This window comes from Rattus norvegicus, chromosome 4, assembly GCF_021556685.1.
Source record: "Rattus norvegicus strain SHRSP/BbbUtx chromosome 4, alternate assembly SHRSP_T2T, whole genome shotgun sequence".
NCBI lineage: Eukaryota > Metazoa > Chordata > Mammalia > Rodentia > Muridae > Rattus > Rattus norvegicus.
The window spans coordinates 84,929,739-85,062,047 of NC_141537.1; the positions used below are offsets into that span (position 1 = coordinate 84,929,739).

At 41.9% G+C, this 132,309-nt stretch overlaps 1 protein-coding gene across 2 annotated transcripts; it reads left to right on the forward strand.

Moving 5' to 3' along the window:
* The first annotated feature begins 19,383 nt into the window (after nt 1-19,383).
* Znrf2 (zinc and ring finger 2) lies at nt 19,384-96,829 on the forward strand. 2 transcript variants are annotated; one of them, XM_087658109.1, is made up of 5 exons: nt 19,384-20,231; nt 66,103-66,198; nt 81,618-81,723; nt 88,128-88,209; nt 89,525-90,017. In XM_087658109.1, the coding sequence occupies exons 1-4, from the start codon at nt 19,751-19,753 to the stop codon at nt 88,183-88,185; spliced, it is 741 nt and encodes a 246-aa protein (XP_087514235.1). In that variant the 5' UTR covers nt 19,384-19,750; the 3' UTR covers nt 88,186-88,209; nt 89,525-90,017.
* Nucleotides 96,830-132,309: the final 35,480 nt, after the last annotated feature.

Here is a 132,309-nt window from a genome sequence, read left to right on the forward strand (position 1 = left end):
TGATTTATGTCTTAACCCGTTTTTCATTCTGTAATGAGTTGTTCAGTTTCCAGAAGTTTATAAGCTTTCTTTTGTTTCTGTTTTTGCTTATTTCTAGCTTTAATCTGTGGTGGTCTGATAGATGCAAGGTGCTACTTCAGTTTTCTTCTATCTGTTGAGATATGCTTTGTGTCCAAGTATGTGGTCAATTTTGGAAAAAGTTTCCTGAGCTGCCAAAAAGAAAGCACATTCTTTGGTGTTTAGATGAAATATTCAGATAACTCCTATGTCTACTTGATTCGTGGTGTCATTTAACTTTAGCATTTTTCAGTTTAGTTTTGTCTGTATGACTTGTCTATTGGTGAGAATGACTTATGGATTCTATTCCAACATGTCTGATTATTCCAAAATAGCCTTATGATATGAAGAGTTTAAGAATCTAGTACTTATTCAGTTCACAAGGCTAGACTTCCAGCTGGTCTTAAGTGTATGTCAGAAGTTCACTGGCTCTAATACCAGTGAACAAATGCAGTTAAGAAGAAGAGAGCAAGAAGGCAAAGAAAATGCACTTCATTCTTCCAGGTCCTTTATATAGGTTCCCACAAGATGGAGTGATCCAGATTTAAAAACTCAAATTACATATAAAAGTAGACTCATTAGATAACACCTAACTTCTCAATAGAGACCCTGAAAGCCAGAATGGCTTGGATGGATGGTTTACAAAATCTAAGAGATCACAGACGCCAGCCCAAACTATTATACTCAGCAAAACTATCCATCTCAATTGCCAGAGAAAGAAAAGCATCCCATGATAAAACCAAATTTAAAGTGGATCTTCTTGCCTCAGAAGATCCACATTTAGCATCCTAATCCATCCCACTTCAAGTGATTTAATTAAGAAAAATTTCTCACATGTGTACCTAGCCTCTTAGGTTTTAGTTAATTTCAGATGAAGTCAAGTTGACAACCAAAAATAACAACCACACCCACTATCATGGTGTAAGGATGAGTATTCAATTGTTTGCAAGAGTGATGTTTCTTTTAAGAACTTTGTTGTCCTGTGCTTGGTGTATAAAAGTTTAGACTTGCAATATCCTCTTGGTGGATTTTTCCTTTGATTAGTATGTAATCTCCTTCCATACCTTTTTTGGTCATTTTTACTTTGAAGTCTATTGCCACTTGGGTCCATTTGCTTGAAATGTTTTTTTCTATCCTTGCACCCTGAGGTGTTTTCTATCCTTGAGAATGACCTGTGTTTCTTGGATGCAGCAATGTTGTAGTTTGCTCTGGAGTTATCTGTATTTTGATGCTAATTCCACTGCCCCAAGGACTGCTGCCTAGTCACATGCTCAGGACTCAGGTGACTTCACCAGAGCCTTCTTCCCATTGAATTTGTAAAATACAGGTGAGGGGCAGGTACAGGATAGAAGGAGGCCTGTCATTTGATGAAAGGAAGGATGGGCTGGAGAGAAGATTGAAGGAAGAGGAGGAGACTGGAACGGAAAGGAGGAAGAGACAGGAGGGAGAGGAAGAGAAGCTGTGGCAGGACAATATGGCAGGTGATGTAAGATTCCACACTACCTTTACAGGTTGTTATGAATGTTTTTTTTTTTTTTTGGTTCTTTTTTTTTTTTTTTTCGGAGCTGGGGACCGAACCCCGGGCCTTGCGCTTCCTAGGTAAGCGCTCTACCACTGAGCTAAATCCCCAGCCCCTGTTATGAATGTTTTTAAGGGGTGGATGTGTATTGGGCTTTGTATGTTTAGGTGGGCAATTATATCTTATTTAATAGGGCCAAAGATTATTGTGTTGTGTGTTCTTTCATGTAGCGATTTAAGTGTAGGAAAGTGTGCGGCAGCTAGAGAGTATGGGCCACCACAGAATTGGCATGTGTGCTTCTGGAATGGAAACCTGCCTTGGGAACTAGATAGGTAGAGAGATTGCTGCCAGGCTCAGAGAGAGTCCGTTGGCAGTGTTACAGGGGATGGAGCAAAGTGGGTAAGAGGCTTTGCTTACTGAGATTAAGATATCTAGCAGAGGGGTTGGGGATTTGGCTCAGTGGCAGAGCGCTTGCCTAGGAAGCGCAAGGCCCTGGGTTCGGTCCCCAGCTCCGGAAAAAAAGAACCAAAAAAAAAAAAAAAAAAAAGATATCTAGCAGATATCTTGGGGCACTGAGTTGCCGGACCTAGTGGGGATAAAAGACAGCCCTTTTTTATTTTTTATATTTTTACAACACAGCAGAAAGATTGATTTTCTAATAAGTCTAAATTTCTTTATTGAGAGTTATCAACAAACAGGAGTTGTGTTTAATGATTCTTGTTATTTTGCTGTTATGGAGTGTACATTGCCCCACTTTTGACTTAATGGTCTGGAATTATTTGTTCCTTACATTTTTGGGGATGTGGTTGGCCTCTTCTGACTGAAGTATTCCTACAAGTACCCTCTGAAAAGCTGTATTGGTAGATAGCTATTTTTTGAATTTTGTTTTTATCATGGGATGGTTTTCTTTCTCTGGAAACCATGATTGACAATTTTGCTAGGTATAGTAGTATGGGCTAGTATCTATGATCTCTTAGAATTTGTATAACACCCATCCAGCCCATTCTGGCTTTCAAGGTCTCCATTGAGAAGTCAGGTGTTATTCTAATGAGACTACTTTTTATATATTACTTGCTCTTTTTCTCCTTGCAGCAATTAATATTCTTTCTGTGCTCTGTATATTTAGTGTCTTGATTATTATGTGTAATGGGAAATTTCTTTCCTGGATCTCTCTATTCGGTGTTCTGCATGCTTCTTGTACCTTAGTAGGCACCTCCTTTAGGTTGGGAAAATTTTCTTCTATGATTTTGTTAAAACATATTTCCTGTGCTGCTGACCTGGATTTCTTCTCCTTCCTCAATCCCTATTTATAGATTTGGTCTTTTCAAGGTATCCATATTTCCTGGATATTTTGTGCCTGTATTTTTTTAGATTTAACAATTTTTAGTTGAGGTGTCTGTCTCTTCTGCTTTGTGTTCAACACCTGGGATTCTTTCTTTCATGTTTTGTAATTTGTTGGTGAGGCTTACCTCTGAGGATTTTTGCTTGACATCCTAAATTTTTCACTTCCAGTTTAATTTCACTTTGGGGTTTCTTTAGTGATTTTATTTTTTGTTAAATTTTCCTTTATGTCTTGAATTGTTTTCATTATTTTAGTCAACTGTTTATGTTTTCAGTTTTCATTAAGAGATTTATTTATATTCTCTTTCAGGTCCTTGAATATATTCATAATTTGTATTTTGAAGTCCTTGTCTTGCATTACTAGGATTACTGGGCTCTGGTGGAGGAAATTCTTCTTGGCTGCTCAGTTTGTGTTTTTGCTTTGGGGTCTTGGTATCTGGATGATTGAGGTATTTGTATGTGTTGGTATCTCATCTTGCCTTTGCTGGGTTGGTCTTAGTTTCTGGTTGCTTTTGCTCTCTTAGGCTTTTAGGCAGCAAATATGACAACTGTGAGTTCCTGGTAGAGAGTACTTCTACATGTCAGTGGGTGGCAGAGAGGAATAAAGATGGGCTAGGGGAAAAAAGAGTGTTAAGGGCATGAGAAAGAGCTAGGGAGATACAGTCTACAACAAGAGGCAGGGTCCCTTGGTAGTAGAGATGTAGTTGCAGGAGGGGGTTTCTGAAAGTAGGCTGCAGTAGGATAAAAAATATTTCTGGAGAGACAAGAATGGCAGGGCTATAGTATTCCTGTGTCTGTACCAAGGTGGAGTCTCAAGTGAATGGAGTTGGAGTGGGAGAAAAGGTACCTGCAACAGGTGAGACTGGGGAGGTTTTAATGGAGAACAGGAAGGATAAGGAAGATCACCTACCTGACTCCCAGCCTAATGTGGTCACTGGGATTCCCTGATAAAAAGGTGTTTCTGAGTATTACCACAAGCTAATACAAAGGAATGGAGATGAGCTACAAGGGAAGACTGAGAGGGTCTATAGGAAAGGCACAAGCTGGGTCTGTACCAAGAGGCAGAGTATGAAATCTTTTTTTCCCCCATGACAGGTTCTTACTATGTAGTCCTGGCTTTCTTGGAATTCACTCTGTAGACCAGACTAACCTCAAACTCATGGAGCGCCACCTACCTCTGCCTCCCGAGTGTTGGGATTAAACATGTGTGCCACTATGCCTGACTGTATAAAAGTCTTTTAGCTGATGTTTTAGAATTTATAATAGCTATCGTCATAAGACATACAACTTCCAGCACTCGTGTGCAAAAAGCATTATATATTTATAGTGGTTTGAATGAGAATGATCTCCATAGGTTCATATGTTTGCATACTGGGTTTCGAGCTGCTAGAACTGTTTAGGAAGGATGATCCTGTTGCAGGAGGTATGTCACTATAGACCAGCTTGCTTTAATATTTAAAGACTCATGCCATTTCAACAAGTCCTTTCTACTTCCTGTCTGTGGATCAAACTGTGTGCTCTCAGCTTCTGCTCAGCACCCTGCCTGCCTGCCTGCCATGGTGGTGGACTCCTATCCCTCTGGAACTGGAAGCCCCAAATAAGCTCTTCCTTCTATAAGATGCTTTTATGGTGTTTTATCGCAGCAGCAGACAAGTGACTACTACAATATTCAAGTGTCTTAACTGGACCACTGTCAGGTTATATGGGAAAGCAAGTCAAGGTATCCAGACTTAGGGCTTGAAAACGCTCTGTATAATCTCTTCACACTGGCTCAGCAATCAAGACTCTGAGAAGTACTCGAAGCTCTCGAAGCTGTAAGAGTGAGACCCAGGTGACCTGGGATAGGTTCTGCTGCCTTTCCTTTCATTTTCTGACTGCATGTTCACAGAAGACCAAAAAAAAACCAGGATGAGCAAAGTGACATGGGGAGCCTTGTATTCCTGTTAGGCTTTGGAAACTCCCTTCCCTGCCTGTCACTGGGACCTCTGAAAAGATGATCTTAATTGCCTTGTTCCCATGCTGTAGGCTGCTTTACCTCTCCAATTTGGGGAGAGAAGAGTCTTTTCTTTCCAAGTGACAGATGGTCTCCCCAGCCTGGTTTTGCTGCTTGCCCACATTCATCACTCTGTACCCTTTGGCTACTTTTGACAGCTTGAATGAATGAACTGATCTTCATCCCTGAAATGTCCTATGCTATTGCCTTCTGGGATATACTCACTCTTACTTATCTTCCTACAATGCTGACTGCACCCAGACCTTCCCTGACTCCTCCCACAAGCTACTTGCCACTTTGAGACGTCCTCCTTGGCTTCCGGGTGTTCTGTCTTTTCCAGTGGTGATTTCTGCACCATCTACCTAGCAGCTTGCTGGCCTCAGCTGTGTCTCTGATCCCCACTTGTCAGCTGCACGCCCCTCGTTCTGACCTCCCAATTCTGAGTTTCACACTTTGGGTAAGAACTGCCTACTCATGACAGCATGGGTATTTAGCATCATCTATAACCAAACACGCCCCACAAGAGTCACTTCTCCTCTTTCTTTCCAAGTCTTCATATTACCCTCAGCCTGGAGATCATTGTTAGTTATCTGTGGTGGTTTGAATGATAATGGCCCCACAGGCTCATATAGTTGAATGCTTGGTCTCAACTTGGTGGAACTGTTTTGGAAGTATTAACAGATGTGGAGGAGGTGCATCCCCCCCCCCCCCCCCCCCCCCGCCTTGTGCTTATGGATCAGATGTGAGCTCTCAGCTACTGATCCAGAGCTATGCTTGCCTACCTGCTGCCAGGTCATGGATTCACCTCTGAACCTGTAAGACCCCTGCTCCATATACTCATTTTTCTTAGTGAAAATTTGTTCGCTCACATTTGTCATAGTGTTTCTTTACAGAAATAGAAAAGAAACTGTCTTGGTTAGGGTTTTACTGCTGTGAACAGACACCATGACCAAGGCAACTCTTACAAGGGCAACATTTAATTGGGGCTGTCTTACAAGTTCAGAGGGTCAGTCCATTATCATTAAGGTGGGAGAGCATGGCAGGGTTTGGGCAGGCCTGGTGCAGGAGGAGAACAGAGTTCAACATCTTCATCTGAAGGCTGCTAGCCGAATCTGACTTCCAGGCAGCAAGGATGAGGGTCTTAAAGCCCAAACCACAGTAACACACCTATTCCAAAAAGGCCACACCTATTCCAACAGGGCCACACTTTCTAACAGTGCCATTCCTTGAGCTGAGCATAGACATCACAGTAACTGAGAAGCTCTTTCTCTTCAGTCTGCCTCCATGTCCAATCTATCCTACGTCTACCCTAACTCTTTCTGTACCTTCTTCCTCTCCATCACTTGCCTTCTTAGCTACCTCTGGGACTCTGGGCATCCTCACCTCCTTTCTAACAGAAATGTCGCCAGAATCCCCTTCATAATAGATCTGTTCAGGGTCTGCACTTAGGAGTTTCCAAAACCTAAGGTCTCTTCTGGCCTTAGAATGTTGTGTTTCCTTCTAAACGATTTATTCTGGCATGCACAACAATTCATTCTCCAAAGTGGCCCATGTAAGGATAAATTATGTGGTAGCCCTGGTTGCTTTCATTAACTCGACACAAACCTAGACATATTTGGGGAAGAGACACTTCAAATAAGAAAATCCCCCCATTAAGTTGCTTGTAGCCAAGTCTATGAGGGTATTTTCTTAATTAGCAAATGATGTGGGAGGGTCCAGCCCACTGTGGGCGGTGCTACCCTGGGGAAGGTGGTCCTACATGACAAAAAGAAACCAGGCAGAGCAGGCCACGAGGAGCAAGTCCTAAGCAGCATTCTTCTATAGGTTCTGCTTTAGTTCTGGCTTCCGGGTTCCTGCCCTGACTTCCCTCAGAGATAGAGTGTGATCTGAGGGTTGAGAGGTAAAATAACATTTTCTCACCCAAATTACTTTTGGTCATGGTCTTTATCACAACCATAGAAATCTAGGACAGTAGTCATCTTCTTGTGGCTGTCAGGGTAAAAGCCAGATTTACTTGTCGTACAGTATGGCCTCTGTCACCTGCTATCCCATCCTCCCGGTAATCCACGTCGTGCTCTCATCCTGAAGGCTTTCTGCCATTTTCCACATCTCAAATCCATATTCTTCCTTGCTAAGCCAAATGGTCTCTCTTCTACGCATATCCTATCTGCTGCCCTCCCCTTCTGGGAAGAGGAGCCCCTCCCCCACTCTCCCAGCCCCCACGTGTAGCAATTTCTCTAGATCTGTCTCACATCTCCCAGTGTGACTGTGGCACAACACCTGGCACACTGTGTGTCCTAAAAATGCTTTTAAAGGGGGGCTTTGACAAAGCAGGAAGTCGAGAGTATTTTCAGCTGGCTCTGATTAGAATGAAAAACTTTTACCTTTCATGTGGGATCTGCTCTAGAAAAATCTAACATGTCAGAGCCAAATCTTTCTTCTTCATCTATGGACTAATGAAGAGAAAAATGGCTACTGCCCAGACCTGCCCTTGTGAGTAATAAAAACAAGCCGTGCTGTTGAAATGGAGTGCTGAATCAAGAGTGATGTACATGTTCTCTGCTCAGTCATCCATCTTCACAGCCCAGGGCCTATGTGGAGTGAAGGAAACAGAAGATTCTGGGATCTGACAGATGGCTAAATACAGCTGTTGCTTGCTCCCTACCTTCCCTTGTTCCTCTCGGATGTGTCAGTGGCATGCTGGGAAAGCCTGGGTGACAGCAAACATCACCATATCATAAGTACTGACTTCACCCTGGGAATCCCAGAGGCAGCCTGACACCCACTCTGCTTGAGGAGGCAAGGCAGGTTGTTTGGAGGATACTGTCTGGGTGGCAGGTTAAAGGATGAAGAGGCGCTCTTCAACCTGTCCAGGGTGATGCTGAGCTGTTAGTGCGAAGGAAGAGTTCTATGTTCATTAAGTTTGATAAGAGTCATGGTTGTGCAAACCTGTAGTCACTGCATGCAGGAGGTTGAGACAAGAGGATCATAAACTAGAGACTGGCTTGGGCTACAAAGTGAGACCCATAGTAAAAACTCAAAGAGCTTCGAGCCGTACAGCATTATAGAGTTCACCTCTTGAGTATGGAGGGCTGGGGTAGCTCAGTGGTGAAATGTTTGCCGAACATGGTCAAAACCCTGTGCTCAATCCCAGCAAACCCTCCCACCCACAGCTGTCATGAATCTGAGGGTTTTCGAATGCTTGCAGGCTCTAATGTACACTAGGAGAAATATGCTAGGTCTCAGAATACATAACGTTTATAAAACAATATCCTCAACAAATGGAAAGCACTTTAAAACTGTCTAGTATTTCAAAACTATTCTTTTTATTAATATACTCATATGCATAGGTATATGTATACATATACATAGAGAGAGACTTATATAGTGTGTATACTGATCATGCGTGACTTGATGGTTTTCCTGACTTATTAATGGGATAGAACCTTGAGTTTGAAAGAATTTGACCTCTGTCCTTGGATATCATTTTTTCCTTAAGGAAACAGTGACCCAGAATAATGAGATGGCTTTGCCTAGAAAAGCAAGGAGACATTTAAGTTCTAGCTTAAGGGAGGGGCACTTGAGAGAGTGAATCCTTATGCCAGGACTGGTGGTTTATGTGTATAACCACAAGAGTTGTCAAGCTGAGGCAGGCGAATTGCCACAAGAATGAGGCCAGCTTAGGTTTCATAGCAAGACCCTGTTTCAAAACACAGACTCCATTGATCATTGGATATCTTAGGACTTGCCTTCTACAGAAATCCCTTTGTTTAGGAAGATGGTGAATCAGTAAGAGAGGAATCTAGGTCCTTTCTAGCTCCACCAAGGTACCCCAAATGTTTGGCTAATTCCGAGTAGGAATTCTCAGCGAAGCTTGGCTTGGGCATGGATAATGGCACCCTTGGCGAGGAAAGTGCCTGTTAGAACTGCATAGGGTCTTGGCCTGATACATGTATCTCCAAGCTGTTCTGCCAAGCAGCTCTCCTTTTGGGACCCACAGTTGCAGTTGACAAGTTGCGTGGGGCACTGGCTGATGGGCAGCAGCAGTGTAACACAGCAAATGAGCAAAGGCAGGGAGTGTCTGGATTTCATAAATCAGTATAAATTAAAGACATTTTAGAAATCAATATCAGACTGTCAATTTTTCCTCGTCCCATCCATGTAAGGAGATATTTGAAAAAGGAGGAGGAGGAAGAGGTGGTGGTGGTGGTGGTGGCGGGATCATGAAAACAGAAAAGATGTCGTCATCTTGGATGATAGATAATTTCAAACATTGACTACATCTCACACTTTATATATCACAGCTACCATACTGTCCTCATTTCCCCATGAACACTTCACTACAGATGTGCTGGTGTGCAAATCAGGCCCTGGAATTACTGCTCAGATAGATATAAACTTCTTCCCGAGGCTATTCACCCTCAAATGAGGAAATCTGAATGTTTTCTGCTTCGCTCAACATGAAGGATAATTGTTTTAGGTCATTAAAAAAAACTCATTAAGTGGTTTGGAAAATTATGCACAAGCCATTAGCCAGATTACAGTGAATATGAAAAGCAAGACGGCTCCCATTATCTGGTTTATCAAGCTAGTGCCCTTGTCCGCTAATCACTACCACTCTAGAGTTGGTCACTGAGGGCAGAGAACACTCGCTTCCATTTTCTCTTCTGCAGGTAGTCACTGAAGGCATTGACCTGGCTTCCCCAAATCCTTTAATCCTCAAAAGCATTTATGTGTCAAGTTACATGCATTGTATGCATGGTAGGCCCTTGTGCTTTTATTTAGTTAGTTTTGAGATAGGGTGTGTGTGTGTGTGTGTGTATGTATGTGTGTGTCTGTGTCTGTGTGTGTCTGTGTCTGTGTATGTCTGTGTCTGTGTGTGTGTGTCTGTGTCTGTGTGTGTCTGTGTCTGTATGTGTCTGTGTCTGTGCATGTCTGTGTGTCTGTGTGTGTGTGTGTTTGTGTGTGTGTCTGTGTATGTGTGTCTGTGTGTGTGTGTGCGCGTGTGCACGTGTATGTGTGTGTGTGTGTGTGTGTGTGTGTGTGTGTGTGCGCCTGTTGTCAGTGCTGATCTTGATTTCCTGTGATCAAGCCCTCCTTTTCTCTTAGCCCTGCTGGTAGCTGGGATCCCAGGAGCATTCTACCACATCCAGTTTATATTTTATTTTGCAAGGTCTCTATCTAAGTTTCTCTGTGAACTCCAAAAACACTCTTGCCACTGAAATGCAGGAGCTATTATCGGAAGGAAATACACTGGCATTTAATACGGTCTAAAGTGGAATCCTAATTGTAGCTGTCATCCTCATAGCCACTACTGGTCCTACCAGTCGTTATTTGGGGGTCTTGGGCTTGAAGAAACAGGAGGCTCCATTTGTTACAATATATTTGGGAAGCCAGATTTGTTGAAAGACTGACTACCTTTTACCAAAAAGATTCCAGATGTTATCTAAAGCCTCCTTGGAATCTCAGTGCATCACCGTCAGTTTATTGCCAACCATAAGAAATCGAAATCATCATTTTGAAACCTTCCCAGCTGCCATTTGCACAGATCAAGTCTGATGTTGCATCCTAAAAGGTTTTCAGGCTTGTCCCTTTTGCTTGCTTTACAGAAGTAAGCAATTTCTGGAAATGTTTGTACCTCTCTCCTCCTGTATTCCTCATGGTCAAACCTGATTCAGGCTGGCTGAGGAGCTGCCATACCCAGCAAGTGTGAGGGTCTGAGTACCATGGAAATGCTAGGAGCCTATCTTTAATTCCTGTCTTGAAGGCTGAGACAGGGCCTCCTAAGAACACCATAGGGAGGTGTGGGATGATGTCACAGGTGAGGCAGGTACAAGATAGGAGGCCTGTCATTGGATGAGAAGGAAGGATGGACAGGAGAAAAGTTTGAAGGAAAGAGGAGGAGACTGGAATGGAAAGGAGGAGAGACAGGAGGGAGAGGGAGAGAATCGGTGGCAGGACAATATGGTGGGTGATTCCGCTCTGTGTATATTTCCAGGTTGTTATTAATGTTCTTAAAGGATGTATGGTACTGGGTTTCGTATGATTAGGTGGGCAATTATATTTTATCAACTGGACCAAAGGTTATTTATTGTGTTGTATGTTCTTTCATGTAGCGATTTAAGTGTAAGAAAGTGTGGTGGCTGGTCTGGGCTGCTACAGAGTTGGGATATGTGTTTCTGGCATGGAAACCTGCCTTGGGAACTAGATAGGTAGAGAGATTGCTGCCAGGCTCGGAGAGAGGCCTTCGGCAGTGTGATATGGGATGGAGCAGAGCAGGTGAGACGCTTTGTTGACTGAGACTTAAAATATCTAGTAGTTATCTTGGGGCACTGCGGTGCAGGACCTAATGGGGATAAAAGACAATCATACTTTTATATTTTTTATATTTTTACAACAGGAAGGTGCCAAGTGAGACTAGCTACGTTAGTGACTTCCCCCACCTCAATGAATAAGGTGGGAGAATGATCAAAAATGATCCTGACATTATTTGGGGCCTCCACATATACACACACTCACATGTACCAACATAAGTGTTCCCACACTTATGCAAACACACGCACACTCACACGCATATGCACAGAAGTGCTTCACTGCTTTATGGCATCCTTTCGGTTTTGGTTTACCCTGTAAGTCTGCATTTTTTTTAAGTGTCACATTTTATTTTCCCTTCTGTTTGATTTACTCAAGGCTTCTGATGCTTATGTGCTATAAAATGTTCTAAATGCATGGAGGAAAATGACACTTCCTTGTAAAATCTGATTGAATTATTTCATGATCTGGAGGACTGTCTGTTTTGAGGGGCAGCCGTAGGAAGCTTTAACATGAGCCTTCTAAAGAACTGAGGGTCTGTTCACTTGCACTTGGTCAGCCCGTTCTGCTTCTGAGGGTGCTATGAGGATGTGAGCATCCCATCAATCCTGGGGAGTCTCCTAATTCTGTTACCACCATTGGAGAGCCATATCCTGTTTCAAAATCTTTGATGAAAATACATAATATTTTTCACTCTAAGCATTTTAAGTGTGTAGTTCAGGGGCATTAAGTATATTTACCTGACATGTAATACTGGATCTTTTTGTTTTGTTTTGTTTTTTTAATTCTTGGGTCACTGTAACAGTCTTTAAAATGCAGCTTGGGAACTGGTGGTACAGCTCAGTGGCACAGCACCTGCTTGGCATGGACAAAATGCCTGGTTTGACCCCCAACATCCAAACCAAAATAGACCAGAACAAGAATCCCCTTTGCCTTCTGACCTAGTGCCAGTAAGGCGAGAAACAGAAGTCTTTGCTGCCTTCTGACTGTTGGCTAGAGGAAAAGCAAAGGTACACTCTTTGTCAGCTCTGGCCTTCAGACTTCTTAAAGTCAAACCCAGCAAAGGTCTCGGGCAAGGAAGCACTAGTACAGGCTAGATAGGATCTGTCTTTGTATTTATTTCAGCTCAGAACAGCACAGCCCAAACAACTGTTTTAGAATGTATAGAAATCATACATGTTCTTAAAAGTCTCATTGCCATTAGAGGCCTAGCCCCCCAAAGCACACACTCACAAAAGTTTATTTAGAAGTAAAATCTTTAGCTTTAAAATATTCAGGAGAAATGATTTCTACATAGGTTCCAGTGGGTGGGCCTACCCCCATGCAATACTGACAGCACTAAGTGTGTTCGGTGGGTTAAACTCTCTCTCTCTCTCTCTCTCTCTCTCTCTCTCTCTCTCTCTCTCTCACACACACACACACACACACACACACACACACACACACACAAGAACTTGGGAGGGAAGTGTCAGGTATGGAAAGAGTTGGAGAGGAGAGAGTTGGGGATGGATTTGATCAAAAAACACATTCATGTATAAGATTCTCAAATTCTTAAGTTTTAAATTTAAAGTAATGAGGAGCTAAAGCTTTCACAGGGCCAACCCTGGCATGGACGGACACTAAGACCGGAAAGTGTGCCGTGCCTCAGCCGAAGCAGGGGGTCCGTCGGCCAGTCAACATCCACAGCATCCCTGGTCCCATAGGAGGCGCCAGGAAGGGAGTCGGAGGATACCAGGGAGGATGCGGACAGTTTCTCCTCAAGCCCTTGGCAGTGCTACTCTGTAGCACTAGATGTCAGTGTGGACTTTTCCAGCCGCCTCGTTTTCACCTTCCAATGTAGCAGACAGCAGCTTAGGGCCTTTCTTTAACACGGGGCTGTCTTCAGAACCGGCATTTCAGCAAGTATTTTGTCTATTTTAATATTTCCGTCTTCCAGCATCTTCAAAAACCTCAAACAGCTCTAAGTTAAAGGCTGCTCTTTTAAATACAACTTGCTAAGCTCCGTGTTCGTGTTCATCAGGAAGGCTGCCTGCAAGGACGCCCAAGGCAAGCAATGGAAAGTTCCGCTCGGGGGTCTTAAAAGTAGCGCTGTCAGTCAGAAACCTGCAGGCCCAGCCTCAGGAAGCCACAGTGTCCTCCCCTGCCAACATTGTTCTCAAAGAGGGGGCAGGAAGCTGTGGTAAAGTGTTTATGATTACATGAGGTACGGTGGCCTTGTTTAATAGTTTTGGGTTTTTGGCTGTCTTTTTTTTTTTTTTTTTTTTTTTTTTTGAGATAGTAATCAGGAGATTTCTGCAGCCTTGAGGAAAAGTCACTGTGCTGTTATCACTGACACAGGAGTTATCTGGGACTGAGTAGCTTAGACCAGCACAAATTCATAGCTTCTGAAGGTCACTGAGCTCAAATCAAGGTTCAGGCAAAGAGCTATTTCCTGCTAGAGCCTCCTGAAGATCCTCTCCAGGCTTTTTTGGCTTGCCCCTCACCCCTACTCCTCTGCCTCCAAAACCAACACTGATCAACCCAGTCTCCCCTCACCCCTGAGGAGGGAGTAGAACCTCTAGGGTACATTCTCAATTACCCCCCACCCAATTTTTTTTTTTTTAATGTTTTTATTTTGAAGCACCAGTTCACGACTGGCCCAGACAGGCCCTGAATTTGTAATCTTCTTGCTTCAGCCTCTGTGGCAGCTCAGGTTACAGATCTGGGCTACCAAGCTTGGCTCTAGCTAGCCTTTCTTAGCGTCACTTTAGCCTGTCTCTCCTGTTTGCCTCTTTTGCTTATGAAGAACTGAGCCACCTGCCAAGGCCATCTTGCCACTAACCCTGGGTTACTGCACTAACCATGCTGCCCCTGGTGACCCCTACTTTCAGGATGACTGGGTGAGTACAAGCATGGGCAGCACTGAGAAGGATTAACCCCAGCGCTGGGGGAGACAGGCTCAAAGACAACCAAAGGGCTGGATGTGACACAGTAGGAGAGTGCTGGTTTAGGACGCCCTGGTTTCAGCCCTCAACACGACAAACAAAACCAAACACCCAGTTTGATCCTTTGCCTTGCGGCAAACGAAAGGTTGATTTCCTTTTGGCTGCACAGAGCTGAGTTTAGTTCCTCTTCCCAAGCAGCCTGTCCCTTCATATTTACACCCGGTACCGAAAGCGCTGTCCAGAGAGTTCGTGTACCATCTTTGCTACTCCCTTCTTTCAGAGGGCCTGTCATTAGCCTTCAGGGCTCTCTACTCCTCTTGTCCCCATGCCTACATCTGATCCTAAGGGGTGTTCCTCTCTCCCGTTAATCCATTCTCCAAAATGCTGCTGGAGATAAGCTATCCTTTCAAAAATCCAAATACGACCGACATTGCTAGGGCTGCCGAGGAGAGCAGTTCTCCTTCGTGTTTTGGATCTTCGCCCAGCAGGCCAAGGCAGCTGGACTCTGTCCCAGCCCACTCTTCCAGCTGGTTCTCAGACTTCCTCGTCTCCTCCTCTTCAGTCCAGCTAGTGAAATGCTCGTAGTTACTCAGATGCTCAAAGCTCTCCTTCAGGCTCCTACGGTTTAGGAGACCTGCAGATGCCTAAGGCCACTGTCTCAAGATTTGGGGGGCACTTGTGGAATTGCATCTTTGTTCTTCACTCAACTTCCATCCTGTGGTTCCAGGGTGCAGTTACGCTGTACTTGAGCCATCCAGGCACGGTGGCTACAGGCCGTACAGTTTTGTGGGTCCTTGATTGACTTTGTGCATCTAGTGCAAACTAAGACATTACACACGGGACGCTAATGTTTGTTTATGAATGAAGATATCTTCCACAGGGGTCCAGATGTCTCTTAATGTTTCTGTGTATCAGGGATGACCCTGCCCCAGGCTATGTTCCAAAACCCGTTGGTTCAGATCTGGATCTCTAGAGTTCAGCCAAAGACCATCTAGCCCCTGGGAAACAGAGGGTGTGGTAACCTGACCGGTAGCTCTTACCACCCAGTTTGCTTTCTCATTCTTGGCAAGAGGTAGTCCTGCATTGCTGACCTTACTCTTTTGCCCACCTGCCCTAATGTGGGGCAAAGATCATTCAGGAACCACTGCAAGGGAGTTGGCCACTTGAAGCATAGACTACTTTGACAGAAAAAGATAGAGGGTAACAAACTTGGCATGGTAATAACAGTTAGCTAAACCAGTGCTAACCCAAGGCATGCATTAATTACTACTCCCTGCCATTATGAGCCACAACAGGCCCTGAAAACCTCCTGCCCTAAGACTGCCTCAGAGCTCTGGGGAAGCGCGCACTGTGGGGAGTTAGAGTGATTGGAGACTAGAGCCCCTGTGCTTGGGAGGTTTACACAATCTAGACCTAAAATACAGAGCTTGGCTCTATTGAGGCTTTGGGCTACCCTTGAGGGAGGAGGTGGTACTGGGAAATGTTTTATACTACGTTTTAATCATTCATGTATTACCATAGGGATCCGTGAAAGTAGGAGACTGGGCGGTTGGAGCCTATGGGCTGGAGGAGAACACAAGCATTATGTAGCAGAGAGCTATTTTTTCCTCTAAGTTCCTTTTCACTTCTATAGGCTGGGAAATCCCCTTGGTACTGGGCCCATGATACTCTCTCCACCATGTTTTATATGTTTGCAACAGTATGGCCCCAGTAAAGTCTTTTATAACACTGTGGAATGTAGGAATGAGAGCAAAGTGTCATAGGTTATGTTTGTTTGGTGTTAAGGCGTTTGTGCGTGTCTGGGGAGTGAGTGTATGTGTGTTCATGGATATTTTCGGGTGTCTACGCATGCACGCAGAGACCAGAGAGCAATTTTGATTGTTATTCACTAGAAACCCTCCACATTATTATTATTACCACTATTATTATTGTTATTATTACAGTTATCTTCTTTTTTTTTTTTTTCTGAGACAGGGTCTCTATGTGTAGCCCTGTCTGTCCTGGAACTCACTCTGAAGTACCAGCTGCTTGGCTGGCCTAGAACTCAGAGATCTGCCTGCCTCTGCCTCCCATGTGCCCACCAACTCTTTTTTTTTTTTCCTCTTCTTTTCTTTGAGTCAGAGTCTCTTCACTGAGTCCTGGAGCTTAGCTTACTGATTAGGGTAGGATGGCTCAGTGAGCTCCAGGAATCCTCCTATGTCCATCTCCCTGGAGAGAGGATTATAAGCCATACTTCCATGCCTGTATTTTCTCATGGTCCTGGAGTCTGAATGCTGGTTGGCATTTTTGTGTGGCAAACACTTTATAGACCAAGCTGTCTCCTCAGCCCAGGATGCTGTTTTTTTGTTTTTTTGTTTTTTTAATTAAAATATTGTTTACAAGCCAAAGTGAAACGAGAGTGAAATATAATACATTTAATCTCTTACTAATAACTTTAAACTAGTTTGATAAGCAAAAATCAGGTTATTTTTATTAGCAGGTGCTGACATTCTGCCTTAGTTGTTTTGAGAAATGAAAGTCATTCCAAAATCTATGTTAAACATAATATAGGGCTTTGCTAACCAGCTGGTTAACGTGAAGCATTTTTGCGACACACTGAAGCCTGTTTATAGCACCAAAGACTGTTCAAAGTGTTAGCTACCTTATAAAATAAAGTTATTTTTTTAAAAAATTATTTTTAAAAACCTCTGGCTTTTCTATATATGTTTTTCCAGTCAAGCCATATGGTGATGTACGTACTAGTAATGATTACTAAGCAGTCACAAATAATACCTGAAGGCTGAACAATGTACTTCCTTTGTACAAAATAGTGAAGTCAAGTCCACTAAATTTTAGCACACTTGAAACTGTATAGTATCACAGCATGCTACAGAAAATATGCATATTATTATCCCATGACAGGTAGGACAACAGATTTCCAAGTATTTTCAAATAGACAGTGGATCCTCTGAGACTCTCAGCTTCTCTGAGACTGGCTTTATGGTCACATACGTTTTATACGTTTTATAAGAAACAGGTTTAGCTAAGGCAAAGGGCTTGGCTTGTCCCCAAACCCAAAGCCAGCATTGAATAGAATCAAGGTCTAACCCCAGTTTGACCATACTACTCTGGTGTGTACTTACAATCTTCTCCTGATTGGCTTCCCATTAAAGACCCAATGGAGGTACCAGAGGAAGAACACTTTCTTAAGGAACATTAAGAACAAGTTTCTTACGTGTGAAGAACTGGTGGGGTGTGAGGAAGCTACAGATTGTAAGTGAAGTCCCAGCCACCTGGCAATGAAACACAGTCTTCAGGAGGGTCACTATCTGGAGAGAGGGGAGAAGGTTCAGAGAAGCAGACCAAGGAAAGAACAGAGAAGAGTCCCCTCTATACTACTGCTGTCAAAGAGTAGTAATGCAAGTGATGAGTGGCTGTCAAGGATCCTTTTAGGGCCAGACAGGTGGCTCAAGCAAGTAAAGGCACTAATCACCCAGAACCCACATGGTAGAAGGAAAGAACTCCTGCGAGTTGTCCTCTGACACCACACGAAGGCCACAGCATGATGTAGTCACATACATAGGTAACACAAATAAATATGTAAAAAACATTTTTTTTAAAAAAAGTAATTTTGATGTGACAGGAAAACATGAATGTACACATTCACTGAAAAGCTGCTATACTGCCATAGACTGTTGGATGTCTAATGAGTACCATGACTATGAGGCCATTGTCACATAGCACTGTCTTCAGCTCTGGGAATGGGGTGACTGGTAACATGTGCAGGGAAAAGACATTAACCACATGATGTAATACAAGATATTTTATATAAAAGCTCAGAGTAGTTATATATCATGTGCTATGTATATATAAAAACATATATATGTAAAACTACATTTCTTCTTTTTCTCCTCCTCCTCCTTCTCCTCCTCCTACTCTTCTTCCTGCTTCCTCTTTTTCTTCTCTTCTTCCTCTCTCCCTTTTCTCCTTATTGGGGCTGCTTTTTTATTTATTTATTTATTTATTTATTTATTTATTTATTTATTTATTTATTTATTTATTTATTTTTGGTGTTTCTTAGCTGATTTTGAATTAAGGTTCAAGTGGTCCTTGTGATTCAGTCTCTCCAGAAGCTGAGAACTACTACAGGAAGCCTGTTCATAAGGCCTCATTTCTCCTAATTAAAAAACCTAACTTGTGGCTGAAGCGGATGGCTCGGCAGTTAAGAACACCTGCTGCTCTTGCAAAGGAACTGGGTTTGATTCCTAGCACACCCAGGTGACATTTAATCATAACTACAGTTCCAAGGGATTTAATACCTTCTTTTGATCTTCGATCTCCCCAGGCACACGTGGGGAACTTACATGCAGGCAAAACATTTACACACTTACACACACACACACACACACACACACACACACACACACCCTCCATTCCCTTATCTTTTGAAAGAATGTCTAAAATCACTACATAAATGACTCACCGCAAATACAAAAGGGAAAAACTGTGACAATGCATTTCTGCAGTTTGTACAAACACACTTGCACATAGACAATGCTACCAGCACCCTCCAAATGGGAGGGTCAGAGCCTGCTAGTCCAAGCACCATATACACGAAGGTGGTTAGAATTCCATTTAGAAAAACCACAAGATTTTAAAGCAGCTATTGCTCTGCAGATTTAATCCAAACATTCTGGGCAATGACGCTAAAGTCCAAAAAGGTAAAGTAATTTAGGTCTGCATAATTTGGTTTGGTGTTGGGCCTGAAGGCTGGGTCTCAGGCAGAAGTCTCTGCACCTGAGTTTTTGCTCTACCCTTGAAGGTCAAGCGGGATTATCATTCATTCTTCCAATTTTGTGCTCTTCTTTTCCCCCAGGATAATTCTAAGTTGGCTTCAGCTTTCCTGTGCTCTGGTATTGTTTTTTGTTTGCTTTAAATCGTCTTCATTGCTGAGATTGTGGGGTTTTTTTGTTTGTTTGTTTGCTTGCCTAACCAGTGTAAACAATACCAACGAAGGTCATATCTACCCACCCAAAAGCTCCAGTCACAGGGAACAGCCACGAACGCTCCAGCCAGGAAAAGGTGCACTTGCTTTTCTCTAGCGTCCACAGGCCACGTGCGGGAGGAGGGGCCGCCTTCTGATTGGTGGCCGGAGTCTCGCCTAGGGGGCGGAGCCACCTGTCTGTCCATCACCACATACTGGGCGGGGCCTGGGCGGGCAGGCCTGGTTGTAGGGCAGAGTCAGGACAGCGGGACCCAATCTCTGCGCTTTGCCTCTACTCGGCCACCGCTCCTCCAGTGCCGACCGCGAGGCGACGGTTGCCGGGGCACGCGCCGCCCGTTCCTCTTTCCCGTTGCGAGCGGCTGGCGCGCAGGGAGGCGGCCCCCAATCCGGCCGGGCGCCTCCCACTTTCCGAGCCGCCGGGGAGCCGGAGGATGGCGGCGGTGGCAGCGGCCGCCCGGGAGGAGGCGGTGCGGAGGCCGCGGAGCGCGGTAGCAAGCGGTAGCGGCCCGTCGCGGCGGCCCGGCAGCGACCGCGTCCGTACGGCTACCTGAGCACCAGCCGCGAGCTGTGTCCTGCCTCGCTCGCTCGTTCGCTCGCTCGCGGCCCGGGGCGGCGCGGACATGGGCGCCAAGCAGAGCGGCCCCGCCGCCAACGGCCGCACCCGCGCCTACTCGGGCTCGGACCTGCCCTCCGGGACCAGCGGCGGCGGCGGGGCGGACGGCGCTCGGGCGGCTCGGTTCGCGGCCCCTGTCCCCGGCGCGCAGCAGCCCAGCGCCTCGGCCAGCACGGCGGCGGCTGCTGCTGCTGCGGCGGCGGCAGCGGCAGCAGCGGCGGCCTCGGCCCCGGCAGCGCCCCGTAGCCGCTCGCTCGGTGGGGCGGTGGGCAGCGCGGCGAGCGGCCGCGCGGCACAGTCGGCCTTCAGCATTCCCAGCAGTGGCGGCGGCAGCGGTGGCCCGTACGGCTCACAGGACTCGGTGCACAGCAGCCCAGAGGACGGTGTCGGCTCTAGGGACCGGGACCGGCCAGCGGGCGGGGGCCCTGGCGGGCCGCGTCTGGTGATCGGCTCGCTCCCGGCCCACCTCTCCCCGCACTTGTTTGGAGGTACGGCCTCCTGCCCTGGCAGCCGCTCCCCAGCTGGGGAAGCGCACCCCGTACCCCCCCGCCCCTTGCAACGCGGTGAATGGAGCAAGTATTGTTTTAAAACAAACTGACGAAACAACCTCGTGGTTGTAGCTTTTAGTACCAGGAAGTCAGGGGAGATCAGTGGCTGAGTGCAGTTCTGCCCTGGAGCTGAAGGGCGAGCAATTTTAAAGGCCCAAAGCCAGAAGGGACTCACTTGGATGTTTGAGTGAAAAAAGGAAGTTATCTCTCCGTTGGATCGACTCCTAACAAAACTGCGATCCTTGCGTCTCTGTAAATAGCCCTACCTACTTAACTGGATACTTGTTTTCTGGGTGTATGTGTTAATGCAAAGTGTTGCTTCATCCCCAGGAAACTGCTACTTTTACAGTTGTGGCTAATGTCACTGCTGCTTTGAAGCAGATTGTGGAAAAGTTCAAGAACAGTTATTTAAAGAGATAATCTTTATAGTGATCACAGCTCTACCTACAGAGGCAGTAATTGGACTAGGTCCTGCGAAGAGTGGTGTTGACTAGAATTAAGGGACAATTTAGAGGTCAGTGATGTGCTTTTATGTTTGAAACTGGAGAAAGGGTGCAGTTGATCGTGAAAATGTGAACTCCGCCGCACATTGCCACCTCCTTTTGTTATGTGTCTGGTATTATACATTCATACTTAAAGCACAGAATGATGTAAACATCATCCCTTCGTTTTTTTTTTTTTTTTTTTTTTTTTTTTTTTTTTTTTTTTGGTTCTTTTTTTTTTTTTCGGAGCTGGGGACCGAACCCAGCGCCTTGCGCTTCCTAGGTAAGCGCTCTACCACTGAGCTAAATCCCCAGCCCCCATCCCTTCGATTTTTAAGACCGTTTTATTTCATGTGTTTGAAAACTCTAAGAAATTGATTAAGCAGAGTCTTTACTGATTTGTGTACTAAAGCAATCAGAATCTAGTGTTAGTTCGTGAGAATGTGATGTTTAGTTTCTACCATCTTAGATAGTGATATTTTGCACGATTGGTACGAAAGTACTTAGCTTTTAGCCACATTATTTTTGAGGTGGCTTTGTTTGTTTTATTTGTGAGGTTCTGGGACTCTTAAGTTACTGAGCTTGTACGGCAAGCTCTTTACCACTAAGCCTAACACCTAGTCCGGCACTCAAATAACTTACTTTATGGTAAGTGTTGCAGTGTCAATAATTACAGCAATGTTTTGAAGGGTGAAGCATCTTTTTTAAAAAAAAATACTGTTTTTGAGAAAAAGAATATGTCCTTACTGTGATTTGAGGATCTGTAGTTTCCTAAGAATTGTAGAGTACATATGAACCAGAAAAGGGACTACGAAGAGTATTTTGAAGTTAATATTTTATGTACTGAATACTACTTTTATTCAGTTTTTCTCAGGACTGACAATTCTCTTTGATAAGAGTCATCAGTATGTAGGTTTTTATTTTGTTAAAGTAACTGTTTGGAGCAGGGCAGCTAACTGGCCTTCCTGATCTATTTGCCAAGCCTTGGAATGCAAGTTCGTTCGTTTGTTCTTTTTTTTTTTTTTTTTTTTTGTTTGTTTGTTTAAGCCAATTCTTAGATTTGCTTACCTAGCAGGTAGTTCTTTAGGAGTCTTGTGTTAGGAAGATAGGTTTGGTAGCAAGATAGTGACACTGCGGGTGGGGGAGCTTTGCTCCTCCAATTCTCTGCTGAGGTTGAGTTTTAAAGTCGTCAGTTGTGTGGAATGGTTTCACCTTTTTCCTCCAGTTATTAGGAACTATTATAGACTTATATCATTTAAGAAAAATAATCACTCGTTTGTGTGAGAAAGTTCGGTTGACAAAGGCCTGAAGGGGATCAGACATGACCTTGCTTGAGAAGGGGTCAAAATAGTGGTGACCTGAAATACTTGTTGATGCAAACAGTGAAAGCTATCCTTAGTGGCTTTTCTTAATGAGGCTTGTATGTGTATGTCAGTGGGTGGGGTCATGAGAAAAACTCATCGGAGCATGTTTCTAATCATTCCAAGATGGAGGGAGTTAGATGTGCTGCTGTCTTCAGTCATTAGACTTGATTCTTTACATTAACTTCATTTTATTATGTTTTATACCAGTACATTTATTGTTACAGTTAAAGGTTTAGAGTATGCAGTGTTTATTGAGTTATGAATCGTTAGGGCATACCTAATGGACTCCAACTGAAAAATTGAGAGAAAGGATATTTCTAAGTTAAGGGAACACACTTATTGTAACTGTATAAAGCATCAATGTGTGTGTTGTTTCTTAACCAGAAAGTATGCTACAGAACACCCCAGAGTACAGGTCTGTGTGGATGCTTACTGCTATGTGTTGAAAGAGAGGACCTAAACCGCCCCTCTTCAAACGCTCTACTCTTAGGAGTATAGCCAGTAGATTGGAAGCTTCTCTATCGCAATGAGTTGCCAAATAGAGTGAGGTTTTTGTGATGATTGTTGCCATTCGCGCTCTTTGCTGTGTGTTTTGGCCAGACATTTCAGCTCGTAGGCATTGAGTTCTCGTGGAGATTAGGATATAGTTAGAATCTGTGTGGAGTTTTTAGAGGAAGCAGGGGCTGGCTTGTTTTCATTTACTTTAACCTAGACTGGTGAGGTGAATACCTTATGTAGAGGGAACACAGGTCCTCTCTCTCGATACTGATAACCGTCTGGTCCCAGATTGGTCTCTAAGAGCATCCTTGACATTTGAAAGCCTTGATATCTTAAAGAGGATTTGCGTGACTTTATTTTATGCCTAGATTTTCCCACTACATTGCTGATGTTCATGAAAGCTGTTAATAGGAATGCTAAAATGGTCTTTTCTGATGTAGCTGTCAGAGGAGTGAATTAGACAGTTAAAATACCCCAAATGAGTGGAGATTATTTGTAGAGAAGTCCTGTGGACTTCAGTAATGTTTCTGTGTGGTAGTGAGATGGTAAAATGAATTACTTGAAGACACTGAACCAGCAGTTCCTTGCTTGCTTTTGGCTGCTTAATTGTCATGAGCTTATCTGGGTGTGGCTTGCCTGTGAGTAGTTCAGCAGCCTGTAATTCAGGTGTCTCCTGTTCGTTACATTGAAAAAAACTGAGCCATCATTTAAAATTGAGTGTGTTAAATAAGACCTGTGTTCCTAGGAAGATTTATATAATTAATTTCCAGCACAAATGTGGTTTTATGGAGTTGTTCTCAGTCATTACTTACAATAGATACCGAAATATTTGAATTTGAGAGATGGTAGTTAATGTGCTCTTCATTCTTGGATTTTCCTCTTATACAGTTTTTCTTGGGGGGGGGGTGGCAGAAATTGCTTGCTTGTGTGAAGGGGAAGTCATGCTGGTAACAACCACTTCTGCTGTCCCTGCCAAAGGACCTAGATGGTTAATATTTCTCACTTGTACACTCTATCTTTGAGGACCACAGGTGATATCCTATGTTGCTTGCTGAAGTATGGCTTCTGTCCTGCTTTAAAAATTGTTTGGAAGTAACCTTGAGGTTGGAGGAGTGGACTGGGTTGGTTGCACAGGGTGGCCCTTTGAGAGCTGCAAGACTTGGCTGGTGGGAGAGCTGTCTGTTGTATGCTCACACAGGAAAGCCTGCTGGACTCCCTTCTGCTTGGTTACTTTGCTTGGTGACCAGTAAGTAGGATCTTATTGCTGTCTGTCCACCTATCTCTTACTCATCTTGTGCATTTTTTTGTGCAAAGTTGTCCTAACGTTCTGCTTATCACTCTCACTGGCTATACATACAATCTGGGGTGTGGGCAAATGGACTGAGAGAAAGGTTCATGAACTGCTTTATGTAACAAAGACATTTTTGGATTTACTTTCTTATATAAATAGTCCTAAGCATTTTTTAATGCAAGTTTGTTTAAATTTTGTGAGTTCTGAACCATTTCTAAACATAGGTTCTAAACATTTACATGTTTAGAAATTGGAGAAACTATGGTACATTTTTGTGAATAAAAGGTTCAGAGAAAAACTTCTATGTTGTAAGAGAGTGGTTTTTTTTTTGTTTGTTTGTTTTTATGTTGCTTTTTAGTACAGTATTAGAAACACATCTAGTTGATGCAGTACATGTTCATCAGTGTCTGTAGGTCAGGAGTCCAGGCACAGCGTAGTGGGCCAGGGTGTTGGTGTGGGCCCTGGAACTGTTGCTTGCTCTCACCTGAGGAAGATTCCCTCAGGTGAATTAGCATACTTTATTTTCTTGTGGTGGTTAGGTTCACAGCACCTAACTCTTCTCCCCCTCCTAATTCTTAGTGGAGTCATTGTAGAATAATGGATTTTGTTGTGACGGTTCCCTCCCTCCCTCCCTCCCTCTTTCTCCATCTCCTTTTTTGTTTTGTTTATTTGTTTGGTATTTTGAGACCGGGTTTCTCTTTGACTGTGACGTTGTCATGCATTTATATTGTTTACTTTAGTCCTATTCACTCTGCCATCAACTTCTTTTGTTTCCTGTCTCCTTCATCCTCCCAATAGTTCTCCTTTTAGTTTCTTCCTCTTAAAATCTGGATTTCAAAAACATGAAGTATTTGTGTTGAGTCTGGCTTATTTCATTTAACAATAACTCCATTTCTGTCCGTTTTCCTGAAAATGATGTGTCACTTTAAAAGATTTTATTTCATGTACGAGTATTTTGATTGTTCGTATGTCTTCACATGTTTGTGCCTGCTGCACAAGGAATTCATAAGATGCCATATCCCCTGAAATTCAAATTTGTGAGCCTGAAGTTTGGAGCTATGGTGTGGATATTTGGAACTGAACTCACTCTTTAAGAGGACAAGTGTGCGCTCTCTCACGCACGCGCTCTCTCTCTCTCTCTCTCTCTCTCTCTCTCTTAAATTGAATTTATATGAGTACGATGTTGCTATCTTCAGACGCACCAGAAGAGGGCATCAGATCCATCAACCATTACAGATGGTTGTGAGCCACCATGTGGTTGCTGGGATTTGAACTCAGACCTCTGGAAGAGCAGTCAGTGCTCTTAACCGCTGAGCCATCTCTCCAGCCTGGAACAAGTGCTCTTAACCCTGAATTGTATCCTCAGCCCCTTAACTGCATTCTTTATGGCTGAGTAGAACCCCACTGTCAGTGCATATGTCCTAGTTTACTCATTTATGAAGGAGACCTAGTCTGGTCCTATAACTTAGAACAGTGTCACTGTGAACGTAGAGGTGCAGAAATCCCTGTGATATACTGACTTGGATTTGTTTAGGTATGTTCTGTTTCTAGTTTTCTGAGGAGCTTTTCACTGATTTCCATCATGGCTTGCTAGTGTCAGCCCTAGCAGAGGGGGCCATATCTGCTCCATCTCAGGCCCAGTCCATCCCCTTTACCGCCTTTCACTGCTTAGTGCATTTAGGCCTGGGCTCTACTCAGGAGGGAAAGGTTTAAACACTATAAAGTGGGAATTAAAAGTGGTCATTCTAAAATCTGGTTATCACATTGATATAGATTGATCAGCTTAGATATAACTTAATTTAAGTGAGCCCCACTTTTAGTCTACTTTCTAAAAGTGTGATCATTTATGTGGCAAGTGAAATAAGTGACCCTGACTCTTAGTCCTTTAAGAGGTGCGTGAGGTGTCGGTACAAACCGAGGCTGCCCTGGCCTGGTTCCCTGGAAGCTGAGAAGGCTGCCTGGAGATTACTGTGGTACTATGTAACAACTTCCGGAATAGGACTTTAGGCAAAATGCTTGAGTGTGAATTGTGGTGGTGGGGAGAATGATTGTTTGAACTGTTTTTGAAGGATTTAGAGTTTTTGATAGACTGTGTAAGTCTACAGACGTTTTGTGGAGTCCATCTGCATTGTCCAGTCGGGGATGGACTAGCATAGTAAGGTAAGAAGAGAGAACTGGACTGGTGGTTGGAGTGTGGGAAGGGACAGTTGTGGAATAGAGGCGAGTGTGTTTCTCTTTATTAGAGTTGACCTGATGACATTCCAGCAGACATTAAGAGGAGCAAGCCGAGACTGGGATAGAAATTAGAAAGGCCCTGTGGTGTGGCTGTGTCAATGATGACTACAGCCGAGGTAGGAAGAGGTGGCAGGATTCATGTATGGTTTTAAAGGTAGAGCCAAGAAAGAATCAAGGTTTTGGTTTTGGTTTCAGTTTTTGATTGTTTTATTAACATCCTGCTAAACCAAATTTTACATTTCTTCTGTTCTTGGAAATTATTAGAGATATGGAATTATTAGAACCCAAGATCTACATATGACCAAGGTATATGATTTTTGTTCCAGGGGTGTAACCTAAAGCAAGGTTTTTTTTTTAAAGGAATATGTGAATGTTTATTTTCCCTTCGTGAAATATCCCTGGAATGAGATGTTTTGTATAAGTGCGGAATAATAAGCACACCTTGAGTCTGTTTTTCAAAAACAATGAAGTTATGAAATATATCTGAAGCTAAGAAAATAATTCAAGTTTCAAATATATTCAGTCAATAATTGTAACTTGAATAACTAAGATTAATCTGACTGGTTCATTAGTTTATCTTATTTGCATGTATGTAAACAGGGTGAGGCATAAATACAATATATATTATATATAAGTGTATATACATATTGGGTTATTACATGTGATTTATTCCTTAATGTCAGATTTTGGGTTGAACAATAGGTTGCATTTTTGATTTTTGTTTCACTAGCTTTATTCTTTTCCTTGTTGCTTTCTTTTTCATTTTAGAGTTACATTTGTTTTGTAGCTGCTTTATTTTTTATTTGTTCTCTAATGTTAAAAACACTATTAGGCTTCAATTACCTCTCAGTACATCCAATCCTTTTCCATATCGTCTGGATGCTTCATGGTTTCATTGTCACACACTCAGTTGTCTTTAAGAGGAGTCTTTTGTTGGCCCACAGTACAGTTGGCACTTTGTGCCTGGAAACTCTTTCATGGTGTGGCTTAGCGTTTGTAGTTGGCAGCTCTGGTGTCATTTTGCCACTTTGTGTTAACAGAAGCAACTCGCATCATGGTCAGAAAATGTTAAGAGTCTGTAAATGGGGGCTGGAGAGAGGAGAGCACACTGTGGTTAAGAGCACTTGCTGTTCGTGCAGAGGGTCTCGGTTTAGGTCCCTGTACGCACATGGCAGCTCAGAACTGCCTGTAACGCCAATATAAAATAAATGTATAAATCCTATAAAAATAAATAAATACACTTTAATCCCAGCATTCAGAAGGTAGAGGCAGAGGTGAGTTAGAGGTTAGTCTGGTCTACAAAGCCAGAACTGTTAAACAGAGGAGAAATCCTGCCTCAAAAGAAAAAAAAAGAAAAAAGGAAACCTAGCTCAAAAATAGCATTAACTAGGAAAAACCTAATCTGTTTGTGATGGATCCCAGTCCACCTTCTTATCTAACTGCTTGTGCTTCAAGTTTTTTTCATTGTGTGTGTGTATGTGTGTGTGTGTATGGGGGGGGGCATGTAGGCATGTACATGCATTGTGTGGAGGTCAGAGTTCAATGTTGGATGACTTTTTTTTCTATTGCTTTCAACTATATTGTGGGGTTATGCCTGCATGGCAGGGTGAAGTGGAAACATAAGGGGTCTTTGGAAAGTCAGTTGTGTTGGGTGGTGTTTTGCCGGGGCAAACACGGGAAGGAACATTTCACTGAAGCAGACACAGGGGAAAGGATGCTCTGCTAAAAGCAAGCACATGAAAGACAAGTGATGAGGATCCTTTGCTAACAACACTAAGGTATTAGTCCACCTTACATTGTCTAGTTGAGCTCTGTTAGTCAGGACTCCTTAGGGAAAAATGCACCCAAAAGACTTCTGGTGGTGTGCCTTGGATTTTTGCTGCTTCTGCAGACTTGGGCTGATTGGCAGAGTGATGTCAGCTGAGACAGATGCACATGCAAGACACATGCTGAGGCAAGACCCATGGAGGACATGTGGTATTTGGAGGGTATATAAAAAGGACTCAGCGGACACTGATGGAGGCTGAGCCAGGCTTGCTTACAGAGCTAGCTGTGCAATGCTTGTTGGTCTCAAGTCTTTGCTTCACTGAGAGAGAAGCACAGCTGAGATCTTCTGCGGTCCTCCTGATCCCTCCTGCTGACTCCTGCTGAGGCTGAGGCCTTGCTGTCTCTGCTAGGTAGTGCCACCACTGCTGATTTGTGTTTGCTGTCCTGATTCTACTGAACTAGACTGCTGGTGTATCCATGAAGTGTTTGCGAGTGATCGAGCTGCCGCTGCTGACCTGGGAACTGAACTGCTGATTTCTAGCCAACACAGAAGGGGGTTGCTCCAAAGAACCAATTCTATTCAGGTCCACTTCCCCCGTATCCTTCTTTCCCACTATCTCTGGTGGGTGGTGGGCTAAAAGGGAAGTTAAAGCATTTTAAGAGCCACCTTTAAAAATAGATTTTGAAAAAAATTAAAGTTATAACAGGGATAATATGCATGTTTGAGTATGCATACACGTGGAAGCCAGAGGTTGACACTGGGTGTCTGTCACTGTTCACTGTTAGTTGAACATGGAGCTAGCTTTCTGTTTCTGATAGACTAACTGGCCAGCACTGCAGAATCTGCCTATCTCCGTCCTGTCAGCACTGGGGTAACAAGTATACCTCACTGTTCTGTGTGCTAGAGATCTGACCTCAGCAGCTAGCTGATTCTAAGCAAGCACTACCTGCTGAGCCATCTTCCCAGCTCTCCACCTTACTTTTTAAGACAGTTTCTTGCTGAACCTGGAGCTCACCTGGAGCTGGCTGTGGCTAGACGGGCTACCAGTGAGCTCCAAGGATGCAGGGCATTCAGACTCAGGTTCTCATGCTTGTGCAACAGCCACTATGTTGACTGACCCATGTGTCTAGTCTCTGCTTTTTATGTTTTTAACATTTCTTCATAATTCTCTTCAGACTATCGAGTTATGCTTCATAGCACATTTGCTGTGCCAGGGTTGTAGTAAAAACTTTGCAAATATTGATTGCTTCCTAAGATGTACTTGAAGGCTACATTATGACATTTTAAAACAGGATTACTGGTTACTAAAACTATTGTCATATTTAAACCACATAAAATGTGTTCTAGAAAAAAGCAGTGTGCTGTTGATGTAAAATCTGTTGCCTTGGCTTATTGAACAAAGAAAGGCGACCTTATTTGAGCTCTGTTAATGAGATGGTCATAGAGATGCCTTAGAAGGAAAGTGAAATACAGTGTGCTTAGAGCGTGGTTTTTGTTTTTTGTTTTTTTAAACATTTTTATTGTGAGATACAGAATCCTTTTTTTTTTTGAGACTCCTGATACTGTGCTTAAAGTGTGTTCTGTGTATGCATGCATGTATGATGCTAGTATGTGCCCTTTCCCCTCCTGATTATTCAGTTACTTTTTGTTCAGCTTTTTGGGTTTTGGGGGGGCATTTTCCTCAAATATTTGGTGGTTTTGACTGGTCATGTAAACACTAAATTGAAGCACTTGTAAGCTAATCGGAAGCTTTCTGTACATATAATCAACTGAGCACTTTGGAATGTCGAATTGTGTTTTCCTGTGCTTGGTAATATTTTCCAGAAATGGCATTTATTCCATGTAAGAAGTCATCGTCAACATGCCCCCTGCAAAGACTGCATGGAAGCCAGCCTCATACCTGTAACTAAGCTCTTGCTTGAGCCTCCTGAGTGCTGGAATCACAATGAAAAGAGAGGTTTATTTTATGTATGTGTGTGCAGGAGGGTGTTCTAGTCCTAGGAGTTGTGATGCCTGCTTTTTACATGGCTCATGGGATCCACACAGGGACCTCATGATCTGAATAGGTGGTGCTCTTGACTTCAGAGCCCTCTGTCCAGCTCTGAAAATCGTGTTTTGTTTTTTTAAGACTTTTAATTTTATGCGTGCGAATGGTTGCCCTGCATGTATGAAAGTACACCGCAATGCCTGGGGCCTGCTGAAGCCAGGAGAGGGTGTCATACCCCTTGGAACTGGAGTTGTGGTAGGCTGTGGCTTGCCTTTTGGGTGCTGGGCACCAAACCCCAGAGTCTCTACAAGATTATTAAATGCTCTTGCCACTAGGCCATCTCTCTAGCCCCAAGACATAACTTTTTATTCCCATGTTACAGGAGCATAGGGAGAAAGATCTTTTTACAAAGTGCGCTTTGCTCAGATTGAGTATCAAACAGTATATCTCTGCCTTTGACCGTTCTGTCGCCTCATGGTCCAGAGAGGTCCTCTCTGGAAATCTCTAGTAAATAGAACTGGATTTCCTAGCCATTCAAAGTCAGCAGAGCTGGGCGGGCGGCTTGCAGCTCCTTGCCTAGTGTGGAGGGGATGATGCCCTGTGGACAGACCTCCACTCTAAAAAGGCCGAGACTGCTGTAATTAGGTCGTGCTTCTGCTTTCCTGATTTCACCTGAAAATTACCACTCATTTACATGCTTTCCAAAGACTAAGTACTACTTTCTCATTGTGTCATTAGATTAATTTTGTACATTGTGTATATTTTATTTTGGGAGCTGGTGAGATGGAGTCATTGATAAGAGTACTTGCTGCCAAACCTGACAACCTGAGTTTGGTCCCCAGAACACACAGAGTGGAAAGAGAGAGCGTCAGAACTCGCTCTTTACCCAATCTGCCCCAAAATCATAAGCCAGCCCCAATCAAATGCTTTCTTTTATAAGAGTTGCTGTGCTCATGGTGTCTCCTCACAGCAATACAGTCTTTGATTGGCAAGAATGTTGTCATACAGTTTTGAAATCCTCTTTTTCTGTTTAATGTGTTTAGGGGATTTTTCTGGGAGAGACCATATAAACCCAACTCTTGTTTTTAGTTGTATGTTTACATTTCTTTGATTCATATGCACTGTAGCTCCTTAAATCCTCCCTATTATTGGGCCTTTAGGAAGGTTCTAGCTTCTGTGGCTGTTCCAGATTAAGTAGGACCTTGCATATGCTCGTTAAGCTGAGCTCCCATCTCCTTCCAGTGCTGTATTAAGTATCATTGAATAATATGTCTCTGCACATGCACAAACTCTTCTAGTATGGATACTCTTTTGACAGCAGTAGGTATAATATAGTGTGGCCCTAATCACCTAAGGTTGTTGTTAGACTCGGGTAGGACACCATAAGAAAGAAAGCTGCATGCATGTGCAAGCCGTGCTTCAGGGCTTCCCAGGCAACCACTTCTCAGGCTTTTGGTTATTTCCCAGTACTGGCACTGAGTCCAAGGCTTCCTGTCTGCCAAGCAAGTGCTCTAACACTGGGCTGTAACACCAGCTCTCTTTACTATTTGAGATAAAATCTCATTAAGTAGCCTGCTTCAAGCTTGTGATGATCCAGTTCTAGCTTCCAGAACAGTTGGGATAACAGGCCTGAGCTACCGCACCAAACTTCTCAGGTTTGGTAATTCAGCACTGACTGCACAGCTCAGGAGAACTCCACCATTGTTATTGCAGCTTTATTGTGAAAATCAGAGCAGGGTCAGCAAAATGGAGCCCTCCTTCCCTAAGATCAAGATCTCTAGGAGCTAGAAAGGAGAGCTGGCACTCTTCCCTGGGGCTGTGACTCCCATAGAATACCTGCTGTGTGCCTGCACAGGAGAGCTCCTCTAAGTCTTGCTCAAGCCATATCACTTATTTGGATTTCATTATGTGACATGATTAATTGGAAATTTGCCAGTCTACTTACTGATTCTAACCTTCATCGCCCTCCCTTGAGCTTGGGGCTGACTCAGAGCCCCATTCTCCAATCACAAGGAGTCCTTTCTAAGCTTCCATTCTGAATGTCCCCAAAGCATAAAGTCAGGTGTGGTCCAATCACTTTGGAAACAAACAAACAAACAAACAAAAAAACAACAACAACAAAAAACAACAAAAAAAAGAAGCTCTGCCAGAACCTTGGGATTTTAAAAAGAAAAACCCACACAAATTCTTTATTATACAACAGTTACCAAGAAACAAGATTTTCTAAATAGTTCTAAATAGAATGCACGATTTAATTTTCATTAGACATCAGTCCTCCGTAAGGCATACTAATCTATTCTGTGCCATGCTGTTAGGTATTTTTCTTTTTAGAAAACTTGTATTTTTCCTGTTTCGGTGGTAAGCCTTTCACTTGTGTTTCTTGAGTACTGGTGAGAATAGTCATCCACATGTGCTTGTTGTCAGCCATGTTTGTCAGGTGTTGAATAGTGCCTGTTCAACAACTGTGCTCAGTTCTTAACATACACTTATATTGCACTGTGATTTGCTGTCTAATGTGAATACATAGTGGGCTTTTTTTTGTGTGTGTACATATTTCAAATATGTCTTCTCGTACACTGGGTTATAAAATAAGGTTTTATTAATGAGGGTCACTGTATTGATCTTTAATAGACACGGGGTGATGAATTTAAATTAAAATGGTATTTATAAATTTGTTCCTATAATTGAAGAAAGAAAAGAACTTTCCCTTTTCCCTCTCTTCTCTTCCTTGTTTCTTAGACCAGGATCTCACTAAGTAGCAAGTGTCCTTGGCTAGCATGGAGCTTGTATGTAGAGCAGGCTGGCCGTGAGGTCATAGGGGTATGTCTCTATGGCTGTTTTGGTTTGGGTTTTAGGGTTTTTTTTTAAACTATATAAGTTATATAATGTTAAATTTCATAAATTAAATTTCTTAATATATGGAGCTATGGAGCTCTGTATGTCTCATTCTCTTTTTTTTTTTTTTTTTTTTTTTGGTTTTTTTTTTTTTTTTTTTTCGGAGCTGGGGACCTAACCCAGGGCCTTGCGCTTCCTAGGTAAGCACTCTAACCACTGAGCTAAATCCCCAGCCCCTGTATGTCTCATTCTTTTGAACATTTTTGTTTAAGAGTAAGGAGAAGTTGAAGATCAAGAAGACACTATTTGTGGTAGTATATGAGAGGCTATTACTAGCCTATAGATAGCATTTCTATAAATAGCTATGTAGTATTGTATCCTTGTATAGAAATATATACAAGAGTTATATTGGAAGAGTTAATTCTTACCAATAAGATTGATACTTGGGGGCTGGAGAGATGGGTCCGAGGTGAAGAGTGGGCACTTTCTTGCAGAGGACCTACATATAGTCCCAGCACCTCCGTCAGGGACTATAACTGCCTCTAACCCCAGCTCTGGCATCACTCCCTCCACAGGCTACTGCGCTTGCTCACACATAGCCACATAGAGTGGAAGTGTTAAAAATGTAAAATATCAATTTCTAATGGATTTCCTACAAATTACAAGTATTTTTTGGCTTAAAACTGAGAAATATATACGGAGAGAGCTTCAGTAACATTAGTGGCGTCTTGTTTCTCCTACGGGCGTTGTTTCCCATCTGTGAGCCTTCAGTTACAAAGCCCACAGATATATTCGCGGTTACATCTCCAAGTAACTTTGCACAAGGAAGGTGATGTAATCTCCCATTTTATAAATCAGAAAGACTAAGGCTCTGCAGTATTCAGATTTTGAATGACTGGATCAATCCAGTGTTGGTTTCTTTCTTTTTCCCCCGTTTCACTGAGTGTTAGTTTCTTATTGGTGCTGTAACAAATCTCAAATGTGGTAGCTTTAAACCACACACATTCGTGATCTAACAATGCTTGTGGGCAGAACTCTGCAGTAAGTCTCTGAGTGGGCTCAAATCAAGGTATTGGCAGAGTGCTGCTAGAGACCTCTAGGGCAGTCTGTTCTTGCTTTCTCTAGCTTCTAGAGGCTGCTTGCATTTCTTTCCTCATGGCCCTGAGTCCATTCCTAACAGCTACCCACATCAGGCCAATTGCTTTTCACACCGCCATTTCTCTAGTTTAGACTCTTCCACATTTAAAGGACCATTGTAATTGCCTTGGCTGTGCCCAGACAATCTTTCAGATCAGTTGGTTAAGCTAACTCCACATGCAGCCTTAATTTTTCTCTGCCAAGTAACCTAACACATTTCCAGGACTCGGGGTTAGACATGGCCAGGGGTCCAATCTGCCCACCTTAAATTGTAACCCTTGAATGTCCTTGCTATGTCCTGTGCTGGGTTTTTGATGGAGCATAGAGAAAGAAAATGGTTTACTTTTTTTTTTTTTTTTTGGTTCTTTTTTTTGGTTCTTTTTTTTCCGGAGCTGGGGACCGAACCCAGGGCCTTGCGCTTCCTAGGTAAGCGCTCTACCACTGAGCTAAATCCCCAGCCCCGGTTTACTTTTTAAAAACATAATTTGAGTAAATTTTAATGTTTATCAGCTATTATAGCTAAAGACTTTTATATAGAATTTGAGATAGCTAAATAAGTTTTTTTTGTTTTTGTTTTTGTTTTTAGGTTTTTCTCTGAAACAGCATAGATGGGTGGATTTTGAAACATTGGGGGAAAATGTATATTCTGATTTCAGCCTGAGCAATCCAAAGCAGAGTTGTCTTCTTTTTGTTCCTATGAAATAAAATGCTTAGTTTGTATCTGTCTATTACATAGTTTTCCTAGGATACTTAGTGACCATGTTGAGCTTCATGGTTAAATAGTAAATAGTCCATGAAAATGTGATATATAATGTTTTGTGCTTTACATTGACTTTTTTTTCTGTAGAATAGGTGTATTTCATCAGATTTAAAAAGGGAGTTCTAGCCCTAACTTCACAATTGACTGAAGTTTCTTTTTGACTTTATTTTTTTTTTTTTACGTTTGTGTATTTGAGTATGAAAGAGTGCAGAAACACCTGTGCCACTCTATGGGCGTCAGAGGACAGACAGACAGCCTGGCATGTTGGTCCTTGGCTCCACCTTGTTTCATGGTCTCTTGTTCGCTACTGTGTGCAGCAGGCTTCCTCATACCTGCCTCAGTGTGCTGTGGGGGCACTGGGACAAGGGATCTGGAGATTGGAACAGTCCTCCCTTACCTGGTGCACGCATCCTCCCTAGGGAGCAGGCAGTCTCTCTAGTCCTTGTCTGTCGTCTTTTGAGGTGGGGGCTGGGAGATGTAACCTCCCAGGAGGTTGGAGGGTGGAAAAGATGCTTTGGAAAGGCTAAAAAGTAAAAAGGGTCTTGGCTAAAGGGAGTCTAGGTCATGGTCATTTGCTCGCACTTTTGTTTGCTTTGAGACAGTCCTGCCCTGTAGCTCTGCCTGGCCTAGAACTAAACGTGTAGGCCATGCCAGCCTTAGACTCAGTGCAGTCCTGTGTCTGTTTCCTAAATGTGCTACCACACGCTACTTGGATTTGCTTTTGACATATTACCCTCTAAATATAACTCCATTACTCGTTTCTGGAGGTTTCCATATCCCTTTTTAAGAAATTCATGTTGATGTTTTCAGTGTTGTAATGACCCAGTGCAGTGAAAATGCTGCTGGAGCAGTTCCACAAAGGTGGTGGGATGCACATTGTATGTCTGCTGGAAAAGCGCTTTGTAGGTAGTATACCAGAAGAGGAGGGAGGGCTCCCGACAAGTTGTTGGGAGTGAGAGGGTGTTTCACCTGCTTTCCCATGAGAGCAAAGCTACTTCTGTCACTTTCTTTCCTGGGTGTGAAGAAAACAGTTTTTCTTGTTGAGAGTTGGGAACCCTAGAGCAGTGGTTCTCATCCTGTAGGTCATGACCCCTTTGAGGTCAAACAACCCTTTCACGGGGGATGTATATCCTCCATATCAGAAATTTACATTACTATTCATAACAGTAGCAAAATTACAATTATGAAGTGGTAGTGAAAATAATTTTATGGCTGGGGGTCACCACTAAATGATGAACTCTGTTAAAGGACACAACATTAGGACAGTTGAGGCCCATGACCTAGAGGAATTAAGAAAACTGACAGGTGTTCTCTACAGACATCTGTGATCTGTTAGAGCAAGTTGTGCTCTCTGTCTCTCTGTTCTCCTGCTGTAGCTATTGGTCTGACAGACGATTGTGAGCCACCCAGTGTGGGTGCTGAGAACTGAGCACAAATGCTCCTAACTGCTGAGCAGTGTTTTTAAAAACTGCGTGATACTCCGTAGTAAGGAAATTAGACACATTTCACAACTTTTTACTAATGATCTGTTGTTCATGTACTCTAATATACTGGTGGCTATCATCTCTAAAGGACTTCTAGATAGGATTGTTAAATTTACTTGTACTGCAAAATGAATTTTCTAATATAGGAAAGAGTATAGCATATCTCTGTGTCTGTCCATCCGTCCATCTGTCTGTCTGTCTATCTATCTAAATAGAAGTGAATTTTCATTTACCATTAACTGCTAAGAAATCGACCATTTGTGGTTTTGCTAACATTCCTTTGGTGTGTCTCCTGTGCTACTGTGGTAAGCATAGTTTTCCTAAAGTTTGTAGTTTTTTGCTTATGGACACATCCCAGCACAGACAGCAGACAGGAGGCTTTAAATGCCATGTCCCTGGTATCTTTAAGTAATTGGCTGTTTTCATATTGATATGCTGCACTGAATGAATATGCTATGGTTGCTGAAATGAATATGCTATGGTTGCTAGTGTTTTGCCTGTAAACCATACCGTGGGAACATTTGGAGATGTGGTTTTGGATGTGTACATGTGCTCTCTGGCAGTGGTCTTCACACTTTTTCAAATACTCAAAGTAATTTTCAATGCTGCCTTTTTGGGCTGGGCTTGTAGGTGAGTGATACAACACTGCCTTAGCCTGCCCAATGTTCTGCCTTCAGTCCCCAGCCTTGAATCGAACGAAACCACACAGCCCTATGCTTTGCATTGTTTACATTTCATGTTTTGTCATGGTTGAGCATTTCAATAGGTATAACCTCAGGTCTATTATAAATACTAATCTTTTAAAAACACCCTTTTAAGGGGGCAGAGAGATGGCTTAGCAGTTAAGAGCTCTAGATGCTCTTCCTGAAGATCCAGGTTTAATTCTCAGCACCCACATGGCATTCACAATTATCTTGTCACTCCAGTTCCAGGGGATCTGACATTATATATGCAGGCAGAACACCAATGCACATAATAAAATAAAAGCAAAGAAATCATTAGGAAATGTTTTTAAAATACTTTTCTAAATATGTCCAAATATAAATAATATTTTATATATGATTTTATGTATTTTAAATTTTATTAGAATTTTTAATTAATCAGGCTCTACATAGTAAAACATTAATTGCTATTTAATAATATACAGGTAATTAAAAGTAAAATTGTTCAAAATTTAATATATACTTAGCATAAATAGGATTTTATTGTGAATGCATTTTTGTTTCCCCAATTCTGGGGATAGAGTCCAAGGCCTCATGCATGTGTTTCTTAATGCTACAGGCTAAGGGATGTAGTGATGGGGTGATTTTATTCTTCTTTTTTCCTAATTTTTTTATTTTTCATTTATATGAGTACACTGTAGCTGTCTTCAGACACACCAGAAGAGGGCATCAGATCCCATTACAGATGGTGTGAGCCACCATGTGGTTGCTGGGAATTGCACTCAGGACCTCTGGAAGAGCAGTGAGTGCTCTTAACCGCTGAGCCATCTCTGCAGCCTGATGGGGTGATTTGATTAAAGAAAATGTGAGAGTGTCCAGTACTTCTTTGGTGTCTGGTGCTTTTGTTGCTGTTTTATTCTGTTTGTCACTTCTGTCTTGTGTATTCAAACAATTGTAATGAATGAAAGATATGGCTTTCTTTATAAAGTAGGAGAAGAGCAAATGAGACGGGAACGGGATGGGACCTGGGTCACTTCCATACTCTGAAATCCATGTGAGGAGGCGACAACTGTGAGATTGTATGCTTCTCAGTTACTAACTTGGAAGAGCTTTAGGTCCTTTCAACTGCAGTCCTCCTTCCCTTTAAGCTACTATTGGTGAATAGTTACCCAGTCATTCCACTCTCTCCTGTTTTTTTCTTTTGTCAAATTTCCTAATCTCTATGGTATTCTAATTTGCTTTTTGTTACTGTGATAAAAGAAGTGAAAACAACTTGGGAAGAAAGGGGTTTATTAGATTATACTTTCAGGTTACAATTCAACCTTGAAGGAAATCAGGGTGGGACCTCAGGGCAGGAGCTTAAAGCACCTGAGAGGAGCACTTAGCAGCCAGCTTTCCTTGGCTCTTGTAGTCTGCTTTCTTAGCTCAGGATCACTTGCCCAGAGGTGGCACTATCTGCAGCAGGCTTTGCTCACTGACTCCAATTCATGTCTGCTCCACAGACATGCTCACAAGCCAGTTCAATCAGGGCAGTCCCCAATTGAAACTCCCTCAGGTTAGTTAGCGCTGGCTATGACAGATTGACAGTTAAAGTAAACTAGGAGAGGTAGGAATATGCTGCTTCCTGTTTGTATTTGTTCTTTCACTTTTCTTCCTCTTCATTTCTCTCTCAAAACATGGCGTCACTATGTAGCCCAGTTGGCTTTGAACCTGTGGTCCTCCTGCTCAGCTTTTTGAGTCCTGTGTTTGTACATGCTTGCTGTCATAGCTGGTTGCCTGCTTAGAATTTCTTTTTCCACGATTCCGTGTTCCTTCTCTTTATGTCGTTTGTACTTTTCTGCTGGATTGTTAGTATTTTGCTTTGTGATTCACAGGGTTTCTAAATGGATTCTGTTGGTTTTCTGTTACATAAATTCCAAATATCTCTTGAGTTTAATGCTTTTTTTCCCTCTTATAAGGAAAATACACATAAAGTTTGAGAAAAACAGTATCATAAAAACCCTTATCACACACATTTGATGTTCATGAATCTGTTATCTGATCCACCCCCACCCCCACCCGAAGCAAGTCCCAGACATGTCATTTCCAATGTGGACATAGTCATTTATTTAATGTTAGCTGTCTTTCCCTGGTCTTTAGATGTCTCCTTTCTCTTTAGTCTGAAAGGGGCTCTTAGTGACTAAAATGTAAGCATGGCAGTTTGTCTTTCATGCTCAGACTTCACTGTTTCTGGGACTCATTTTTGTACAAGATGCAAGGTAGGGTACAGTCTTTCTAAAAATGTCTGCATTTTTATACCCAGTTGTCTTAGTACCATTTTATCAGTCATCTGTAGTGAAACTGTTTCGTAAAATAAATTATCTTCTTTTCCTGTAGCTTGGGACACTTGGAACACTTGATGTCAGTGTTTCTGGCACAGTGTGTCCCACAGACTAGCAGTCCCATTATCACCTGGCCATATACAGAGTATTACCACCCCTCCCCCCACACACTGAAAACATAGTAGGGCAGGACAGCTGCAGTCTGCTGTAATGGAACCTCATGTGGTTCTGATATGTGCTTAAGTGTAGGAATGTCAGTGTAATGGCCCATGTTAGGCCTCCAAAGAATTATAAATCCCTTTTCAAAACTGCAGGTACCTGTTTGTAATTCTACATTCCCATGGTTTTCTACTCCTTCTCTACATAGTATTATGAATTTGCTGGATGGTGCTGGAGGCTATGGAAAGGAATCTTACCTAGGTTATGGTAACATGAAGGCAAAGCCCTTTACAGGCATCATTCTAGCAGCAGCAGTATTTTTGGGTATTGAATTAATTTCTATCAGAAGGATAGATCAAAGTACCTAGTCCACTATATTTCTGGGATAGCTTTTTCTGTTGACTTGAATAGATTTTTCTAGCTTTCTGTTTAGTAAAATGAGGTGTTTGTATGACAACACTATCAACCTGCGTGTGGTGCTTTTGGGAACATTTATATAATAAACTTAGTTGAAATCTTTTTAAGAGGTTGAGAACAATTATGACTCCCCAACCTGCCCAGACATGGTTTCTCTGGCTATCTATCCTGAAACTCATTCTGTAGACCAGGCTGGCCTCTTGAACTCAGAGATCCTCCTGCTTCTGCCTCCAGAATGCTGGTATTAAAGGCATGTGCTGCCATTGCCAGGCTCTGACTTACTTTCTTGCATACTCAAAAAGTAACCGGGGCTGGAGAGATGGCTCAGAGGTTAAGAGCATTGACTGCTCTTCCACAGGTCCTGAGTTCAATTCCCAGCAACCACATGGTGGCTCACAACCACCTATAATCAGGTCTGGTGCCCTCTTCTGGCCTGTAGTTGCATACATGCAGGCAGAAAGCTGTATGATGGATACATAATAAATAAATAGATTTAAAAAAAAAAACATCCATGCTGTTGTACAACCAATCTCTGGAACTTAAAAAAAAAAAAAAAAAAAAGTAACCGGAGGGTAAGGGAAATATGCAAAAGGCAGGCTTCCACTGTAAAGTCTCCAGAGATCTGCATTACAAAGGAGCCACCACCCTAGTACAGCTTTTTATGTGGGTGCTGGAGAGCAAACCTCTGGAGAAGCCAGCCCAGCCTTCAGTCTTTGATCCTTGTGCATCCTCCTCCCCAAGTGCTGGGATTACTGGTGTGCACACTGTCCCATTTGTGTTTCAAATAAATAAATAAACACATAAATATATAACATGAATGCTATTTCATAATTATATATAAATAAGCCCACTGTATTTTGCACAGCCTTTTCAGTTTGACACATTTGACCTGTCACGAGGTCAGGTGTGGTTTCGTTTAAACTGTGTCATGCCAGCACTTTAAACGTTTGGGACTTTGGATTGCTTTGGTTTGCTTTCTGAGGCAGGGTCTTTTAACCAATTATGAGATAACAGGGATTGGCCTTGAACTCCTGATTCCCCAGCTTCTGCTTCCTGAGTGCTAGGATTTCGGGCATATAGCACTGCACCTGACACACTTTGGAGTTTGGGGTAGTGGTGCTCATCTGTATCTGTTCTAGGGGTTATCATCACTGTCGTCGTATCCGTTTGGTGGGAATGCTGTATAAGGATGTGCTACTGTGCTTGCCTGTCTCTTTGTGACTGTATAGAGTGTATACAAATTTGGCAACTTGTAATCACATGCATTAGGGCAGCTGGTAAGTATCTACCAGAATGCTGCTTGGTATAGCATCTTGCTTTTAGATACACTTACCTACCATCCTAGCAAATGTGCTCAGGCAGCATATGAGAATCATATTTAATTAACTATTTAATTTTCTTCAAATGCTTCAAAAGATACTTTAAAATTAGAGAGGATACACCTTGTTTTATTTATTTATTTTGCTAATTTGTTCTTATAGTTTTATGTACTCTGATTGGAAATTAGGGCTTTGAGCACAACTGGCAAATGCTTAACCACTGAGCTGTCTGTATCTTGGTCTTTTGAGACCGTGTCTCACTCTGAAATTGAAATGTTCCTGCCTGCCACGATCTCCCGAGCACTGGAATTAGGAGCGTGTACTACTACAGTGTGAAATGGCAGTGCTGGAGATTGAGTACATTGCAAGTAGACTGACATGTTAGTTAAGCTTTCTGCCCTGGCTACAAGTCCGTAGTCTTTAAAACATTCGTTATTTAAAGGCGTCTTTGAAAAATCTTTTTATATATCAAATAGCCACCCCTACAAGAAAGAATATACTTTTAAAAAATAATGGACATGTTGTATGTGTGCTTTAAGTCATTTGAACTTTTAAGCATTTCATCTCAATAATAACAATGATGATAATAATAGTAACAATAAAAACAAGTTAGATGGATAGAGAGGCATTTAGCAAAATGTTTTTGGCTTGAAGTAAAATCTTTTTAAATGAAAGCTGACATTCTAACTATCAAATTTGTAAATTCTCTATCAACAATTTACATTGTGCCAGGTGTGAAAGGTGGCAATGTAAGAGACATAGCGCGAAGTCATGGAAGTTCCTGATGCAGCCTTCTGTGGCAAGAGATAGAGACAAAGGAGTGGATTAGGTATCGTGACCTTTCAGTGGTTTTCAGGAAGATGGTTAGTTATCAAGCACACCAGTAAATAGTAAAGCTATTTATTTTGCTCAGGAAAATGTTGAACTGTTGAATTTCAGCTGTATGGATCCCATTGTGGACATCATTGACTTTGCTGAGAGAAGTGACTAGAGAGAAGTGAGGCAGCAGGATGCTGCTGGGTTCCCTTGATTACTGTGACTGCACACACCGTGTCGGGACAGCTGTTGGCATTCCGTAGTTGCCTTCCCACATCTGTTCTCTGGCATAGCGTAGTAAGCTGTATTTCCAAGCGAGTAAAGTAGGACTGAGAAGCAAAGGGGCACGGCATGCCCAGCTGCTTCTCGGGCTTGCAGCAAAGTGGACGGCTGTCCTTCCTGTTCTTTTGCTGTATTACTCTGGGTGCCTACAGTTGGTGCTCCTAAGCTGCCGCTTCTTATCCGTAGTATTGATTGGGTTTTCCCTCTTTTTTTTTTTCTTCTACTCTGCTACCCCTAGTCCTTCTGGAACCAGTAGTATAATGGTAAGTATTTAAATAAGACCTACACAGTTTTTGACCCAGTGGAGATCTTTTTTGCCCTCACTCATCTTGGCAGAAACTTTGTAGATTGCAGCTGCTCTCTGGTTTTGCAGGTTTTGTTGTTGCCGTGTTTGCGTGTAGTCTGATAAAACTTCTGTTTTGAGGCACGCCTGTCCTTGCATGTTGTGTCAGAAGGCATCGTTTGAGTTTCATAGTATGTTCTTCTTGCAGCTTGCATTACCTCCCCCTTTTCTTTTTTGTGTGTTTTGTTTGGGGGCTCAGTCAGGGAGGGGAGGGAAAGACTGCACTGTGTCCTCACTACTGCATTTCTGCTGCAGGGCTGGGAATCTCAGTCTCTGCTGAGTGGGCGACACACAAAGCACAGTAGCTAGTGCCTTTGAGCCTTAGAGTCACTGGGTCTGCTCACCATACTTTTACTTGTTTTGTTTTTCCAGACAGGGTTTCTCTGTGTAGCCCTGGCAGTCCTGGACTTCCTCTGTAGACCAGGCTGGCCTTGAACTCCGAGATCTGCCTGCCTCTGCCTCCAAAGTTCTGGGACGAAAGCTGTGCACTACCTCTCCTGGAGACGAATGATACTTTTAAAAAGTCATTTTCTGCCAAATTTTATGTTGCATGATAGTTCATTCAAATGTGAAGACTACTGTCTATGCTGGGAAGTATGTTTTAAAGGCACACATGGTTTTAGAGTTTATCACTCTATAGTATGCAGTTTGTTATGTAGTTACCTCCAGACTCTGCTGTCATGAAATCTACATTACAACCAGGTCAGATTCTTTATTTAAATTTAGATTATGATGTATAATTGAAAAACTGAGTGCCAGGCTGGACTAGAATACTAAACTTTTAAGTAGTGATCTTTGGGAAAGAACTTTGATAGAATTCTGTCATCAAATCAAATACATGATTTTTATACATTAGTGAAATAAACTTAAGCAAAGTTAGTAAAAGAATATAGTTATACACCAAATACCCAACTGTCACTGTGTACCTAGATGTGGTCCCCTGTGCCATTTAACTATAAAGCTCCCTTTTATCTTAGAGTAACTGTAAGCCTTGCTTCATAGTAATTATTTCCTTGCCTTTGTGTTTCATTATTGGTGCATTTTAAATAACATTTGCCACCTTGATGTAAATGCAGTTAATAACACTCCTGTTTTGAATTTTGCTTCTTTCCCTTCACTATTACATTTATAAAGCTTGTTTATAAGGTTCATTTGTATTGAGTTTAGCTGTCATAGAGTCTGTAGTATTCCCTTTTATGAATACACCAGAATTTATTTTCTAGGGAAAATTAAAAAAACAAAACAGTAATGAGTGCTAAGGAAATAAACATGGCCCAGTAAAATACTAGATAAGATTGCCTATCATGAGAGGCTTTTTGCAATTTCTTTTCCATGTTGTTTCTCATTGTTTGTTTTAAAACAACCACTTCTGGACATGGAAGTTAATCTGACAGTGTTCTGGAGTGGTGAAAATACCAGATTTTATTCAATCATTTCATAATTGGGCATTTGTTTCTATTGTGCTACTAAGAAAACTATTGCTGGGTCATTAGTTTGTTAGCATGTATTGTGCATTCATGCCCATACTTCTTTAGGACACTATTTCTCAAAGTATTTTGAACATTTTAGAAATGCAGAATCGTCCTGGGTTCGGTCCCCAGCCCCGAAAAAAAGAAAAAAAAAAAAAAGAAATGCAGAATCATTGACTGCCCCCCACCCAACCAGCCTCCCCCTGGAGATAGATCCAGGAAACTGAAGTTAGGCTCTCAAGATGAATTCTCCACCAGGTGAGACTTGGGGAACTGCCACCCCGGATACCTACCTGGGACTGGCTCTCTGAGCCACAGCTGTGTGCACTTGCAGCTGTGTTACTGCAGATTGGAAGTTTAACTTTCCTTGGGGGTTGTATGTATCACGTTTTATTTAGCATTGGGGGTTGGCTTCTGTACCTGTATAGCCTGTAATGGAAACGTATTTTAAACTTTGAATTTTGTAAGGAGAACTTGAATAGTTTCTGAGTTCATTTTTAACAACAGTAGAGTTTTGATTTTTCACAATTACTGAAAGAACTGACAAATTTACTAAGAATTTTCTAGATATTTTATTAGAGAAGTTTTAAGTACACTGAACAAATGAGCCTCATGTCATGCACATTCTATAGCCATTGTGTATTCTTACATCTGCTTCATGGCTTTCCTTTGAATTTAAGCCAATTTTCTGGTATGATGTCATTTCACCTCCTTTACTCAAACATGAATAGCTAAAATATAAGCCATTTTCATGATGTAAACATGACGTCTTACATACTAAGGTTTTTTTAGCTTGAGTTAGCATAACAATATGTTAACATAGAAATTCCAAAATGATGGTGCAGTTTCTATTTCAATAGAGCCTGGAGGTTTTGAGTTAAATTATTCTTTAAAAAAATTTAACTAATTATTGTTAGTCACATGATAAGACTATTTTCTCTTTCCCCAAAAAAGTGAGAAATCTATGCTTCTTGAAATAATTACTTAAATAATGTTATTAAATTTGCCACCATGATATAAAGGAATTTTATTTTTCATTTTTGACCCCCCCCCCATGATTCTTGTAAGACTAAGAAAGGGTTTCCGATCTTCTGCAGCTTATCACTTAGTTATCAACTCCGTATGTGGTTGTTTTGTTAGCAAGTACAGTAGAGAGTTAAATGGCACTCAGTTCTGAGGAACACATCCTGGAAAGCCCAGACAGATGCCCCTCAGACCTGCTGCTGGCTTGCGTTTGAACTGTTTAATGTCTGTGTGTAGTGAACCCAAGCAATGTAGTTAGGGATTTGTTTTTGTATACCATGCTGGTCATCGGATTAAAAAGGAGAGAGAGAGAAGGATTTTTACAGTAGTTAGGAAGGCAAAAAATTAGTAATATGCTATGTCATTAAGCAGTTCAGATAGGTACTTAGTAATTGTCTTGAAATTAAATACTAAGTCGTGTTGGTTATGAAGTTGAATATCATAGTATGTAAATATGTTGGGCTGGAGAGATGGCTCAGCAGTTAAGAGTATTGGTTGTTCGTCCTGAGGATCCAGGTTCAATTCTCAGCACCCACATAGCAGCTCACAAGTATTTGTCCCTCCAGTCCAGGGGACCTGATACCCTCATAAAGACACATAGGCATGCAAAATACCAATGTATGTAATTTAAAAATAAAATCATTTAAAAATATAAATGTAATTGGGGTTGAAGGAGTAAATGGACAAAGGAAGTCTTTGTACAATGAATAGTGTATGTGCCATACAGGGGAGGGATGAAAACAGATTTGTTTGTGGGTGAGGGGAGCGGTCTCGGTAGCAGAGATCTCTCGGGGTATTTCAGGAGACAGCAGATATCTGTACTGGTACTCCAGGGGGTAGCAGAGTCCTATAGTAATACTCCGATGGATAATTGTAGCTAAGTTTAGGGTGGTGGTGGCTGTCAAGAGAAATGGTTAAATTTGACATACCTACCATTGTGGAGAGGTGCTTGAGCATAGACAGTACCATGGGAAGCACTGTACCCCAGACTTGACTGCACCCTTGTCCTCAGCCTTGCTGAGACTCACAGTCACTGTAACTCATAGTCATCCTGTAAGCAACCTTTTTTGAAGAGATTTTCCTGTTTCCCCTTTTGGAAACAGGAATCCTGTGCAGCTAATAATTTGTACAAGGATACAGATTTTCAGGAGAGTGCTGCATAGCAACTGTTTTAGACTGTCTCCTCTCTCTCTGATAAGTGAGCCATAGAAAAGAAATAAATGAAAGATTGTAAACTACCAGTGTCTACTGAAATGTCAGCTTCCTATACTTTCAGTGTGTCACATTATTCTTTACTCAGCCATTTGCAAGTGTAAAAGTTCGCTGTACAAAAACAAGTTGTTACCCCAAGTGCAATTCCCTTACAAGAATCCTTGAGGGAGATAGAGTAAGGAGACTGAGATGCTAATTCCCTTCATCCCTAAGGGTCATATGTCCTTATAGTTATGGTATATTTTATTCTTCTATTTGAGTTTGGGGACCCAAGAGGCAAAATACATAAACAAACAAGAAACCACTAGCCAGTAAAGTATAGTGGGGTAAATTCCCAGAAGAGCAGTCTCTCTAGGAAGGTAATTAACACATACCAGTAGGTTCCAGAGGTTAGTCCTCATGGGAGAGAAAGCTAGCAGGTTTTGTCAGACTTAAGTGCATGTGTGTTAGGAAGTAGAGTTGGGCGTCACTGGTAATGGTGGTAAACCCTCTAAGAGTATACCGTCAAGTTTCCCATGTTCCCGTTTTGATAGAAACAGCTATATTTCTATGATGAGCTGGGGAGGATTCGTACTGCAGACATTTAGCAGGAGAGTGTTTGCCTCATTATGTTGCTTTCTCAAGACCTCACATTCCTGTAGGTGAGTGGGACGTGAAGTCATTTAACTCATGGCTTACCTGCAACTTGAGTATAAGCCACCAGCTATTGATCACCAAATAGTTAACATTTCATGAAGAAAGTACAAGACTTGGAATTTTTCTGTATAGTCCTACAGTGTCTACCATCCCCCACCTCCTCCAGTAGGAGAGTATCTAGAAATATATAAATTGTACAACTTTTGTTGCTTTTGATTCAGGCTGTATCTTGATGGTGGGCAGCATGGTAAAATCTCCATCTTGGAGAAAATGCATGATGAACACTACACCATTTAAAATATCAGTCATTGTTTAGAGCTGCTTTGTTAATGAGAGATTACATTGAAAAGAGTCTGTGCATTGTCTTCCAGTCTGAGCAAGGTGGAAGGGTATTCTGGAGAGAGAGCCTGCTTGTTCGTTCAGTCATACTGAACCCCCTGCATTGGCATAGCTTCATGAGGGAAATGGACATTTTGCTGTGAAACAAGTTATGCTTTAAGATCATTGTCTTCTTTTGTAGAATTACTTAATATTTTGTTTTTGAAGTCTTAAAGGCATTTGGTAGGTTTAAATAAGGCTGTAATTGCCCCTGTGGTTCTTGATAAATTTTAAATCTATTGAATTTATTACCTGGTCACACTGTGTTAAAAGCAATAGTTTTTTACATTTTAAGAGACTTAAGGGAAGTCCCACACCCTCGGATCCCGGCCCGCAGCAGCTCTCTGCTCCCAAACCCCGTGGGAGAGAGACCTCACCGCCTGATCAGGTGGGCACTCCTGAGGCTGCAGAGCGGAGGAGACCACCAACACTGCCCACCCCTGCCCACATCCCTGGCTCAAGAGAAAACTGTATAAGGCCTCTGGGTTCCCGTAGGGGAGGGCCCAGGAGCGGCAGGACCCCTGCGCCTGAGACACCGCCGGAACCTGAAGGAAACAGACCGGATAAACAGTTCTCTGCACCCAAATCCTGTGGGAGGGAGAGCTAAACCTTCAGAGAGGCAGACACGCCTGGGAAACCAGAAGAGACTGCACTCTGTGCACATCCAGTCGCCAGAGGAAAACACCAAACGTCATCTGGAACCCTGGTGCACGGAGGCTCCCGGAAAGAGCGGCGTAGATCTTCCCGGTTGCTGCCGCTGCGGAGAGGACTTAGGCAGTACCCCACGAGCAAACTTGAGCCTTGGAACCACAGGTAGGACCAACTTTTCCCCTGCAAGAAACCTGCCTGGTGAACTCAAGACACAGGCCCACAGGAACAGCTGAAGACCTGTAGAGAGGAAAAACTACACGCCCGAAAGCAGAACACTCTGTCCCCATAACTGACTGAAAGAAAACAGGAAAACAGGTCTACAGCACTCCTGACACACAGGCTTATAGGACAGTCTAGCCACGGTCAGAAATAGCAGAACAAAGTAACACTAGAGATAATCTGATGGCGAGAGGCAAGCGCAGGAACCCAAGCAACAGAAACCAAGACTACATGGCATCATCAGAGCCCAATTCTCCCACCAAAGCAAACACGGAATATCCAAACACACCAGAAAAGCAAGATCTAGTTTCAAAATCATATTTGATCATGATGCTGGAGGACTTCAAGAAAGATATAAAGAACTCCCTTAGAGAACAAGTAGAAGCCTACAGAGAGGAATCGCAAAAATGCCTGAAAGAATTCCAGGAAAACACAATCAAACAGTTGAAGGAATTAAAAATGGAAATAGAAGCAATCAAGAAAGAACACATGGAAACAACCCTGGACATAGAAAATCAAAAGAAGACAAGGAGCTGTAGATACAAGCTTCACCAACAGAATACAAGAGATGGAAGAGAGAATCTCAGGAGCAGAAGATTCCATAGAAATCATTGACTCAACTGTCAAAGATAATGTAAAGCAGAAAAAGCTACTGGTCCAAAACATACAGGAAATCCAGGACTCAATGAGAAGATCAAACCTAAGGATAATAGGTATAGAAGAGAGTGAAGACTCCCAGCTCAAAGGACCAGTAAATATCTTCAACAAAATCATAGAAGAAAACTTCCCTTACCTAAAAAAAGAGATACCCATAGACATACAAGAAGCCTACAGAACTCCAAATAGATTGGACCAGAAAAGAAACACCTCCCGTCACATAATAGTCAAAACACCAAACGCACAAAATAAAGAAAGAATATTAAAAGCAGTAAGGGAAAAAGGTCAAGTAACATATAAAGGCAGACCTATCAGAATCACACCAGACTTTTCGCCAGAAACTATGAAGGCCAGAAGATCCTGGACAGATGTCATACAGACCCTAAGAGAACACAAATGCCAGCCCAGGTTACTGTATCCTGCAAAACTCTCAATTAACATAGATGGAGAAACCAAGATATTCCATGACAAAACCAAATTTACACAGTATCTTTCTACAAATCCTGCACTACAAAGGATAATAAAGGGTAAAGCCCAACATAAGGAGGCAAGCTATACCCTAGAAGAAGCAAGAAACTAATCATCTTGGCAACAAAACAAAGAGAAGAAAAGCACTCAAACATAACCTCACATCCAAATATGAATATAACAGGAAGCAATAATCACTATTCCTTAATATCTCTCAACATCAATGGCCTCAACTCCCCAATAAAAAGACATAGATTAACAAACTGGACAGCAATGAGGACCCTGCATTCTGCTGCCTACAGGAAACACACCTCAGAGACAAAGACAGACACTACCTCAGAGTGAAAGGCTGGAAAACAACTTTCCAAGCAAATGGTCAGAAGAAGCAAGCTGGAGTAGCCATTCTAATATCAAATAAAATCAATTTTCAACTAAAAGTCATCAAAAAAGATAAGGAAGGACACTTCATATTCATCAAAGGAAAAATCCACCAAGATGAACTCTCAATCCTCATCTTCGGTTGGTTTATATACAAGTGTGCAATTTCTAGGCTTGAAAGTAAAATGATGCTATCTGGTGCTGGATAGTGGAGCCTTATTTTTTATTATGGCAGCTTGCTATTTTTGTAACATGGTGATTTGGTTGAACACAATAAAGTACAGTAGTAACTGATCTCCCCTTCTTCCTGGATGAGTGAGGAGATGATTAAATGTTGATGTCAGCATCCTTGAGCATATTCAGATGAGCTTCTGCTTCTGTTGAAAAGGATGCTGTGTTTGATTGTGGTCCGAAGCTTTGAAGCACTACTTGGCATCTCCTTCCTTGGAGGTCTCACTGTTTAAACATAACAGATTTGATAGCTTGTTGGTAAGGTGAGGTCCAGCTTGTCTCCACTAGGTCATCTTCATGTGAATCCGGTGGTTATACGGTTTTGTTCTAGGGATATTTCATTTTTTTTAATAACGGTTTTAGCTGACATTCATGGAGAGAATGAATCCTTAGAACTGTGCCACTAGTGAAAGGAAATCCTGTCTAGAGTATGTTTCTTTACAAAGCTGTGTCACACCATCCTTTGGGCCCTCTGCTGGAAAAGTAGAATCAAGTCTCAAATAATGCCTTTGAAATTGTATCCTCTAGTATTATAGATGTAGGACAGTACTGTATCATACCTCTGTGGATGTAAAATAGCTTGTACCTGCTTTATGATACGTAGTAGTGACCGTGCTTTATCAGAGCTGTTTTTAATGATGTTGCTCAGAATGTTTTCTTTCCAGATGATGATTGAGAAGCTAATTTAAAAAAAAAAATGGTGCCAGGTACCACAAGAGTAACAGAACTGTGCTGTTTTCTCGGGTTTTGTTTTTTTATTTTTTATTTTTTTAATGGAGTGTGTTGGATGTCTCTACAGTTTTGTTCAGATGACTGCAGAACCTGGAAAAGCTGTTGCTGCTGTTGATGCATAACACACTGCTATTTTTGGTCTTTTTATATAAATATAAATATATATATATACAGATATATAATTTGAATTCTTTGAAACTTTAGCTGTGCTGTCAACTTTGGAAAAAAGTATCCCCGTTTACTGTGTTGAGTTGGCACTGTACAGAAATTAACAGCCATATTGGTCTAGAAATGTTGAACTTAAGTTTTTTCCATTTGTACAGGGGTAACACACTGTATTAAATATGTAAGGTCTTATCTACGTGGGTTTGATTACAAAAACTAATAAAGTATTCTCTAAATTTAAAAAAAAATGCACTGTATGAAAAAAAAGTTAAAAAAGGGAAATTGTGCAAATTGATTATTCAAAGACAAACATTTTAACAAAAATGGGAATATGATGTGGATATATAGTTCCCTGGGAAAGAGTATGAATTGCTCATACCTATAAAATGTGTGTATATATATTATATAAGTATAATATATATAAGTAAATAAAGAACATTATAAATTGAAAAAAAAAGAATTAAAAGTCTACCAACAGGATGGAGAGAAAAAAAAAAGAGAGACTTAAATTTGAGATGCTTTCAGCAGAATCCTCAGCAGATGTCTACTTGATAGGGATCGGACACTTAGGGGGAGTTTGCCAGACAGACACTAAAGTAACAGATGCAAACAGAGTCCAGGGGCCTGTGCTCAGCTTGTTACTGTTTCTGGATTTGCTGTTAGCCTTTGGTCACATATTTTCTGAAACTGAAAAGTATTGGTAATATTTATATTAAGAAGCAAATTTTTCTGGGACATTGGGCTTGAAAGAGGAGAGCTTTAGCCACGGCTGGTACAGATTGAGAGTGTGTGGTTTGAAGCCAAAAAGTAGAAATAATGATGGCAGTGGTTAGCAGTCTGTGTTGTGATTACACTAATCCCATATGTGTTCTGACTTTCTGTCTTGGCCTGTGACCTCTTTTGTACATGCTCCTGTTGCCTGAGTCCTGTAACAAAAAGTGGGTACTTTCTACAGAAGAGGAGAGTGCTTAGTCCAGTTTGGAGGGCTGCATATCCAAGACTCTGAAGCCCCTCTGTTTGCCTCTGATGAAGGTCTCATGATGGTCACACCACCGTGGGAGGAGCCTGTATCAACATCCCTGGGCAAGGCTGGAGCCTAGAGGGAGTCAAGGACTAATTAATACATTTGTTCTTGCGGGGACTGGTGCAGTCCTTTGAGAATTACAGACATACTCGGGCCCACCCCTTAGAATGTCTACTACCTCTCAACACAGCCAAGCTCAGGACTGGTCTCCAGAACATAAACCGTTGCAGTGGGTGGAAACACTCAAAGCATTTCCTGAATTGTTTTGTTTGTTTGTTTTCCTTATTGACCATTCTGTCCCTGCCTCACTGCCCTTCATTACTCATGCAGGACCATTTGGAGGCATTGATCTTTGTTTCCTACTGGGGTTCTTTCCCAAAAATGTTTGCATTGCCTCCTGCAGTTTGATTTGACTCCCATGGAGCCGGTCTGTGCCCAGCCCATTTTTGATTTTTTTCAACCATTCCACCTCACCTTTGTTTTTGTCCCCCTTTTCTGTTGTCTGCTTGATGAGAGCAATGGTATTTTACTGGACATTTTTCTGTAAGATACATTAACTCACTCACAGATTGGAAAAGGAACTCCCACTCTGTTCATTTTCTGCGTTGGTCAAGGCAGCTGTTACTTTCTAATCAGCTGTGCTTTTCAGTATCAGTTTTTCTCTCTACAAAGTACAATGACAGGGAAGAGCATCTGTAATTTTATAGTCATTCCAGCCTCCAGATTTCTAGACTTCAAGCACACAGACACACACAAGTGGGGGGAGGGGTCACAAATAGGACCATCTTGACAGTGAAAAAGCCACACTATTGGCTGAGAACAGCTCGGTGACTTTGGAAGTGAGGGTGAGGAAAGTGAGAGTGTTGTTTGTTAAAGTATGACTTGTAGATAAGCAAAGGGTAGAATTCTTACTGCAGTGTTTTTTCCTCCTCTGTAAAGGAGATTGCATGCTCCTGTAGGACCATTTCCATCCTCATAACCTTGAGCATGAAGTGGGAGTGGTTTACAGTAGCTAACTTCTTAGGGCAGCACTGAAGATGTTAGAGCACAGGAGAAAGCTGGAGAATGTCTACTCCTGTGCCATGGCTCTGTTCTCAGGAAGGAGGAAGCTCTGGGGTTTGGTTGTTGTTTAAAAACAGAAACTTATAAAGACTGAAGAATGTATTTTTTAGAAAAGTGATTGTAAGACATTTAGTGAATCCTTCCAGTATCCTTTAGTCTAAACAAGCAATTCTTTGGATGACCTTTCACTCAGATATTTGAATGCTTACTGTGTGTCAAAAAATAGTATTAATGACTTTTGGACTGTGCAAAATAGGTCACCTAACTTTGCTTCATTCTTTTCCTGTTTCCATTATCTTCAAAAGTAATAATTTTATAAAGACTACCTGAAAAAAAAAATGAACAGAGACTTAATCAGACACAGGCAGACGATAGAAAACATTGACTTTCCTTAATGGCTTAAAACTCGGACCCACAAGAAATACATTTTCCAAGAATCTCTGTGTGCAGTGTTCTCTGTTGACATGAGTTACATACGCTCCTTCACGGCTGCTTTGGATGACTCATTAGAGAACCTTGTCTTCAGAGGAGAAAGCCCTTGCTGATGAAGGTTACAGTGCAGAAAGCAGCCTTGTTTTGGAATGTACTTTGCTCCATTGTGCAGTCCGCTCTTCCCTGTTCTGGTGTTTCATTTCAGGGTTCAGTGCTGGAGATGTCATTTGCTGTTTTCTCTATTGGCCTCTTGAGCTGAAGTTATTTTTGTTAGAAAATCAGGGTAGTTTAGAAAGAGAATAGGTGATCTGTGTCTTGTCCTGGGAGGTTATTTATCTTGTATTTCTGGGAGAATTTTTTCTTAGCGGCTAATCCTACACATGCCTACCGTTTAATACGTCTCCTAGCAGCTGAAATGGCAGTCTTCTCAGGTTAGGCTTGAGAACTTTAGCTATGCATTATAAAACTTGTTTGCTGACAGAAAGTGATATCGATTTTGCTTCGTATTGGTATGTTTGAAACAGTTTTTCCTTTTAAATTTGAAATGTTTGATCTGTTTAGGAGTTGACTGCTTGCGATTGTGACTAGCCATAGTTAGAGTTCTTTGTTCTCTTAAATTTGCTGCTATTACCTCTGTAGAATTGAAGCCAAGGTGATTGAGGTATTCAGTGTTGTCTGTAGGTCTAGGCGGGAGAGGATTAGGGATAGAATATATACACCGGATATGTAAGGATGGGTAACTTCTGCCTCACAGAAGGTGTCACACTGTATAGAAGCAGTGATGTTACAGAGAGTGAATATTCAGGCTGTTGGGTTCATGGGGTGTGCAAATAATGAGGAAAGGACTACCAAAGTCAGAAATAAACCAAAGGAAACTTTATTCACTGTGGGGGAGGAGGGGCAAAGGGGGATGCTTCTAACTAGTCATGGTCGGGGTCAGGCTTGGAACTGACACAACAGCCAGTCTTTTTTGAAGCATAAACCCACAGGCAAGATGTTCAGGGGATAACACAGAAGAAATTTGTAAATTGAGGATTATTAAGCCCGGGGTATGTTGGATAGCAGGGTGGTAGTGCAGGCTCAAGGCTATTTTAAAGCTGCCTTCTTCTTTCAACCCTCCTGGGGCTCTTGCAGGACCAGTGGTTTTACCACAACTGTAAAGCATATAGGTCTGGAGGGCACGCTTGCAGTAAGATGGGTTTGACAGACCAATGCCTGGGATTACTCTGGGCTCTTTGTGTGCCCCCTCTGAGTTATAACTGAATCAAATCCTTGATTCGTCAGTTTTCTCAAGGTCTGAGTCATTGGCCAATAAGTTTTACTGCCAAAATGTGGGCCTGGACAAACCAGAGGAGGGTGTTTATGGGCAGGACCCACACAAGTCAGGGCAAGGAGTAGAGAGAACAATGGTTCTGTCATTGCTGAGACTGGAGTAGTGATCCAGGGGACCATGAGAAGAGGGACTGGAATTAACTAGCAAATGGGGGTAGGAATAGTGAGACTAAGAACAGGAGGACAAGGAAATGTTAACAGGTCTTCAGGGTGCTGAGAGGCTTTCAATCTGATGTTGGGTCATCTAGTCTTCCATTAGGAACAGGCTTAATATGAGAGTGGAGAATCCAAGTCTTGATCTTTTCAGCATGGGCCCAGGGGGATTTCCTTTTTGACTTAGCATTTAAAATGCCTGTTAGGTGGGACAATGAACTCATATCCTCTTCTGTAACTACTGCTAGCTGACATTAGGACAGTTGTCATTGAGGACCAGGAAGGCTGAAATGATAGACCAAGGCTGGGCAATGGGGCATTTATCAGAAGCATCTGATTGGCTGATCCAATCCTAGCTGGAAGACAGGGAGCAGTCACATTGGCTTTCATTTCAGCCAGTCCAGAGCTCAGCCAGGTGAAGTCTGCTGGGACAGATACAGACCAGGGACAGAAATCAAAATTGTTTAGTAATTGGATAAGGTAAGGAATCCCAAGACCAAGGAGGAAATCCCATTTCCAAGAACAGGTGGGTATAGTCATCTGGAGTCTGTTTGATTTGTGGCAGGTGGCTCCAAGTCTTAATAACTTTGATTCCCTGAAGTTTTTGTGAATTATAGTTTACAAAAGGATGTACATTAGTAGAAAACGCAGTTAACAGGTATCTGTTAAACAACAGAAGTAGACTCTTTGCCATTGGGACCTAGTAAAACCTACTAGGCTTGGGTTAAAAGGCATGGAACATTCTTTTCTCAGTCAGAGGGCTGGATACACAGATTGAACAGAGATGTTTTTAGCATAAGAAGCACCTTTGAGTCTACATTTAGGAGACAACCAAAGGGAATTTAAAGTCTTGAGCTTGTGACTGAATTGTAAGCAGCCAGTGTTCTACTAGTTTATGAGAATTCCAGTGGTCAGTGTTAAACTTCTGAACTTTGAAATCTTAGTTTAGTATCATGGGGGTGGGGTATGAAACACCCTCCTTTTATATACCTCTACAAGTTGCAGTTCTATACCTTATAATACCTTCTTAGACTCTTCAATTTTTATAACTTGCGTTTTCCAACCTTAAAACACCTTTTTTAGACTCTCCAACACTAATAACCTGAATTTACAAACCTTAAAACATCTTCCACCTGAAATAATTTTCCTATCTAAGTTTTTCTCACATCCTCTAACTAGATTTCATCACTTGCATTTCCAACCTCAGTGACTTTCCCAGACTTTGAAACGCTGTTTTAGAAGCTTTCATGTCCTCAAGACCTTACATAAGCCTTTCCTCTCCAGTACTTCGCCTTTTTAACTAAGAGACCTAGTAGTCAGTCAGTCAGTCAGTGTCTCTGTGTCTATCTGTCTCACTCACTCACTAACGAATTGACTAGTAAACTAACACAGTGATGGATTGCCTTGAAGGAGCTATTTGTCTGTGGACTAGCTGCTAAGCTACAGGCAGCTTAGCTGGCAATGTAATCAGGGTCTTGAGAAGGATAAATTATACTGTAAATGGCCTATGTGTCATTTAAAATGACAGACTTCCCCATTACCCAGACAGTCACCCCATTAAATTCCTGTGATGTCAATGGCTTTGTTGGGGACACAGGTCCCAGGGCAGGGTCAGTCTTTAGTTACCAGGCCCCACAAATCTGAGAGGCCTTTCTATGGAGGAAGAACTTGGGAGAGATCATCTCATCTTGCCTTAAGCAACATGTGGCAATCAATTCTCCAGTGCCCTCTGTTTGTTCACAGTTTAAACCAGGTCCTGGCAACAGGCAAAGCATCGGCCAGCATTATGCCCAGTAGCCTACCACAATCCAGGTGGTGGTGCCCTTTGTCATTGTGTCCTTCTCTTCTTGAGGACCTTGGGGGAACCACTCTTAGGATTTGGGAGTCTCTGTCACAGTAAATTTGAACTTATTAAATGCCACATTCAGCAAATTTCTGACAGGTTTGAGGGCTAGACCATAACGAGAATATATGAATTAAACACTCGGTTTGTTCTTAGTGGTCTGTTTTAAATTGTACTTTACAAACATAAAACAGGAGACTAAGCAAAATTTAATATTGTAATTACCTGCATCAGTTCCTAGCACGATGCACAAATAACGAGGGAAGGACTACCACAGTCAGAAATAAGTCAAAAACAACTTTACGTACCAGTTAGGGTCATGGTTAGGCCCAGGAGCTGACACAGTGACCTTGAAAGGGCACAAACAGTCTCCATTTGAAACAGATGTTTAGGGGATATTAAAGAAGGAATTCATATGAGGGCTAGTTCTGGAGCTCAGGGTGTGGCAGATAGCAGGATGTTGGTACCGGCTCAAGGCTATTCTAAGGCAGTGGCACCCATGCAGGTCAGGTGATTTTACTGCCACTGAGAAGACTTGCTTGAAGGCATGCATGCAGGAAGATGGGGCTGGCAGACCAATGCCTGGATTACTCTGGGCTCTTTACAGGCCAGTGGAGATGTTTGGGGTTTAAGATCTTGAGAGATTAGATAATAAAACTTGATCTGAACATGGAAGATGGAAATAGGTTTTTAACAAATATCAGACCAAAAGTATATTTATTTGAGCAAAACCAGAGGTGACTTAGTTCTCTTGGAGGAAAAGAATGAAATAGATAGTTTCACTAATTTTGTATTTAGATGATGGGAAATGATATGAAAAGCCGAGTACAGAGACAGCGTGTGTGTGTGTGTGTGTGTGTGTGTGTCTTTGTGTGTCTTTGTGTGTCTTTGTGTGTCTGTGTGTCTGTGTGTGTCTGTGCGTGTGCGCGCGGTCCTGCATGTACAGTAATGATCGTGCACAACAGGAGCCAAGAAGCAGCAAGCCAAAAGCAGCGCTGAATTCTGCTACTTTGGATTTCTTTCCAGTTGGACCTGTATTTATCCTCTTTATGTTTTCCATTACTGAAGGTGGGAGAGGACAGCTGCTGTATTTGGAGGTCTGTATGGCCTGGTATAGCCAATGGAGATTGCTTTGTAGAAGTCTTGTAAACACATTTGTTTATCATTAATTTGTTCTGTTTTTATATTCAGTCATATATACTTAGAGTAAGCCTATTATTTCCTCCTAGAAATTATTAGCCAATTAAAACATTAAAGGTTAAAATACAAGAACCTGTAAGCCTGGATCAGTGCCATCCACGCACAGCCAGCCTAATGTTGAACCTGAACTGCCCTTTTTTCCCTGCTGCATGGACTCTGGTTTGAAGAAGATAGCTTCCCCTCCATTGCTTGGGTGAGCTAGGACCTCCTATGGTTAATCTCGTTGCTTCTGTTGCTTTTGCATAACTTACTGCCTTTGTGGTATTATAATGCACTGATGTGTAAATCTCACAGGGGGACTGGACTGATAAAGGGCTTGCCTTATTTTGCTGGAGGCAAGGGCCTGGAAACTTACCTTCCCTGCCATTCTGCCAGAGGTTCTGACTGACCTGGCGGTAAGGGTGCTTTTGCCCATGCTTTGGGAGAGGGACATCTCTCCCTTACCTGTCCTGTTGAAATATTCACAAGGCTAAGGCTGAGCACCAGTCTTCTTTCACTTGTCACTGGTTGGTTTCTAGGAGAAGAGCAGCCACTGTTGTTGGCTGAATACAGTGCTTTAGGCACTTCCTTTGGCTTCTCTTTAATCCTTATCAGGATGCCAATGTGTACCTACCATTATCAACATTTTCATCTTTGTACCAGCACATCAGTTCTCAAACCAGCGACCTGAGGGGCCTACTTAACATATCAAAAAGGACCTGGCCTCCAGGTTCTCCCAGCCAACAGTCCCTATTACAGGGTATGGCTGTCTTACTATGGCCACTACCCTCAACTCTTTACCCTGGCCTGTGCAGCCCAAGGGCTGGGCAGATCTTCCCCCAGGACCCTTCCTTATATTATCCAAACATTCTGGTTGCCCTCCCTCTTTGTACCTCTGGCCTCCTGGACGCTGCGCCTGGTTCCCCTACTTCTCCTTTACCCTCCTCCTCTCCTCACTTGGCTCTGGATGCTCTCTGTCTGCCTCTGGCTGTGCTCACCCTTCTATCTGCAGTAAACTTTCTCTACTATATCTAGGAGCAGTCATGTCCTTTCCTTTTAATATTTCACTTTTTTCATTCTTCTAGTGCCAAAACCTAGGATCGAACCAGAGACCTTTAGTATATATAGACACTTTTGGGCTTCAAAGTTAGGTTGTAAGTATGTAGTAAACTCTCCTTGCTCTGCCGTGATATTTGAAGTATTGTTGAACTCCAGGAAAAACACAGAAGTGAGTATGGTTGAATTTACTATGGAGAAGGAATACTTCAGTAAAGATTACTATAGAAAGACAACACTTTATGAAGCTTTTGGTGACAGTCTTAATTTACAGTTGTTTACGGTAGAGAGGTGCCCTTTGGAAGGGAGATGTACAGAGACACTAGGAAGCATAGTTACATGCACACTTTTAACCATCACTTGCTTGTTCAGTCTTGGATTTTTGTCTTTATCTGCTGGGTCCTGAGTCTTTGAATATTTGAAGGTACATATTTATTTATTTTTTTATTCTCAGGTTTTCCTTCTAAAGAGTTCTGTAAATGCTTCCACACTATATTTCAGTTAATAACTCTATTAGTCTGTGAATAATTTTGATACCTCCCTCTGATAGGTTATTTCTGTGCTATGAAATGGGCCAATTCAAGCCAGATTAGAATACATTAAAGGCAAGTTTATTCGTAAGCTGCTCTGGAGGCCAGTTCACTGGCCCCAGGCCATGGGGGTTGGGGAGAAAGACAGAAAGGGTTCATGCTGGGGGAGGCGTTGGGGGGTTGAAGGGAGCGTGAGCACTAAAACTAAAATGTCTGGATTATATATACTAGGGAAGAGCCTCTGGGGAAAGGGTGAACGTTCAGGGTTGGGGTAGGGTATATCAGGTAGGAACTGAGGGATGGTGGGAGAACCTGGAGATTTGCTTTGATATGTGAAATATATACCTAAATCCCTTGTCTGGGGGTTCAAAACCAAACACCCTCCTTTCACTTAGCATTTCCAGCTTCATAGTTTGTTGTAAGTAATATGGCTTTTCATCTTATTGGTGTTCTTTGCTCCTTTGATTTAGAGGACTTCATGCTCTGGAAGCTTCTTGAAAACAGTCATAGGAGATACAGGTTTTGGTGCCTTGCCTATGTGAAACGAAAGCTGTAGGTTTCAGTCAAATGGATGTATGGAATACTTTAAATAAGTCCGAAGTGAAGTGCCCTTTAGAATTTTGAAGTTACTGTTTACTTGTCTTCTAGCTTCCAGCTTTGTTGAAAAGCCATTCAGATTCTGAAAAGTGGTTAAACCCACCACTACCAAACCCCAAAAGGCCTGTGTTGTGTTTTCTATAAAGACTAGGATGTGTTCTGTAGATTGAGGTAGGGTGAGGTGGGAGGGTGCCTCTGCTGGCCCGTGCTGAGACACCCCTTCCCTCTGAGGTACCAGCCATAGGAAGAATATAGTATAGAATGGAGTTTATTTGGGGGTATGGGAAGGAAAGTTGAGAAGGGAGTAGAGGCAGAGAAAGAGAGAAGACCCGAGAAGGACATGGCGGGGTGGGGGTGGGGCAGGGGGAGAAAGGGATGAAAGAGAGAAGGGGGCAGAGAGAGCTAGGAGTGGCCAAGCAGTTCCTGTTACAGCAAGTCAGGCCTACCTGGCTATTGCCAGGTAACTGCTGGGCAGAAAGAACATGAAGGAATGTTAACATCTGGATTTTACGTGCTTTACTTGAGTGTCTTTTGAACATTCTAGTTTTACTTTAGTTTTCTGTGTTTTGTTTTTCATTTCCTTTTTTAAATCTCTATTGCCTCTTTACCCCACAGTAATATACTTTGGCACATTGCTATCTGTTATATATTTTTTACAGTCTTTCATTCTGTATACTGATTAACTACAGTTCAGAAAAATATGCTAGATTTCCTTTTTTCAGTTCTGTGGTTCTATTTTAATTGGATGGTAGAGCACCTGCACTGATCTTATTTTATTATCTGCCTTCCTTGACTTTTGGTCCTACTTCCTGGGAGACAGAAGAGGCTGTGTCAAGTTGTGGTGAAGGACTATTGCGGCCAATCCTTAGCTATAACCATGTTCTTAGCCCGTTTGCTTTTATCTTTAAGGTGTCAAGACTGAATTCAAAGCATGCAGGGGTAAACTCTTATATTCAAAATATCTAGATGATCTTCTCATACATTGTAAATGTTAATTATTATTAATTGAGAGTATTCTCTTAAGAGCCATCTTTCTATGTGAATATTTTTAAATATATTTATTTATTTCATGTATGTGTCTACACTGTCAGACACACCAGAAGAGGGCATCCGATCCCCATTACAGATGGTTGTGAGCCACCTTGTGGTTGCTGGGAATTAAACTCAGGACTTCTGGAAGAGTTCTTAACCGCTGAGCCATCTCTTCAACCCTCTATGTGAATTTTTAAGTTCTATATGACCTTTGATTTGTGTGTGTGTGTGTGTGTGTGTGTGTGTGTGTGTGTGTGTGTGTAGATCAGAGGGCAACTCTGGAATCTGTTCTTTCCTTAGACCTTTGCCTGAGTTTAGAGGATTCAACACAGATCCTCTGGCTGCCTGCCTGTCAAGGGCCTTACCTGCTGAGTCATTTTACCAACGTTAATACCTTCCTTCCATTTCTCTATCACTGTTTTCTAGCCTCTCATTTCATGGATGCAGTGTCATCCTAAATTATAACTGGACAATTGAGAACATTTGGACAAATGCCTTTAACATATAAGATAGAAACAAAGAAAGTAACGAGTAACAACTCCTGTAAATCAGAGTTGTGAAGTCTCTAGGGGTAGAGGTTAGAATTTCAGTTGTTCAGGTTTCCTTTTGTATTCCGGATTGATGTTTGTATTATTTTGAGGTTCCTTGCATGTTAAAGGCTTTTTCCCCACTTCTCATAATTATATTCAAATTATGTTTCACAGGAGCATTCATAGGTATATCTTGCCTCAGTACGTCATGCCAAGGAGTGCTTGGTGCTGTTTAGAAATTTTGCTCATTTTAAAAATGACAGTATTGGTGCTTATTTGTATAGGAAAGAGTTCTTTGTACAGTAAGATACTACACATTTGTTTTTGATAGATGATGCAAATATTCTTTGTCAGTGTCTTTTGGATTTGCTTTTAGTGTGTTTCTTTATTTTACATTATGCATAATAGGTCCCTCTAAAAAACCCTGGTTGATGGTTTTATGGGAAGACAGAACCCTTGGTGCTTGGTGTTTTTCTCTTTCTTTCTTTTAAAGACAGGGTCTCACTGTGTAGCTCTGGAGCTAGCTGTGTAGGCCAGACAGGCCTCAAACTCAGAGCTCTGCCGCCTCTGTGTTTTGAGCGCTGGATTAAAGGTGTGGTTACCATGCTGGCATTGGGGTTTTGTTGTTGTTGTAGCTTTCTTCCCTCCCCAGTGTGTGGATTTTCTTCATTCCTCGTCTCTTCTCTTTCTGCTGTGCCAGTTTGGTCTTCTTTTGCTCTGACAAACACTGCGACCAAAAGCACCTTGGGAGGAAAGTTTATTTCAGCTCACAGGTTACAGTCCATCACTGAAGGAAGCCAAAGCAGGATCTTGACACGGAAACCTTGGAAATGCTGCTTCTGGCTTGCTCAGTCACCCTTCTCCCACTTGCCCAGTGAGGCAGCACCCACAGTGGTCTGGACCTTCCTGCATCAATGAGCAGTTAGGAAAATGACTGACAGCCATGGCACAGGCCAGCCTGCTCTGAGCATTTCCTCACTTGAGGTCCCTTCTTCTAAGTCACTCTAGGTTGGCAGGTGAAGCCAACTGTGACATTCACTGCCTGGTAGAAGAAATTCTGACTTTCTTTGGTTGTTTTTCTATAGTAGGTCTCTTATTCTCCTGCTCTAGTATCAGTTTCTAATGTCCACTTTAAAATTGTGGAACATACATTCTGGGCTTACTGGCTGCTCTACCTACCCAGATTGTGAACCATTATTTCCCCAAGGAGCTCTTTCTTGTATAGGAGTGACTCATAGAAACTGCTGGTTTTCAAATGTTTGGTGTTGTATGCCATGAATTGGAGTCTGAATACCTGTATTTAGTCCTTGTGGCCACACATTGTAGCCTCATGCATCGTTGTTAGGGAAGTCCTGGGCACCCTTGTTATCCGTCTTGGTCTTTGAGAATTATGAAGTGAGACTTGGCTACCTTAACGGCATTTAAGAGTCTGTTCAGCAAATCCTATCAACTCCTTGTATTTTCTCACCCTTGCTGCTGACTTATCTCAAACTCTTTATTTCTCCTTTTTGACGTTTTATTTGCTTTTTAGTTTAATGAGTTGAGAAGTGGAGAGAATCAAGTACAGCCAGTGCTCTTACTTGCCGAGCCATCTTTCCAGCCCCAAGAAAAAACCCTTTTAAAGTATGTATTTCAGTTAGGGAAACAGAATTCCTGAATGAGAAGCATAAGAACTCTTCTCCCTGGTGATAGATAGATAGATAGATAGATAGATAGATAGATAGATAGATAGATAGAGATAGATAGATATAGTGTGTGTGTGTATGTGTGTGTGTGTGTGTGTATTACACATTACTGTATATGACTATGATTCTAGTCTAAGCCATGAGGATGCCCATGACTTTGATCTTAACAACTGAGAAAAGACAGTTCCTATAGGAACCTTCACATCCTAGAAGTAGGTGTAAGATGTCTCTCTCATCACTGGTTATAGATCTCTAAGAGTACTTTTGGTTCTGTCTGCACATTGGTTCCAGATCCTCTAGGAGGCCCTCTTTCCTGTCTGAGCTGCGATGAACATTCCAGACTGACCTTTTGATAGCCGTGCTTGTGTTTTTTACTTCTAGCCAGAGGAGTCTTACATCAGGAGAAACTGATCACACTGGGCCCTTCATTTTTTTATTTCAGATTTTTCCTAGCCAAAGTAAATTGCATATCTGAGATCAAAGGTTTCCAGATTCTCTGGCTCAACATTAAAACTATGAGGGTGGAAAGAATAGTGAGATAGTAAGATATGAGATTACTGCCTAAGTAGGGGTAGGTAGCATTCTTCCGTTTAGTATGCTAGTTTGATTTTTAACCGAGCACTTCAGGTAAATAGTAGTCCACACTGAGTGTTGTAGGAAAGAACCTACCATTTAAGTATCAAAATTGACTGAAAGTGCCTCCCTTGATTTGTTGCTATTTTCAGTTTGCATTAGGACTTAGTGCAGTGTGGTAGAAAGGCCACTTACTAGTCATTTCTACACTACTGTAATGACATGTCCAAGTGTGATCAACTTTGCAGGGCTGCTTTAGCTCACATTTCTGGAGGCTCATGAACTTGGCACTGACAGTGTCCTCATGGTGATTGGCACCACAGTGGCAGGTATACATAAGGAGGTGACACATTATTTTGCCAGACAAGAAGAAGCCAGGGAGCCATTAAAGGTTCAGGCTGAGACTTGCACAACAATTTGCTCTTGGGAAAATTGCTCTAGAGTGTTGTTGTAAAAATATAAAAAAATAAAAACCGTCTTTTACCCGCTCTAGGTCCGGTACCGCAGTGCCCCAAGATATCTGCTAGATATCTTAAGTCTCAAGTCAGCAAAGCCTCTCACCCACTTTGCTCCATCCCATATCACACTGCTGAAGGCCTCTCTCTGAGCCTGGCAGCAATCTCTCTACCTATCTAGTTCCCAAGGCAGGTTTCCATGCCAGAAACACACATCCCAATTCAGCGGTAGCCCAGGGTCTCTAGCCTGCTGCACACTTTCTTATACTTAAATCACTACATGAAAGACCACACAACACAATAACCTTTGATCCAATCGACAAGATATAATTGCCCACCTAATATACAAATCCCTGTACACATCCATCCCTTAAGAACATTTATAACAACTGTAAAGGTACAGCGTGGAATTTTTTTTTTTAAATTTTTATTTATATGAGTACACTGTATACTGTTCAGACACACCAGAAGAGGACATCAGATCTCATTACAGATGGTTGTGAGTCACCATGTGGTTGCTGGGAATTGAACTCAGGACCTCTGGAAGAGCAATCAGTGCTCTTAACCACTGAGCGTGGAATCTTAACATCAGCATCCATGTTGTCTCCTGGCTCTCTCTTTCTCCTCCCCTCTTCTGTTCCCGTCTCCTCCTCTTCCTTCAAACTTCTCTCCCACCCATCCTTCCTTCTTGTCCAGTGACAGGCCTCATTTTATCTTGTACCTGCCTCATCTGTGACATCATCCCACACTAGAGTGCCATGGAAACTCCTTAAAATTTTTGGAGCACATGTCCTCAGTGATCCAACATCAGCATACTAGAACCCCATTTTAAAAGGCGTGTGTATCAGACAAGTTGGTGATGAATTGAACATAGGAACTCTTGAAGTGCAAACACAAAGCATCTCTAAGTGTAGCAACTGATAATGTAGACCTCAAGACTTATAGATGATAGACCTCCTTTGCTCTTCTTAATGCCTTTGTATTCTTTATCAGATATGTGTTTAAAATATTGGTTGGGTAGAATATTTGCTAAGGTATTTCTTAGTTTTCTGTTGATGTGAAGAATCACCATGACTAAGACAACATAGAAGAATTTACCTGAGGCGTACAGTTTCAGAGGATGAGTCCATTGCCCAGGGTGGGGAGCACGACAGTGGCAGGCAGGCATGGTACTGAAGCAGTAGCCAAGAGCTTACGTGCTGAGGCAACAACCTCAAGGCAGATAGCTAGCTAGCTGGGAATGACCTGGGCTTTTGAAACCTCAAATTTGGGGTTGGGGATTTAGCTCAGTGGTAGAGTGCTTACCTAGCAACTGCAAGGCCCTGGGTTCAGTCCCCAGCTCGGTGGGGGGGTGGGGGAGAAACCTCAAATTCCATCCCCCAGTAACACAATAAGTCTCCAGTAAGACCATGCCTCCTAATCCTTCTCAAACCGTTCCATTAGCTGGGACCAAGTATTAAAACAAGAATGTGTGGAAAATATTCTCATTCAAACCAACACCAGCACTGTGTAGCTGTAAAGAATGTAACTGCTAGTGTATCAAATTGGGAAAGATAATTTTCACAAGATGCTTGACATAGAAACCTATTCTAACATGAAATCGTGTGTGTGTGTGTGTGTGTGTGTGTGTGTGTGTGTGTGTGTGTGTGTGTGTGTGTAAGAGAGGGGAGGGAAGGGAGAGAGAGAGAGAGAAGTTTTAAAATAAGAATAATCTAATAGAAATAGATAAGGGAATTATGGTGGAGCTTACTTTTCTCATTTAAATTGATTTAAGTCATATTGACTCTAGTCACTTTTTTTTTTCCAAAATTGAGTTGTATGAAAACATTGTAATGCATTATTATTAGTCTAATATTGAAATTGTAAATGATTTTGGTCCAACATGCCTTTAAAAAATAGAGCTTCATATTCAGATTAGTTAAATAACCTGCGTTTTCTTTATATTTTAGGATTTAAGTGCCCGGTATGCTCAAAATTTGTACCCTCAGATGAAATGGATTTGCATCTTGTGATGTGTTTAACAAAGCCAAGAATAACGTATAATGGTAAGTTTACTGCCTTAAGATACATTTCATTACCATAAATAATGAGAATTTTATGTTTGAAACAAAAATTAAATGGCAAGGGACTCAAATTCTCATCTTGAGGTAACTTTATATGTGTAAAATATAATCTATTAGGTTATATCTGTTGATAAGTGAAAATAAATATATTTTCTAAGACATTAATGGGGAAAGTGGCATTGTCTTTTTTTTTTTTTTTTTTTTTTTTTTTTTTTTTTTGGTTCTTTTTTTCGGAGCTGGGGACCGAACCCAGGGCCTTGCGCTTCCTAGGTAAGCGCTCTACCACTGAGCTAAATCCCCAGCCCGTCTTGTATTTTTTTTAACCCTTAATAATCTGACTTAATGACAAGGAATTATCAGAACTCTCCTACATAACAGGACACATCAGATGTCCCAGAAAATTCCACTGGTACATAGGAGAGAGACTGAAAAGGGACAAATGATGTTACCATAGCAATCGATGGAGCCAGGTGATGGGGGTGGGTGCACACCTTTAATCCCAGCCCTGGGGAAGCAGAGGCAGCAGAGCTCTGAGCCTGAGGCCATCCTAGGTCTACAGAGCTAGTTCGGGGATGGCCAAGACTTCCTCACTTCCTGACTCTAGATTGTTGGATTACACTTTGAGAACTGTGCTGACTAAAGTCTTTCAGGTTAGGCCTAAAAAGAAGTAATGTTTGTGATCACTGTGTTCAGGAAAAAAAAATGTGTTTAAGAGCATATAATATGTGAGGGACTGAAGAGGTATCTTAATGGTCAAGAACATTGTTGCTCTTCCACAGGGCCTTTTCCAGCACCCAGATGATGATGCACAACTCTGTTACTTCAGTTCCAAGGGACCACTTTTGACTTCTGGGCACTACATACATGTGGTGCACAAACAAACATTCGTAGGTTCATACACACACACACACACACGCACACGCACACGCACACGCACAGCACCTGTGTGTATAAAAGTAAATAATTGTTAAACAAATCTATAGTAAATGAGACATTGTTAAGAGTAGGGACGAAGTATTTTCACAAATATAGTAGATAGACAGCTAATGGGAGAAAATAAATTCAGGAAATGGAGACTGAAACTTTACTGTCACTGTGTACCTGTCCCTGTCAACTTGCAGATAAATTTCATTCTTGCAATAACTGGCAGTTGCTTTGGTCTGGTATGTTGGACTAGGTTATTCTACTGTGACCCTAGTCATATAATCTTCAGTGTCATCACATAACAAGTGGAATAAATTTGGCAACTAAAAACCAAATAGTTCCCTCTTGGCTAATAAGAAAAATAGTTGGATTTTATGCTGTTTGTTGTAAGTTTAGCATAGCTGGAACTGAAGCCAGCCTGGGCTATTTATGTATTAAGATCCTGGGGTTTTGTTGTTTTATTTATTTTTTTTAATTTTATTAACATTTATTAAAAATTTTTGAGACAGGGTTTCTCTGTAGAGCTGGCTATCCTGGAACTTGCTCTGTAGACCAGGCTGGCCTTGAATTCACAGAGGTCTGCCTGCTTCCACCTCCCATATTCTAAGATTAAAGGTGTGAGCCACTACTGTAGATGAGGAACTTAGCTACACTAATACCATTACAAAAAGGAAAAGACATTCAAGGTTAAAAAGATGTCTAAATGTAAAAGTTAGTTTGAAATAAAGCGAATGGCAAAAGTCCTAGTAACTAGCTAAGTTTAGCAGCTGTCTTTTGTGTCCTTATATCTAAGATACTACACTAAGTGCCAAGATCCAGTGACTAGGACAAGTAGAACTTATGGCCTCCCAAGAGTAATGAGATGAATACATTCCTCAGATAACTGTCGGGTGCTTTAGGAAGATTCTCTTCAACATTCTGTCACAGTTTTAGTCTCAGTGGTGACTGAACATTCCTGCCATTCAGTTACCAGTGTGTAAGTAGAAATAGCTTCTAGCAATTACTTTGAATATCAAACGTGATGGTTAGATCCTGACTTTTTGCCTTGTAAAATTGTCTTCTTTATATAATCTAGTTGAAATTCAGTCACTTAAGATTTCTATTCAAGCTCAGAATTTGAAGCTAAAAGTAGGTAGGTTTGTTTCCATTCTTACTCTGTTGTTCTGTCATGTTTACTATGAATAGCCTTAAAATAACTTCAGTGTTTTGCTACATTTTATTACATTGAAAAGCATAATATAGTTGTGTATAATCTCAGTATTCTGTAATTTTAATTTTTGCATATTCAGAAAATAATATATGTGGTTTTTATTTCCTGATTTAACTGTTTGAGTTGTTAAACTTGTCTACTAGATTGTCTCAAAGTATAACTAAATGCAGTGGGCTCTTGCTGGTTGAGTGCTGAGTGAGAGAGTACAGTGGAAGATAAGAATGAAGAGAGGATTTTAACTTGCAGCAAGTAAGGAGAATACTAGGTTATTCTCAAAGTAGTGCTCTTGTAAGGTGGGGTCTTCTGCACAGACTGTCTAGTATGATAAAGAACAAAGTTTGCTGTAGATTGCCTAAAAGAATGAGTCAAAGTGACTCTCTGACCTTAATAGACTTCCAAATTTCCCTGTAGAGTTTTAACTGAAACAAAAAGAAACCCAAAACAAAGCAATTTGAAAGACATGTTAGAAGTCTTTAAAAAACAGCAGCCTTGAGTTTGCTCCTAATGCCAATTCTATTTGGCCATTGTGACAACAAAACCACACAGGCAAGCAGGCAGGCCGGCAGGCACACGCTTTCTACTGTGTTTGGAAACAAAGTTAAAGCCATTCTGAAAACTAGGCCTGGGTCGGTCTATAAACATTTACATCAAGAAGCAAAGTTTTAATAAACTGTTATGTCGTTTTAATTTAAAACTAGCTTGTGGGCTGTGATGGTGAAGAAAGGATCTTTGACTGGGGGTTAAGGAAATGTGTGACACATTCATAACGTGCCTCCCTGTTGTGGGCATGGGGAATTCTAACTGCTTTAAAGGCAAAGGCCCAGAACACCACTTACCACAGTGGTGGTGAGTCTATTTGGAGGTAGCCTTTTTAATGCCTAAGCAAAGCATTCATTATGTTATCACAAAGTTTAGAACAGGTGAGTCAGAGACTCTTGAGGCTGAATCTTTTCATCACATGACTCTTTATAGTTTCATGTTTGAATTCCTAAATGTTGACACCACTTCAGTTGGCTTCGTGTGAATCATATTAATGCTTAAACAAGAATTGTCTTTCAGTATACTTAATAGTTGTATCCTGTGCAGACTTCCAGAAGTAGCTTGGTCTGAAATTTTGAAATTTATTTGTGAAGTTTATATTAACTATCTACAAAAATCCACAACATAGGCTTATTTTTAGACAGCTGTATTTATAGAGGAACTCTAGGAGAGGATGAGTTGCAGACATGTGAGTGTGAGCTGAGACAGCGTGAGAAACATCCCACAGAGATACTCCACATGCTCCTATCGAGGAACCTGCTTTGGCAGCATTTGTTGGATTCAAAGAAAACGGTCCTTGGTGTCTAGGTTTACTCCTGCTCTTGGGCTTAGGAATGCCAGTTCCCCATACTAGTGTTGCTGGCTTTGTCAGTTTCTCAGCATCTGTGACCAAAAAAAACCCCAAAACAAAACAACAACAACAACAACAACAACAACAACAACAACAACAACAAAAGCCAGCTTGACAGGAGAAGATTAGTTTTTGACCTGTGCTTTCAGGTCATGATGCTTTGGCCTCTGGAAGGCAGGACTGTGACAGAAGAGACAGATTCTTGTTTCCCGATGGCCAGGAAGCAGAGTAAAAGAGGGTGTGGTGGTGGCTCTGTCACACCCTTGAAGGGTGTGCCCAACAATGACCCCTAACCTGCCACAGCACCACAGTGTGGGCAGTAAGCATCGCACACAGCTGGAGGACAGAATGGGTCTAATACTGACTTTAGCCAGTCTGGATTTTGGGGGCATGTGTCATCTACAAGTGAGTTGTCATTGAGCACTTCTCTGGTTTTATTTCTTGGCTTACTGAATCACTCATAAGCTTACTGTAGGATATCCTTGACACTGTGTGTGGGGCATGTTGCTTTTTAATTTTTTAATTAGCATTAACCTGCCAAATGGATTCTGCCTTTGAACTTGAGTAGTGTGTATGTTATTTTCTTCTCTTTTAAACAAAAGGCAGCTTAATTTATTTAAGGTTTTTTTTTTTTTTGAAACAGAATTTGTAACCCAGCCTGGCCTCAAACTTAGCAGATCTCTTGCTTTAGCCTCCCCAAGTGCTGGGCTCCTGGGATCTCGATCCCTCCCAACCCCCCCCCCCCCTTTCTCTCTCTTGTTGTTAGATTGTGTTGGTAGATTTTTCAAATGGCCTAATTAAATTGTATTGAGTTCTTATGTTGCTGGATTTTTACATCTTAATCATGGGGTATTTAAAACCATTGTTACTGAGGTTACACAAAAGCAAAGATTATGAATTAGAAACTCTTCCTTTGCTCTGAAATTGTCTTATTTAGAAAGTTCTGGTGTCTCCATCAGCTACAGAAGTACTATGAAACCATCTGTTCTTTTAAAGATAGATTACTGACAGTTCCATCAGTGAAGTTCTTATTGCTCTTTGAATGCTTTCTGGAAATTTTGTTTGAAAATAACCCTTTTCTATAACTGAGTGGTATAATGACCCCTCAGGGAGGGGCAGGAGAAGCAGGACTTCAGGCCAACCTGGGCTACATGAGACCCTCTTTCAACCACCCAAAATAATAAGTAATAATATTTTCCTAAATTTTATATTTCATTATTATAACATTTTTACATGATTTTTCTTTTTTATATTTTTTCATTGTAATGTGTGTTTTTGTATGTGTGTTTTAGACAAGCTAAAGTATTGATATTAATGCTAAGTACCAAATAGCTTATTTCTTTTCATTTTCTGTAATTTAATAACATTTTAATCCCTTTACCAAGTTAATGTGCTTTCCTCCTTTTACTAATTTCAAAGATAAACTTGGTAGATGATAGTAGAACGCCGTTTGGATTTTAATGTTGCAGAGTGATGTCTGCACCACTCTGTTTCAAAATTTGTTGATATATTTGTAGTTAAGTACATCACTGCTTTCTGTAAATAATGCTTATAAGCTACTATAGCTAGTTTTAGCTATCAACATGACACAAACCTAGGAAGTCACCTGGGAAGAGGGAATCTGGACTGAAGACATGGCTTGTTCAAATAGATCTGTGGCCTGGCCTTGTCTCTGGGGTATTTATTTTCTCAATTGCTAATTGACAGAGTGAGCCTGGCCTGAATTGAAAAGATGGTTGAGCCATTAACGTATCTAAGTGCTCTCGAAGAGAGCCCGGCTTTGGTTCCCAGCACCCACACAATAGCTCACAGCCTCTGCAACTTCCCTCCAGTGCCCTCTTCTGACCTCCTCAGGCACCAGGCACACACATGCTCCTCAGACAAACATGCAGGCAAAACGCTCATATACATAAAACACATTTTTCCAAAAGTAGCTGACCATGAGCCTATGAACAAGCCAGCAAGCATCGTCGTTCCTCCATAGTCTGTACTTTGATTCTTGCTTGACTTTTGAGCTCCTCCCTGCAAGTATACCTACATGTGTAATCCAAACAAACACTTGTACCCCAGTTTCTCTTAGTCAGTGTTTATCATAGCAACAGAAGCAAACTAGAACATACGCGATGCATGTTTTCTGTGAATTAAAGAAAATCTTCAGTGTTGTCTTAGTGTTGTCTGTCTGTCTGAGATAGGTGCTCACTGTAAACCCTGGACCACCCTGACTGGCTTGGAGCTTGCTAGGTAGACCACATGAGGCTAAGACTCTGTTCAGCCTGCCTCTGTCTCACAGGGAATAAAGGCATGTGCCACCACATCTGGCTGCTTCAGCAGTTCACTAACATACACATTAAGTTGGTTGAATTATGGAATATTCCGTGTCCTTGCTAGGAATTGTTTGGTCTACATAAGTCTGATGGAGAAATTTTTATAAAATCCTCCACTATAACTGGTTTTACCAATTCTTCTTGGATTTAAAGTCTCTTAAGTTGTGTTGGTGGCATTAGCCTTGTAGAAAATGTTCTAGTTTTAGATATTTTATATGTGTATACATGTTTATATATGTACAGGTATTTGTACATATGTATGCTTGTATATAGAGATTAAAGATTGATGTTATCTTCTATTACTTACTCTCCATCTTGTTTTTTGAGAACAGGGTCTTACTGAACCTGCGAGTCATCAGGTCCACTAGCCTAGCTGAACAGAGCTCCAACCTGCCTGTCTCTGCCTCACCAACTCGTGGGTTACATCTGCATGCCCCCAGGCCCTGCCGTGACATGGCAAACTCAGGTCCTTATGCCTGCACACAAGTATTTGACCCACCGAGCCCCCTCGCAGCCTTTGGCTTTATGTATTGCACAGCTCTGTTATTTGCCCAAACATCTGTTTAATTTATTTGAGCATTGGTCTTTGGACTAGAACTTTTTAAGGACAGGTCTCCTGTAGCCAAAGCTGTACTTGAATCCACTGTGCAGCCAGACCTGGACTTGATCGACTGCCCCAGCATGCACTGCTGAACTGCTAAGGTTGTTACTTCCCATACCAGTTAACCTGCCGCAGTTGTGTGAGCTCTGGTATAGTATATATAAACCTCTGATTTGGGGTAAGAATCAAAGGATTTTGTTACTCATAAAATAACAACAGCCTGAATAAACAGCCCTTTGTTGGTCCTGAAACCTTGATTCCCACATCAGTGAGCAGCTGCAATGAAGAGGAGCTCAAGGAGCCTGTGCCTTTGCTGGCTCTGAATCTTCTACTGCTCTACAGATGTCCTTGAAAAGATTCCTCACGGCACAGGAAAACCAGTGTAAGCCAGGGAGAGTGGCCTTCCAAGTGTGGTCTCTTTGTTGCCTTGGCCTTCGGTCTTTGTTTTTACTTCTCTTAGAATTAACTTTTATTTTGACTAGGTTGTTTGCATGGTTACAATGCAGAGACAGAAAGTGTCCAGTGGCATCTTTTGGGTATATGCCCAAGAGAGGTATAGCTGGATCCTCAGGCAGTTCAATGTCCAGTTTTCTGAGGAACCTCCAGACTGATTTCCAGAATGGTTTTACCAGTCTGCAATCCCACCAACAATGGAGGAGTGTTCCTCTTTCTCCACATCCTCGCCAGCATCTGCTGTCACCTGAGTTTTTGATCTTAGCCAATCGCACTGGTGTGAGGTGAAATCTCAGGGTTGTTTTGATTTGCATTTCCCTTATGACTAAAGATGTTGAACATTTCTTTAGGTGTTTCTCAGCCATTCGGCATTCCTCAGCTGTGAATTCTTTGTTTAGCTCTGAACCCCATTTTTTAATAGGGTTATTTGTTTCCCTGCGGTCTAACTTCTTGAGTTCTTTGTATATTTTGGATATAAGGCCTCTATCTGTTGTAGGATTGGTAAAGATCTTTTCCCAATCTGTTGGTTGCCGTTTTGTCCTAACCACAGTGTCCTTTGCCTTACAGAAGCTTTGCAGTTTTATGAGATCCCATTTGTCGATTCTTGATCTTAGAGCATAAGCCATTGGTGTTTTGTTCAGGAAATTTTTTCCAGTGCCCATGTGTTCCAGATGCTTCCCTAGTTTTTCTTCTATTAGTTTGAGTGTGTCTGGTTTGATGTGGAGGTCCTTGATCCACTTGGACTTAAGCTTTGTACAGGGTGATAAGCATGGATCGATCTGCATTCTTCTACATGTTGCCCTCCAGTTGAACCAGCACCATTTGCTGAAAATGCTATCTTTTTTCCATTGGATGGTTTTGGCTCAACATATAAAAGAGACACGTGCTCCACTATGTTCATCGCAGCCTTATTTATAATAGCCAGAAACTGGAAAGAACCCAGATGCCCTTCAACAGAGGAATGGATACAGAAAATGTGGTACATCTACACAATGGAATATTACTCAGCTATCAAAAACAACGAGTTTATGAAATTCGTAGGCAAATGGTTGGAACTGGGAAATATCATCCTGAGTGAGCTAACCCAATCACAGAAAGACATACATGGTATGCACTCATTGATAAGTGGCTATTAGCCCAAATGCTTGAATTACCCTAGATCCCTAGAACAAACGAAACTCAAGACGGATGATCAAAATGTGAATGCTTCACTCCTTCTTTAAATGAGGAAAAAGAATACCCTTGGCAGGGAAGGGAGAGGCAAAGATTAAAACAGAGACTTAAGGAACACCCATTCAGAGCCTGCCCCACATGTGGCCCATACATATACAGCCACCCAATTAGACAAGATGGATGAAGCAAAGAAGTGCAGACCGACAGGAGCCGGATGTATACGCTCCTGAGAGACACAGCCAGAATACAGCAAATATAGAGGCGAATGCCAGCAGCAAACCACTGAACTGAGAATAGGTCCCCTATTGAAGGAATCAGAGAAAGAACTGGAAGAGCTTGAAGGGGCTCGAGACCCCAAAAGTACAACAATGCCAAGCAACCAGAGCTTCCAGGGACTAAGCCACTACCTAAAGACTATACATGGACTGACCCTGGACTCTGACCTCATAGGTAGCAATGAATATCCTAGTAAGAGCACCAGTGGAAGGGGAAGCCCTGGGTCCTGCTAAGACTGAACCCCCAGTGAACTAGTCTATGGGGGGAGGGCGGCAATGGGGGGAGGGTTGGGAGGGGAACACCCATAAGGAAGGGGAGGGGGGAGGGGGATGTTTGCCCGGAAACCGGGAAAGGGAATAACACTCGAAATGTATATAAGAAATACTCAAGTTAATAAAAAAAAAAAAAAAAAAAAAAAGAAAGAAAGTGTCCAGTGAAAGTTCCCTCTCATCTTAGCAAGCTCACGGTTCTTTGCATAGGTAGCTTGCATTTCTTGCACTCTTTCCAGTAGAGAAAGGGTACGTGTGTATGTACATAGCTGAGAATACTTCTTTGGGACTAGTATCTTGTAGTCATGCCTATGCTCAGCCAAGGTTGTGTGTATTTGTTTTCCTGATAGTGGACATACATTGTAGCCTTAGAGGACTAGAGTTCATTTCTGGGTTTGGCTTCTCTTCCCTTGTTGCTTTTGTTAGTAATTGATCATCTCTGTATAACCTGCCCCATGCCAGGTATAGAACTAGTCAGGTACTAGTTATGTCTGCTTTATGAGGTAGCTGCCACCCCCAAATGTTCCTAAATTAACTGGAAACTTAGAATCAGACCTGAAGCTAAGTTATACACATGATGCTGTATGATTTTTATAGGTTTGGGGTTGGGTTTTCGTTTGTTTCTGTATTCAAATTGTTTGACTCTTTTATTGCCATTATGAGCCTACCTTTAACATTGTAACTTCATGCATTGTTCTGATTTTTAAAGTACATAGTAATAAATAAAGCTTGAAAATCATGTAGAAATGATAGCATTTTTGGCTTTTTAGTAATTGATTCTTTCCCTCTCTGTAGTGATTCAAAATGAATGAGTCTGAATGTTAATTAAAAGCATAGTTTATTACTTTTTTAAAATGTATTCAACAGTTTTAAGTTTGTTGGAGGGTAGAGTGCCGTGTAGGACAATATTTGATTTAGGTATAGCAAATTGTGATGTTTGTTTTCTTTCTGTGAACATGAGAGAAGTGGGGAGTGGATTGAAAGTCTGCAAGCTTAGGAAGTAATTCTGTATGTACTGATTCCTTAGGCGGCGTGTGTGGCTATTTGCAGCCTATGAGGAACTTTTCTTTTTAGTACTTGGTTTTTTGAGTTTGCTTTTAGGTCACCTTAGGAATGGAAATGTGCTTTGGAAGCCGACTTTTCTTCCCTTCTGTTGCAATTTTCCCGTTCCAGATTCAAGTCCATTTCATTTTGGTCACATTTTCTTGAAGGAAATGCCAAGTGTGTATTTCCAAAATATTTCCAGGCATATGATTTTTAAATTATTAAAAACTCTGTTTTCCTTTTGTTTGCTCTTGAGACCTATGGACTACATTACTGTGCAGGCCAGGCCGGCTTCCCACTGGCACTCCTCCTGCATGCTTAAGATTTTAGCTGTGAACCATCCTTCAAAGCTAGGGTTGATCTGACTTTTATATTGTTGCTAACATTACAGTTGAACGGCAGCTGCATGGTTAATAGAATCGATTCTCTGTTGTATTTATACACAAAAAACATAGGCATTGAGGCTGAGAGTCCTGTAATTCCAAGGTGAGCCAGATGTGATTGTGAGAGATGGAAACCAACTCCAGCAGGGGTTGCAGTTTGAGCAGACTAATAATGGTTCACCATATTTGTATTGATACATTTAACCTCAAAGTCAGCTTCAGTCTATTAAATATCACGAGCTGTGCTACCAGTATATGAATAAAACAACCCCTGTGTATCTGAAATGTCAAATATTAGCATTAATTCCTTTAATCTAATTCAGATATCTGAAATATCAGTAAGAGCCCACTCTCCACTATTCAAGTAATTGCTTTCTACTAATGTTGTGATTTTTTTTTTAATTTTTGATTTTTCTAGGGATTATTTCACATTTCAGCTGCTTTTGTTTTCTTCTGCTATCATTGAGGGTTCAAGAAAAAGTAAATCCTCAGGTAAAACGCCTGACCTGTGATGGTGCGCGGCCTCTCATTGGCTGGGAAGATGAACCTTTCTCCTGTTGGATGCTTTCTGAAAGGGCCTGTGGTGATTAGACTTATGCATGGAGCCCTGGCTGCCCGACACTCGGCCTTTGTTGTTCTGGCTTTGGGAGACTTTGGCTGTCTGCTTTTCTTCATGTTGTCTTGAGCCACAGTAACTACATGGATATGTGCTTGGACTTGCTAAATATTTTAATTTTGCATAGTTGGCTGCTTGAATTGTAAGTAATCTCTTTGGACAATGCAAACTTAAAGAGCTTGAGAAGCTATAAGTGAAATATCAATTTACAGAAATTTATAATTAGTTTACAAATATATGCTCATCAGCTATTACATATTTTGAGGTTTGATATTTTCAACTAAAGTTGAAAATTCAAGAGCTGATTGCAGTTGGCTTGTGGCCACTGTAGCTAGCACAGATGATGCTGTTTCTTTTCTGACTGAACATGTTATTGGCCAGGGTTGCTTAAACCTGTTCAAGCAGTGGGCTGCTCTCTGCTCTCTGCCTTATAATGTATTACTAACTCCCAGCAGCGGAGGGTGGCCAGTCTCAAGGCTTTTCCCCCAGGAGCTGGAGAGATAATTCAGTGATTAAGAGTATACGACTCTTGCAGAAGAACCCAGTTCAATGTCTAGCACCCACTTGGGGCACCTCACAACTGCCTATGGCTACAGGCAGATCAGAGGACCCCACGCCTCTGACCCGAGAGTACTAGCACACAGTGTTCTTAAGAATTAAACTTTTAAAAAAAGTATGTTCTCTAAATTCTTGGTCCTCTCCAGCTTGAGAATTTCACACATTTAAGGTAGTCTGAAACTGTTCATTTGCATCAATATGCTATTTAATGAGAAAGTTTTAAAAAATGGAATGAAGTTATTTCTTAACAAAATTCACGAAGTAGGCAAAGTCCTACTTAATTAACCAATCTAAATCCAAGTTGTGGTCCCAAAACACAACTAATTTAGTGTTTCTGATCAGTTCCTTTACTTCCTCAAGCCTTTTTGCTCACGTGTAAATGTGGATAACAGTCGTTATTGTGTAAGATTAACATCAAATACAAGTATGTCCAAAAGAATGCAATAAAGTGCTTACTTGTATTTATTGCCTTAGTGAATGAAGCCACAGTGTGTGCAGTGTTGGGCAAATCATCTGCATGTCATTGTTCGTGGTCTGCCCATAGCAATGGTGGATATGGTTGGAAGTGTCTCACATTCCCCAGCAACATGGATGTCTTTGAACAACTGGAATAGCAGAATGAGGAATAAAAGAAATAGGATAATATAGTTGCCTTTTTCTTTTTGAAGAAGTTAATAAAGTATTTCCTACAAATAAAACAAATTTCTGGTAACTTACAAAATATTTTACATAATCCTTTAAAATCTCAACTACAGTATTTTTAGTACATTCCCTGTGTTAATATTGTAGACAAGTAATAGGATGTTTCAAAGGTTGACGTAGTCAGATTACTAGCAAAATGGAAATCTGTATTAAGTTTTCAGTTTTCAACTTTTCAGAGTTCTTGTTTGTTTGGTTTTTGAGACAGGATCTCATATGTAGTCTAGGTTGTCCTCACTGTGTAGACCAGGTTAGCCTCAAACTTAGCGAGAGGGGATACTCCTGCCTCTGCCTCCCAAGTGCTGGAGTAGAGGTGTATGCCACCATGCCAGCCCATAGATCTTTAAATGTTTGTGAGTGGTCTCTTCCCCAGCTCCATTTCTCACTGTGTACCTTAACTTCATAAAATACCTTCCTCCTGTCTCAGCCTCCTGGGTATAGGTAGGACTGAGCTGCCATGCCTAGCTCGACCTCAATCCTGCACTCCTACTCTTACCTGCTCCTTCTGTACCCTCCACCCTGGACCAATCTCCTTTCTTAGGCAGATACCAAGACACTTGGGTATCTGTTACTACGTTGAGATGGAATGCACCCCCAAAGTGATTTTGGCTACCCACCTCTTGTTAAATGTCATTGTTTCAATTTTTTTCCATAGATGTACGTTAAAGATAATACACTGAGTAAGAAAGACACCAGAGAGGTAGACTGGCCAACTACTCCAGATGTTAGATCTGCGATGAACACTTTGAAAAAGCACAGTTCAGTTTTCACCTTGCACAGTGATTTTTTTTTTCTTTTAAACTGTAAAAAATGTTTTTGTGTGGATTTAATGAGAGGACTTTCAATTTTGAAAAACTAAGCATGTTTTTTGTTTGTTTGTTTGTTTGTTTTTGGTTCTTTTTTTCGGAGCTGGGACTAAGCATGTTTTTTGAGACCGTGATTATGAGGTTTTAAGAATGAGCTGGTTCTAACTTAGTTGTACACCAGATACTATTTGAGCATTGGGTACCTGGAGTATTAACAGTGGCTCTTATTTGTCTGGTCAAATAAGAATTCTACAGGAAACTCTTTGGAGCAGTTTGATCTTTTGCTTTGAGGTGTTTGTGTGGGGGTGTACTTGTCTTGATACTGAAAATATAGTTGTCATTGTCGTGTAGCTAAAAGGAATTAAAAATCGGAATAACTGCCTTAACTGAAGTGTCTGAGGTTCACACTCGCCCTGTCAAGGTTAAAACACTAGATAGAATTCTTAAAGTACAATTCTTATTCTTAGATTTTTAAAATATCATTTTATAGATTGGATTTGCCTTTGTTGTACAAATTTTATGGGTAGGGTATAATTTAGAAATACATTTAATAAAAATTGTAAATATTTTAGCTTTAATAAGTACTGAAATTGTTACAGCAAATTCTTTTTTAAGGCATGGTAATAAAGACATGACGCCTGGTTATAGGTCAATGTAGACGTGTTAGAGAGAAGTCTGGTGTTTCCCTCTAAGCGATGCATTTGGTTCTTCTGTTCTGTTTCATGTTGAACCTGTTAGGTGGACCTGTGGAAATGGCCAATGCCATTTGTTCTCAGATGCTCGTCTCTCTCATCTTTGTCTTCAGGATGAGTGAGATTGAGAACTAGTGTCTCCTGAACTCTGAATACATTCTCAGTCAGCTAGAGGAGACTGGTGTGTTTTAAGACAAGCGTGTGCTGCACTTTTGTTTGCTTTTGTTTCTTTTGCGACAGGGTCACTCTGTAACTAAGGATAACCTTGAACTTGCAGTCCTCCTACCTGAAGCTTCCCCTATGCTGGGATTATGTGTCGTAATTTATGGAGGTGTTTTTCTACCTTGAGGAATGTAGACTCAGTGGTGCCTTTCACAGTCATGTATGGGGCTGCATAGAAAGTAGCGCTTCAGTTTTGAGGTTTATAGAAAACTTATTCACACCTTTATTAGGCTTAAATTGGTTTTACCTTTGCAGGTAAATCTGCATGGCAGTATACAGTGTATTTTTTAAAACAGAAATCTTTATTAAGTGGTTTTCTCTATTTTGCAGTGCTGGGGATAAAGCCCACCATCTTTTGCTCTTCCTGCTGTCTGTCTGTTTAGTGCTTTAACTGTAAACTGGGTCCTTAGATGAATGGCCAAACACTAAGACTTGAGGGGAGATGAAGAGAGGGGAGGTAGAGACAGAACAGAACTCCAGGGTAGGGACAAAACAGGAAGGGATGGCTTCAGTCCAGCCACAGGTGATGATAGCGGTCCCTCTGGGCAACAGAAAAAGAATGCAGTCCAGGAATTGAGGAGTATGCTGTACCACGCGTTCTTATCTCTGTTAGCTGCTGATCATGATATGTTAGCTTATGAGTGCGGCTACCTTTTTATTCATGGAAGTTGTTCATTACCAGGCTTCTGTTCTCCATCTGCTGCATCAGAGTGAGTCATTGAGGGGAGCCATATAATCTAAAGTTTTAATCCATGCCCAGCAGTGATGGCGGTGCTTAAGGTTTTCAGCATTTTTAAACACAAAGGATATGTAACTAGCATGCAAGTTCAACCAGGGTCTCTTTAAACACGGATATAGAACACTAAGCTAGGAGTGGGGTGTACTTTTATTCCCTCTACCCAGGAGGCAGAGGCAGGGGAGGATCTCTGTACATTTGAGGCCAGCCTGGTGTACATAGTGACTCTGGGCCAGCCATGGATACATAGTAAGACCCTGTCTCAAAAATAAAAAAAATACAAACAACATAACATGATTTAAGTTACAATTTCTGATTTTTTTTAAAGAAACATCTGATTTGTAGTAAGAGGTTTTTCTTTATGTTTTAAACATCATGAAGTTTTTATGGTACCTTCAGCGCTGTCTGGAAGCCACATAGATCACTGTCTGGGGTTGGCATGCCATTGTTGATGGGAAAGATTAAGAAGAGCTTCTTTTTTGTGTGCCTAATCTCCAAAATGCTGGAGTTCTTAAACAATAACATTTATATCCTTCTGCATCTTTTTTTTTTTCCCTTTGAAATAAGCAGCTTTCTTAGCAGTTTCCTGTAGGGAATGGTTTCTTTTTGTCTTAGTTTAAAAAAAAAAAAAAAACAAAAACAAAAACAAAAAACTTACTGTGGTGTTTTATATTCGTGCCTTCTTTACCATAGTACACTAAAAACTAATATTGATCCATAGGGAAAAGAATATGAATTTCAAATTAAAATAATTGAGTTGTTGGCTTTGGATCAGAATCTGTGCAAGCTGAGAACTCTGGTAGTGTGTCCGTGTTTACTCTTATGCCTCTGAAATGGGAATGTAAGACGTCCGGAAGCAGCCGTGGTGAGCACTTAAGTCGCTGTCAGTGGTCCTTCCGAGTACAGGTGCTAAGGTGTATGCAGTTGTGCAGGTGTAGTGTGTCATTCATTGATGGCTTTGGTTTTGTCTCTGTGTTTCATTTGATGGCCAGTCCTGCTGTACTAATCTCCTTCTCTCTTCACAGAGGATGTGCTGAGTAAAGATGCGGGGGAATGTGCAATATGCCTTGAAGAATTGCAGCAGGGAGACACCATAGCACGACTGCCTTGCCTGTGTATATATCATAAAGGGTGAGTTCAGTGGTACTTTAATTTGATATCAAAGCAAATTAATTATTCTCTTAGTTCAAGCATGTAGTTAGAGCTAAAAGGTTTCTTCTTCATGCAATCTCTTCTGCTCAACTTAGGATAATAACACTCTACCTTCCTTCTCTCCCTTGCTCAGATCAAATTTGAACATGCATCTGTTGTACCTAAATGGCTGCCATTTTTAAACCACTTAGTGTTGCCTCAAGTGTTTTTCAGCTTGGTCAGCAGGTGTCTGTGCAGCAGCCACTTCCATTGACAACTGGGACATTTAGACAGTAGGACTGTCTCCAGGTTTGTATTTCAACCAGATGGCAGGCTGAGACTCCGCAGATTTGGAATTCTTGCATTGACCCCAAAGCCCACTTGTTTTTTTATACATTCTTCTTGCTTTAGAATAACAGAGACCAGTTTTAGTTTAAAAAACAAAACCAGGTGTGTCAGGGCTCTTGTTTAACCCCAGCACTCAAGAGGATGAGGCAGGTGACTCTCTGTGAGTTCTGTCTAGGCCAGCCTGGTCTGCATGCTGAGTTCCAGGCTTAGCAGTGAGACCCTGTTGCAAGAACAACCACTATTTAAGGTAATCACAAAAAGAATAGAAATTTAGGGCCTGGAGAGTTGGCTCAGGGATTGAGAGCACATCTTGGTCAGTTTAATTCCTAGCACCCATGTCAAGGAGCTCACAACCACCTGCAACTCCAGCTTGGGGGAGGCTGTAGGCGAAGGACCCAACAACCCTGGCCTCAGAGGGCACTGACTCACATGCACACACCTACACACATACACATAATTGAAAGGAATGATAGAATATAGTTAAAATTTTAAAAAGGAATAGGAAGTTTTAGCATTGGAATCAAGGAGAATAAGGTGGAATTTTACTTAAAAGTGGGGGCTATTGCAACATGGAGGAGGCAGAGGGAACAATACAAAATGGGGACACAAAAATACATCCAAAGCAAACAGTCATTCTATCTGTATGACTGAACTGCAGGTAGTGAAGTGTTCGAGTGTGATACTGATAAGCAGCCTACCTTAAAGGCACGATGAGTACAGAATTAAGGATAGAGAACTGCATCTAGGCAGTCAGTAACTGAACTCACACCACACAGCGTAAGCCACTCCAGGAAGCACTACTTAGACCAGAGTTACCATGTAATGGTAAACTCAGGAATGTTTCTTGATTATTGTCTATCTTGATATAAACTATCTTGATTATTTAAAAAAATTCCTGACTAAAAAACAAATGAGTCAAGATACAAAGAATGTTAAGCAGTTACAGCTTGCCAAGTTTTGACTTTATTTTTGCAGGTAGAATCTAGCTGTATAGCATAGCATAGCTTCAAAATGTCCTTGTAGCCTAGACTTCTCTCACAACTGTGTCCTCCCTCGACCTCCTGAGAGCAAGTGATTTGGGATATGTGTTACTGTGTCTGGCTTCCAACTTTCAGCATCTGTTTTCACTTGTCAGTACTGGAGAGAGAACTCAGGTCTTACACTCGTGCTGAGCTGTTCTTCACCACTAAGCTGCATCCCCAGCCCCGTGGTTCAGTCTGATGAATGTATATGTTTGTATGTTTACCCAATAGTTATTGAAACATAAGGTATCAAAGATTAATATACATGTAAGTCATATTGGGTATAGAAAAACTCAGGATTATAAAATAATATTTATACCCAAATTAATCTATATAATTAATGCTGCCCCAATCAAATCTTAATTTCTTGCAACTGGACACAGTGTTTCTAAAAATATATATAGACTAAAAGTGAAGGGCCAAAAATAAAAAAAGCAGTGAGCATACTCCTGAAGAATGATCCTGTTGGTACATGACCTAAGACATGAAGAAATAGAAGGACAGAACTGAGTCCATGCACACATGAGCCTGCGTGAGGGGACCACAGAATGAGACTGAGGGACATGTGAGCTGAAATCAGGACTATCAGTCCTTCCACTGATTAACTCACTGTGTGATCTTAGATGGGCTTTGATTTCCTTGTCTGAATGTTTAAGGTAAGGATAATAGGGTAAACTTATCTAGTTATGAGGATTTAAGTGTGGGTTAAAATTTGGGAAATGTTAGCACTAATAAAACCTAAGTAAATGAAAAAAAACTAGAGGTACTGTTACAGTATAGTAGACGGAGTAAGCTTCTGGTAGTTGGTGGGGGGGACCAATTAGTTATAGATACAAAAAAGGAATTGAAATCCTATTTTTAAGTTTAAAATAAAAATTCTAGGTTGTCCCAGGCAACACATGCCAGCTAATAAGAGGCCCCACACACATATACAGCAGAGGACTGCCTGGTCTGGCCTCTGCGAGAAGATGCACCTAACCCTCAAGAGACTTGAGGCCCCAGGGACTAGTGAAGGGGGGATTGGGGGGGTGTTGGGGTTGGGGTAGAAATCTTGGCTAGCGTCCAGACAAACCACACCAGGCCAACATGGTTCCACATGGAAAGGTTTAATGTGAGGAAGAGACAAGGGAGAGAGAGAGATGAGAGAGAAGTGTAGGAGGAGTAAGAAGGGGAGGAGGAGGAGGAAGAGGAGGAGCAGGAGGAGGGAAGGGGTGAGGGGAATAAGGAAGAAGGGACAAAAGGGAAGAGGGGAAGGGCAAGGGAGAACAAGAACAAGAGAATGAGGAGGGAGCAAGCAACTCCTTTTATAGTGTCAGGCATACCTGACTGTTGCCAGGTAACTGGGGGTGGAGCTTAGACAGAATGCTAACAGGAAGGTTTCGGGGTGGTGAGAAATAGGATGAAGAACTGTCAGAGGCAGACTGGGAGTTGGATAACAAGTGGACTGTAAAAAAAAAGATTAAAGATAATTTTAAAAAAAATTAAAAGTTTAGTGAAGAGGAAATAGAAAAACATTCTAGGTTGTCTCTGCAATACATGTGAAATTCAAAATCTAAGGAAGTAGAGAAAAAAATGAGGATTTTTTTTTTTTTTACCTTTTCATAAGAACTTTCTTTTTGTTTAAGCTAGATCCTCCAAAATAAGCTTAAGGTGTGCTCAGAGATGGCTCAGCAGCTAAGAAACTGGCTTCAGTTTCCAGCAGTCACATGGTAGCTCTCAGCCTCCCGTAATCCTGGTTATAGAGGCTCTAACACCTCCCTCTTCTGACATCCAGGAGCTCATATACATATATGGTCCACCTACTCAGAGTTAAGAAATAAACTTAGAAGATTGATAAAATTGTTACAAATTGTAGCATATTTACATTTGAGGTAGAAATAGTAGAAATGGCTCTGAGCTTTGACAACATTTTATGTTTGAAATAGAACAGCAGTTCTTCAGTCAGATGCTGCAGCAGATAACGTGTGTAGTTGGCAGTTGGAGACAGGATGATATAGTAACATGGAAATACTCTGTCCATGTGATACTTTGTCCAGCATAAGTGCTACTGTGTAACGGCTGCAGGTGAGAACAGGCCATTCAGGACTGCAGTGTGGAAGGGCACTCATCCCCACGGCCCTGCCCAGAGCTCCATTAGGCTCTGTGGTTCTAAAGAGCTCTGTCACAGTTCTAAGTTCTAGGTGATTGGCTTTAGTCTTCATGGCCTATCAGTCTGGATTCTTCCTTCACTATATGTGATATTAAACTCATCAATAATCCAAAACTACAGTATTTATTAGAAATCAACATGTTTTTGTTCTGGTAACAAAATATGTTATGGTTTTCCTTTATCTGATATTAACCATCAAACCTTGTTACTTAGTTTATGATTTGGTGGAAAAGCTTTTATTAAAAAGCATGCATAGTGCCAGGCATAGTGCTGTCTACCTGTAATGCTAGTATTTAGGAGACTGAAGCAGAAAGAACTCTTAATTTGTGATCAGCATAGAATATAACAATACCTGCTTTACTTCAGAAACCCTGACCCCACACCAGACAGAAAGACAGACAGACACACGCACACGCACGCACGCACGCACACACACACACACACTGAGATACCTCAATAATAGTAGCCTTTTGGAAATCTGTAAGAAGAAGACCAAAGGAGGTGGGGGCGTTGAGATAGTTCAGTGGGCAAACGTACTTGCCCCAAGCCTGAGTTTGATCCTCAGGATCTTCATTCAAGTAGATGGACAGAACTTGTTCCTGTAGGCTGTGGTCACCACATGGTCACCAAAGCACACACAAGCTCCCCCTACAATAAGTAAGTAAATTATAATAAAATATTTTTGAAAGTAAAAAATTGTTAGCAATCAATTCAGAAAAGAGGATCAGTATAGTTGGTGGTGGGCATCTGTAATTGCTATTACATGTTACAAGCTGGTCCTTCTACTCTCAAGTCTGTTCTGCAGAACAAGTCTAGAGAAAGCTGCTACTGCCCATTATTGGAGGGGAAAGGAATAAGGCAGCTAAACCCGAATGTGAGCCAGCACCGAGAAAGCCTCACTATGACTTTACAAAGCCAATTCAAACTATAATTAATGACAGAATTAATTTATATTTTTTGTTTGACCTTTCAGAGGCCGACTATAGATAACTGAGAATTTCTATAGTAAAATAATAGATAAATTGTGATATACTCTTTGTCATTATTTATTTTGAAACAGGATTTCACACAAGCTTTCTAGGCTAGCCTTAAAGCTGTCATCCTCCTATCTCAGCAGCCAAACAGCTGGGATTATTTGGCATCAAGATCATGTGCTATTATTATATAATTATATAATGAAATACAAATTTAAAAGCATTTATGAAGAAGGCAAATGAGGTATAATATTTATGGTAGCACTAATTTAAATTTTTAAATATAGGGTAACACTATATATTCAGAAATACTGAATACTGAATTCCTGGTGGAGCAGCTAGGAGAAAGGATGTGTCACAGTCTAAACAACCAGTGAAGTAGTTTACAGTAGAAACTTTGTGGATTGATATCAGTTTACATGAGAATGGTTCTGAAGTTACTTAACTACACAGATTACATGGCCATAAAGTAAGAACCCATTGAAAACCACATGAGTTGTAACCACAGCTGTAGCATTTTGTTTTAAGATGTAGGTGGGAGATATTTCACAGTTCAGTGGTACACACCAGACTGAAAACACATTGTAATCACATTGGGGTATGATATTTAGATTAAATATTGTGGTGGTATCAGAAGTTGCTAAAGCATTTGGAAGTATTGACATACTTCCTTTACCTTTTATTTCTGGTGCTGTCACCTGTAGAGCCACCCTGTTGGTGTATAGGAATGGTGTCTCCTCAGTTACCACTGCAGGGTTAGCTCACTGGACTTTATGAGCAGAAATTCACATGTGCCCCCAGTGAGAACACTGAGCAGTTTGAATCCTGTTTTAGTGACTTACAAGCTGCTGGTTACTTGTTCTTGGAAGACATTGATTGTCTGTTTGCACAGCTCTGTGACTTTGAACTTTGCACAGTGAGAGGAATGTGTTACATCTCTGCTGACAGTGGAGCAGCCATTGCACACATCACTATTGTGAACACTCGAAATGGGGCTGAGAAACGGAATTCTGTTGTTAATTAATGACTCTAGACGACTTCTGCTTTGGGCAGTGCAGGTCTATATTAGGGATAATTATGGGCTATGAAGGTAGCTCAGTAAAGTGCTTAACTTGCAAGGATGTGGTCTTTGGGTTTAATCCTTGGAACCCACAAAAAAAGAGCGAGTGTGGTGACCAGCACTTATAACCTCAGTGCTTGGGGTGGGAGGGGGCGGATCCCTGGGACTCACGGCTCTGCTGGCCTCACTACCTCACTTAGTGAATTCCAGGCTAGTGAGAGGCCCTGTTGAATAAATGCCCTCCAAGGTTGTGCTTAGCTTCCACATGTATGCACACATGTATATACATGTATGCACAACATACACAAATCCAAAGAAAGAGGAATCTTATACATGATTTCCAGTAAGCTCGTGAGCGCTCTATAAATGGTATCTTCTTCTGTGTATCTATGGATTTCAGAGCAGGGTAGAATAAAAGGTTCAGTAATTATATAGAAATGTGGACTTTTTAAAAATGATACGCAATATTGTCAAGAACAAAAAATTTAAATCCATTTTTATTATACTGGTAGACAACCTGAGCAGACCTGTATGTAACTGTTTTGAAAAGGAAATATTTTTCCAGCTCTGACTTGATTTTTAAATACTGATGAAATGATAGTTCTCTAAGGGAATCGTTTTTCCTTTTTAAAGTTGAAAGTACTTCATTGCATAATTGTGAGGATTTCCCCCTTAATAATGTAGAATAACTGAAGTGTAATTAACATCTTTCTTTTAAGTGTAATCAGTAAAAATACCAATTTTTTCTCACCTCCAATGACAGTAAAGTCAAGTAGTAGGTATTTTTATTCTAACTGTTAGGATGTAAGTATACATGGGATTTACACTTTGCTAATTTTGTTCTTTTCTAGCTGCATAGATGAATGGTTTGAAGTAAATAGATCTTGTCCAGAGCACCCTTCGGATTAAGCACACCAGATTCCTGTGTTATGGGTAATTGTCCCTTTTTTGTTTTAATTGATTTGTAAAATGTTATTTTGGATTACTGTTTTCATCTTCAATTTTTTTGAACTTTTTTATTGCGTATGTGTGTGGGGGCATGTACATGTGTTTTCTAGATATTTTGTAAGACTACTATATAATAACTCATATTTAAAGATACACTATGGAGTCTTAAGAGTCTTGCCCAGTGTTAGAATGCACACTTAACTATCCCAGTCCTGGGCTTAATTCCTAATACCCAGAACTACTCCCAAAAGAACAGCAGAAAAGAAAGGCCAGTGGTTATTCTGGCTTCTTGAGTGTGGTTAGGCATTGAGTGACTAGCACACTCTTGGTCCTTGACACCACATTCGTTTGTTTAATTCAGGTTTAATGCTGGAGGGAAGCAGACAGACAGTGAGGTATATATCATGACCACATTGTCTTGGAAGAATTCTTGAAGGGTCAGAGTAGTTAAGTCCCATGATTTTACAAAGCATCCAATTAATGGCATATGCACAACTTTTTGTATGTCATTTACATCTGAGTCATGTGCTTTAAGGAAAGAGGAGCAAGGGTATGTCATGAAAGACCTGAGTTCAGATCTGAACCCATGTACAAAGCACTGGGCCAGTGTACACACTGAAGTCCTAATGCTGAGGTAGGCGGATCCCTGGAGCTTACTGACCAGCTAATCTAGCCTAGTTGGCAACCTCCAGATTTAGTAAGAGACTAACAAAAATAAGGTAGAGAGTGATTAAGGAAGACCCAAGTTGTCAACTTCTGGCTCCCACACATGAGCACATGCACACATACATTCTCACACATGAAAGAGAAGAAGAAAAGCAAGGCACTCTTCAAGTCCCAGCTTGCAAAGAGAATTCACTCTACATGCATGAGCACCGTTCCAGTTGTTTTCTGGTCATTGAGTACTGTGGGCTGGTATTGCAAATTGTCTTCTGCCTGTAACTCGCCTGGTGTTAAAGTGACCCTGCGAGCACTACGGCCCCGTCACACAATGAGCATGTTAGAGTGCATGGGAAGTTGACTTGTGGTGGGCACGGAGTCTATTGGTGCTAATTTGAGCCTAGGTGTTCTGACGCTGACGATAGTTTAGCAATTTTGAGATGATTAGGTAGCAGCTCCTTCCAAAGCTGTATCATCGTAGGCAGTCTCCTTCCCATCCTTAATACACTGCAAGATGTTTGTATCACTAACAAGCCAAAATACTACTTTGTAATACAGTTTTGTTCTGCTGACATAGTTTATTAGTGCTTAATAAATTAAAGATAAACCCATGACTATCTCTTTTTTCATATCCCATAAGGTAATTTAAAGAAGGTATCAGGGCAGTGGAGCCCTGCGCTGCAGCCAGAAGCAGAGGGCCACACTGTGACTGCAACTGGAGGGCAGCAGTGTTGTTCTGAGGTCCTGTCGCTGCCTTCCTCACACTTCCTCAATTTGATCATTTCTTGCTCTTTAGGCTAGGAAGGTGCTACTGGCTGGTTTTATGTCAATTTGACACAGCTGGGGTCAACAGACGGGAACTTTAATTGAAAAAATGCCTTCAGAAGGTCAAGCTGTATATACTAAGCCTATAGGGCATTTTCTTAGTTAGTGATTGATCTAAGAGGGTCCAGCTCACTGTGATGAGGCCATCCTTATTCTGGTGCTCCTGGTTTCATAAGAAAGCAGGCTGAGCAAGCCAGTAAGTCGTACTCCTCTATGGTCTCTGCATCAGTTCCTGCCCTGACTTCTTTTGATGATGAACAGTGATATGGAAGTACAAGTCAAATAAATAAACTATTTTTTTCCCCAAATTGCTTTTGGTCATGGTATTTTATCACAGCAGTGATAACCCTAAGAGAGTGGGTTTAAGTGATGTCACCAAGACTGAAAGCCTGGACCCGAATGGTAGGAGAGAACCAGTTCTCCTCTCTTGTTCTCTGACTTCCACACACGTGCCCTGCCTCCACAAACAATACATAAATAATGTAACTAGCAGCTCTTGCTCTTTAGCCTAGAAGTCTAGGCACTGAAGTGATGTATTCGAGAAACTTGGTTTCAGCACCAATGAGGATAATTTTAAGGTTAACAGATTGAGAAGTGAGGACCCCAGCAGTGTCCATGTGAAAGCAAAGGCACTGGGAGCCTGGAGCATGAAAAGACCAACGCCTGGGAACCTAGTAGGATCCTAAGTAAAGATGGGATAGTAAGATTTCTCTAGCTCAGAGCAGTGGGATATGGTGAAGTTGTCCTGGGGCACGTGTTCATCTGTGGTTTTACTTCACTGTTAGAAAGGTAGAGATTCTATTTGTTTGCCGATGTTGGAAGTCTTTTACCTGCCAGCAGTTAGGCTGAGGTACATCCGCAGCCCTGATAAAGAGTTTGGTGGGTGTTTTGGAGCTTGAACCTAAAGCTTTACATGAGCTGGCCATGTGGCTCCACTGGCCACTGAGCTGAGTCCCCAGCATGGAAAAAAAATGTTTTCTGGATGAGGGGGATGCTTTGAAATGCTGCTGAATGTTGCCCTGTGTCTGGGTCAATACAGTTATGGAAAATTACTGAAGCATTTTAAGAGATATACTGAAAACCAGGGCTAATAAAATAAGAGTTTGCTGCTGGGCAAGAGGGCAGAAGTTTCAGGTCAGCCTGAGCTATATTAAAAGGGAGGTATTTTTAACTTTGTATTTAATATACTAAAATACATCCCTAAACTTTTAACCTGTGGATGAATGTGCTCCTTTTAGTCTACTAGCGCAGGGAAGGTAGCCTAACACAGTACCTTAAATGGCTGATGAACAAAATCACAGTTCTATACAGAGGCAAGTAGATCAAGGTGCCAGAAGACAGCGGCTTTGATGACTGCTCCTAGGGTATCCTGGGATGGCAGAAAAGTGTCTAGTGGCCCTGAGAGACCCTGATGTTGCTGTGTTGGAGATTAATAAACACTGAGATTGCAGCCAAACCTAGGATCTTCGTTTATGGTCCCAACACTAAAACTTTTGTTGGTGTCACAGAAAGCTTATGGGATTTTTGGGACATACCCTATCTCATAGCCACCAGCATCTTTCTGTTAACCTCAGACAGCATCTCTGTGTTCTTAACATCTTAGTTCGTTCCTGTTAGAGGCCCTGCAGGTGCCACCTGAGCTTTGAAATGAAATTACCGGGGTTAGGTTGCTCTTTCTACTCAAGTGCGTGCAGAAATCTAAACCAACAGAGGCTGGGTCCAAAAGCTTGAAGGAAATTTTTAAAGTAGTGAGACCCCACATTATGTTTCGGCATTAGAATTTAATTACCAACTCAAAATAGAGACTTGAAGATGCATAGTGTTGATGAATTACGAAGTTGCTTACCGTTTTGATTTGGGGAGATGATTTTAAGTTTGAGAGGGTGTCTATGTGTACTTAGTTCTTAACATTTGTTGTGGAGAAGGTTGACTTAAGTTTTTGTTGATATTTTTTTAGACTGTTTCTTGCTTTGTTCTCCAGAATCGTTTTATAAATTTCTGAGGCAGTAAAAGGGGAGGTATGAAAGGCTACAGTGATAAAAGCAATGCTCATGAGATAGTGGATATTGTATTTCTATTTGCATTACTATTATTGACCATGACTTAGAATAATTTATTTTTATACAGGTTTTCTTGTCTTTTCAAGATGCTTAAGAAATCTAGAAGATTTGAAGATCTGTCTCTGGAAGAAAATGAGAACTGCAGGCTTATTCAGCCAGAATCTGAGTTCTGGGACACTTGGGTAGTCCAGAGAAGGACAGGAACTACAGAACTCAGCGTACCAAACTTGCATAAAAGGGACACACAGGGATTTTGAAAATGCTGCACATCCTGTACTAGTCACTGCATAGATGACACTGATAAACATTTTGTATTCAGACGCCAAAGTTAACTCATTTCAAAGTTGATTTACTTTTTATTAAGTTCTGTAGAGCTGCTGTTTTAGTGTATTTGGTTTTGGTTTGTTTGTTTTGTTTTTTTGTTTTTGTTTTTGTTTTTTTTTTAGTTTGGGGACTTTTTATTTTCCCGAACATAATGTTTCTGCATTCACCTATTCTTATCTTGAAAACCACACAGTTTCTTTCTTACAAACTCTTCAATGTGAAACCAAGAAATGTAATCAAAGCAGTATAATATTCTGTGAATGGAGAGTATAATTGAAGTTCTTCCACACACATCCCTCCCCCCCCCTACCCCCTCCCTGTCCCCCATGTGTGGAAAAGTAGGTTTCTGGGTTGGAGAGCTAAAATATGTTAGTAGTTTGAATTAAAGGTTTAATATTATAAAAATGCCATCCAAAGAGTAAATCAAGTTACATAATTACATTTAGTTAATTAAATGTAGAACTGTCTACTGAACTGCAGTTTCTGAAATACATTGTTTCTTCTAAAAGGAAACTGCAGTAGCTTGTTAGCAGTGACCATCTTGCAGCTATGCAACTTTGAGAAGTCCATATTTGATGGTCCCTCCTCTGGGGCCCAGTGACTCTGTCCTACCAGGTGTCCTTGTTCTTTCCTGTAATTACTTCATTGTGCTTTGCATCTCCGGGCAGGCTCCCTATGTTTGGGTAAAATGTTTAGCAAGTTGTAAACGTCATACCTTATGAAAAGGGTGAAATAAACACTTCTGCAGTGGGACTTGGAGTAATTTGAGGGACATTTTATATACTTTTAAAAATCAGAATTTAATTGGGATGCCAGATTTCTAGCAACTTGCATCTTTAGTTTTCCAGATAATCTGGAAGTTAGCATTTGATAAATGATTTTTTAAGCAAATATAAAGATTTTGTTAATTTATAATTTATTAATGTGTTGTTACTGTAATTGAACATGTTATGGATACTTTTAAATTCAGTCTTTGTAGAAAGAACTGTATTAAGCAAAATTATGTGAATAAATATTCCCCCAAAATACATCTGATGGTTAAGAATACTGGAAGAGAGCTATCAGGGCTGCAACAGTGACTGTCTTTTTAAATAATTATCAAAATATCAAGCAGTAGATCCATGTTTAGTCTCCAGGGAGAGCATTGCTTCCCTGATCTAGTCAAGGCTGAGCAGGCCTGCTCTCCTGCTGAGCTGCCCTGGCTGTGGAAGGGTGAGAGTCTCCAGTGCTGCTTTTGTACTCGGACTTGTCCCTGTTGCTTCTGCCACTTCCTATGCCCGAGGGCATGCATGTGCAGGAGCAGCTGCTGCCGTGGTGGGCTTGGGGTAGGGTTGGCCTGATAGTGGAAGCTCTTGCTGCTTTCCTCTGGCTGTAGTCTAGATAGCCCTCTGCAGTCCACTGTTCGGGTCAGTGGTCTGATCCTGTGGGACAGCTGCCAGCACAGCGCTGTAGGTGTTCTTTAGGAAGGTTACTCTTCCTTCAAGGGAAATCGTCTTTCCTTAAAGGTTTGTTTTGTTTTTTGTTTTTCTTTTTTCTGTTAATATGAACTCTGAATCCATTTTACTTCATCTTTGAGTTTGTGAGCTTTCCTCTCCCCTGGTTTCCCCCAGGGAAGAGCTCTTCAAATGTGAAAAACCACTCTGCCCTCTACTACCCGTGTGTTGTCTGGAGAAGAGCGACTTCTGCAGTCTGCTCTTCCTTGAGTGCAGCTGTGCTAATTAATGTTTAGACTCCCTGCAAGATGACCTGCCTCGTGCTAAGCTCACCTTCTTGGAGTCTCAGCCTCAGTTTACCCTTCCTTCACACTGTCCTCCAGCGGTCTTCGTGGCTTCCATGCTCTGGCTGCCTCCTCGCTCCTGTGTGTGAGAGAGCTCAGTGCTGTCCTGGCAAGGACATGGACACTGGCTGTGCTGAGGTCTGTGCAGTGGTTGCTGAAATCCACTCAGACAGCCTACTTTTGTTTTGGTTTTGTTTGGTCATATTTTATAAAATTGGCATTTTTACTTTAAATTTTGTCTGCAGTAATTTCCTAAAAAGAATAATTTAGAAATAGAAGAGAAAAAGAGAAGCTAAGATGTTTCAGTTTCTGTTCACAGTTACTATTCTGGGAATGTTCTCTAAGTGATAATTTATGTAATATTGCTTATACTATTTATCAGTCTGTATGCAGACACTGAGTAGCATCCATCATAAAGTTACAGACTATTCAGCTGAAACTACTGAATATAGAGACAAAGTAAAAATTGAAAGCCTCAGTTATGAGTTACCCGGCGGGTCAGAGCCTTCTATAATCTTTGTAAATACCCTCCAGTCAGGTCCACTCTGTCCATAGTGAGTTTACTGCCAATGTGAATCCTATTTTGATCGTTGTTTTATTCCCGCTTTGCCAGGATATTTAAGACAAAGCACTGTTTTCTTTGTAAAATGATTTTCTTTCTTTGGCTCCTCTCTAGAGAAATATTTCAACCATAGTTACAAATCAGACTGTAAGATTGTTTTAAGAAGAAATGTTTATGATTAAGATATGAGCAGTGGTCTCTACTTGGCTTGTGTACATGACAGTAGAAGTGACACTGCAAAAGTCCTGGTGACAGTTGGAGTTTATAGGTTTGGGCTTTCCAGTGCAAGTCTCTGCACTCGTAAATTTTACATGGTTGTTCTAGTTTTCACTTAGATACTGGACTGCAGTCCAGAATAACCAAGGACCATCTTTAGCGTATTTTCAGTGTTCACAGCAAAGATATTTCCACCTGACTGAGTTGCCAGAAATGGCAAAATCTTTTCCAGAGTGTATTTCATACTGTGTTTCTAAGTATGGGTATGGTGAGGTTTCAGAACACTCATTTCCTACTGGACATGGTGACTCATGCCAACACTCAGGAACCTGAGGCAGGGGGATTGCCACAAGGTCCAGGCTGGCCTGGGCAACATAGTGAGTTCTAGGCTAGACTGTCTCAAAAAAAAAAAAAAAAGGAAAAAAGTAATCATTTTACTATGTTACAGCAAGACATATTCCTTTTGTTGAGAAAGGGTGTGGGTTCAGTGTAAATAGTGCCTGCTTTTTCTGTAGTGACTTAGGGGAAGTAGGGGTTCTCCAGCAGGAGACTCAGGTGAGCCGTGTGAAACTCTACAATTCAGGAATGGGTGGGTCTGCCATCTGACCAGCAGCTGCACTGTACTGACCGCATGATCCAGATAGCTTTCTCATCCCAGAGAAGGTTCCACCTAAGCCAGGCCAAAGCGTTTGGTTTACAGCATACAGAGTGGCCCTAAGGCAAAGGCACCATGTGCTGCTTGCACGTCTCTAGTGTGCTTAGCAATTTTTCTGTGGGTTTGGTCTACCCTGGGGTAAACTCCACACTCACTGACAGTGAGAGATGAGACACGGAGGGTCCCTTGTTATTCAGCATACAGAGATTTTAACTTGACTTTAAAATTGTAGCATGTCAGTCCTTTGGAGCCCATTCTCCTATCGTTCCTAGAGTGTATAACTTCTGATATTTTCTTAGCTATGTGATATAACTAGTTACCTTACCTCTTTTACCCTACTCTTTCTCCATCCCACAACTTGTACTGAGTATGAATGGCTGTTGCTTGGAGTACTCCTGAAATCATTGATAAAATTGTTGGTGATAATGTACCCAACCAGTACTTTATACTATATTCTGTAAATGCACTTAAGCTAGGAAATAGACTTTAAAAAAAAAAAATCAGAGTTCTGTTTTAAATAGGAATACCTGATTTCCTAAGTCTGTTGACTTTCTGTGAGATACAAGACCTTGGACACCAGACATGTTAATGCTTACTTTCAGTTTAACATACACCATCACTGTCCTCACAAGGTTGTTTTCAGATATTCAAACTATTCTTAATTTCTGAGCAGTGCGTGCGTGCGTGCGTGCGTGCGTGCGTGCGTGCGTGCGTGCATGTGTGTGTGTGTGTAGAGAAGCAGAGAGCAGTGTGGCATGAACTAACATCTCTACATACAAAAATGACAAATGTGATACTGAAGCACTTACTAATGTGCATTTCTTAGCTCTGTCCCTGGACCCTGAGAATCTCAAGATTGGATATCGGAAGTAACAGTTCTCTTACCAATCACTGTCTGCCCATGCCTGCCTTTTCTGATTTAGTATGTTGGAGTTGGCATGTGCCTATCATCTATGTGGGAAACTTAACTGCTTGCATATTGTTAGCAGTAACTGTGGTGACAGAACTGTTTCCTTTTATTAGTCAAGCTCGTCTGATATCCTGCACCTGAGATGTTGAGGCAGAAGCAGAGGATCATGGGTTTGAAACCAGCTTGAGCTGCACAGTGAGTTTGAGACAAGCCTGAACTACAACGTGAGAGCTTGTCTCGTGGTTGTAGTCACGTTAGAGTGTTGGATGTGTGCTGTCTGGTTAGGAGACTCTGGTCTAAGAAACAACAGGAACCTTGGACTCGATGGCACTAAGTAACAAGTCATTGTGTTGCTTTGTAGGTGACTTGTTATATCAGTTTCTTTGCTTGAAAAATCACAATATTTACCTCTGATTTATTCATGTTTTCTACAACTCTTCTATAATACCTCTTAATTTCCTCTATTAGAAAGTATTTTGTTCTTGTTAAACAAGGCCCTAAAAGCATTGATCATAAGAAATGAGAAAATGTATTAGGAACAGCTTGTATTAGTGTGTTCTGAACAGAAACGGAACAATTCATCATTGATATTTTAATAAATAAAATTTCCAAATGATCTCATTAAGCTCTCATGTTCTTTAGAAGTAGATAATAAGAATGCTCTTAGGAGAAGCTGTCCTTCTAGCTTTTATCTTTTAGTTAACTGTGTAACAATATAACAAATATTGAATGCTGAAAAGTTGCCACACTTTAATTGAGGCTATCACCTCTTTACTTTTTTTATACCCATAATGATAAAGCTAGTTCCAAAATTGTGACAATTTCTTACTAGCTTATGGTATTGGAAAAATGGGGTTTCATAGTTCCTTGACTGTAAGTAAAGATAAACTTTGAAATACCTCATGTAAACCTGTTAGTGTTGTCATTGAAATGTGTCCAGGGCACTAAGTACTGGACCTACAGGTGTGTGTCACCCTTCTTAGACTGTCTGCTCTGTAACTCCCCTTTATTTTTGGAAGCAGTTTTCAAGATGTAAACACGACTGGGTTCTGTAGAGAAGTGATAAGAAACTGAGCTCTTGCATCTCTGGCTGTGGGTTTATTCTCCGTGCCTTGTATGAGGTAAGATGATGTGTATATAGGCAAAGCCAGATATGTGGTACACAGAAATGTTATATATTAGACAAAAACATTTGCCCGTTTATATGCTTTTTATCAATGTTTACCATAAAAGCATGATGATGATAACATCTGAGAACTGATGAGCTAACAGAAGCATGGAGTGACAGCATCTGGCCTCTGATTCCCATCCTCACCATATAGTGAAAGTGCTGTTCAAGCAACTTTACATTGAGCAGCATTTGATTTCATGCTGTCTTGGAACCAGGAACACGGTAATGAAAGACAGCAGGCTTCTAGGATAAAACTACTAAGTAACCATTGTACACTAGAGAATGAGATGCTCTAGCAGGTATCTTCTACGTGGTGTAGACTCAGGAAGGATGAGAATTCATGGCTGTAGAGAAAGTGGGTAAAGGGATGTGTGCAGAAGACAAAGTGAGAAAGTTGGCCCTCACTGTCTAGAGACAAGCAAACAGCAGATCATGCTGTGTGTGTATATCTGTGATAAGAGGACTTTAAAGGACAATCTTGTTTACATTTCTGATTAGGGAAGGTGAGACCAGACAGAAAGGCCTGTTAAGTAATCTATAGTAGGAAAGAGAAATGTAACGTAAAGAAATCTCAAATAAAAAGGTGAGGGCAGGAGTAGAGGGGTCAGGACAACTCATTATACTTTTTATGTATTTTGAAAGGTTGACTCTACCTGGGAAAATCTGATTATGCCAGGAGTATTCCTACAGAACTTTGAAGATGAGTTGACCTGGGGAGTTGGGGCAGGTCAGAATAGAGTGTTGAGGACAAAACCAGACAGGAATCAGAGGCAGTTGCTTCAGGGTCACAGTGCCTCAGGGGTACAGGCACTGTCAGCACTAACTGGGTAGTGGGAGAGAGTTACTCTAGCCTAGCTAAGCTGGCCCTCTCTCGAGGGCCCATTGCCTTAGTTCCTGCTGCTTTGACCCTTACTTAATAAGTACCAACATGCATCCTAAAACACTCTTGAGGGTTTTGTCTTGTGTTCACTTCCCATACCCTTTCTGTTGTGCCTGACTTCAAATTTTGACAACAAAACTACAGGTACTACTTGACTTGGGCTCTTGATCACATATATGAGCATCTGTGGTCCTGATGATGATTGCTGTTAAGCATAGGTTGGGTCTGCTCTGTAGAAGGACCAGAACGCTACAGGTTGCTGCTCCATGATCTTTGCTGTTGAGCAAAGGACAGAAAGGAAGGACTGGTAAAAGCTTTTTCTGAGGAGAGCAACCTCAGGGTAGCTGCATGGGTCAAGAAGGTCCACAGTCTTCTATCAGTGCATCCATGGCAATCCCACAGCAAGTTTTCTTCAGAGGAAGCATCACATCACAGGCCCATGGAAACAGTAGAAACTTAACCCTGAAATTATCCCTAGATCTCAGAGTGCCCTAAGTTTATATATTCCACATAAAATGCTTTAAAACTTTTTTTTTCGATACTTAATACTAATATAAAACTTAAAATTCTGTCAAATAGTGCTTTACTTCTCTGGTAATATTTTCTGTGAGCTCTTGATTTCACTATTTTCTGGGATTCAAATAGAATTCAGACAAAAATACCTTTCCAAAAAAGTAAATTTGAGTTTTTAGTATTTCTAATTTACTTGGTCCTTTAGGAACTGAGTGACCAGGACATTAACTGAACACTGGCTGCAGAGTGTTGGCCATGAAGTATAAAACTACTTCAGGAAAGTGCCAAAGACTGTCCATGTCAGGAGCCGTTGGTAGCTCCTTTGCCTGGCGTGTACCGTGTTAGGCCAGGTGTAATGGTAGACACCTTCAGTGTCAACACTGTGGGGGCAGATCTCTCGAGTTTGAGATGAGCCTAGTCTACATAGCCAATTCCAGACCCCATCCCACTCCACCTCCACCCCCTGGAAAAAAAGTCTTAATGCTAAGGCTATTACCAACTACATCCTCTACATCAAAGGTGGCAAATAGCATATAATCCATCTATTGTTAGAAGACAAAAGCTACAGAGCTCCCTAGACTGTTCAGATCTATCTTGCCGTAATTAATTTGATGGTCCCCCACTGATAGATTACTAACTTGTTTCCCTCTTTGGAATTTGGGACTGGGCCTGTTTTCAGTGGTCAGCAGTTAAGTCACCATTGGTCGTTGTCCTTGAAAGCACAGGTTTAGGCAGCTCTACCTCAGGAATCTTGAATATATCTCTTTGTGCCTAGATACTTCTCAAGTCTTCTGAAGACTGACCACATTTGAGTTGATTTGGTTCAACATCTGCCCGTGAGCAGCTCCCGTCCTGTCTTGGAACTAGATGGAAATAGTGTCAGCTTTTCCAGCAAATGGAACCGGAGAAACCATAAGAAAATTCTGGTTCTCAGGTGCATGCAGACAGCTCTGGCCTTCGCTGTGGCTGCAGCTTTTGGAGGTGATGGGCAGGCAGGCTTTGGTTAGCTGTTCTGCACACAGGAGCTAAAGGGCTTATGAAGTCTGATCAACCAGAGTTGTTCATGAGCCTGTTGTAGACATATTACCTGTCTCAGGTTCTGCCTGCATTTTCCTGACCGACTGATGGTAGTTGACTTTCAACCCTGTCCGTGCTTGGTGCTTGGTGCCTTTACCACTTATCCACAAAATACTCATTTGCATAGTGATAGACTCAACGGTCACGGGGCAGGGCAGTCTAGAGGTGGTGAGGGCTAAGCATTGTTGAAACCGCTACCCAGCTTGCCTGGGGGCAGTCCTGTGTGCTCCAGTGTGATGCAGAATGGAGTTGTGTCAAGTTGAACTGTGCCCTGGGAAGAGGATTAGGCTGTTGTGCCTTTTGATTCCTATGAGTCATTTCTCAAAACTTGGAAAAGTGTTAGACCAACTCAGGAGGCACAGAGGCAGCTTTTTAAAACCTGTTAAGACCTCAGCTACCCCCATGGACTCCTGACTAATCACGGGTGTCCATACTCAGGAATGGGCCCAAGAGACCTCAGCCTGTGCAGCCAGGATCTTCACATCTCTCCTGCTCTTCTTCCTTTTGGTCATACCTCATGCCACGTGATGAGAAAACTGCTCTTGGAGATGTTGTAAATTCTTACCCTCTTTGGTTAACTGACTAGCCAAGGCCCTGACTTTGCTTTTGCACTGCCAAGCTTAGATTCCTCAGAGCCTGTTTTGCCTCCAGAGCATGACACTCAGACGAACCAAGTCCTTTTGCTTTCAGGCTTTTGTCGTCTTCACGTTTAATAAACTCAGCTTTAATTTCCTCAGGACTGAAATGGATATCCAATGACTCCAGAGTATCAGCTGCCAAAAGCAACCAGAACACAAGCAGTTATCAGGAATGAGGACCAGGGTAGTCAAAGTTAGTATCCGTAGCTGGCCTACTAGCACAACATCCATAATCCCAGCACTTAGGAATAGAAGCAGGAGGATCAGTAGTTTTAAGGTCATCCCTTTTACATAGCCAGAGGCCAGCTTGGGCTACACCAGACCCTGTCCCCCAAAAAATATTCCTGCGAGATGGAGTAGCTGCCCCAGTATGCCTTAGTCCTAGATGAGCCTTCAGTTCTCATCCTGAAGAGGAGTGTGTAAGGCTGTGTTGATAAGGGAGTTGATATTCACCTTAACAAAAAGATTGGGAGTAACATAACAGGCATAAGAAAAAATGGAGCAAGGTCACACATGCCTATTATTCTAATACTTGGAAATCTAAGGATGGTTGCTGTGAGTTCGAGACTAACCTCTGTTCTGTAGTAAATGCCTGACCAGCTAAAGACATGACAAGACTGTCTCAGCAACAAAGCTTTGAAACACTGTCCTCAGGTTTTAAAGGGGGTGAGGAATGGTTGTTGCAGGGGACAGTGTGAGCCCTGCGGGTGCAGGTGCAGGTGCAGAGGAGCGAGGCAGGCTTAGTGGCCCTGTTTCCTCTTCAAGCACAGTGATGAGTTCTAATGAAGCCACCCATGGGAAACCACACCTAAGGAATTGGACGGAAGTGGCACCTGTTGGCTCATCTCCACAACTAAAATAGAGAACATTTCCATCATCCAAGTCGCCTCAGGTCCCTTGAGTAGGGACCATCCATCAATCGTCACTAAGCCACTGCTGTCTGCTGTGTATTAGACGAAATCAGTCAGTATGGTTTTTATTTGGGTGTGATTTCACTCAGCATGCTGTGAAAAGCATCTGTGTTGTTACTTGAGTCAATATATCCTATTGGTGTGGGCATCAGCTGTTTTTAGTTTGGGACATTATGAATAAGATGCTTATGAACATTTATATACAATGTTGTGCGAACATATAACTTCACTTCTCTTCAATAAATACTGGTGGTTAAAAATTGCTGAGTTGTGTGGTACTTAATGTCATAAGATGCTGGCAGATTGTGGCAAAATGACTGTTGTATTTCACTTCCCACCAGCACCATAGCTCGTTAGTACATGTCTGTAATCCAACATTCAAGAGGTGAAGGCTAGTAGATCAGGAGTTGAGGGCCGGCTTTTGCCACATACTAGGAGTTCAGGGTGAGCCTCAGTTACATACTAGGTTTGAGGCCTACAATGCATGAGCTCCCCACCCCCCAAAAAATATCTCTCCATCTATTCTTTCCCAGTCTGAAGATCCTCTGGCCATTATGTTTTCTGTAGCTCTGCCAATCAGTTTAGCTCATGTCAGCAGACACCAATATATATCTTAAATGTCACCCATGTTAGTACAGACTAGCAATTCTTGTTTTAGTGAATAGTTTAATGTGTGTGGTTATGCCACATTTTATCTGTCCACTAGTTGGAAGAAATTGCCATTTCTACTTTTGTGGATGGCTGTCTTGTAGAACGCCGCCTGAACATCTGCTCTCAAGTCTTTGTGTGGATTGCCTTGCAGTAGGTAGAGGAGTGGAATTGCTGGGTGATGCATACAGTTCTCTTCCTCAGGTGGTTTTGTTGCCCAGACCTTGGATTCCTGGCTCTGCTGTTCCCTGTTCCAGCCAGTCAGTCTCTTGTCCTTGGGCTGGCGAGCACATTGGTTTCTCCTGATTTTGTGCCCTTTATATTAGCAGTTTCCAAGCTGACTAACACAAGCTTTCCCCTCAGTTTACTCCCAGCCTGTTTGGCCCTCTCAGCTGGCTCCACCCTGGTGGACTACGTGAGCTTTTCATCAGTCCCCAAGGCTTGTCAGTGCTTGCGGGTGGGATGAGAGTTGGTAAACCTGTGTGGTCATTGGGCTGTTCAGTTTTAGTTGGCTCATCTGTCTTAGTTGGATGGAGTGTACAAATCTTTTATTTGGTGATTTATAAAATACTAGTCTATGGTTTGTAGTGAGTTTGGTCTAACGTTGCTTGTATTATGTTAATTTGGGTCCCCAAAATTGCATGAGAATCCACGTCCTCACGTAAAACACTGAGGGACCCTGCCCCCAATTTGGTTTGGTAAATAAATTTGCTGGTACCTAATGGCTGGGCAGGGCAGACAGAGGTGGGACTTTTAGGATTCCCAGGCAAAGGACCGAGGAAGGAGGAAGAAGGAGGGAGAATATGGAAGAGAGGAAACACCATGCCTGAGAAGGTGGGGGACAGAGAACATAGCCGCCATGTAGGAGCCAGGGGAGAGCAGACCCAAGAGGGCTGCCCAGCTGGGTCCAGGGCAGCAAAGAGAATATAGATTTTAGTAAGTAATAACTTGGGAATGTCAGAGGGAGGGGAATTAGCCACATGGAGGATAGGAAGTGGCTCAACTATTGAGCTGCTTAAGGCATATCAAAATATAAATGATGTGTGTGGGGCGGGTAGTGAGGAATGAGCTGCCAACAGAGACGGGATCCATTTGAGTAATAAGTGAGTACAGCTACAATGGCTAGTGTTGTGGGGTACTCACCAGAGAAGACTGCTGGAGCATTGGTTTAAGCCAATAGAAAGTATTAGCCAGCTACACTGGCTATTCAGGATCTTTTTTTTTTTTTTTCTTTTTTCCGGAGCTGGGGACCGAACCCAGGGCCTTGCACTCGCTAGGCAAGCTCTCTACCATTGAGCTAAATCCCCAACCCTGGCTATTCAGGATCTTAATGGAGCACTGAGCCTTTCATGGGGTGAACTTTTACACACAAAAACTGTGGACTGGGTTGACATCAGTTAACAAGAACAGTTTTACAGAAGGTAAAAAGCAGGGTTAGTACATTTTGAGACTTTCCCACAACCATGTGGACTTGGATGGATTAAGCCTTTTTTTAGTTTCGACAGGTGGTGCAGTCTACATGCTGTGTTTTGCAGCTGGAATGCCATTTCCATCATGGAGTCAATTGTGCTAAGGTCAGGGACCCACAAAGGTCTGAGGCTCAGTTACAACTAGCCTCAATGAAATTTCATGTTTTAATGCCATCAATTTATTAGTGTGTTCTTTTCCTAACTACCTGCTTTTTGTCCTAAGAAATTATTCCCTAATACAAAACCACAGGGTTTTGTTTTGTTTTTTTGTTTGTTTGTTTTGGGTTTTTTTGGGGGGGGGGTCATTCTTTTTCTTCTGTAGCTCTTATATTTAGGTCTATGATGCAGTCGGAATCCATTATTTACATGTGGCAGTAAGGGTGTAGGTTTGTGTTTCTCCATATGAAACTCCAGCTTGTTCCAGATAATCTGTTATGATGAATGTATTTTCTATGGAACGAATTTGACATCTTCACTGAAGATCAGTTTTCTCTTTTTGTCTTGTTGTCCCCTATGGTCCGCTGTGTCCATGCTAATAGATCGCTATTCAGTTATGCTGACTCTAAAGCCATCACCTTCAGTTGCTAGACATAGAATTATGCATTATGTTTTCTGTTTGCTTTGTTTTCTTCTAGTTCTTCGGAGTTTCTAACAGCTCCATTCTCTTTTGTCTTGACAGCATCATATAGGAGGCCACATGCATATAAAATTCACCGTCTGCCAGTGTGCAGGACATGTTTTGGTATTTCTACAGAGTCATACAGCTGTGTCCATCTGTAACTATCACTCCAGGAAGGAACTCCAGCTCTTCTCCAGATATCTAGATATGTTTGTTGGTTGGTTAGTTGGGTGGTTTTTTTGAGACAGCATTTCTCTGTGTAGCCTTGGCTGTCCTGGAATTCTATCTGTAGATCTCTAAGCCTTGAACTTAGAGATCTGCCTGCCTTTACTTCCCAGGTGCTGGGACTAAAGGCCTGTGCCACCACCACCTTGGTGAAAATCTATGTTCTTTAATGTCACTCTTAACCTCCTGCTGCCCCATGTGCCCCAGGAACTCCCAGTGATCTGCCTGTTGTCTCTGCCTGTTGTAGACATTTCATCATGGAATCAGACAGTGTGTGGCCTTTTGTGTCTTACTCCTTTCACTTAGCCATCAGGTTTTCAGATCATCTATAACCATGAGTTATTTCTTTTGTGCAGATTGGCATTCTGTCCTATGGATAGTCTGCATCTTCTTGATGACCTCTGGTGTTTCCACTCTGGAGATTATGAATAATGTTCCCATTCACATTCATGTACCTTGGCATGAACGCGGCTTTAACTCCTTCTGATATACACTTCAGAATTCCTGGGTCATGTGGTAATTCCATAGACCTGTTTGGAAACTGACAGCCTTTTTGTTTGTGCCATTTCACCATTCCAGAGCTCATGGACATCCACCAGCGCCGAGACTGGGGATTGCTTGTCTTTGATTTGTTTTTCCGTGGTTGCGTCACTCTTTGTCTTTTCATGAGTTTATTGGCCACTTGTACTTCTGGAGGCAGATTATTTTAATCCTTTCCTTGAGGTCTGCATACTAGCCTGTGATTTGTAAATGGTCTCTACCGTCCTGAGGGTTGTCTTTTCATTGCATTTGACCTTCACAGTCTTAGTTTTGATGAGGTTCAATTTATCTTGCTCACTTGCATATCAGGTGTCTCTAAGAAGCCATTGCCTGGGACTGGGGAGATGGTCCAGTTGGTAACATGCTTGCCACCCAAGAGGAAAGCATTCAAATCCCCGCATCCACATAAAATGCCAGCCATGGCAACTTGAGTCCTTGGCTTCCAGTACTGTGATATGGAGACAAGCAGATCCTGAGAGCTCATGGCCACCCAGACAATCTGGAAGACTTTATGAGCTCCAAGTTCAGTGGGTAACTCCATTTCTACAAGAAGGAGAGTGATTGAATCAACTTTCAGTCTCCGTCTGCCAGTGCATGAGTACCTGAATTACATGTACATGAGCACATGCACCTCACACCACTCAGACTTCAAGAAAAGAAAGTAAGTCGGCATCAAGCTTTGCAGTCATCTGATATATGATGCATAGGTTGACCACAGAGGTTTAAAAATAAGGCTATTATGAGAGCTATGTGATCAGCCTTTTGATGTTCTTGTGTCAGGATTTGGTGGTAATGAGATGATCTTTTACTGTGGTAGCTCTCACTGTGTGTGGACTGTCACACTAAGCAGAGTTATTTAAAGTTCTCAGAGTGAAGAAACTTAAGAAGTCCACTGATTTGCCCAAGCACAAGCTTCTGGAAGGCTGGAAGGTTCAACTGGGGTCGGGCTTACAATGATAGGACTTCTGGCTCCAGAAAGCAGTTTACACTGGCGGGACAAAGAAGGTGACTCTTCTGAGGATCTTTGTCTAGAAATGCCTAGCACCAAAAGTATTACCTCCTTTCAGTCTTGATGCCAATTATATGAGTTACTTGACAAAACACATGGCCAACTTATAGAGGAAGGGTTTATTTGGGCTTCATCACATAGGAGAAGGGTGGCAACAAGTAGTTAGGATAGCTGTAGCTGGAAGCTTACATCCAGAACCTCAGGCAGAAAGCAGAGTGAATGGGAATGGTGTGTGGCCATCTTTTAAACTTACCCAAAGATCACCACCAACCAGGGACCAAGTATTCAAATGCCTGAGACTATTGGGTCATTTTATTCCAACCACCACAGTAGTGAACAGTGACACTTATAATAGGATGCGGCATGGAACACAAGAAGCCCAGTCATGCTGGGGAAGAGCAGGTGTGTCCAGGACCGTGGGAACCTTCTACTTCCAGTTGAGTGAAAACCTTTGGACTCAGGGGAGAGGTGAGTGTGACTTTTCCTCACTGCTGGGGCAAAATATTCAACGGAAGCAACTTCAAAAAATTTCTTTTGGCTCATGGCATTGGCAGCTTGGAAGGTAACCAGTAGAATCATAACATGGTTTACTGGAGCAGGCAGGAAGTGACTGGGCATGGGCTATTGGTCTGTTTTCACAGCCAGGCTCCACATCCCAAGGGTTTCACCATCTTCCAAGACAGCACCACCAGCTGGGACACTGTTCACACCTGAGTGTGTTTGGAGGTGGGGGTGGATCACACCTAAACAGCTAAAAGGGAACAGCCTGGAATTCTGTCCACACAGGAGCTGGGGGACTGGGGATCACATCTGAACAGCCCTTAGGCTGTAGGTCATTTGGGAGAAGAAACCAGGCCGGGTTTTAAGATGAGGTCAAGGGTAAGAAGAACTGAGCAAGATGAAAGTAGGACTTAGCCTTCTTGGCAGCCATGTGTGTGTCTCAGTTCCCCCACACTTAAAGCCTCCAGCTTCTTGTTTTTAAATATGAAAGAAAAGTCAGCAGGCAGAAAACCAAGAGCCGGGAAGATGAGGCAAACCTTAAGAACGGTCTCTAGAGAGCAAAAGCCAGCCCAGGTGGGTTCCAGAGTTGTGGCTGCTACATGCCTCCCCTCCCTGTTTCAGACACTGGGGCCCGGGGTTAGAGGTACAGGGATAGCTTAGTGGTTAAGAACATTTTCTGCTCTTGTAGATGACCCAAGTTCACTTCCCAGTACACACATCGAGCAGCTCACAACTCCTTGTGTTAGGTCTTTTTTTTTTTTAATCACTATAATAAAACACCACAACCAAAAGGAACTTATAGAAGGAAGGGCTTATTTGGCTTATAATTCCAGAGGGAGAAGAGCCATTACAGTGCACTTAATGGCATCAGGCATGACATCAGGAAGAGGAAGCTGAGCCATCGCATCTCCATCCACATGCAGAGAGCAGAAGTGGACTGAAGCTATAAATTCTCAAAGACACACTTCCTCCATCGAGCCTGAGCCTGAGCCTCCAAGCAAGCCTATGTCCCAAAGAGCACACCAACACCTGGGGACTAGGTGTTCAAATATCTGAGCTTGTAGAGGACATCATCACTCAGACTGCTTCAGCCTGTAGCTCTAGTTCCAGGAGATGCCACACACTCTTCTGGCTTTACATGCAGGCACATGCACATATAAAAATAAGGTTAATGAAGGCTAAAGTATGATTCAAAATGACACTTATTCGTATGGGAGGTACATGTGTGGAGAGGTCAGATGACTACTTGCCAGAGTCATTTTTCTTCATTTACCATGTGGGTACCAGGGATTCAGCTCAGGCCATTAAACTTTGGGGTGGGTGCCTTTGTCCACTGGTCATTTGCACTCCTCGTTCCTTTTTGTGGAAGAAAAAAATTCTGTAGTAGTGTTCATCACTACTCTGTCCTCAGTGAAAGCGTGTTTTGCTAAAGCAAGTGAAAGGATGTGTGATAAAGGATTCTTTGCTAATGACATACATGTATTGGTTTGCCTTACATTGCATAGTTGAGCGCCATTGGTTGGGACTCTATAGAGAGAAACACACCAAAAAACTTCTGGTGATGTGTTGCAGTTTCTTGCCACTTCTGCAGACTTGGCCAATTGGCAGAGTAATGTTAGCTGAGACAGACTCTCATGGAGTTTTGCTAAGACAGACTCATGTGCTATGGCAAGACATGAGGTGAGGCAAGACCCATGGGGGACATGTGATGTTAGGAGGGAGTATAAATAGGACTCAAGGGACAGTGATGAGGGCTTGGCTTGCTTGCATAGCTAATTTTGCAATGTCTTGGATGATCTGCACTTCATTGAGAGAGGCATGGCAAAGAACTTCTCCTTGTGTCCCAGATGGTCCTGGTCCCAGGGCCTGCTGACTCTTGCTGATTCAGCCGAGCCCTCACTCTCTGCTGTCATGCCACTGCTGGTTCCTGCCTGACTCTACTGAACTGGACTTCTTTTATATTCCTGAAGTATTTTTGAGTGGATTGAAGCCGCTACTGCTGAATCCTGGGAACTGAACCTCTGATTTCCTGACAACATAGATGGGAGTTGCTCCAAAGAACAATTTCTAACCAGGTCCACCCCCCACCCCAATACCCTAATAACCTTTCTTTTCTACTACCTTTGGTGGGTGGTGGGTTAGAAGGGAGGTAAGAGCCATTACTAAAAGTAGGATGAGAAAAATCAAAGCTTACACATGGCTAGTCACCTCTCTTTCAGCTTCATGCAACTGTCTTCCTGTGTTAAGGGAAAATTCTTCCTGCACTTAACTATCCCAGAAACCCTCTCTCTGTACTGGAACTTCCACCACCCTATTTCCTGCCAGCATTTTATTGGTAGGTGATGCTTTTATATATTGCACAAGAAATTTTCTCTACAGAAACAACCATGGATAGTGAGAATTAGAACTATCTGCCTTTTCCAAGGGGCCACTTCTATCCTTGAGTCCAAAAGATGTAGTAAGGTCCTACAGCACTGGCCTGAGCTAGTCGGCATCAAATAGACTTTGTGTCTGGGAGAAGTAACATTGCTATGTGATGGAGCGCATGTAAACTCCTGGCCAGAGTGAACTGTTGGCTTTCAGTCATCTGCCAACCTGTTTGCATTTCCTCCATGCAGAGCTCCTTTTCATTATAGCCTGGTCCCAGCGCCCTGCTCCTAACTCATTAGAATCAGCCTAAGTGTACTCATACACTGCAGCACTTGTTTAGAAAATCCTTCTGTCTGTCTTCTATGTCACAGCATTGTGCTTGAGGAAAACAGGTCACTAGGCAAGTGACATGAAGGAAGCTTCTAGAAGACTCTCCCCAAATGCCATCAGCTGCATACCCAGCCAGCCAGTTGAGAGTGCCTGAGGGAGAGAGCCTCGCTGGGTCCAGCTCCCCTCACAACTGACCTACCGTTGTCCATCTACTCCACTAGGGATGGGGTGGCTGAACACATTAAAAGAAAGCTAGAGGGTTGGGGATTTAGCTCAGTGGTAGAGCGCTTGCCTAGCAAGCGCAAGGCCCTGGGTTCGGTCCCCAGCTCCGGAAAAAAAAGAAAAGAAAAAAAAAAGCTAGAGCAGATCTGTTCTAGGAATGAGAGTACCTGCCTGATGGCCCTAGGCCACCTCTAAGTTTGGCTACTTACTTCTCTACTCGTGGCCACCAAATAGGTTTTCTCCTATCACCTATTCTTATCCACACAAAGTGTTTCCTCATCTTAGGATGTTTAGAAATCCTATAATGAAGAGAAATGTATAAACTTAGAGTGAACCATGTTATACCAGAGCTAGGGAGGCAGAGACAAGTGGATCCCTGGAGCTCAATGGAAAGCCAGGCTAATGAAAGACCCTGGCTCTAAGATCAAGGTGGGTTGCTTTAAAGGAATGTCTCCTAAGGTTAACACCTATGTGTACCCATGTAGATGTCCACCACATACATGTGGCACACACACACACACACACACACACACACACACACACACACAAACACAAAGGGAGAGGGAAAGGGAGGGAGAGGGGAAGGGGGACATGAGAGGGGGAAGAGAGAGGGTGGGGTTTTAGTCCATTTCATACTTCGACATCCTGGTCCATCATTGAGGGTATTCAAGGCAAAAACTGATGCAGAGGTCATGGAGGGATGCTGCTTACTGGATTGTTCCTCATAGCTTGCTCAGCCTGCTTTCTTATACAACTCAGAACCATCTGCTCAGAGGTGGTACCAATCATAGTAAGCTGGTCCCCTCTCACATTCATCATTAACCAAGAAAATGCCCCCACAGACTTGCCTACAGGACAATCTAATGGGGGCATTTTCTCAGTTGAGGTACCTCATCCAAGATGACTCTAGCTCGAGTTAGGTTGATGAAAAACAAACCAGGACAATAGCTTTAATAATGTATCCATTAATTCCAAGTAAATTTTTTCTACCTACAAAATTATGGATAACAATTATAGGAACTTTTAAAAATGCAGGGAAGGCACAAAGAAAAAATATCAATTATGTTCCTCCTTCTCATCTGGCCAGAGATTTGTTTCCTGTTAATTTCTTAGTAAATATTTTTCCAGACTCTTTTTGGTGCTTATATATTCTTGGAATATATAATTTATATATATATTATATAAATAATAATTTTATAATCATTGTATCCCATTTATCATTTTTTGCATAGCATTCCATTTCATAATTGTGCTATAATATTATTAATATTTTATAATTCAATTTGATAATAAATATTTAACAGTGCCATAGTTGAGTAATTCCTCCAAGTTTTGTAAATGTCTTCTATAAGACTAAAATGAACATTGTTATCTAAAGTTGATGGATCCAGCTAACAATTAGAATATCAGGTCATGATATTCCTCCACTGAGCCCGATCCTGTGTCCCAACACAGGATTGTTTAGGTCCTTAGCATGACCTAAAGACTCCATAACATACAGGCATGAACACAGCCCTCCCACTTCCTTCTTTAGCCCTTCTGTGTCCTCCCCTCACTTGCCTTCCTGTTCTGAGCTCTTCTGCCTGTGACACTTCCTCCTCAGAATTCTTGTTTGCTTTGGCATGATTGTCGTCTAATGGAGACTCTCTTTAACCATCCAATGTAAACACCAAACACTGCTGGGCATGTAGTTGTCACTTGATAAATTAAACAATAGCAATACTAACACTGGCATTGTGAAAGGAGAGATTGTGGTATAAAAGAAACTACCGTTTGGACGCTCAAACAGCCTTTCATATGATTTCATTTAACTAATATTTGGTCCAAGATTTTTACCCATATGGAATGCCACCTGATCTGTGGTTTTACACGTTGCATTATTTTTTATTTCTGTTTCTAGAAAATGGGGAGGGGGTTGTCATTAAGAGTTTTGGGAACTGTTCCTTGGTTTATTTTTAAAGTATGTACGGAATGCTAGAAATGTCCTTCTGTGTCCTGGTTAGCTTACATGTCACAGACTGTGCCTTAGTTGAGAAGAGGCCATGCCAAGATGTGAAGCAGACTATTCCGGGAGTGTGGGTAAGATTTATTACAGTAGCTATCGGCCAATTTCCTCTCCTGGGAGGCAGGAGAGTTCCTGGGGTAAGGCAGCTAGTGTCTGCAGATCGGGGTAGAGAGTCTCCAGAAGCAAGCACATGTTCTTCATAGTAAGAACATCACCACTATGTGTTCCCATGCTAGCGAGTTGTGCAAGAGTGGTTTCTAAAGAAGGGTTCTGTGAATTTGAGGTTAGGGTGCATTCTTGTTTCCTTTCTGTAGCTGTGAGAAGAAACCCAACAAAGGTGTCTTAGGAAAGAAGGGGTTTATTTCAACTTACAATTTCAGTTACAGCCAGTCACTGTGGGCAAGTCGAGGCAAGAACTTCAAACAGCTAGTTACATCACATCTATAGTCAAGAGCAGCCCCCAGGGCTAGGGTTCCAGGAATATGCAGCCGTGCCCCAACTTGTGTGCACACATGGGTGCTAGGGATCCCATCACCTTTCTGATCCATCTATACAGTTGATTATATTTTATGATTATTTGAAAAATATATAAGATTTTTAATGTTTATTTGTATATCATCCCTCAATTAATCACTCTATTATGTTTTATAATCTATCATCTTATTCCTTATAAATATCATTCATCCCTTTTGACTTTTTTTTTTTTAAGATCTATTTATTCTATATATGTGAGTACACTGTTGCTGTCTTCAGACACACCAGAAGAGGGTATCAGATCCCATTACAGATGGTTGTGAGCCACCATGTGGTTGCTGGGAATCAGGACCTCTGGAAGAGCATTTAGTGCTCTTAACCACTAAGCCATCTACATAAGAAGGGTGTACAAAGTTAACCTATTAACAAAGCATGTGAGGTGGAGTAGATCAGGATCCCTCTTTGAACATGTGAGGATAGGGTGTAGCCTCTCTTTACACCTATAAGGAAGGTAGATCAGTTGTCCCTCTTTGAAAAATACAGTTGGGATGGAGACAAAAACCCTGCATGATGGTCACTACAGATGGAACCAACCTGACCAGATGGCTAGAACTTAAAGCATCTGTCCCCTGCACAGAATGAGGCAAAGCTTCACTTTCTCTTGATAACACTACAGGTGTGCACAGTTTGTAACCTGCTGTATGAATCGGTAGCATCGAAGGAAGTAAGGCCAGGGGAAAGACGGAGAGAATGTTAGAAAAGAAAGTATACCTAAAAATTGAAAATCAGTTAAGATACAAGAGTATAATTTAAGTATTAAGGTTGATTGGCAAGGATATGAAAAAGGCCTACTTGAGATGATTAATTCTAAACACACACACACAATCATAATACTAAGTACTATGTCATAGTCAAGAAATTCATACTTCCCATGTCCCTGATCTTTCTTTTCTAGCCATCTGGTCAGGTTGGGTCCATCTGTAGTGACCATCATGAAGGGTTTTTGTCTCCATCCCAAACAGGTGGGTCCATAGATTTTTCTGTGACCAGTTCTCCCTGGCCTCTGCCAGATCTGTAGTACTTAATGAAAAATACTGCCATATAGCCTGCCTTTTTTGGATGGTAGCCATAGGAGAGATGTGTGTTCCAGCAATCAGTACCCTTGGAACAGGTATAGTGGGTTCCTCAGCCCTGTCAAGGTCCTAATTTCTGTGGATTATGCCACCAGTATGAAGCCTCCTTGGGGTGCATGTTTCTTTCAAGGGTTATTCATCCTTAATGTGTTTGGACTACTTCAATTACCCTTTAGTGGAGTAACAGAGTACTCTGAAATTTTAGTGCCTTCAAACCACAACCCGTCTTAATTAACTTCTGATTATGTAGGTCAGGAATCTGGGCTCTCACATATGCTTGTTCGTGCAGTTACAACCAGCAGGTGGATCCCATGGAGTCTAGCTGGCCAGTAGTTCCTTGGCAGGTGCTGGCAGCGGCTGGACCACGTGCTTCCAGCTTGCTTGCCTGAGCTCGTTCATGTGAGAGTGGAAGTGTTCCCAGGAGCAAGAGAGGACAAGTCCTGCTCTGCAAATACTTTCGGAGCTGCTCTGGCTTAGTGCACACCACTGCTCCACAGCCCTGACACATCACATAGGCTAGAGGGACACAGGATTTATGGGGCCATTTCCTGCTACAATCTATTGTGTGTGTGACAAGTATACAGAGTAGGCACTTGGTTCATATTTGCATAACTGCTTAATTGCATATTCAGTCATAAAGTCCAGCTGGGAGGCTGCTTTCATAACCTCCTGAATCAATTGAAAATGTTTCGGAAGGAGGGTGGGAGTGGGTAAGTACTACATCACAGCCACAGTCTTATACTTACACATGCCATGTACAGGAGTTTCACTGTATAGCCCAGGTCTGGTCTTGAAATTTTGATTCAAATTCAGCCTTCAAATAGATGGGGTTGTAGATGTATATACCTCAGTGTCCCACTTCTGAATCAACTGAACCAGTATTGGGCATAATAAAAGTCTAATTATTTTTAATTACTTTTTGGGTCTGGATATGAGACTAAGATATTTATCAATTATTATGGTTGGGATGTGGCTTTTCTCCCAGGGGCTCGTATGTAGAAGATAGAGCTGTCAGGCAGCGTGGGACCTGTAAGAGGTGAGGCCCATGTGGAGATCCATAGGTCACTGGGACACACCCTTGGAAAGGATTGGGATAGATCTCACTGTATTCCTGAGTTATTTCTCAAAAGAAGGTTATAAAATTGAGTATGAAGGTTCATGCCTGAGGTTCAGAAGTGGAGTCAGGAAAGTCTAGAGTTCAAGGTCATTCTCAACTACAGTAGGAGCTTTAGGCCAGCCTGGGATAGTTGAGAGCCTATTTCAAGTGAGCAAAACCTTGCAATAAAAGAGCCTGGCTATCGGGAAGTAATGGAAACTTAGCAGGAACAATGTAGTTTAAAAAAAAGATAGGTCTTTGCTATATCATGTACCCCTTTCCCCTCCTCTGTCACCAGAAGGTGAGCAGCTGCATTCATTTTCTGCATCATGTGCCCAGAAACATCAAGGCTCCAGGACCATGAATTGCAATTGTGAACCAAAATAAACCTTCCATCCTCTGCTTGGTCCTTTGTCACAGCTATGAAAGTTAACACAAGAGGACATGAAAATAGATTTGGCCTGATGTCTCTGCCTCCACATACCTAATGAGAGCTTTCTCAGACAGCCAGTTCCTGTTCTGACATATGAATTGTCTGACAGGGGTACTGTCTTAGCCGGGGCTTCTACTGGTGTGGTGAAACACCGTGACCAAAATGCAAGCTGGAGAGGAGAGAATTTATCTGGCTTACACTTCCATATTGAAGTTATCATCAAAGGAAGTCAGAACAGGAACTCAATTAGGGCAGGAGCCCGAAGGCAGGAGCTGATGCAGAGGCCATGGAGGGATGCTGCTATGGCTCGCTTACAGCCTGATCTCATGGAGGCATTTTCTCAGTTAAGGTTTCTTCCATTCAGATAACTCTAGTTGGTATGTCAGGTTGACAAAAGAAGAGCCAAAACAGGCATTGCCACGAGACACTTGCATTATTTTTTTTTATTGGAAATCAATATTTTTCAGGCAATAAAGTCTAAGAAAAGTTTTTTTTTTTAAAAATAGGACAAAACAAAACAAGAGCCAAGGTAAAGAACAAGAAACCCATATAGATGTGGAGACACATTTGCACACATAGAAATCCCATAACACTCCCCCAACTAAGAAACTATAATATATATGCAAAGAACCTGTAAAATAGGGTAAGGAATAAATACCCTGACTTAACATTATGAGGCAAAGAATCTCAAAGATGCCATTGAGTTTGCTTTCTGTCAACCATCTACTGCAGGGCATGGGGGCTACCCTTAAGAGGCAAGAATCCCACAGAGAAAATCAACTTTTCATTTGCAAATGGCTATCAGTTGGAGATGGCCTCTGGGTTAGGGATGGGGACATGTGTCTGCTTCTTTCAGCCTAGGACTCCTTCTGGTGCAGACCTGTGTAGGTCCTGGCCATGCTGCCTCAGTCTGTGAATTCACAGTTGCACCAGCCCTGTTGTGCCTAGAAGGCCTTGATTCCTTGGCTTCCTCCATGCCTCTGCCTCTGACACTCTTTCTGCCTCTTCTTCCACAGAGTTCACTGAGCCCTGAGGGGAGGGATTCGATGGAGACATCCCTTTTAGGGATGAGCGCTCCGAGGTCTCTCATTCTCGGCATGTTGTCAAGTTGTAGGTCTCTATTTGTTTTGTCTGCTGCAGGAGGAAGCTTCTCTGATGAAGGCTGTGCAAAGCACTGATCTACAATGTAATAGAATGTCATTAGGAAGCCTTTTTTACTACGTTCCTTTAGCAGAACAGTAGCATTTGGTTTTCCCCTGGGTCCATGGCCTATCTAGGCTTAGGTTCTTGGCCACCCAAGCAGTTTTGGGTATGGGTTCCACCTCATGGAACAGGCTTTGACACGAATCACATATTGGTTACTTCCAGTAGTTTATTGTCACTATTGTACCTGTACCAGCACATCTTGCAGGCAAGTCACTCTTATAGATTGAAGGGTTGGTGTTTACCTTTCTCCTTTAGTAGCGGGCAGAGTACCCGCCAGCATTAGGAATACTAGTCTGCAGGGTTGAAGGTTCTGGAGAGGCACCAGCTCAACTTCTTTGCTCTGTCAATGAGTTCTATAAGTGTTGTCTTTAGCAATAGAGTCTTACCATCAGTTTGTGGAGCCACCAGTAGCCTTGGTAATAACTTGAGTTGTTTGGGAGACCCTTCTGGCCAACAATTCTATTAGGTGTAACCTATTTCCAGTACTGGAAGCTTTATTTGGTGATGAGATGCCCAGCTGGGACTCTGTCTCCCCATTATTTGGTGACTTCACTTAGATCCCCTTCATATATCTCTATATTACAGGAATCTTCTACTGTATTAGGGTTCTACACAGCCCCTCAAGTGGCCCTTAGCGTTAGCTGTTCCTCCCTGTATTCCCTCTCTTGTCCCCCTCTTCACTCTCCCTCTCTGTTTGATCCTCCCATTTCAATGCCCCCCTCCATTAATATCCACCTCTTCTATTTCTCCTTTCTAGGGAGAGCCATCCCTCTCCCTAGTCTCTTACCACCTAACCTCTGTGACTTTGTGGATTGTCCCTTGCTTGTCAATGACTTGACAGTGAACATCCACACATAAGTGAATTTGTACCACATTTGTCTTTCTAGGTCTGAAACTACGGCTTCTTCTAGTTCCATTCATGTACCTGCAAACTTCATTATATCATTCTTTTTAATGGGTGAGTCAAATTCCACAGTATACACATCCCACATTCGTTTTATCTGTTCATCTGTTGACAAGCATCTAGATTGTTTCCAGTTTCTGGCTATAATGAATAGAGCAGCAGGGAACATGGTTGAGCAAGTCTCTCAGCAGTAGGATGACGCAATCTTTGGGTATACACCCAAAAGTGGTATAGCTAGATCTTGAAGTAGATGAATTCCCATCTTTCTGAGGAATTGACACATTGATTTCTATAGTGGCTATACAAGTTTTCAGTCCCACTGGCACTAGATTAGTGTCCCCTTACTCCACATCCTCACCACATACACAAACATTTTTTATATTGATCTTGGCCATTCTGACAAGTATAAGTTGAAATCCCTAAGAAGTTTTAATTTGCATTTCCCTGATAACTGAGGATATTAACTATTTCTCTAAGTGTCTCTGAGCCATTTGGATTTCTTCCTTAGAAAATTCTCTATTTGAATCTGTATCTCATTTTAAATGTTAGATTATTTGTTTCCTTGTCCAGATTTTTAGTTCTTTATATATGTTGGATATTAGCCTTCTATTGGATGTGTAGTTGGTAAAAAAATCTTTTCCAACTCCACATCCTGCTGCTTTGTCCAAATGATGGTATCCTTTGCCATATAGAAGCTTTCCAATTTCACGATGTCCCCTTTATTAATTGTTCTTAGTGACTATGCTATTGATGCTCTGCTCAGAAAGTCTTTTCCTGTGACAGTGCATTGAGGTTTAGATCCACTTGGAATAGAGTTTCTTGCAGGGTGATAAGTATAAATTAATTCGCAGTCTTCTGCATGGTCAAACTGGATGGTCAAACTTGAAGTCAAAAAATAAGGTGTCCATAGATGTGTGGACATACTTTTTGGTCTTCAGCTCTAGTCAACTGAGCAGTGTGTCTGTCTTTGTGTCAGTACCATGCTGTTTTTATTACTATAGCTCTGAGGTAAGTTTGAGATCAGGGATGGTGATACCTTCCACGGTTTTTTTTAATCACTTGGGAGTGTTTTAGCTGCCCTGGGTTTTGTGTTTTTCCATATGAAGCTGGAAATTGTCATTTCAAGTTCTTTGAAAAATTGTGCTGAAATTTTGGTGGGGATTGCACTGAATCTGTATATTGTTTTTGGTAGGATGGCCGTTTTCACTATGTTAATTCTACTGATCCATGAACATGGAAGATCTTTCCATTTTCAGATATCTTCTTTGATTTCTTTTTTCCAAGACTTGAAGTTTTTATCATACAAGTCTTTCACTTGCTTGCCTAGAATTACTCTAGAATAAATATATATATGTATATATATAATATGTATATATTATATGAGGATATATACATATATTTATTTGTGTGTGTGTGTGTGTGTGTGTGTGTGTGTGTGTGTGTGTGTGTATTATTTCCCTGTTCTGTTTCTCAGGATGTTTGTCATTTGTATGTAGGAAGGCTATTGATTTTTATGGGTTAATTTGTATTCTGTTATTTCACTGAAAGTATTTATCAGCTGTAGGAATTTCCTGTGGAATTTTTGGGTCATTTATGTATACTATCATATCATCTGTACATAAGGACACTTCTACTTCTTCCCTTCCAATTTGTAGCCCTTTGATCTCCCTCAGTTATTGCTCTAGCTAAGCCTTCCAAGTACTGTAGAGAATAAATATAGAAAATAATAGATTGGAGAGAGTAGACAGCCTTTTCTTGTTCCTGGGAAGGTTGTTTCTTGTGAATAGAAATGCTTTGTGTCTCTCCCCATTTAAAGTTGATGTTGGCTATGGGTTTTCTGCAAACGGCCTTTATTATGTTGAGGTATGTCCTTATATCCCTAATTCTCCAGGATTTATATAATGAAGGGGAATTGGATTTTGTCAAAGGCCTTTACTGCGTCTAATTTGATGATCATGTGTTTCTGTCTTTCGGTCAGCTTATATGGTAGATTACACTTATCAATTTAGGTACGCTCAACCATTGCCGGATTTCTGGGATGAAGCCTACTTGATCATAATGATCTTTTGATTTGTTCTTGGGTTTGGTTTGCAAGTGTTTTATTGAGAAACTTTGCATCTGTGTTCAAAAGGGAAATTTGTCTGTAATTCTCTTTTTTGCGGGGAGGTCTTTATGTATTTTAGGTATCTGAGTAACTGTAGCCTCATTACAAAGTAGGGCAGTGTTCCTTATGTTTCCATTTATGGAATAATTTGAGAAATATTGGCATTAACTTTCTTTGAAAGTCTGGTGGCATTCTGTATAAAAGCCATTTGGCTCTGGGCTTTTTTTTGGTTGAGAGACTTTCAATGACTCTTTCACTAGGGGTTATAGATTTGTTTAATGCTTTAACTTTTGTAGGTAGTAATTGTAGAGAAAAGTATCCATTTCTTTTAGATTTTCTGGTTTGGTGGAGTAGAAGCTTTTATAGTATGTCCTCATAATTCTTTGGATTTCCTTGCTGTCTCCAATTTTCATCTATAACTTTGTTAATTTGGGTATTCTCTTTCCACCTTTTTGTTAATTTGGCCGAGGCTTTGTCAATCTTACTGATTTTCTCAAAGAACCAAAGTGTTTCCCTCACTCTTTGTGTTGTGTTGTGTTGTATTGTTTCTGCTTTATTAATTTCAGCCCTGAGTTCAAGTATGTCTAGCCACCTACTCCTTTGGGGTGTTATTCCTTCTTTTTGTTCTAGGGTGTTTAAGATGTACTGTTACGTAACTAGGATGAGACCTCTCCAATTTCTTTACGGAGGTACTTAGTGCTATGAATTTGCCTCTTATTTTGTACCTTAAGTTTTGTATGTATTGTATCTTGATTTTCATTGAGTTCTAGGATGTTTTTAATTCCTGTCCTGATTTCTGTCATGATCCATTTTTCACTCAGTTGTGAGTTGATCAGTTTCCAGGAGTTTGTAAGTTTTCTGTTGTTTCTGTTGTGTTTGATATCCAGCTTTACTCTGTGGTGGTCAGGTAGGATACAGGATATTAGTCTAGTTTTCTGGTGTCTGTTGAAATTTGTTTTGTGTCCAAGTATGTGGTCAATGTTGGGGAAAGTTCCCGAGCTGCTGAGAAGAAGCTATATTCTTTTGTGTTTGGGTAAAATATTATGTAAATATCTGTTAGGTCCATTTGGTTTGTAATATCAGTTAGCTCCAGCATTTTAGTTTAGTTTTGCTTGGGTGAGTCTATTGTTAAGGGACAGTTGAGTATTGAAGTCTTCCACTATCAGTGTGTGAAACTCCTAAGAGATTTAAGATATAGTAGTGTTTCTGTTATGAATTAGAGTGCCCTTGTGTTTGGTGCATTGATATTAAGGATTATAATACCGTCCTAGTAGAGTTTTTTTCCTTTGATGAATATGTAGTTACTGTCTCTTCTGATTAGTTTTGGTTGGAAGTCTATTTTGTCAGATATTAAAATGGTTAGAGCAACTTACTTCTTAGTTCTGTTTGCTTGGAATATCATCTTCTGTCATTTTACCCTGAGGTGATATCTATCCTTAAGGGTAAGGTCTATTTCTTGGATTCGGCAGGAGGATGGATCCTGTATTCAGCTTCATTTTGTTAGTCTGTGTCTTTTTATTGGTGAATTGAGACCACTGAGGTTAGATTTATCAATGAGCAGTGTTTGTTGATTCCTGTTAATTTGTTGTTGTAGTGTAGTTTTTTCTTCCTTCTTTTGCTTTGCTGGTCTGATATTATTTATTTATTGTGTTTTCTTGGGTGTGGTTAACCTTCAAGTTGAAGTTTTCCTTCTAGTGCCTTCTATAGGACTGGCTTTGTAGACAGATACTGCTTAAATTTTGTTTTACCTTGGGATTTTCCCCCCATCTATTGTGATTGAAAGTTTTGCTGGGTATATTAGTCGGAACTAACATCTCTGATCTCTCAGAGTCTGTAGAACATTTACCTAAGCCCTTCTGTCTCTTAAAGTCTCCATTGAAAAGCCATGGTTATTCTAATAGGTCTGCCTTTATATGTTATTTGGTCTTTTTCCCTTGAAGCTTTTAATATTCTTTCTTTGTTTTGTATGTTTAGTGTTTTAATTATTCTGTGCCACAGGGAATTTCTTTTCTGGTCTGGTCTATTTGGTGTTCTGAATGCTTCTTATACCTTCCTTCTTTGGGCCGTGGAAGTTTCTTGTATGATTTTGTTGTTGTTGATACCATTTTCTCTGCCTTTGACCTGAGTTTCTTCTCCTTTCCTCCTTCCTCTATTCCTACTATTCATAGATATGGTCTTTTCATAGTGTCCCACATTTCCTGGATATTTGGGACTTGAGGTTTTTTTTTTTATTTAACATTTTCTTTGACCAAGTATCCACTTCTTTTAACTTGTCTTTGATGACTGAAACCCTCTCTTCCACCTCTTATATTCTGTTGTCTCTGAGGGTCCTAAACTTTTATTTCCCAGATTTTGCTCAGTGTTGACCTTCTCTCTGTCGTGTGTTTCATTTCATTCACTGTTTGTTTGTTATTTACATAGATTTCTCTTAAGGAGCTCATAAGTATTTACTCTTTATAGCCCTCTAACATATTCATAAAGGCTATTTTTATATCTGTCTTGTGCTTTAGCTCTGTTGCATTTCTTAAGGCCTGCTATGGTGGGGTTGCTGGATTGTTCTGGCTGTTACTGATTGTGTTTTGGGGTTGGCCTCTAGGCATCTGGGTTTGGGAAGATTGTAATTCTAGGTTCTAATATCTGGTCTTGTCTTTGTTGGTGGGTATTTTGTTCTTTGGTTTCTATGGCCCTCTCTTGTTCTTAGAGTATGGTGGTTGCGGGTTGCCTGGTAGGGAATGCTTCTGAGATTTTTCCAGATGTGACCTCTGGGTGTTCTAGGTAGAAACAAGGTGTTTCTTTGGGTCAGGAACTGACACTAAATAATAGAGATTGCCTAGGATAGGGTGTGTTAGAGAAAGGGTCCACGAGGAAAGGCCACAGCCAGCAGCCTCCCAAGGAGCTGAGGATGACACTGGGGTGGAGAGGAGAGAGAGTGAAGATCTGAAGATCACCTATCCACTTCCTTGATAGGTAAGTTTCCACAGAATGTCTGCATGGAGTTGGCGGCTTATGAGGTGGTGAGGAAGTCTGTAGATCCTCTGTGAAGGGGGCAGAGAAGAAAGAAAGGCCATAGCAGATGGTTTGCTACCCAGTTGGGAATGAGACTGTGGAATTAGATTTGGAAAAGAGGAGGAAGAGTGAAGTTCTGAAGTTCACCCACTTGCTTCTCTGGCCAGTATGACTGGAGGGTGACAGTGAGTACCCAGGGAACCTTTGGGAGTTGGCAGTTGAAACAGGCATGGGGTGGTGAAGGAGGATATAGGAGGAGGTCTGCATAGTCTGCTAGAGATGGGGGGCAGAGTGTGCAGCATTTCCATTTTGCTCTGAACCTCCTGATCCTTAGCCAGCTTAGTGGTGAGGTGATGCGCGTAGGGACGCTAACGTAGTAAGGAGGCCAACTTGGGTGCCCACAGAAAAGGCTCCTGGTCTTATGGAGGGCAGGATGTTAGGAATCCAAGAAATGAGAGGAAGTACAACAGCAGCACTTGTGGGCAAACCCAGCTTCTCCACTCTGCCCTTTGGCTGATTTCAGGAATCAGGGGCTATGGCGGAAGTCCTACAGGGCCGCTGCCTCATGTGCTTTAGAAGGAAGCTGCTCCTATGGTGACCTCTTCCTCCTTCACAGGAGTCATTACACAAGTTAAGATAATCTCTGGGATGGTAAGTTCCACTGTTAGACCCACGACCATGACTTGCTGAACTAAAAACTGTCCCATGTACAGAAGGACTGGCAGTGAAGCAGACAGGGATGAAGGGTTCTGGATGTGGCGGGGAGAAAATTACCAGGTGTGAGGAGACAAAGCACCCTCAAATATGACAGCAGCACCAGGGAGTCAAATATGGGTGAGGTGGGAGGCTTGGGTGGGAGGAAGCTCAGAACGTGACTGTGATCCTTTGGAACCTAAACAGAAATGCAGCATATCACATGACTAAAATGTACTGAGGGGAGGAGACTAGAGAACATGTACCAGAAGCCAGCTTAAGGGTTTATGATGAAGATGTGGGACTCACTGGACTACTTGGGGCAGGTACAGAGTTTGTTGATCACTAATGAGTCCTGCTGGGAAACTCATCACAGACAGGGATTCTCTTGGCTGATTATGTTGGCCTATGCCTGTATTTCCAGAACCTGGGAGAGTAAGGCAGGAGGAACATAAAGTTGAACCCAGCTTGGACTAGATAGTGAGACCTTAGATACCCTTCCAGATAACATCTCAGTAGCAGGAATCAGAGTCTTACAAGTCACCTAGTAAACACCCAATTGGACATCTAAATGCTACAGCAGGCAGCTGGTCCATCCTGCGGGCTCAGTAGCTTATGAACTTGCTTTTCCCTGTACCCAGGCTGCTGGGTGGTAACCTCATGTGTGAGGCCATCCGGACACCTGTGGAGTAGAAGGAAGTCAAGTTTCTAGGAGTTAGTCCAACCACTTCCTCCTGTTTGTTCTTGTCTCATCTTCCTCTTCTGAGTTCTCATCTTTATGTTATAGGCAGGAGCTACAGTGTTATTGAGTGGGAGAAAGGAGTGCTAGAAAGAGAATCACTTGCTGAACAGAAGCGAACTTACTTCTGACATGGAAAGTCTCTTGTCTGCCAGCCCACATGCTGTTCCCTGGGATACAATGTCCCTTTACAAACTAAAGAAGACAGTTATAGATATGGATGCTGGTTGGTTCTCGTCCCTCAGCATTTAGCATTGCACATGGCCTCTTGTGTCTGAGCATAAAGACCTCATTTGTTTTGTAGTGTGAAAGGGAGGTGTTGTCTTGGCTACATGGCTAAGGTTGGGGAGGGTAGCCCAGCACACCCTATCCTACTTAACTCGTGGTTCCATTGAGGCAGTGCCAGAGGAAAACAGACCGATGGGGTAATGGGAGTCATTGTTTCTGGGACCCTAACTGTGCATGGATGCTGTGTAAGAGCTTTATATTAATTTATTTAACCTGCTTGCTCTGCTTACAGATAGGAAACTAAACAACAGAAAAACTAAGTCACTTGTACAAGGTCACACAACTGCAAGAAGCACTGGGATTTGAACCCAAATCCTCAGCACTCGTGACTGACCAAATACTCTTTTAATTAAGAGTCCTTAGCCAGTTCTCTACGTGTATTGTGCTGTCTTTGACCTGAGAGAAAAAATGGAAATAAGATAGTTTCTTTTATTTAGCCCAGTATGCTTTGGTCTGGGTTTCATAACTCAGCAGGTAAAGGTGTTTGCTGGCAAGTGATGACCGGAGTTTGATGCCTGGAACCCACATACAAAGCCAGATGTACTTGTACACATAGTAGTCCTAATACTCTAATGTGAGATGTAGAATTACCTTGAAGCCTGTCAGCTCTCTGGCCTCAAGAGGGCAGCACAGCAGCAGAAACAAAAGAAACCCTGTCTCAACAAGGCAGATGGAGACCACGGAGCCTGGTTTCCATATGCAAGCCATGGCATGCACATAACCACGCTCACACAAGGAAGTGCACATGTGAACATGGGCAGGCGCACACCAAGTAAATAAATAAAAATTAAGAAATGAGAGAGCGAAATAGTGCGCCAGTCACCAAGGACCCTGTACAGCTGGCTCTTTGGGTCCCGCTGTAATGAAAGTGACCCCCGTCCCAGATCTAGAATGCACCTGCTGACTTCCGACTGTCTGGTCTCCTGGCTGGAGGATGCAGTCGTTGGTTCTCACACTTTTCCTGCCCATGATGCTACTCAATGATGCCCCCTTAGCACAACCCTCGGTGATGCCCATCGGCCTGACCCCAGAGTCCTGGAATGCGCGGCACCTTAACTGAAGGAGTAAATGTAAGGCTTCCTGAAGAAATACCGGATGCCGAGCAGACTCGCTGTGCCCTTGGGGAAGTTCCTTTCTGCTTGTCCTACCCGTGTTTAGTAGGCATGGTGGAAACTGAAAACTTTGAACTGTGTTCTCACTCTAGCCCCACCAGTGATCAGCTGTGTGGCATTCCCTGCCACTCTTGTCACCTGATACCAGTTTACTCCCTAGTTGAGTGAGGGTTTGGATCACGTGAGCCTGAAGTCCCCGACAGGACAAGTGTGGTCTTCTCATCTCCCCAGGTCCCATCTTGATGGTTAACAAGACAATGTGCACAATTACATCCCTAATTCTCACTGTCCCTGTTCAAGAAGCATTTCCACTTCACAAGGCTGTGCAGAGAAGCAGTTCCCACAGGCCAGGGCTTAGACTGGGTTTGCTCAGGTCGAATGAACCCGCCCAGAGCTATGACATGTTTCAGTCAAGGGAGAGTCCAGCTCCTGCACACTTCCCACTGTTTCATGCAGGCCTCCTTACAACAGGGGCTGCTCCTCAGGGCTACCAACTCCTCTTGTTGGCTGCTGTTGTTACCACCAACGAACGATCTTCAGACATACACATCCGTGGCATGGACAGTGTTTTGGACAGTGCTGAGGGACAGGGGCACAAGGGTCCTCTATGGCAACACCCTTGGCATTATACTATTCTCTGGTTTTCTGTCCTTCTGAACCATTCCTCATACCCCAACAACGAAGTAAAATCTCATAGCATGAGTTCTGCTCCAAAGAAATAAGTGTTAAGGATTTTCAATTCCACCAAAACGTTGCTATAATCACCAGCACTGGAGCCAGTCTGGAAACATGAATGTCTAATCACCAGAATGTAATTAGGCAAACTCTCAAATTTTCATAACTTAAATGGTAGTTGTTAAGAGCCTGACAAAGTGAGAGAAACGTTTTATCAAAAACAGAACTGCAGACATAGGATGTGGTTACACACTCCTTTAAATCCCAGCACTTGGGAGGCAGAGGCAGGCAGATCTCCGTGAGATCAAGGCCAGCCTATTCTTTTTTTCTTTTTTTTTTTTTTCTTTTTCGGAGCTGGGGACTGAACCCAGGGCCTTGCGGTTGCTAGGCAAGCGCTCTACCACTGAGCTAAATCCCCAACCCCAAGGCCAGCCTATTCTAAACAATGAGTTGCAGGCCAGCCAGACTTTCATAAAAATATCTGCAGATACACCCTGGGCTTGCAGCAGTGAAAAGGGTATTTGGGGGGTCAGTGAGGTTCAGTGGGTAAAGACACTGGCCCACAAGCCTGGTGATTGTTGGTGCGCACATGGTGGAAGGCAAGAGCTAACCCGTGACATTGCTTTCTGACCTCCAGATACACATGGTGCCACGCATGTACCCATTGCTTTCTGACCTCCAGATACACACGGTGCCATGCATGTACCCATTGCTTTCTGACCTCCAGATACACATGGTGCCACGCATGTACCCATTGCTTTCTGACCTCCAGATACACACGGTGCCATGCATGTACCCACACATATAAATGTTTTTTTAATTAAAGATATTCATGCAAAGTATAAAAGATCATTGTGAAAATTAAAGTAACTGCATTATTATTGTTTTGGTTTGGGTATGAGATATACCTCCAAAGGCTTATGTATTGGTCCCCAGTGGGTAGAGCTACTCACACAGAGGTGTTCAGATGTGAGGTTGCAGTGGACTTGTAGCTGTTGGAAATGGTGGACACTGGGGGACATAAGCCTATGGAGGAAGTAGATCTCTGGAACCAACCTGCAAAGGGAATGCTGATGCCTCACTCCCTAACTTCTGGGTCTTGCTGCTCCAGGGCTGTGAGGTAAACAGCCTTCTCTGCCACTCATGCCTGCCACCAGGAGCCTAAAGGTACTGATCCAGTCAGCCTTGATCTGAAACCATAGAACCATGAGCCCATGTCTCTCCTTTAAGCTGTGCTTCTCAGGTGTTTGGTCAAAGCAAAAGAAAAGGAATATCTTTCAATGTTCAACATTATAAGGCCGGTTTTACAACAAAAACAGATGTGCTTTGAGGAAGAGAGCGAACAATTAAAAATTGTGAGGAGGCACCAGACACCAACTCAAAGAAGCCAAGTGATTAAGGCTGGGGCGGTGGCGGGGGTGGGGTGGGGGGGACAAACCACAAGCTTATTTAATGTCCTCATTTTCTCATTTACAGCCTCGTCCTGTCTAAATTATCCCAGGGAGCCCTGTTAGCACTTGGCGCCTATGGAAACCTTAAGCTGGTTGTGGGTGAGGTTCCTTCCATCTCAGTTGATGAGGTCAGCGTTGGGATGCTCCCCGACACCCACACAGCTTTGTGACAGGACGTGTTTCTGCCTGTTCGTGTGAGCATGTCTCAGCCTCCTCTGGAGAGGTAGAGCTGGATAAAGGCTGACGTTTTACCTCAGGACCACAGCAAGGTTGTGTTTGCTTCTGTAAACTAAGTAGTTAGTTACCAGAAACAGATATGTCCCGTGTCTGGAAATGAACTAAAAACAATGATGAGGCCACTCTCCCTCGTATTATAGAGTTAGCTTTCCATCACCGTGACAAAATAGCAGAGAGCAGGTGACTTAACGGAGAAAAGTTTAACTCGGTTAACTTGTTTCGACTTGAAGGGTTCCTTCCCTCTGTCTCTGGGCCTGGGTGAGGCAGAACATCATGGCAGAAGGATGAGGTGGAAGGCAGCTGTTTTCCTCAGGGTGGCCAGGAAGCAGCAAGAACAACGGCACCAGTGAGTGACCAGCTGAGGCTAGGGAACAAGGGCATGCCTTCATTGACCAAATAATTGACCTCAACTAAGCTTCATACCCTCTTCCAATAACTCAATAGACTAACCCTTTGATGAGGCCAGGACATACAATATACAATCACTTTCCTAAAGCACCAGCTTCGACTTCGCTATGTCAAAGAATATGTGTGTGTGATCTATTAAGATTTCTAGAGAGACTGGATAAACAGTTCTCTACACCCAAATCCCGTGGGAGGGAGAGCTGAACCTTCAGAGAGGCGGGCGCGCCTGGGAGGCCAGAAGAGACTGCACTCTGCGCAGGTCCAGACGCCAGAGGAAAACACCAAACGCCATCTGGAACCCTGGTGCACGGAGGCTCCTGGAAAGAGCGGCGCAGATCTTCCCAGTTGCTGCCACCGCAGAGAGGACTTAGGCAGTACCCCACGAGCAAACTTGAGCCTTGGAACCACAGGTAGGAGCAACTTTTCCCCTGCAAGAAACCTGCCTGGTGAACTCAAGACACAGGCCCACAGGAACAGCTGAAGACCTGTAGAGAGGAAAAACTACATGCCCGAAAGCAGAACACTCTGTCCCCATAACTGGCTGAAAGAAAACAGGAAAACAGGTCTACAGCACTCCTGATACACAGGCTTATAGGACAGTCTAGCCACTGTCAGAAATAGCAGAACAAAGTAACACTAGAGATAATCTGATGGCGAGAGGCAAGCGCAGGAACCCAAGCAACAGAAACCAAGACTACATGGCATCATCGGAGCCCAATTCTCCCACCAAAATAAACATGGAATATCCAAACACACCAGAAAAGCAAGATCTAGTTTCAAAATCATATTTGATCATGATGCTGGAGGACTTCAAGAAAGACGTGGAGAACTCCCTTAGAGAACAAGTAGAAGCCTACAGAGAGGAATCGCAAAAATGCCTGAAAGAATTCCAGGAAAACATAAATAAACAAGTAGAAACCCATAGAGAGGAGACACAAAAATCCCTGAAAGAATTCCAGGAAAACACAATCAAACAGTTGAAGGAATTAAAAATGGAAATAGAAGCAATCAAGAAAGAACACATGGAAACAACCCTGGACATAGAAAATCAAAAGAAAAGACAAGGAGCTATAGATACAAGCTTCACCAACAGAATACAAGAGATGGAAGAGAGAATCTCGGGAGCAGAAGATTCCATAGAAATCATTGACTCAACTGTCAAAGATAATGTAAAGCAGAAAAAGCTACTGGTCCAAAACATACAGGAAATCCAGGACTCAATGAGAAGATCAAACCTAAGGATAATAGGTATAGAAGAGAGTGAAGACTCCCAGCTCAAAGGACCAGTAAATATCTTCAACAAAATCATAGAAGAAAACTTCCCTAACCTAAAAAAAGAGATACCCATAGGCATACAAGAAGCCTACAGAACTCCAAGTAGATTGGACCAGAAAAGAAACACCTCCCCTCACATAATTGTCAAAACACCAAACGCACAAAATAAAGAAAGAACATTAAAAGCAGTAAGGGAAAAAGGTCAAGTAACATATAAAGGCAGACCTATCAGAATCACACCAGACTTTTCGCCAGAAACTATGAAGGCCAGAAGATCCTGGACAGATGTCATACAGACCCTAAGAGAACACAAATGCCAGCCCAGGTTACTGTATCCTGCAAAACTCTCAATTAACATAGATGGAGAAACCAAGATATTCCATGACAAAGCCAAATTTACACAATATCTTTCTACAAATCCAGCACTACAAAGGATAATAAAGGGTAAAGCCCAACATAAGGAGGCAAGCTATACCCTAGAAGAAGCAAGAAACTAATCGTCTTGGCAACAAAACAAAGAGAAGAAAAGCACACAAACATAACCTCACATCCAAATATGAATATAACAGGAAGCAATAATCACTATTCCTTAATATCTCTCAACATCAATGGCCTCAACTCCCCAATAAAAAGACATAGATTAACAAAATGGATACGCAATGAGGACCCTGCATTCTGCTGCCTACAGGAAACACACCTCAGAGACAAAGACAGACACTACCTCAGAGTGAAAGGCTGGAAAACAACTTTCCAAGCAAATGGTCAGAAGAAGCAAGCTGGAGTAGCCATTCTAATATCAAATAAAATCAATTTTCAATTAAAAGTCATCAAAAAAGATAAGGAAGGACACTTCATATTCATCAAAGGAAAAATCCACCAAGATGAACTCTCAATCCTCATCTTCGGTTGGTTTATATACAAGTGTGCAATTTCTAGGCTTGAAAGTAAAATGATGCTATCTGGTGCTGGATAGAGGAGCCTTATTTTTTATTATGGCAGCTTGCTATTTTTGTAACATGGTGATTTGGTTGAACACAATAAAGTACAGTAGTAACTGAAAAAAAAAAAAAAAAGAACATCCTATTTCAGAGATGGAGTCTAGAGAGGTAGCGCCTAGGTTTAGGGGACTGGCTGCTCTTCTGATTCCCAGCACCCACAAGGCCGCTCATGCCATCTGTAACTCCATTTCTAGGTGATGCAACAGATGATGCAGTTCAAGAAAAAATGCATGTAAAATCTGAAAAAGAAATCATTTTTATAAAGTTCATATCGATTATTTTGTGATAAACGTAAGAAAACATTTTTTAAAAATGATTATTGTGTCTTTTCTTTCTTTCTTTAAGGAAGGATATTATTGAAAGCAAGCCTCCAACTCACTGTGGACCTGTGGATGGCCTTGAATTTTTTGGCCCCCATCTCTTTCAAGCTGGGATTATAGTGTGTCTTGATATTTAAAAAATATTGCAAATCTGAGAATGTTGCTCAGTTTCAGGAGCATTTTCCTGGTGTGCACAAAGCCTTGTGTTCAGTTCCCAAAACCTCATGTAAAGTCAGCATGGTGGAACACACACGAATCTCAACACCCAGAAGTTAGGGGAAAACTGGGTGTCGTAGCATGCCTTAATCCCACTGGGAAGGCAGAGGCAGGTGGATGTCTGTGAGTTCCAGTGAGATCAGCCTAGCCTAGAATGTGATGTCCAAGACAGCCAGAGCTGTTACATACAAAGGCAGCAGGGACAATATTAGGCACTGTTCCAAGAGAAAGGCAAGGCAAATTATGATTACATATGCTTAAGGGGGACACTGTGAGGTTAGAAGAAAGGGACACAATGTGGAATAGTGAGACCAGTACTAAGCTGTGAACACACGAGAGCCAGTTTCAACAATTTTGGAGCAAACGATGTGCTGTCAGAATCTACAGTTATCAATGTCTCCAAACTTATATTTCACTCAAATGCTCTGTATGTACAACTTTCGATAATTGGAAATACCACAATAAAACATTAAATACATCAAAAAAAAAGATTTCTAGATATGTATTTCAAGGTGAAGCCATAGCAGAACCTGAAAGGAAATTGGACAGTTCATGGCATAAATTCTAATTATGCAATTAGACTGCAATTCTGATCCCGGAAACTCTCCCTCCCAACCCCATTTGTCTTGCTTTTTCTTGCACAGCAGAGACATGGCCCCTGGCTGTGCTCAGCAAGTCCACACTTGTACTGCAGTGCCCTCCGGTAACTCTGGTGGGGACTGACCACTGCTTTTCACAGACAGAGCTAGGCTATTACAGAAGTGTCATACTCGGTATTGCCGGGGAGGGGATGAGAACATTCACAGTCCTTTTTGACTTTGCTGGGAGGTGCTGTCCACCTGAAGGAGAAGAAACGTGGAGAATGCACTGGACTAGGCATGAGGATGTCAGGTTTGTGGAAAGGCATGAGGATGTCAGGAGCCTCCTAACAGGGTAGGGACCCTCCTGTGCCAGCACTGCTCAGTGCCCAACATGACACCTCACTTCTTCCTTGCAACAACTTCCTGAGTAGAACTCTTTGATTCTCATTTGTCAAAGAAGAAATCAAGATTCTAACAGTCATAGCCACCAGGCAGGCTGTGGAAGAGTAGGGAGCGGGGAAGTTAATTCTACTCAGGTACATGGAGATTTTATAGGAAGGGTGGGGAGATAGCTCAGTCAGTGAAGAACTTCCCGTTAGGCATGACGACCTAAATTTGATCCCCAGAACTTACATTAAAATTTTTTTTCTTTTATAAAGCCAGGCACGGTGTCAGGCAGTTGTAATCCCAATGGTGAGGAAACAGAGGAGCAGAGCCTCCCTAGAGATCATTGACCCCTAGCCTAGTCAGTGAGTCCAGGCCAATGAGAGATCCTGTCTCAAAAAACCAAGTCCTTAGACTTCTGTCCTCACATGTGCACGCTCATATGTGTGCACGCTCATATGTGCGCACACACATATATGTGCATGTGTGCAAGCACGTGTGACCCCCCCATGACTCCATATTGCCATCAAGATGGCTCAGCATTTGCCACTACATCTCATGATCTAAGTTCAATCCCTGGAACTCGCATGGTAAAGAAGAGAACTGACCCCCAAAGCTTGTTTTCTGACTTCTATGTGCATGCTATGCAGAGGGAGAGGGAGAGGGAGAGGGAGAGGGAGAGGGAGAGAGAGAGAGAGAGAGAGAGAGAGAGAGAGAGAGAGAGAGAGAGAGAGAGAGAGAGAGAAACACAAAGTAAATCAATCAATAAATAATTTTAAAAAGAGAAAGTTTCAGTTTCGTTATGTCATAAATGCAGCTATGAAAGACTGGGTTTTTTCTTCTTCCTCCTCTCCCTCCTTCTTCTCCTTTTCATCTCCTCCTTCTCCTCCTTCTCCCAAATCAGCCAGAACATCCTATAAAAAATAAATTCATTCAAACTTCATATTAAAAATTTCCATTACCATTTACGTTGGAAGAGAAATGCTGGGGATGGATCCTGGGACCTGCAAACCTCTTAGGCAAGTAAGTCCTCTTCCATGTAGCCCAGGCTACCCTTGAACCATGTAGCCCAGGCTAGCCTTGAACTCATGGTCCTCCTGCCTTGGCTTTTTTAGTGCTGGGATTCCAGATGAGGGCCACTGGAAGACCTGTTTTCTTTCCCTCGATTGTGCAGAGCCCCTATCCCCTTGCCAGCCGGAAGCCGCTGCTATAAAGCAGGAAGTCCACCTTTACCACCA

Bases quoted from the DNA above. Each gene is read 5' to 3' on its own strand.
- Znrf2 (XM_087658109.1), top strand. From the start codon at position 19,751: ATGGGCGCCAAGCAGAGCGGCCCCGCCGCCAACGGCCGCACCCGCGCC. The intron at 20,232-66,102 runs GTACGGCCTCCT...TTTATATTTTAG, and splicing joins CTCCCCGCACTTGTTTGGAG to GATTTAAGTGCCCGGTATGC. The intron at 66,199-81,617 runs GTAAGTTTACTG...CTCTCTTCACAG, and splicing joins GCCAAGAATAACGTATAATG to AGGATGTGCTGAGTAAAGAT.